The sequence below is a fragment of the Moschus berezovskii genome, chromosome 16 (assembly GCF_049115385.1).
Source record: "Moschus berezovskii isolate FMDL1 chromosome 16, NW_MosBer_1.0, whole genome shotgun sequence".
NCBI classification, from domain to species: Eukaryota; Metazoa; Chordata; class Mammalia; order Artiodactyla; family Moschidae; genus Moschus; species Moschus berezovskii.
The window spans coordinates 39754465-39881995 of NC_142475.1; the positions used below are offsets into that span (position 1 = coordinate 39754465).

At 38.6% G+C, this 127531-nt stretch overlaps 2 protein-coding genes across 2 annotated transcripts; one reads left to right on the plus strand and one right to left on the minus strand.

Moving 5' to 3' along the window:
• Positions 1-23306: 23306 nt before the first annotated feature.
• Positions 23307-88014, minus strand: ZC2HC1A (zinc finger C2HC-type containing 1A). The gene is made up of 9 exons (XM_055432000.2): positions 87914-88014; positions 72007-72080; positions 69715-69831; positions 62127-62268; positions 59155-59303; positions 48576-48675; positions 47858-47957; positions 29973-30080; positions 23307-26015 (listed from the first exon to the last, which is right to left on the minus strand). Exons 1-9 carry the CDS (start codon positions 87927-87929, stop codon positions 25850-25852), a joined length of 972 nt encoding a protein of 323 aa, XP_055287975.2. The 5' UTR covers positions 87930-88014; the 3' UTR covers positions 23307-25849.
• LOC129560085 (polyadenylate-binding protein 4-like) lies at positions 38011-40327 on the plus strand. The gene is given in 3 exon segments (XM_055431999.2): positions 38011-38916; positions 38918-39419; positions 39555-40327. Coding segments are annotated over 3 exon segments (1851 nt in total). The 3' UTR covers positions 39998-40327.
• Positions 88015-127531: the final 39517 nt, after the last annotated feature.

The following is a 127531-nucleotide window of genomic DNA, read 5'->3' on the forward strand; positions in this document are numbered from 1 at the left end:
TTTGCTTTTGCAAACTATCTAATACTCCACTTCCATCATCACAAAATTTGGACACATATTTCCAAAAGCTTTGTCTCTCTACTGTCACTTAGAATCTTTGCACTAGATTAATACCTGGGTGTTCATTGGAAGGACTGATGCTAAAGCTGAAACTCCAATACTTTGGCCACCTCATGCGATGAGTTGACTCACTGGAAAAGACTCTGATGCTGGGAGGGATTGGGGGCGGGAGGAGAAGGGGACGACAGAGAATGAGATGGCTGGATGGCATCACTGACTCTGTGGACATGAGTTTGAGTGAACTCTGGGAGTTGGTGATGGACAGGGAGGCCTGGCGTGCTGTGATTCATGTGGTCGCAAAGAGTCAGACACAATGGAGCAAATGAACTGAACTGAATAGCTATTAACAAATTTCTATATAAAACATTTTACTTCAGCTTTCAAATTTGATACTTTGAAGGCTATACAATGGAATATTTCTCAGTCATAAAAAGGAACAAATTTGAGTCAGTTGAACTGAGGTGGACAAACCTAGACCCTGTTACACAGAGTGAAGTTAAGTCCAAAAGAGAAAAACAAGTATTGTGTATTAATGCATATATATGGAATCTAGAAAAATGGTACTGATGAATCCATTTGCAGGGCAGGAATAGTGTTGCAGACGTAGAGATAGGTTGAGGACACAGAGGGGAAAGGAGAGGGTGGGACAGATGAGAAAAGAGCATTGAAATTTATACATTACCACATGTAAGTGGGCTTTCCTTGTGGCTGGGATTCCCTTGAGGCTCAGCTGGTAAAGAATCTGCCTGCAATGCAGAAGATCTGGGTTCGATCCCTAGGTAGGGAAGATCTCATGGAGAAGGGAAAGGCTACCCACTCCAGTATTCTGGCCTAGAGAGTTCCATGGACTATATAGTTCACGGGGTCACAAAGACTGGACACGACTGAGCAACTTTCACTTTCACCTTCATATATAAAATAGCTAGCTACTGGGAAGTTACTGTATAACTCAGGGAGCTCAGCTGGTGCCCTCTGTGACGATTTAGAGGGGGTGTGCTGGGGGTGGGTTGGGAGTGAGGCGATATATATATACTTATGGCTGATTCACATTGTTGTACAGCAGAAACCTACACAAAGCAATTATCCTCCAATTAAAAAAATGTTTTAAATGAAAGCTATTACAAATATAAACAAATACTTTTTCTAAATATGTAGCCATTCCCTGACATATCCACACCTGCTGTAAGGGAGTCTGTACAAGTCATGACTTCTGGTAAGTGTTCTTAGCTGTGTGAAGTCATGCCTCTCAACTTAACCAATGGGGCCCTCTAGGGCATCTGCAAGTAGTACAATTAATTGAGAGACTAATGATCTGTGATAAATGTCATACAGCTTGAGAAAATGAACTTAGTTCAGGTACCCTGTTCCAGAAGTTTGAGCCACAATCTCAAACTAATTTACCTAAAGAAAGACTGAAATAGAATGTTTTAAGGTTTTATTAAGTTGAGCACTGGCAAATTGAAGGAATGGGGAAACAAAGAGGTACGTAGTAGTAAGTGAAGGAGAGACACAATTAGCGAAATGACAGATGAGTAAGAGAAGCATTGATCCTGGCAGAGGGACCAGCCCTGAGAGCTTCCTTAGGACCTAAACACGTTCCAGTTCTAATCCACATGCATCTTTTATTAAGCCTCCAACCTTTTCATGATGTCTTAAAAGGATCTCTTGGCGTTATATTTGAACATTATATTGAGATGATTTTACATTGATAGATGAGGAAATAAGAATGAAAGGTAAGTTTATGAAATTCAGGTACTACGTTAGGAAAGGAAACTTAATGACTAGACCATTCAGGTATGACCTACATCAAATCCCTTATGATTTATGATTACAGTGGAAGTGACAAATAGATGCAAGGGATTATATCTGACAGAGTGCCTGGAGAACTATGGACAGAGGTTCATGATACTGTACAGGAGGCAGTGATCAAGACCATCCCCTAGAAAAAGAAATGCAAAAAGGCAAAGTGGTTGTCTGAGGAGGCCTTACAAACAACTGAGAAAAGAACAGGAGCAGAAGGCAAAGGAGAAAAGGAAAGATAGACCCATCTGGGAGAGGAAGCAAGATGGCGGAGGAATAGGATGGCGAGACCACTTTCTCCCCCACAAATTCATCAAAAGAACATTTGAACGCGGAGTAAATTCCACAAAACAACTTCTGAATGCTGGCAGAGGACATCAGGCACCCAGAAAAGCAGCCCATTGTCTTCGAAAGGAGGTAGGAAAAAACATAAAAGATAAAAAGAGAGATAAAAGAGGTAGGGACAGAGCTCCATCCCGGGAAGGGAGGCTTAAAAAAGAGACAAGTTTCCAAACACCAGGAAACACCCTCACTGGCGAGTCTGTGGTGAGCCTTGGAACCTCAGAGGGCCACAAAACCGGGAGGAAAAAGAAAGAAATAATTAAAACCCACAGATTACCCGCCAAACGGTAACTCCCAGCAGAGAAGCAGTGCAGACGCCCGCATCCGCCATTAGCAAGCGGGGGCTGGGCAGGGAGGAATCGACTGAACTGCTTAGAGAGAGGACCCGGCCTGAATGCCACGAGGGCAATCTGAGAGAACGAACTGGGGATAGCAAAGCAGACTGCGGGATAGCTACCCCGCGAAAAGGAGAAAAGCCCTAATCAGAGACTCCGCCAGCCCCACTCACAGAACAAAGGACGGAGCAGAGCTTGCTGGCTGCGGTCAGCCCATGCCCCACCGAGAGAGGCAGGGGAGGGCAGCGAGAGCCAGAAGGGGGCAACTGCGGCCCCAGAGAGGCATCCAATACCAAACTGCAGGCAGGCTTTGTTGCTAACCAAGACTTCATGGGTTTCTGACCAGTCAACATCCGCCTGAGAAGGTGCACTGGCTGTACACTGACAAAACCGAGCAGGAGAGACCAGGGGAGGCGATAAGTCACAGCAACCATGATAGCCAAACACCTGGTCACCTGAGCTGCTCGGACTGGGGAGGGGACAAAACGCAGGCCCAACCAAGTCTGCGCCTTTTTGGAGTACCCGAGTACCTGAACCCGAGCCACTCAGACCTGGGAAGTGCATACAACCCAGTGCCAGCCTCGGACAGTTCCCATCAGAGTAACCTAGAGCCCGTGCACTGTAGACTGGGACAGTACACACGCCGTGAGTGGGGGCAAACCCAGTGTGGCCGGGACACTGCAAGAACTCCTCACAGACGCCAGTGTTATATGTTTGCAACGTTCCTCCCTTCCCAGAACCGGACTGAACAGTTCAGTTCAGCTCAGGTCAGTCGCTCAGTCGTGTCCAACTCTCCGCGACTCCATGAATCACAGCATGCCAGGCATCCCTGTCCATCACCAACTCCCGGAGTACACTCAAACTCATGTCCACAGAGTCGGTGATACCATCCAGCCATCTCACTCCTGTCGTCCCCTTCTCCTCCCTCCCCCAACCTTTCCCAGCATCAGAGTCTTTTCCAGTGAGTCAACTCTTCGCATGAGGTGGCCAAAGTATTGCAGTTTCAGCTTTAGCATCAGTCCTTCCAATGAACACCCAGGATCGATCTCCTTTAGAATGGACTGGTTGGATCTCCTTGCAGTACAAGTCAAGAGTCTTCTCCAGCACCACAGTTCACAAGCATCAATTCTTCGGTGATCAGCTTTCTTCACAGTCCAACTCTCACATCCATACATGACCACGGGAAAAACCATTGCCTTGACTAGACGGACCTTTGTTGGCAAAGTAATGTCTCTGCTTTTTAATATACTATCAAGGTTGGTCATAACTTTCCTTCCAAGGAGTAAGCGTCTTTTAACTTCCTGGCTGCAATCAGCATCTGCAGTGATTTTGGAGCCCAAAAAAATAGTCTGACACTGCTTCCACTGAACAAATGAGCCTCAAAAATTGTCCACTACCACCACCTAGTGTCCATGGAGGAAATTAGACACTGAAGAGACCAGCAAACAGAAGCTTAAACAGAGGGAACCACCTTGGAAATGACAGATAGAGAAGTATAGAGGCTACTCCAAGAATAAGACCGAAAACCAGAGGCAAGAAGCTTAAGCCCGAATCCTGAGAACACCAGCGAACTCCTGACTCCAGGGAACATTAATTGATAGGAGCTCATCAAACGTCTACATACCTACACTGAAACCAAGCACCACCCAAGGGTCAACAAGTTCCAGAGCAAGACATACCATGCAAATTCTCCAGCAACACAGGAAAATAGCCCTGAGCTTCAATATACAGGCTGCCCAAAGTCACTCCAAACCCACTGACATCTCATAACTCATTACTGGACACTTCATTGCACTCCAGAGAGAAGAAATCCAGCTCCACCCACCAGAACACCGACACAAGCATCCATAACCAGGGAACCTGGACAAGTCACCCGTCCAAACCCACACACAGCAAGAAAACTACATAATAAAGAGAACTCCACAAACTGCCAGACGACGGAAAGGGCACCCCAAGCACAGCAATATCAGCAAGATGAAGAGGCAGAGAAATACCCAGCAAGTAAAGGAAAAGGATAATGCCCACCAACACAAACAAAAGAGGAAGATATAGGGAATCTATCTGATAAAGAATTGTGAATTTTGATGGTGAAAATGATTCAAAATTCAAAGCAAAATGGAGTTACAGATAAATAACCTGGAGAAAAGGATTGAGATGATGCAAGAAAGGTTTAATAAGGATTTAGAGGAAATAAAAAAGAGTCAATATACAATGAATAATGCAATAGATGAGATCAGAAACACTCTGGAGGGAACAAACAGAATAACTGAGGCAGAAGACAGGATAAGCGACCTAGAAGACAGAATTGTAAAATAAATGAAACAGAGAGGAAAAAAGAAAAACGAATTAAAAGAAATGAGGACAATATTAGAGACCTCTGGGACAATGTTAAACGCCCCAACATTAAAATCATAGGAATCCCAGAAGAAGAAGACAAAAAGAAAGACCATGAGAGAATACTTGAGGAGATAGTAGTCGAAAACTTCCCTAAAATGGGGAAGGAAATAATCACCCAAGTCCAAGAAACCCAGAGAGTCCCTAACAGGATAAACCCAAGGCGAAATACTCCGAGACACATATTAATCAAATTAACAAAGATCAAACACAAAGAACAAATATTAAAAGCAGCAAGAGAAAAGTAGCAAATAACACACAGGGGATTCCGATAAGGATAACAGCTGATCTTTCAACAGAAACTCTTCAGGCCAGGAGGGAATGGCAAGACATACTTAAAGTGATGAAAGAAAATAACCTACAGCCCAGATTACTGTACCCAGCAAGGATCTCTTTCAAATATGAAGGAGAAATCAAAAGCTTTACAGACAAGCAAAAGCTGAGAGAATTCAGCATCACCAAACCAGCTCTCCAACAAATGCTAAAGGACCTTCTCTAGACAGGAAACACAGAAAGAGTGTATAAACTCAAAGCCAAAACAATAAAGAAAATGGCAACAGGATCATACTTATCAATAATTACCTTAAACATAAAAGGGTTGAATGCCCCAGCCAAAAGACAAAGGCTGGCTGGATGGATACAGAAACAAGACCCCCATATATGTTGTCTACAAGAGACCCACCTCAAATCGAGGGACACATACAGACTGAAATTGAAGGCTGGAAAAAGATATTCCACGCAAATAGAGACCAAAAGAAAGCAGGAGTAGCAATACTCATATCAGATAAAATAGACTTTAAAACAAAGGCTGTGAAAAGAGACAAAGAAGGAAACTACATAATGATCAAAGGATCAATCCAAGAAGAAGATATAACAATTATAAATATTTATGCACCCAACATAGGAGCACCGCAATATGTAAGACAATTACTAACAAGTATGAAAGGGGAAATTAACAATAACACAATAGTAGTGGGAGACTTTAATACCCCACTCACACCTATGGATAGATCAACTAAACAGAAAATTAACAAGGAAACACAAACTTTAAATGATACAATAGACCAGTTAGACCTAATAGATATCTATAGGACATTACATCCCAAAACAATGAATTTCACCTTTTTCTCAAGCACACACGGAACCTTTTCCAGGATAGATCACATCCAGGGCCATAAATCTAGCCTGGGTAAATTCAAAAAAATTGAAATCATTCCAAGCATCTTTTCTGACCACAATGCAGTAAATAAGATTAGATCTCAATTACAGGAGAAAAACTATTAAAAATGAAAAAATATGGAGGCTGAACAACACGCTGCTGAATAATGAACAAATCATAGAAGAAATCAAAAGAGAAATCAAAATATGCATAGAAATGAATGAAAATGAAAACACAACGACCCAAAACCTCTGGGACACTGTAAAAGCAGTGCTAAGGGGAAGGTTCATAGCAACACAGGCACACCTCAAGAAACAAGAAAAAGTCAACTAAATAACCTAATTCTACACCTAAAGAAAGTAGAAAAGGAAGAAATGAAGAAGGCCAGTGTTAGTAGAAGGAAAGAAATCTTAAAAATTAGGGCAGAAATAAATGCAAAAGAAACAAAAGAGACCATAGCAAAAATCAACAAAGCTAAAAGCTGATTCTTTGAGAGGGTAAATAAAATTGACAAACCACTAGCCAGACTCATCAAGAAACAAAGGGAGAAGAACCAAATCAATAAAACTAGAAAGGAAAATGGAGAGATCACAACTGACAACACAGAAATACAAAGGATTATTAGATAATACTATCAGCAATTATATGGCAATAAAATGAATAACCTGGAAGAAATGGACAAATTCTTAGAAAAGTACAACTTTCCAAAACTGAACCAGGAAGAAATAGAAAATCTGAACAGACCCATCACAAGCATGGAAATAGAGGAAGTAATCGGAAATCTTCCAGCAAACAAAAGCCCAGGTCCAGACGGCTTCACAGCTGAATTCTACCAAAAATTTAGAGAAGAGCTAACACCTATTCTTCTCAAACTCTTCCAGAAAATTGCTGAGGAAGGAAAACTTCCAAACTCATTCTATGAGGCCACCATCACCTTAATCCCAAAACTTGGTAAAGATCCCACAAAAAAAACTACAGGCCAATATCACCGATGAATATAGGTGCAAAAATCCTTAACAAAATTCTAGCAATCAGAATCCAACAACACATTAAGAAGATCATACATCATGACCAAGTGGGCTTTATCCCAGGAATGCAAGGATTCTTCAATATCCGCAAATCAATCAATGTAACACACCACATTAACAAATGAAAAATAAAAATCATATGATTATCTCAATAGATGCAGAGAAAGCCTTCGACAAAATTCAACATCCATTTATGATAAAAACCCTACAGAAGGTGGGAATAGAAGGGACATATCTCAACATAAAAAAAGCTATATATGACAAACCCACAGCAAACATTATCCTCAATGGTGAAAAACTGAAAGCATTTCCCCTAAAGTCAGGAACAAGACAAGGGTGCCCACTCTCACCACTACTATTCAACATAGTTCTGGAAGTTTTGGCCACAGCAGTCAGAGCAGAAAAAGACATAAAAGGAATCCAAATTGGAAAAGAAGAACTAAAACTTTCACTGTTCGCTGATGACATGATCCTCTACACAGAAAACCCTAAAGACTCTACCAGAAAACTACTAGAGCTAATCAATGAATACAGTAAAGTTGCAGGATATAAAATCAACACACAGAAATCCCTTGCATTCCTATACACTAATAATGAGAAAATAGAAAGAAATTAAGGAAACTATTCCATTCACTGTTGCAACGAAAAGAATTAAATACTTAGGAATATATCTACCTAAGGAAACAAAAGACATGTACATAGAAAACTATAAAACACTAGTGAAAGTAATCAAAGAGGACACTAATAGATGGAGAAATATACCGTGTTCGTGATTGGAAGAATAAATATTGTAAAAATGAGTATACTACCCAAAGTAATTTATATATTCAATGCAATCCCTATCAAGCTACCAACGATATTTTTCACAGAACTAGAACAAATAATCTCACAATTTGTATGGAAATACAAAAAACCTCGAATAGCCAAAGCAATCTTGAGATAGAAGAATGGAACTGGAGGAATTAACCTGCCGGACTTCAGGCTCTACTACAAAGCCACTGTCATCAAGACAGTATGGTACTGGCATAAAGACAGAAATATAGATCAATGGAACAAAATAGAAAGCCCAGAGATAAATCCACGCCACCTATGGATACCTTGTCTTTGAAAAAGGAGGCAAGAATATAAAATGGAGAAAAGACAGTCTCTTTAACAAGTGGTGCTGGGAAAACTGGTCAGCCACTTGTAAAATGAAAGTAGAACACTTCCTAACATCATACACCAAAATAAACTCAAAATGGATTAGAGAGCTAAATATAAGACCAGAAACTATAAAACTGCTAGAGGAGAACATAGGCAAAACACTCTCTGACACAAATCACAGCAGGATCCTCGAAGACCCACCTCCCAGAATATTGGAAATAAAAGCAAAAATAAACAAATGGGATCTAATTAAAATCAAAAGTTTCTGCACAGCACAGGAAACTATAAGCAAGGTGAAAAGACAGCCTTCAGAATGAGAGAAAATAATAGCAAATGAAGCAACTGATAAAGGATTAATCTCCAAAATATACAAGCAGCTCCTGCAGCTCAATTCCAGAAAAATAAATGACCCAATCAAAAAATGGGCCAAAGAACTAAACAGACATTTCTCCAAAGAAGTCATAAAGATGGCTAACAAACACATGAAAAAATGCTCAACATCCCTCATAATCAGAGAAATGCAAATCAAAACCACAATGAGATACCATTTCACACCAGTCAGAATGGCTGCTATCCAAAAGTCTACATGCAATAAATGCTGGAGAGGGTGTGGAGAGAAGGGAACCCTCTTACACTGTTGGTGGGAATGCAAACTAGTACAGCCACTATGGAGAACAGTGTGGAGATTCCTCAAAAAACTGGAAATTGAACTGCCATATGATCCAGCAATCGCACTCCTGGGCATACACACCAAGGAAACCAGAATTGAAAGAGACACATGTACTCCAATGTTCATCACAGCACTGTTTATAATAGCCAGGACATGGAAACAACCTAGATGTCCATCTGCAGATGAATGGATAAGAAAGCTTTGGTACATATACACAATGGATTATTAGTTCAGTTCAGTTCAGTTGCTCAGTCGTGTTCGACTCTCCGCGACCCCATGAATCACAGCACGCCAGGCCTCCCTGTCCATCACCAACTCCCGGAGTACACCCAAACTCATGACCACAGAGTCGGTGATGCCATCCAGCCATCTCATTCTCTGTCGTCCCCTTCTCCTCCCGCCCCCAACCTTTCCTAGCATCAGAGTCTTTTCCAGTGAGTCAACTCGTCGCATGAAGTGGCCGAAGTATTGCAGTTTCAGCTTTAGCATTAGTCCTTCCAATGAACATCCAGGATTGATCTCCTTTAGAATGGACTGGTTGGATCTCCTTGCAGTATAAGGGACTCTCGAGAGTCTTCTCCAACACCACAGTTCAAAAGCATCAATTCTTCGGAGATCAGCTTTCTTCACAGTCCAACTCTCACATCCATACATGACCACGGGAAAAACCATTGCCTTGACTAGATGGACCTTGGTTGGCAAAGTAATATCTCTGCTTTTTAATATACTATCAAGGTTGGTCATAACTTTCCTTCCAAGGAGCAAGCGTCTTTTAATTTCATGGCTGCAATCAGCATCTGCAGTGATTTTGGAGCCCAAAAAAATAAAGTCTGACACTGTTTCCACTGTTTTTCCATCTATTTCCCATGAAGTGATGGGACCAGATGCCATGATCTTTGTTTTCTGAATGTTGAGCTTCAAGCCAACCTTTTCACTCTCCTCTTTCATTTTCATCCAGAGGCTTTTGAGTTCCTCTTCACTTTCTGCTATAAGGGTAGTGTCATCTGCATATCTGAGGTTATTGATATTTCTCCCGGCAATCTTGATTCCAGCTTGTGCTTCTTCCAGCCCAGTGTTCCTCATGATGTACTCTGCATATAAGTTAAATAAGCAGGGTGACAATATACAACCTTGACGTACACCTTTTCCTATTTTGAACCAGTCTGTTGTTCCATGTCCAGTTCTAACTGTTGCTTCCTGACCTGCATACAGGTTTCTCAAGAGGCAGGTCAGGTGGTCTGGGATTCCCATCTCTTTCAGAATGTTCCACAGTTTCTTGTGATCCACACAGTCAAAGGCTTTGGCATAGTCAATGAAGCAGAAATAGATGTTTCTCTGGAACTCTCTTGCTTTCTCCATGATCCAGCGGATGTTGGCAATTTCATCTCTGGTGCCTCTGCCTTTTCTAAAACCTGCTTGAACATCTGGGAGTTCACGGTTTACATACTGCTGAAGCCTGGCTTGGAGAATTTTGAGCATGACTTTACTAGCCTGTGAGATGAGTGCAATTGTGCGGTAGTTTGAGCATTCTTTGGCATTGCCTTTCTTTGGGATTGGAATGAAAACTGACCTTTTCCAGTCCTGTGGCCACTGCTGAGTTTTCCAAATCTGCTGGCATATTGAGTGCAGCACTTTCACAGCACCATCTTTCAAGACTTGAAATAGCTCAACTGGAATTCCATCACCTTCACTAGCTTTGTTAGTAGTGATGCTCTCTAAGGCCCACTTGACTTCACATTCCAAGATGTCTGGCTCTAGGTCAGTGATCACGTTATCGTGACTATCTTGGTCGTGAAGATCTTTTTTGTACAGTTCTTCTGTGTATTCCTGCCACCTCTTTTTAATATCTTCTGCTTCTATTAGGTCCATACCATTTCTGTCCTTTATCGAGCCCATCTTTGCATGAAATGTTCCCTTGGAATCTCTAATTTTCTTGAAGAGGTCTCTTGTTTTTCCTATTCTGTTGTTTTTCTCTATTTCTTTGCATTGATCACTGAGGAAGTCTTTCTTATCTCTCCTTGCTATTCTTTGGAACTCTGCATTCAGATGCTTATATCTTTCCTTTTCTCCTTTGCTTTTCGCCTCTCTTCTTTTGACAGCTATTTGTAAGGCCTCCTCAGACAGCCATTTCGCTCTTTTGCATTTCTTTTCCATGGGGATGGTCTTGGTCCCTGTCTCCTGTACAATGTCACGAACCTCCGTCCAGAGTTCATCAGGCACTCTATCAATCAGATCTAGTCCCTTAAATCTATTTCTCACTTCCACTGTATAATCATAAGGGCTTTAATTTAGGTCATATCTGAATGGTCTAGTGGTTTTCCCTACTTTCTTCAATTTCAGTCTGAATTTCGCAATAAGGAGTTCATGATCTGAGCCACAGTCAGCTCCTGGTCTTGTTTTTGCTAACTGTATACAGCTTCTCCATTTTTGGTTGCAAAGAATATAATCAATCTGATTTCGGTGTTTTCCATCTGGTGATGTCCATGTGTAGAGTCTTCTCTTGTGTTGTTGGAAGAGGGTGTTTGCTATGACCAGTGCATTCTCTTGACAAAACTCTATTAGCCTTTGCCCTGCTTCATTCCGTGCTCCAAGGCCAAATTTGCCAGTTACTCCAGGTGTTTCTTGACTTCCTACTTTTGCATTCCAGTCCCCTATAATGAAAAGGACATCTTTTTTGGGTGTTAGTTCTAAAAGGTCTTGTAGGTCTTCATAGAACCGATTAACTTCAGCTTCTTCAGCATTACTGGTTGGGGCATAGGCCTGGATTACTGTAATATTGAATGGTTTGCCTTGGAAACGAACAGAAATCATTCTGTCATTTTTAAGATTGCATCCAAGTACTGCATTTCGGACTCTTTTGTTGACCATGATGGCTACTCCATTTCTTCTAAGGGATTCCTGCCCACAGTAGTAGATGTAATGGTCATCCGAGTTAAATTCACCCATACCAGTCCATTTTAATTCACTGATTCCTAGAATGTCGACATTCACTCTTGCCATCTCCTGTATGACCACTTCCAATTTGCTTTGATTCATGGACCTAACATTCCAGGTTCCTATGCAATATTGCTCTTTACAGCACCAGACCTTGCTTCTATCACTGGTCACGTCCACAACTGGGTATTGATTTTGCTTTTGTTCCATCCCTTTATTCCTTCTAGAGTTATTTCTCCACTGAGCTCCATTAGCATAGTGGGCACCTACTGACCTGGGGAATTCCTCATTCAGTATCCTATCATTTTGCCCTTTGTTACTGTTCATGGGGTTCTCAAGGCAAGTATACTGAAGTGGTTTGCCATTCCCTTCTCCAGTGGACCACATTCGGCTGTGGTCCATGTGATCAGATCGGCTAGTTTCCTGTGATTATGATTTCAGTGTGTCTGCCCTCTGATGCCCCCTAGCAATACCTACCATCTTATTTGGGTTTCTCTTACCTTGGTCGTGGAAAATCTCTTCACAGCCGCTCCAGCAAAGTGCAGCCGCTGTACCTTACCTTGGACGAGGGGTATCTCCTCTAGGCCGCCCCTCCTGACCTTGAACGCCTGAGGCCAGGGCCGGCGGTGGAGAGGAGCTACCCCACATCCAACAGGCGGTGGCTGCGCGGGTGCAGGAGGGCTGAGAGGAGCTACTCCGCGTTCAATGGAGTATTACTCAGCCTTTAAAAAGAATGCATTTGAACCAGTTCTAATGAGGTGGATGAAACTAGAGCCTATTATACTGAGTGAAGTAAGCCAGAAAGAAAAACACCAATACAATATACTAACGCATATATGTGGAATTTAGAAAGATGCAAATGATAACCCTGTATACGAGACAGCATAAGAGACACAGATGTATAGAACAGTCTTTGGGACTCTGTGGGAGAGGGTGAGGGTGGGATGGTTTGGGAGAATGGCATTGAAACATGTATATTACCATATGTGAAACGAATCGCCAGTTCAGGGTTGATGCATGTTACAGGATACTCGGGGCTGGTATGCGGGGATGACCCAGAGGGAGGATAAGGGGAGGAGGGAGGTGGGAGGAGGGTTCGGGAGGGGGAGCTCATGTACACCTGGGGCAGATTCATGTCAATGTATGGCAAAACCAACCAATATAATATTGTAAAATAATTAGCCTCGAATAAAAATTTTAAAAAAATAAATAAATAAAAATTTAATGATAGACTAAGAGCACTTCACGCCAAAGGCCAAATGGAAATAGTTTTTAAAGTAGAATATCTTCCAACACATCCTTCAGTTTGAAGAGGTTTTTTTAAAAAGGAAAGTATGTACATAGGTAGGTTGTAGCCAAGTAACTGGTCTTGATGTGTATTGAGAGACTGGTTTTTCAACTAGTTATCATTCATTGACATTTGGAAGTGTTGAAATCTTGTATATTTCACTTTCTGTTCTCAGGATTTATTTGCTTGAAATAATTTAGCGGTGAAATATATTACTTGCATACTTTGAAAAAAAAAAAAAAAAGAACTGCCATATGATCCAGCAATCGCACTCCCGGGCATACATACCAAAGAAACCAGAATTAAAAGAGACATATGTACTCCAATGTTCATTGCAGCACTGTTTATAATAGCAAGGACATGGAAGCAACCTAGATGTCCACCTGCAGACAAATGGGTAAGAAAGCTTTGGTACATACATAATGGAGTATTACTCAGCCATTAAAAAGAATGCATTTGAACCAGTTCTAATGAGGTGGATGAAACTGGAGCCTATTATACAGAGTGAAGTAAGCCAGAAAGAAAAACACCAATACAGTATACTAATGCATATATATGGAATTTAGAAAGATGGAAATGATAACCCTGTATACCGGACAGCAAAAGAGACACAGGTGCATAGAACAGTCATTGGGACTCTGTGGGAGAGGGTGAGGGTGGGATGATTTGGGAGAATAGCATTGAAACATGTATATTATCATATGTGAAACGAATGACCAGTCCAGCCAGGTTCGACACATGATACAGGATGCTCGGGGCTGGTGCATGGGGATGACCCAGAGGGAGGATAAGGGGAGAAGGGAGGTGGGAGGGAGGTTCAGGAAGGGGAACTCATGTACACCCGGGGCGGATTCATGTTAATGTATGGCAAAACCAACCAATATAATATTGTAAAATAATTAGCCTCCAATAAAAAAAAAAGACCCATCTGAATGCAGAATTCCAACGAATAGCAAGGAGAGATAAGAAAGCCTTCCTCAGTGATCAGTGCAAAGAAATAGAGGAAAACAATAGAATGGGAAAGACTAGAGATCTATTTAAGAAAATCAGGGATACCAAGGGAACATTTTATGCAAAGATGGGCACAATTATGGACAGAAATGGTATGGACCTAACAGAAGCAGAAGATATTAAGAAAAGGTGGCAAGAATACACAGAAGAATTATACAAAAAAGATCTTCATGACCCAGATAACCATGATGGTGTGATCACTCATCTAGAGCCAGACATCCTGGAATGAGAAGTCAAGTGAGCCTTAGGAAGGAAGCCTCACTATGAACAAAGCTAGTGGAGGTGATGGAATTCCAGTTGAGCTATTTGAAATCCTAAAAGATGATGCTGTGAAAGTGCTGCACTCAATATGCCAGCAAATCTGGAAAACTCAGCAATGACCACAGGACTGGAAAAGGTCAGTTTTAATTTCAATTCCCAAGAAAGGCAATGCCAAAGAATGTTCCAACTACCGCACAATTACACTCATCTCACACACTAGCAAAGTAATGCTCAAAATTCTGCAAGCCAGGCTTCAACAGTACATGAACTGTAAACTTCCAGATGTTCAAACGACATTTAGAAAAGGCAGAGGAACCAGAGATCAAATTGCCAACATCCATTGGATCATTAAAAAAGCAAAAGAGTTCCAGAAAACCATCTACTTCTGCTATATTGACTACACAAAAGCCTTTTACTGTGTGGATCACAACAAACTGTGGAAAATTCTTAAAGAGATGGGTATACCAGACCACCTGACCGCCTCCTGAGAAATCTGTTTGCAGGTCAAGAAGCAAGTTAGAACTGGACATGGAACAACAGATTGGTTCCAAATCAGGAAAGGAGTACATCAAGGCTGCATATTGTCACCCTGCTTATGTAACTTCTATGCAGAGTACATCATGAGAAACGCTGGGTTGGAAGAAGCACAAGCTGGAATCAAGATTTCCAGGAGAAATATCAGTAACCTCAGATATGCAGATGACACTGCCCTTATGGCAGAAAGAAAAGGACTAAAGAACTCTTGATGAAAGTGAAAGAGGAGAGTGAAAAAGTTGGCATAAAACTCCACATTCAGAAAACTATGATCACGGCATCCAGTCTCATCACTTCATGGCAAATAGATGAGGGAAAAATGGACACAGTGACAGACTATTTTTTGGGCTCCAAAATCACTGCAGATGGTGACTGCAGCCATGAAATTAAAAGATGCTTGCTCCTTGGAAGAAAATTTATGATCCATCTAGACAGCATTTTAAAAAGCAGAGACATTACTTTGCCAACAAACATTCATCTAGTCAAAGATATGGTTTTTTCAGTAGTCGTGTATGGACATGAGTTGGACTATAAAGAAAACTGAGCATCAAAGAATTGATGCTTTTGAACTGTGGTGTTGGAGAAGACTCTTGAGAGTCCCTTGGACTGCAAGGAGATCCAACCAGTTTATCCTAAAGAAAATCAGTCCTGAATATTTATTGGACGGACTGATGCTGAAGCTGAAACTCCAATACTTGGCCACCTGATGCAAAGAACTGACTCACTAAAAAAGACTCTGATGCTGGGAAAGATTGAAGCGGAGCAAGAAGGGGATGACAGAGGATGAGATGGTTGGATGGCATCACTGACTCAATAGACATATGAGTTTGAGTGAGCTCGGCAAGTTGGTGATAGCCAGGGAAGCCTGGCGTGCTGCAGTCCTTGGGATGGCAAAGAGTCGAACACGACTGAGTGACTGAACTGAACTGAAACTTAATGATTAAACTTTGCCTCCCTAAGCAGGAGAAAATAGTTGAGTCAATAACGAAATTGAGCTTCAGTTTTAATGAACAGAGATCAGAGAACTATAGGGAAGTCTTGCAAAATGAGGAAACGGCTCCTTCTGTGTTATAGTCAGGTGGGGTTGGAAAGTTTCTGTTTGTTTCAACTGTAACTTGTATCACGTAATTCTTTCCTGAAAGTTCAATGTTAAGCAAATGTAAAAAAAGAAGGAAAAGTTCATGTGACATTTTACAGTAGAATGTGTAACAAGTTTACCTTTTATTTCTCATTAACTTAAGGGCTGTGTATGTGTGCTATTGCTTCAGTCCTGTCTGACTCTTCACAACCCTATGGACTGTAGACCACCAGGATCCTCTGTCCATGGGATTCTCCAGGCAAGAGTACTGGAGTGCCATGCCCTTCTCCAGGGGATCTTCCCGACCCAGGGATTGAAGTCACATCTGCTTCTGTCTCCTGCACTGCAGGTGGGTTCTTTACCCACTGAGTCACCGGGAAAACCCACAGAACATATATTCAAGGCCAAAGAACACATATTCAGATTATACGTTTAAGCTAGATCACATCACTCCCTATTCCTATATGTAAGCCAAAACCACTTTGTGGCCTCCACAGCATGAACAATCCGGCAACTTTAAGTTTCTAATCTTCTGTTCTTTGCTCACTCCATTCCATAGTGAATGGAGTCCTACCTCAGAACCTTTGTCCTTTTTTATCTTTTGCATGAAATATCTTTTCTCTGCTGTTCACCTACACGCTACAAGATATTAAATACTCATAACACAGAGCACTTAATTAGGGGGATAAGCCCAGTAAACAATTTCAACAAAGTAAACAAAAAGAATAACCAATAAGGGGTCAGCCCTCTGTATGCTCAAATGTCACTTTCTCATGCCATCATTCCTCAAACCCTACTTAAAACTGCGACCCACTTCCACTCTCCAACCAGTCTCAAAATCTAACTTCTTCCCCACTTTTTCTCATAACGTTCATCACATTCTAATGTAAAATATATTGATTTATCTTATTATCAATCTTCATCCACTAGAATGTGAACTTCAAAAGGGCAGGGGCTTTTGACTGGTTGGTTCACTGCCCCTAGATCCGTGCCTGGCACATAAATAGAAGCTAAATATTTGAGGAATATATAACATGTACATATATCTAAAATTATATAAAAACTTCAGTGTCAGACATTTGTGGCAAAGATTTTACATACATTACTGGTAATCCTCAAACTGGGCATGGCAGATGAATATAATTATGTTATGTTATGTTATGTTCTGTTCTGTCGCTCAGTCGTGTCCGACTCTTTGCGACCCCGTGGACTGTAGCCTACCAGGCTTCTCCATCCATGGGATTCTCCAGGCAAGAATACTGGAGTGGGTTACCATTTCCTTCTCCAGGGGATCTTCCCGACCCAGGGATCGAACCCGGGTCTCCCGCATTGGAGGCAGACGCGTTAACCTCTGAGCCACCAGGGAAGCCCTGAATATAATTATATTAAAGTATATTTCTTAAAATTCAGTTTGTGATTATCTCACACCATAATTGGGATGAGGAAAGATTTCTTAATGTATTGAAGATTTCCTGCTGTAGAACATGGTTTTAAGCACTTTTCTCATTAGTACTGGCATTGTAAAGGGGAAGCACAAAGTCATACTAAATTTTATCATTGAAAACGTTTTGAGTTCAAATAACAGATCCCAGACTACTTAGTTTAAGCAAAAAGGAATTTATTAAAAGTTACTGGATAATTCACAGAAATCTCTGGAAGAGCAGCTAATCAAGTTAGGCAGTTGTTCAGCCAGAAACAATGACCAAATCATAATGAAAGACTACTTCAGTGGAGGACAGTCAGCTAAAGAGCCACTATGGGGACATGTGGCTTTAAAATTAAAAGTAAAACAACTTTAAATCATTTAGCATTTGGACTTAGATCGGAAGCTCCAGGCTCCAGGGCTGCTGTCACAGATACTGTGTATACAAACATAATAAATAAGAAGGAATCCCAGTTACCTTTGAAAAAGCATCATTCAACACTGATTTAATAACCCATGACCTTTAATCCATTTGATGCCATTTGACTTCTTCACATGAATCAGTGTGTTCTTCCTGCTTTTTCCCGTGGCATAGTCACTGGTTCAGAGTTAAAGAGTAACAAGTCGCATCTTGCAAAATGGGTGTCACTTCTTGACACTGTCACAGTTCCCTTCAAAGCCCAGTGCCTAACCACCATCCTTAAGAGAAAACAGAGCATACTACAGTGTCTGCTTCTTCACATTATTTGTTTCAGAATCTGTCTGTTCCATAGTTCCAAGGTTACATATCCACTCTGTAGCTGCAAGAAAGGGTGGAAAACTAAATTCTGGCTAAGATTTGGAGGAAGTAGAATTCAGTAGAGAAAACTTACCAAACAGGGTTTTCAAAAGATGCTATCCACAAACATAACAAATGACCCTTAGAGATAGTAAGAAAACTCAGATTTAAAACAGATCAAGACAATTTTTCACTACTAGATATGCTTTAAGCAGTGTTTAACTTCTAGTATTGTTCAAAGTTTAGTTAAATAAAGTATCTAAGGCAGTAAGTGATAAGCCCCTCTTCACATAACAGCTTTGTGGTAACTGCATCAGTGACAATCTTTCTAGTAACACCAGAGGGAGAACCATAACACTGTTTATCAAAAACAAAGACCATGAGAATATAGTGCCTCACCAAGAATACAGAGCTGATCTAGAACACATGTTGCTCATTCAAATGGTGCTTCGCTTTTGTCTATAGTAAGAGACTGGAAAACAAAGTTTTAGGTTGAAATTTTCAAACTGTAATAGTTAATTGAATAGCAAGTTTTTAAAGGGAAATCACCCTTGAAGAATTAGTGTTCAAAATGAAGAATTTCTATGTTTCCTGTGTGGTCCATATGAGTTTTTTTTCCTTATTAGGACTCCTAAGTTTGGGAAGATTAGTAAAAATGGAAATATACTATTAAATTTTTTTGGTTCTTAAAGTATTCCTCTTGACTAAAATAACAAGAGGGAGAAATAAGATAACTGAAAAAATCTTTAAAATTTTACAGTATAATAAGTAAACATATACATATTTGCCCCTCAAAGGTCAAAAGCAGAAAGAAAAAAAAACTCTAAAACATTTAGACCAAATTTAATTCTTGTTTTAGCTCTATAAATCAAAAATTCATTTGCATTTCTCAGACTTGTCAAAATTCTTCACGTCATAAGTGGTAAAACAGTTGAGGGAGGGCTATATCAGAATATGAGTATTCAAGAAAATTCAAGAAAAATTATCTTATTAAAATTACACAGAGTTGACAGAAACCACTTTTAACATGCGAGTGATTCTGAAAAACATAAACCTCTTCATTTTTTAAAGATTAAAAACTATTAAAGTATTATATATTCACTTAAAAACTGGTAATACAAAAAATATAAATAATATGTAACATCATAACTACTTAAGAGTAGAAATAAACATAATATGAAGAGGAACATAAATACTTTAAAAGCCTTTTTATCTGTCTCATCTTCTATACAACTGGAATTGTATTTTACACACATTGACTATTTCAGGCTAGCTTTTTGTTCTAATAACAAAACATGACCTCACCATGCCATTAAAAATTATTTGAAAAATGCTTTATTAACTTACTTTTATCACTACAAATAATAGTACTATTAAATGTGCTCTGCATAAATATTTTTCTTCAGATTATTTCTTCAAGAAGAAATACATTTTAGGAATAAAATTACTGGATTATGAGGCATGTGTATATTTTAAAGGCTTTTAAAGTAAATTTAGTCGACTACTTCAAAAAGTATCATAAATTTGTATCTCCACTATCAGTGGATAAGGGCATTCATCTTAATGCCCCAGGCAGTCTTCAAGTGTACTGTAATTAAAGATTTTAAGACTGGTGATTCAATGAATGAAAATCAGTATTTCATTGTCAAGTATACTCACCACTACTGGTAGCCTCCTATCCATAGTTGCAAACTCCAAACAGGCATAGAAACGGAGGCTTTGAGCAGAGGTGAAAAAAAAAAAGACAGTGAAAGTGAAGAGTTCTGTGAGATAAGATTGAACAGTTGCAATTATCAGTAACTTTCACTCAGTGGTGATTTGTCCTCAGTCCTCAGGATAATCCAAGTAGCTCTGACAGCTCCCATTTTATAAACCCCACCATACACATATTCATTAGGACTGATGCTGAAGCTCCAATATTTTGGCCACCTGATGCGAAGAGCTGACTCATCAGAAAAGATCCTGGGAAAGACTGAAGGCAGGAGAAGGGGACGACAGAGGATGAGATGGCTGGATGGCATCACTGACTCAATGGACGTAAGTTTGAGCACGCTCTGGGAGATGGTGAAGGACAGGGAAGCCTGGGATGCTACAGTCCATGGGGTCGCAAAGTCAGACACCACCGAGCAACTGAACAACAACAACCATACTCATAGGGCTTCCCAGGTGGCACTAGTGGTAAAGAAGCTGCCTGGCAATGCAGGAGACATAAGAGACTCAGGTTCGATCCCTGGATCAAGAAGATCCCCTGGAGGAGGAAACAGCAACACACTCCAGTATTCTTGTTGGGATAATCCCATGGACAGAGAAGCCTGGCAGGCTACAGTGGGGTCAGAGAGTCAGACACGACTGAAATGACTTAGCGTGCACACTCATCATACACATACCCTCTCCACCAATTCTCCCCACTAAAATGTAGTGCAGTTCTTTATATTCCAGCAAGTTTTCTCCTAAACACTGGGACAAGGTAAGGAGAAAAAAAAATAGGAAATGGTGAACTGTATGACTTGTGATAAGAAGTTTCAACACTTACAAAGCATTTTGTTGGTATTTTTATAATTAAGTTCTGTTAAATTCTTTCACAACATTGTAAGTCAACTATACTAAATTAAAAATCCTTCCTTTTGTCCTAAACTGTAAGTATCTGTTTATATAATGACTTCTCCAAATAAATTATCAACTACAGGACAGGGACTTAAATCACACCTTATGTATAACTCTTGATTCCCAGCATTTCATAGAATGAAGAGCACAAAAAGCATGCTTTAAAATGTTTATAAACATTTTAAAAAGTTTTAGCTTTGTGCATCTAATATGATTTGGTCTGAGCACTTATTTAGCTCCTATATAAGTTGATCTCACTTGCATTCATTAGATAAGGTTAGCTGATTGAGTGGAAACAGTGTCAGACTTTATTTTTAGGGGCTCCAAAATCACTGCAGATGCTGACTGCAGCCAGGAAATTAAAAGACGCTTACTCCTTGGAAGGAAAGTTATGACCAACCTTGATAGCATATTAAAAAGCAGAGCCATTACTTTGCCAACCAAGGTCCGTCTAGTCAAGGCTATGGTTTTTCCCGTGGTCATGTATGGATGTGAGAGTTGGACTGTGAAGAAAGCTGATCGCTGAAGAATTGATGCTTTTGAACTGTGGTGCTGGAGAAGACTCTTGAGAGTCCCTTGGACTGCAAGGAGATCCAACCAGTCCATTCTAAAGGAGATCGATCCTGGGTGTTCATTGGAAGGACTGATGCTGAAGCTGAAACTCCAATACTTTGGCCACCTCATGCAACGAGCTGACTCACTGGAAAAGAGTCTGATGCTGGGAGGGATAGGGGGTGGGAGGAGATGGGGACGACAGAGAATGAGATGGCTGGATGGCATCACCGACTCGATGGACATGAGTTTGAGTGAACTCCAGGAGTTGGTGATGGACAGGGAGGCCTGGCGTGCTGTGATTCATGGGGTCGCAAAGAGTTGGACACGACTGAGCGACTGAACTGAACTGAAAGATTATAACTTTAAGTTTCCCTGTCCTAAGATGAAATGCTAAAGTAATAGTATAAGAATTATATGGTAATGTGCATGAGTAATACGTTTGAGAAGCATAATTTTGCTAACAAAATTATGTGAGGTGTTAATATGAAAGATTTTTGTATCAAATATTGCCCCGCTGGTGCCCCAAAGGAGCTAAACTATGATTCTTAAAAACAAACAAAACACACATGGGCTATTAAAATCAGAGCAAAATATATAACAAATAACCTACACCTTATAAATCTCTGTCATTTCATGTCATCACACACACACAATAAACTTATTACTGTTGTTCTTGTCGTTCAGTCACTAAGTCTGTCCGACTCTCTGTGACCCCATGGACAGCAGCACACCAGGTTTCCCTGTCCTTCACCAAATCCCGGAGTTTTCTCAAACTCATGTCCACTGAGTTGGTGATGTCATCCAACCATCTCATTCTCTGTCAACCCCTTCTCCTCCTGCCTTCAATCTTTCTCAGCATCTTATTCCTGAGAGGCTATTACTGCTGCTGCTGCTGCTGCTGAGTCACTTCAGTCGTGTCCGACTCTGTGTGACCCCATAGACGGAAGCCCACCAGGCTCCCCCTTCCCTGGGATTCTCCAGGCAAGAACACTGGAGTGGGTTGCCATTTCCTTCTCCAATGTGTGAAAGTGAAAAGTGAAAGTGAAGTCGCTCAGTCGTGTCCGACCCTTAGCGACCCCACGGACTGCAGCCTACCAGGCTCCTCCATCCATGGGATTTTCTAGGCAATAGTACTGGAGTGGCTTGCCATTGCCTTCTCCGAGGCCATTACTAGAGGATAGCAATCTTAAATTATCCAAAAGCACCCTCTAGTGGCCAAAACGTAATTCACACATAAAAGAAAAGTATAGAAACAAATGACTATTGTGACAATATTTAATTAAAATTTTTCTAAATGAAAATAAAAATGAATATGGCTATTGTAAACTTTGTTTCAATGATTCTCCACTACTATATTCAACAGCACAATCATTGGACAAATCAATTTTTAGTACTAAAAATACACTTAACCATTTTAAAACTAAAAATACACTTAACATATAAAATACATACATGTGCAATGCTAATAAAGACATAAGAGTCCTGCTGACTTTCTGTAGCTATGTACGTATTCTATTATTTTTCATTCCCTGAGCTTCTACTCATGGTAGAAAGTATACACCTCGAGACTAAGGAAAATTGAGTACAAATTAAACATGTCTAATATTTTCACTATAGACAGCTATAGTTGAAAGTTTTAAATATGATGATCTAATTAAGTATTCATCACAAATACTTTTTGCCACTGAACTGTATATTACCTAATTAGAAATGCTCATGTTTCCTTATTAACTTCATTTCTCTAATGTTTTCAACTGCTAAATATTATTGCCTAAAAAGAGAATTTCTATGTCTTAAAAATCTTGTGAAGAAACAGATTTGTAATGCTTTGAAGTTATAAAACATTTCAAAATAAAACAGTAGTAACTCCTTTTAAAAGCTGATAGCACATAAAAAAAACTGCCAGTGAAAACTCTTTTCTCATTAAAAAAATCTGTATTTTGACTTTGAATATATTCTTATTATTTCAGGAGATTCCTATCTTCCTACCTGTGTCTGGAAAAAAGATACGACATCAATGAAAACCAACTGGCATTTTTTTGCTTTATGTCTTTATTGAATAGGTTCAAAAATGAAGACATTATTTGTAATTTAAAAAAAACAGAGTGAACAAGAGACAACAGCAGCCATACTACTCTTACTTTTCCAAGCTAATAACTTTCAGAACATTATATAAGCAATTTTTACAGTTGTAATTTAAGTTTAAATCATCTTTTCATTCTACCACACTGGAAAATACTTGTGAAAATAAATAAAAATAAAATAAATGATGCATAGATCTAGGAAAATTTCTTAAAAACTGAACTATTGCACAACAAATCAACATGAAAATAATATATGCAAGTAATATAAAAATGCATTTAAATACACTGCATCGATATGCTTCATAATTCATTAATATATTTCACCTACTTACTGTTTATAACAATCTCTGGGTTTTGGAATTAGATGATTTCTTACCAACTCATTTCCATATAGTACATTATAACATTTACTTGCTACAGTAAAATTCAGTGAGAAACAAACATGTGCCACTTTGTTTAAATCATTTACCTATCCCTTCGTTGGGCGGACAAAAATTATGTGATCTTTAAAAATAAACTTGGAAGAAAACAGTGCTCAATTCTAGATAAAGCAAGAGTTTAAAGTTTTCTTTATATGTTTCTAATAATTAGAACAGAAGAACATAAACAATTGAAATGGAACTCTAATATGTACATTATTCTCCTAAATTTATTAAAGCTTATTCTAGTTGATGGAATAAGCTGCAACATAGTTTTTTTTTTGATCTCTGACCCTTCCTTTTGGCCAATATGACTAAATAAAGGCAATTAGAAAAAAATTATTGAAAGTCAGGAAAGGAACTATAATGTAAATCATAAGTTTCCATTACCACTAAGCTATCCTCTTCCCAAATGAAAAACACAAACAAAACAAAAAAACTAATGAATAAAATTATAATGTTACGTATAAATGAATTTCAGAGAAAGAGCTATAAGTCACAAATTTCTACCCTGATCCTCACAGTTATCAGAATCATAAACAAGAAGTTAGAAATTGCCTATAAATGATTTGCTTGTACCTTTATAATAAGATCAAGGTTTGTTAGGTTTGATTCAATGGAAATAACTACTGAATTACTGAATTTGGCTGCACAAGCAACCAAAGGTATTTACTAGTAAATACAATGTTACACTGAAAGTGAAAATGATTAAAAGCTGTATTTTAGTCACAGTAAAGGTGAAAGTATAATTACATTTTTGTGAATGTTTAATTACATAATAAAGCATCTATCCATTAAAGCAATGCATTTTCAGAAGCTTTTTTTGTGAAGTAAATGATGCTTCAGCACTAAACACTGGAAGAAAAACATGAGTAGGAAAAATTAAATATTAACATTCTCTTAACCTACCCATAAATACATATAACTATACTTCAAGTGACTAAAATTCAATTCTTTTTACCTTCATGTCCTGCACTAATGATTATTTATTGAAGTTAATTGTTTATTAGGTGAGATGATCTGTTTTAAAATCCATTAATTTCTTCTAAATTCAAATACATAGATATAAATGCAAGATTTTGCAAGGAACTTTGTGCACCTTCTATTAAATAACTTGCAAACTGCAAAAATGAAGTAGCAAACTACTCTTCAGACATGAGATAATGGGGAAAAAAGGACAAAAGTGAAATCTGAAGACAACCAGAAGTAGAAAGAATGTATGTTCAACTAATACATACTGAATAAACAAAAAATCATTCAGTTATAACTAGAAAAAGGAATAGCTATATTCAGTGTCTCTGAAAAGGGAACCGCATAATTACGTTTTCAAGAACTGAGTAAAAACCTCTATAGAATCAATAATACACTGAGTAAAGAGCAACATATGCAACAGGGGTTTTTCCCTCTCTTTTTAAAAAATATTTATAAAATTAATTATTAAAGAGTTCTTCAGGAAAATGACACAACTAATTGTAACTAAAATATTCTCTCAGTTTCAAAAGTTCAAGCATTCCATCCTACAATGATACTATCTGAAAATAGGTCAATAATAAAAATGTTTATTCTGATGTTCTGCTCAAAGTAATGATCATCTGAAAACTTAAAGCGCTAAGCACTAATGCTGGATTGTTTGTAGAAGTAGAGTAATGTACTTTAACGACAGAAAAGGAATACCTAAATGATTCCACCTAAAGCTATTTTCTGACTGATAAGTAGGTATGTCCTTGAATGGCACAGTTTAGGTTGCCAGGTATTTATTATATACAGTATATGTACACTCACATATATACACACACATTACACAGCCAAAGAATTATGCTCCAAAAACTGTTGAAAAAAAGTATTTTGAGTAATTTTAGCACGAAATCACTAGAGGAAGTACTCTAGATGTCCAAGCAGCAATACATAAAATTCAGGACTTAGCTTTTCCTTTTTTTTTTTGATTCTGTTCACAGAACCATTCTTCGAACGCCACATTCACAGCAGAACTTTGCCCATTCTACAGGGTATTTAGTCCCACATTCATGGCAGAATTTTGGTAAGTGTCCCACTGAATTTCCTTCAATGCCTTTAGTGTTTCCACCATTAAATGAAGGGATGTGGTCTCCATCTGGCCTGGAGAGGTACAGAGAGAAAGTAGAAACACAAAGTTCATGACAGTAATTTTCAATCTGTAAGCCTTGGGAAATAGAAAATAATATCATTAAGTATAACTAAAAGCTTCTTAATCTCATCATTAATGCTCTTGAAGAACTGATGCTTTCGAATTGTGGTGCTAGAGAAGTCTGTTGAGAGTCCCTTGGGCAGCAAGGAAATCAAACCAGTCAATCCTAAAGGAAATTAATTCTAAATATTCACTTGAAGGATTGATGCTGAAGCTCGAATACTTTGGCTACCTGAAGAGAAGAGTTGACTCACTGGAAAAGACCCTGATGCTGGCAAAGACTGAGGGCAGAAGGAGAAAGGGGCAAAAGAGGATGAGATGTCTGGATGGCACTACCAACTCAATGGACATGAGTTTGCGCAAACTCCAGAAGAAACTGAAGGACAGGGAAGTCTGGTGAGTTGCAGTGAATGGGGTCACAAAGAGTCAGACATGACTGAGCGATTGAATAGAACTTTTCCCTCTTGTATTGTTTGGTTCTTCTGTAAGACCTCTAATCTTTCTGTGATATTGTATTGTCACTGTTAATGACTTCAATTCCCTGTCTTATTACTTTATATACTTCAAACTGACTTATTTTATAAGTAATGTCTGAAGAACTTCAACATCTGAAGTCTTGGGTACACATGTTTGTTTTCTGCTGTCACTCATGACTGATTCCCTGTTTCCCTGCATGGCTTGAAATGTGTTTGTTTTGTAGTTCAGAATTGTAAGCTCATGTGTGTTCACCTGTGAGAATCAGGAGGCCTGGGTTAACAGCATTTCACAAGATGGTTCTTTCTGCTTTTGCTTTTATAAGCTCCAAGGAAGCTCTTAAACCAAGAGTATCCAAGTTACTTTTTCAGTTAAGAATTAGAATATGCAGATGTTTTCCTTTCAAACCTTAAACTCATATGACTAGTTATGAATTATCAGTGGGAATTCACATCCCTCTGAGCCATGGCTAGGACAGACAAGTATCCTTGGGATCTCTTTATTTCTGATTGTTTTGTTTTGTTTTATTTTCCTAGTCCAGCTTTCACTCAAGAGATAACCCTCTGAATACTGTGAGAGAAGGGTTAACACAACCTTTCTCCTCTTCTGTGGACATATTTGACCTTGGGATAACTTCTCAGCTCTGTTTAATGAAAACCCAACAGAGGTGAAATGCCAGCTAAGTTTCTAAGCAACAGTGTTTGCAAGCAGTTCACTGAAACCGGACATATCCCTCAGGATAACCTGGAAGCTATGTCTATGAAACTGTTATTATGAGACACCGATCCCTTTGGGAAAAAGAACTTCTACTTAAACTGACTTTATACCCACCTATGAGATCTTATTCTCTTATATCTAAGCTGTCAGTTAGACAGCTGAGGAAGACAAGCGTCAAGAATGCTGCAAAGCCTCCCATGAAAGAGAAAACACCTGACGCTGCTCTGCTATCATCTCATATTTCTGAAAACAATCCCAGTGACATGCAATATACAGTCATATAAGTGCCTCTGGCTGAGTCTAAGAAGAATCTTTGCTGAACCTCTCAAGAATCCTGGCTTAGAGCAAGAGGCATGGCAGGAAGGGTGAGGAAAAGTTGTTTCTAACACTATTTTGTCCAAGTACCAGAAGTCAATTCCTCTCTCCCCAAATTACCCTAAAACCCAAGTCTCTATATAGTGAAGACCACTGAAAACCTCAAAAGTAGCTGCAGTGTCACAGTTAATTTGCCAAATTGATCTCTAACCTTCTTCGTATTTTTTTTCTTTAGAAATTTCCTTTCTTTGTTGAGAGCTAAGCTATACATTCAGAAATATATATATTTCCTCTTTTATCTAGTATTTCCAGGTGTTCTGTTTGGAAGGGTTGTCTAGGAAATGTAGTCTATCAGACTTTTAGAAAAATAAATCTCTGAGAATTCTTCATCTGTTTTGGTTATAAGTATTTTTGTCTACGATGGAGGTTGAGTATTCAAGTGAGTAAGGCTCTGGGCTTCCTATCAGATATAAAGCTCTGAAAAAAAAAAAAAAAAAAGAATATCCCAAACATTTTTTAATGTGATTTTTGCTCCTGCCTGTTAACACTTTGTCTACTTCTTTGGAAAGATAAAATTATTCATTTCAAGCATATGTATTTATTAAGTTTTCCATTTTATAACAGAATGTTAATCTTATACTCAGCACTGATTCAAAGCACATGGTTCCACACATATAGAACATAGTACAGCCATAATCCAGGACTCTAAGAAACAGAAGTTCACTTCCTTATATGAATCAAAAATACGTATCAAAGCCTCAGGTGAGACAAACAATACTTATTAAAGAATCTAGCTGAAAAGACAGCAACGTTATCAATTCCTCTATGGTTCTCGTCTTAAGCATAAGCATCACCCTTAAAACTTTCTAAATGGCAGACACCCAGACCCCATTCTCCATCTGGGAGAGACCGCCAAATGTTTGGTTTTGGAAAGCTCCATAGATGCTTCTTCTAATGGGCAAAACCAGGAGGGAGACCTAGAATCTTAGATACTTAAAAATCTATTCCTGGATTAAATATGAATAATGAATGTCTGTACATATTATATCAGAGAAGGCAATGGTAAGCCACTCCAGTATTCTTGCCTAGAAAATCCCATGGACGGAGGAGCCTGGTAGGCTGCAGTCCATGGGGTGGCTAAGGGTCGGACACGACTGAGAGACTTCACTTTCACTTTTCACTTTCACACATTGGAGAAGGAAATGGCAACCCACTCCAGTGTTCTTGCCTGGAGAATCCCAGGGACAGGGGAGCCGGGTGGGCGTCCATCTATGGGGTCACACAGAGTCGGACACGACTGAAGTGACTTAGCAGCAGCAGTAGCAGCAGCAGTACATATTATATACTTATAACAAAAGCAGACAATATATATAGTTTCATATAACACAACCACATCACAGCTGGTTTCCGTGTATCACAGGATGGTCATGTTATAGGCATGCACTAAGGGCATCTTAAAAAAAAACAACCCTATGAAATCCATTGCCCTATTCAGTATGGATTCAGTAGGATGTTAATTAATAAGTTAACCACTAAATTACACAGTGCTTCTATATGAGAAATTACAGCAGAACTTTTAAGGTCTCAGGACTAGTTGTACTTTCTCAGAAAAAGTGATTTATTTTTCTGTTTCAGACAACAAGAATCATGTAACTGTTCTTCTATTCTCCTGTTACTTTGGCTACACAACAACGAAGTTTATATGCCATTTTGCAGCCCAGGGCTGGCCTATCTACAGGTCTCATAATACGAACTTTGTGAACTAACCCCACTCTTTTTCCACTTCATCTTTTAATTCTCATCTTTCCTTTTCCTATTTTTCTTTAATGTAAAAAACAATGTTGTATTTCACTGTACATTTCTGTGCCTTTCCTTAAAACTTTATGGAAAAAGTTGGGATACATACGAAAAATAAAATATTTATAATGAATGATTTCATTATATGTTTAAAAACAGAGCCAGTGTCAAAGCTGTGCAACTATCGTGACATATTAGAAAGGGACGTACATGGATAATCACAATCTCATCAGAGAACTGAAACGTACTAACATGCTGCCGAAAATTATAATAGCAGTAGTGTAAAAAGTCTATTATTCAATTTGAAGAGGTAAAAATAACCATGCTGCAGTTAAAATTAAGACATAAAAAACACAAATGTATCCAGTGGTACTAAACAAACTGTATTTGAGTGTTTACCATAAAAATTACATCTACAAGGTATAAGAAAATACTATTTACACTCAAAACTAGGTCTTTACTGTATAACATTAAAGTCAAATTAAATTGCACAGGAAAAATTAGATTTTTTATTAATAACCTGATAGAAATTTTTTACGTGGTCTTTGGAAAACAATGAATACTTATTTTTATTTTAGTTATTACAATATCAGAGCTAAACATACCTGGCCATGTAGCTATCACTGTATGTTTTTCTCTTGCTTGTAAGCACATTTGAGGCAGGATTTCGGGCCAAACTAGGTGGCGTGGAGTTTCGAGGTTTGATGTTAGTCCTGGAAGACAGAAAGAGATGGCATAATGAAAAAAACTACTGAATAGTAAGCATTTCTGTCACAAATTGTTTATTTGAATGATTAGAAAAATAATTAGAAGCTATAAAGAGGTAAACTCAAAAGATTAAAATCCAAATAATTATTTCACATCTGAAATCCTTAATACGAAGTATAAGCCAAAGCATTTTGCACTAAGATTATCTTGATGGTACATAAAATCATTTAAAAATATGTCTATATATTCTTGACATGAAATTTATAAGTTAATCATTCTAAAACACTTTAAATTTTTTAAAGTTTAAATCTACAGTCCCCTCAAACTAGAGATAAGTCTTATTGAGTGCCTAGAGTTAAATAATAATGTTAGATGGGTAAGATGTGGTTAAAAATTTTGCTAACCATTTTTAGAGAGTAATATTCTATTTATGAAAGCCTGTTCTTAGAAAAAGCAACTAGAATGAATCAGTTAATATACTCTTGTCTCTAAAGATTTTAATTTCACCAACTATACAACCTGGGCTATCTGTTACCAGTAAAGTGGCTGATCACACCTTTCTGAATTCACTTTCTGAAAATTCCGGAATCAAAGAACGCTTATATATGAGGTAAAAATGGTAAAATGTATAGGCTTTGGAATTCAGATGAATCTGGATTCAAATCCCAACTGTCACTGAACAACTCTGGGTCTGGCAATCTGAGTCCAAGTTCCCTCATGTATAACATGTGACCATCATCACTTATAGGAAGTCAGATATATAAAATGTAATTGATACGACATTTAGCATAGCTGAGAGTGATGATGGTATTACTACTGTTAATATTGCTACTACAAGTTAACACTTACATTAACAGTGCTTACTACATTTGATGTAGCTGCATTTTTTTCCCTGGCCATACTCCACATCATGAGGGATCTTAGTTCTCCAAGCAGGGATCAAATCCATGCCCCCTGCAGTGGAAGTGCAGAGTCCTAACCACTGGACCACGAGGGAATTCTTGTAGCTACATTTCTAATCACTTTCATATAAAATTTATTTAATCCTCATAATAATCCTATGAAGCAGTAAGGATTACTAATTCCATCTTGCAAAGGAGGCAACTGAGGCAAAGAGTAGTTATTTCCCCAAGGTGACAGATAAATAATTGCAGAACTAGGTGTAAGATGTTCAATAGTGTTAGCATCCTCCCTCTCTTTAGAAATTTAGTCAAATCTTTTCATTTCAGAGATAAGCAATATTGTGTTACATGATCAAGCAGAATCCTCTTTTTAAAAATGCCTTTGTATATTTTAAGTTCTCAAACTCTGGCTGAAATTCTTCCTTCTCTACTTACATTAGCAAAGTTGGAGAGTCTCCCAAAATTTAAACAGTTGTCTCCAAAATAATGCAGGGAGTAACAATATCTATTATTTTCCAAATGCCCACTGCATGCCAGATATGATACCAGGTATTATACACACTTCGCTTTCTTTCATCTTCACAAAAATCTCTAAAGATATTATTCCCATTTTAAAGTTGAAAAAACTCATAGTCAGAGAGATTAAGTGCAAACCTATTACATGGCTGGGCTTCCCTGATAGCTCAGTTGGTAAAGAATCTGCCTGCAAAGCAGGAGACTCCAGTTCGATTCCTGGGTCAGGAACATGAGCTTAAGAAGGGATAGGCTACCCACTCCAGTATTTTGGGGGGGCTTCCCTTGTGGCTCAGCTGGTAAAGAATCCTTCTGCAATGCGGGAGACCTGGGTTCGATCCTTGCATTGGAAAGATCCTCTGGAGAAGGGAAAGGCAACCCACTTCAGTATTCTGGCCTGGAGAATTCCATGGACTACAGTCTGTGGGGTCGCAAAGAGTCAGACATGACTGAGCAACTTTCACTCATATTACATGGCCAGAGTGTCTGAATTTGAATATATGTGGGTCTCATTCCAAATCTTATATTCAATATGCAATGATGTCATTCAAAGGGAGGCAACTTTGAATACTTACACTATTTCTAAACTTTGACAAGAATCACCGTGGTACATGGATGAGTTACCCTGAACCTCTTCAAATGGCCTTCAAACACTCACTGCAAGTCCACCCATGAGGTGTATGCTACTCTACTTTCACATGGCCCCTCTAGGGATGTTGCAGAACTATCCCACGCCTTTTTAGGAATTCAATCTCTGAAAACTCCCCTGCCAAATGGTGGCAATTCCTCCAAGTGAGAATCACAGAGGACAGGATGGACAGGGTTTTGGGTTTTTTGGCTCAAGAACAAAAACTTGTTAGAAATACTATCACCTTCATATAATTCACATATGAGATATATAGACAGTACAAACATACCCATTCATATACCCAGACAACTTCATATCAATAGTTATTCAAATAATTATAAAATAATAAAAAATACATAAAATATAAGTTATCAACAACAGCTGTCATTATTCAATGCCTATTGTGTATTTTTAGTAACATCTATAAGGTAGAACTGGAATGCCAAGAACCATTTTGATCAGTATTTAAAACATGTTACTTGAGTCTTACACCATCAACACATTTTCCTTCCTGGTCAGAGTCTGAAAGTGCTCCTTTATTATGTGTCCATTAATACAATCTGCCTGCTACAGTTCAAGCCAATAATAAAAGGTCTAACTTTGGAACGGCACTTCCTCTGCTGCTGCTGCTGCTGCTGAGTCGTTTCAGTCGTGTCTGACTCTGTGCGACCCCATAGATGGCAGCCCACCAGGCTCTCCCGTCCCTGGGATTCTCCAGGCAAGAACACTGGAGTGGGTTGCCATTTCCTTCTCCAATGCGTGAAAGTGAAGTCGTCCAGTCGTGTCTGACTTGTAGCAACCCCATGGACTGCAGCCTACCAGGCTCCTCCATCCATGGGATTTTCTAGGCAAGAGTACTGGAGTGGGGTGCCATTGCCTTCTCCGGCACTTCCTCTGCTGCTGCTGCCAAGTCACTTCAGTCGTGTCCGACTCTGTGTGACCCCATAGACGGAAGCCCATCAGGCTCCCCCGTCCCTGGGATTCTCCAGGCAAGAACACTGGAGTGGGTTGCCATTTCCTTCTCCAATGTGTGAAAGTGAAAAGTGAAAGTGAAGTCGCTCAGTCGTGTCCGACCCTTAGCGACCCCACGGACTGCAGCCTACCAGGCTCCTCCATCCATGGGATTTTCTAGGCAAGAGTACTGGAGTGGGGTGCCATTGCCTTCTCCGGCACTTCCTCTACCCCACTGCTAATCACCGTTTCTCTGAGAGCTGCTCTGGAGAGTACAGACAGCAGGAATAGTGCAAAGAAAAAAAGCTCAGTGCATAAATTCTTCCTTCTAGGACTTATCACTATCTGCTGAAAAACAACACATGATGGCTGCTAATGACTCACACTTTTCCCATCTTTGTTTTATTATATATTTAGCTAAATGTATTATTATTTATGGATAAGAGAATGTTGTGGTTTTTAACTTTGGTTTAAAAGTTAATTAGGTGAGCTCTATTAAGCAATTTAACTTATCAGACCCTCAGTTTATCATTTTAAGATGAGACGGCAAGACTTGCTTTGGGGGCACAAACTTGTAAGCTTTGAAGACTTGTGCGGAGAGTTCCAAGACTGCCACTGCCACTCTTGCTTCTCCTCTCAGTCTGTGAGGCCAGTACAGAGAAAGGAATGTGTTTACTTCCCTGTGTTATGTGGAATTTGTAACTATCTAACACAAAGACTGAGGATCCCTGGATTGAATGTTTTCTAAGATCTTTTTCTTGCTTTTTTATAATAATTTATCATCTACTTAAGTAAAAGATATTCTAGCAATATTATATTTATATAATATATAATATTCCCTATACACTTTGTAGAAATATTACTCCTAAAAAAGTTTCATAAAAATAACAACTATTAAGGTGACTCATTTCAACAGTCTGAAAATTAAAATTTAAATTTTATTCAATGAATGCTCTAAAAACAGACATAGGATAATAGAAACGCTCATCAAAAATCAAAGTGTTATAAATCCTAGAAGATTATTCAGCACTTCTTGGCTTAAAAATGATTAAAATAAAAAATTTTAAGTGTAGGAATGTATAAATTTATAGTATTTCATTATATAAAGCCTTTAAGGAAATAGCTGAAAAACATTAACCAAACTGAATTACAAATACTTACTTGTAAATGGGTAATAACTCATGTCTTTTGATGGCACTGTTTGATTTTGTATCACTCTCAAACAACCCTTGCACATGTCTTCCAGTTCGAGGTGGAGGGCCTAACTTGTCCATCTTACTATTAAAATATATAAAGGTGTACCCATAAGGAGAATGCTACTGTTTCTTTATAGTAAAAAAAAAAAAAATTTAAGACATTATTCTGATTCATCAGAAATGCACCCCCCAAGCTCTTTCATAATTATCTGACTGCCAGGGTAAGGACTAATGTCAAAAAGAATCCTCAGATAGATCATACAATATTCATTATTAAATATGAAAATTCTGACTACACAGGCCACCCTGCCAATTGTGACAAACATACTAACATAATCCACACTTACACATAGCAGGGCAACGGAATCAATAAAAAAAAAACTTAAGAAGGACAACAACTGTTTAAAATTTGTGAAGCTAGCAGTGAACTGGAAGTTATTATTCTGATAAATAAAGATATGATGCTTGTTCTTATGGAGCTCACAAATAATCTAATTGTCCTCTTCCCTGAATTTACAGAACTCTCCTGTTTCTGAAGTTTATCCAGAGAAACATTACGCATGATCCGATGAAAACATTGATGGCAATTCTAAAAACTACATGGAAAAATTAGAAGTGGCCATGCCGTCTGAAGCTAATATTTTTAATTAAAATTATAAAGGATTTTCAGCTACTGAATAACAGAAAACTGCAGGCTTGAGGAATTTCATTATATCAAACAAATGATATTATCACCAATCAATATCCATTCAAAGTAGGGAGCAGGGGAAATTAAACTAGGAAACTAGGAGTACTACCTTCAGTGACTACTGAACGACACATCACTGCTTGGTAACTAAGAGCTTTTTAAGGGATTTTTGTTCACTCATTTAAATCCTGAGCACCTACTGGGTATCAGGCACTGTGCTAAATTCTGGGAATACTGTGGTAAATCAGACAGACCTGAAGCTTTGTTCTGATTACAAAGTTGAGAGTCTCAAAAGATGCTGGTCATCCCTCTAGATAATAAGGATCTCTACAGATGGTCACATTTTATCCAGTTTCTCTTCCCTCAATATCCTATACACAGCAGGCATTTTGATGTAAAATGAAACTTGCGGGCAGTGCTGCTTTACATTAGGTGTTTACATCACACTCATTAAAACATTTTAAAGAATTTTTTAAATGCCTCCAATAAATATATTGTATATTTATTATACATAAAATAACAAAACTTCTAAAATTTGTGAGATTAACATTTTATACACTTTATTCGTGAGCAATTAGTAAAAAATAAACCTATTTAGAATTTTAATAAATCAGATTTTTCTTTAAATTATGTAATAAAAATCAAAGCACTACTGTTCCAAACAGTATTTTTCTTACAAAAGGTATCTGCGGATTTGGAAAAAGAAAAGATTTTACTTTCTTCCTCAGAAAAAAAAGTTACTGAAATTAAAATTCATAATTAAAATTTAGAAACATTTAAAACATGGATTCCGCTCAAATGACAGCTTAGTTCAGTCGCTCAGTCGTGTCCGACTCTGCAACCCTATGAATCGCAGCACGCCAGGCCTCCCTGTCCGTCACCAACTCCCGGAGTTTACCCAAACTCATGTCTATCGAGTTGGTGATGCCATCCAGCCTTCTCATTCTCTGTTGTCCCCTTCTCCTCCTGCCCCCAATCCCTCCCAGCATCAGGGTCTTTTCCAATGAGTCAACTCATCGCATGACGTGGCCAAAGTATCGGAGTTTCAGCTTCAGCATCAGTCCTTCCAATGAACACCAGGACTGATCTCCTTTAGAATGGACGGGTTGGACCTCCTTGCAGTCCAAGGGACTCTAAAGAGTCTTCTCAAGCACCACAGTTCAAAAGCATCAATTCTTCAGCGATCAGCTTTCTTCACAGTCCAACTCTCACATCCATACATGACCATGGGAAAAACCGTAGCCTTGACTAGACAGACCTTTGTTGGCAAAGTAATGTCTCCGCTTTTTAATATGCTGTCTAGGTTGGTCATAACTTTCCTTCCAAGGAATAAGTGTCTTTTAATTTCATGGCTGCAATCAGCATCCGCAGTAATTTTGGAGCCCAAAAAAATAAAGTCTGACACTGTGTCCACTGTTTCCCCATCTATTTCCCACGAAGTGATGGGACCAAATGCCATGATCTTCGTTTTCTGAATGTTGAATTTTAAGCCAACTCTTTCACTCTCCTCTTTCACTTTCATCAAGAGATTTCACAGTTCCTCTTTGCTTTCTGCCATAAGGGTGGTGTCATCTGCATATCTGAGGTTATTGATATTTCTCCCAGCAATCTTGATTCCAGCTTGTGCTTCCTCCAGCCCAGTGTTTCTCATGATGTACTCTGCATATAAGTTAAGTAGGGTGACAATATACAGCCTTGATGTACTCCTTTTCCTATTTGGAACCAGTCTGTTGTTCCATGTCCAGTTCTAACTGTTGCTTCCTGACCTGCATATAGGTTTCTCAAGAGGCAGGTCAGGTGGTCTGGTATGCCCATCTCTTTCAGAATTTTCCACAGTTTATTGTGATCCACACAATCAAAGGCTTTGGCATAGTCAATAAGGCAGAAACAGATGTTTTAAGGGACTAGATCTGATTGACAGAGTGCCTGATGAACTATGGACGGAGGTTTGTGACATTGTACAGGAGACAGGGACCAAGACAAACCCCATGGAAAAGAAATGCAAAATGGCTGTCTGAGGAGGCCTTACAAATAGCTGTGAAAAGAAGAGAAGCGAAAAGCAAAGGAGAAAATGAAAGATATAAGCATCTGAATGCAGAGTTCCAAAGAGTAGCAAGAAAAGATAAGAAAGCCTTCCTCAGCGATCAATGCAAAGAAATAGAAGAGTCTCTCCGCCCCGGGTCGCCGCAGCCTCCACCACTTTCGGGCCTAGTAGCCTGAAGCAAAAAAAAAAAGAGAAAAAGATAAGAAAAACCCCGAAAACGCTTTAAAATTAAAAAAAAAAATAGAGAAAAGAAAAGAAAAAAACGAATCCTCTTCGGAGAACCCACGGGGAAGTCACTTTCGCACGCTTCCGGCCTGCCCGCCGCCGCCGCACCTGGGCGTCTGCCGGTCCCCGTCCGTCGGTCCGGTGGTGAGCCGCCCGCGCGCCCGCGTCCACGCACCGCCGCCCGGTCGTGCCGCGTGGCAGCCCCGCGCCCGCCGCCCTCGCCCCCCGCGCGCCGGCCTCCCCACACCACGTGTCCGCGCTGCCCTTCGCCGGCCCGGCATGGGAGGCGGCTGCGCGCTCGGGCCGCCCGGGGCTTGCTGAGTCGACACCGACAAATACTTGGTTTCCCTCTTCCCCGGGCTGCTGTAATCTTAAACCGCTGGGAGCCGGAGGCCTATATTTATAGAGAAACGCGCCTCCCGGAGGCCGCCGTGGGCACCGCTGGGTTGCCTCTGGAAATTTTTTTGTCATTCGGAGGGGAGTCCACGTTTTAATTTTTTCCCTTTTTTTGAAATTGGGAGCTTCAGACCAGGACAGCTGAAAAATTACAAACTCCCAGGGAGGGCCATATTGTTTTTGAGAGCCTTTTGTCTGCGGTTTGGCAGTCTCGTCCGAGCCGTCCCCGAACTCCTCTCCGGCCCTCGGAGCCGACTCCCAGCTTCTCCGAGCTTCACTGCCACCTGTGAGCCGCGGCGTGGGCCACGGCTCCGAGCGGAGCCCCCTTTGTCCTGTGCGGTCCCTCTTAAGAAGTCCTCCTGGTGGGGTTCGGGGTGGTGGGGGCTGGGGAGATGAACGCTGCAGCCAGCAGCTACCCCATGGCCTCCCTGTACGTGGGTGATCTGCACTCGGACGTCACCGAGGCCATGCTGTACGAAAAGTTCAGTCCTGCGGGGCCTGTGCTGTCCATCCAGGTCTGCCGCGATATGATCACCCGCCGCTCCCTGGGTTATGCCTACGTCAACTTCCAGCAGCCGGCTGACGCTGAGCAGGCCTTGGACACCATGAACTTTGATGTAATTAAGGGAAAGCCGATCCGAATCACGTGGTCTCAGAGGGATCCATCTCTGAGAAAATCTGGTGTGGGAAACGTCTTCATCAAGAACCTGGACAAATCTATAGATAACAAGGCACTTTATGATACTTTTTCTCCTTTTGGGAACATTCTGTCCTGCAAGGTGGTGTGTGATGAGGGTTCTAAGGGTTATGCCTTTGTCCACTTCGAGACCCAGGAGGCTGCCGACGAGGCCATCGAGAAGATGAACGGCATGCTCCTCAATGACCGCAAAGTGTTTGTGGGCAGATTCAAGTCTCGAAAAGAGCGGGAAGCCGAACTTGGAGCCAAAGCCAAGGAATTTACCAATGTTTACATCAAAAACTTCAGGGAAGAGGTTGATGATGAGAATCTGAAAGAGCTATTTAGCCAGTTTGGTAAGACCCTAAGTGTCAAGGTGATGAGAGATCCCAGTGGGAAATCCAAAGGCTTTGGCTTTGTGAGTTACGAAAAACACAAGGATGCCAATAAGGCTGTGGAAGAGATGAATGGAAAAGAAATTACTGGGAAGGTCATTTTCGTTGGCCGTGCACAAAAGAAAGTGGAGCGGCAGGCCGAGTTAAAGCGAAAATTTGAACAGCTGAAGCAGGAGAGGATTAGTCGCTATCAGGGGGTGAATCTCTACATTAAGAACTTGGATGACACCATCGACCATCGATGACGAGAAGTTAAGGAAAGAGTTTTCTCCTTTTGGATCAATCACCAGTGCTAAGGTGATGCTGGAGGATGGGAGAAGCAAAGGATTTGGCTTTGTCTGCTTCTCATCCCCTGAAGAGGCAACCAAAGCAGTCACGGAGATGAATGGACGCATTGTGGGCTCCAAGCCACTGTATGTCGCTCTGGCCCAGAGAAAGGAGGAGAGAAAGGCTCACCTGACCAACCAGTATATGCAGCGGGTGGCCGGGATGAGGGCACTGCCTGCCAACACCATCTTAAATCAGTTCCAGCCTGCAGCTGGGGGCTACTTTGTACCAGCAGTTCCACAGGCTCAGGGAAGACCTCCATATTACACACCTAACCAGTTAGCACAGATGAGGCCTAATCCACGCTGGCAGCAAGGTGGGAGACCTCAAGGCTTCCAAGGAATGCCAAGTGCTATACGCCAGTCTGGGCCTCGTCCAGCTCTTCGCCATCTGGCTCCAACTGGTAATGCTCCGGCCTCTCGCGGCCTCCCTACCACCGCTCAGAGAGTCGGGTCTGAGTGCCCGGACCGCTTGGCTATGGACTTTGGTGGGGCTAGTGCCGCCCAGCAAGGGCTGACTGACAGCTGCCAGTCTGGAGGTGTTCCCACAGCTGTGCAGAACTTAGAGCCTCGTGCTGCTGTTGCTGCCGCTGCTCCTCGGGCTGTTGCACCTTACAAATATGCCTCCAGCGTCCGCAGTCCTCACCCTGCCATCCAGCCCCTGCAGGCACCCCAGCCTGCGGTCCATGTGCAGGGGCAGAAGCCGCTGACCGCCTCCATGCTGGCTGCAGCACCCCCCCAAGAACAGAAGCAGATGCTGGGTGAACGTCTGTTCCCACTTATCCAGACGATGCACTTGAACCTGGCTGGGAAGATAACTGGGATGCTGCTGGAGATCGACAACTCAGAGCTGCTGCACATGCTGGAGTCCCCCAAGTCTCTCCGCTCCAAGGTGGATGAGGCTGTGGCGGTCCTTCAGGCTCATCATGCCAAGAAAGAAGCTGCTCAGAAGGTGGGCGCTGTTGCTGCTGCTACCTCTTAGACAAGGACGAACCGATTCAAAAGCCAAATAAACCCTCATGGAATTCAGCTCAAGGTTTGAAGACTTCCTAGCTTGTCCTATGGACCTCAACACCAAGAACCATAATTGCAAATTTAATAGGTCATTTTGTATCAAAAGGTCAATTATGAAGCACCTAGAATTTTTCAATTTAAAGAATATATTCTCTGGGTTCTGATATGGCCCAGACAGTGTTAACTTTTTTTTCTATTGTGGGTTTTGATTTGTTCCCCCCAGAAATTGGTTTTATTTGATGTACCCAAGTCTTAAGTTTCTCAATAAAGAAAAAAATCTCCATAAAAAAAAAAAACAAAAAAACAAAGAAATAGAAGAAAATAACAGAATGGGAAAGACTAGAGATCTCATATGATAAGAACTACTAAAATCTAACAAATGATAAAACAAAGGAGATGAACAGAATCTAATAAAAATGTCAAGGCAATTCTCTATTGGGAATATTACGTATCTTCTATATATGAAAGGATTGCTAGTATTTTCAGATTTTAAAAATGTAATATTTTAAAAGGCAGATTTCAATGATGATTTTACTACCACATATCTGTGTTATGAAATTCAACTCAATTGGTTTGTCTACCCATGTATATGAATGTGTGTATATAGACACACAATTCAAATGTTACTTAGGCTGGTCTTCCCTGGTGGCTCAGATGGACATCTGTCTGCAATGTAGGAGACCCAGGTCTAGGTCTACCTATGTATATGTACATGTATCACAATTCAAATGTTACTTAGGCTAAATGTTAGTAAATATTGTTATTAAGCTCAAATCACTTCATTCCACTGCAGATTTCTATTGTTATGCTATTTTCAAGGTCTAACTAAATAAAAATAAATTTTAAATTCTCAATGTAATCAAGGTTATATAAGTTTACACATAAAAGTATTTTATGTAATTTTAATAAATATAATCTTTATATAAATTATCTATTTAAGTGCTTTTACATATAAAATTTTGCTAACACATATATTTGAAAAACCTTGAAATGATAGTCAATGTTAAGGTTTTAAATAAATTTGAAAATTATCCTGGGACCTAATTAAAATGAAAGTAAACCATTTGGACTTCAAAGTAAACCATGGACAAGATAACCAAATGAATGGGATAAAGTATTTGTAAATGGTATGACCAATAAGGGGTTAATATCCAAAATATATAAACAGATCATACAACTCAATATCAAAAAAGCAAAAGACCTGACTAGACATTTTTCCAAAGATGATATTTTCCAAAGCCAAAAGGCATAGAAAAAGATGCTCATTGTAGTTAATCACCAGAGAAATGCAAATTAAAACCACAATGAGCTACCAACTCACAACTGTCAGAAGGCGATCATCAAGAAGACCCAAATAACAAATGTTGGTGATGATTTGGAGAAAAGGGAACCCTCTTATACTATTGGCGAAAATATAAATTGGTGCAATCACTGTGGAAAACTATATGGAATTTTCTCAAAAAACTAAAAATAAAATTACCACATGGCCCAGTAATTCCACTCCTGGGCAAACATCTGAAAAAACACTAACTCAAAAAGATACACACATCCCAAAATTATTTACAATTGCCATGATAATGGAAGCAACCTAAGTGTCCATCAACAGATGAATGGATAAAGAAGATGAGGTATATACATACGTATGTACACACACACGCACACACAAATGGAAATGGAATGCTACACAGCCATAAAAAGGGATGGAATTTTGCCATTTGCAACAACATGGATAGACATGGAGGGTAATGTGCTAAGTGAAGTACGTCACTTAGAGAAAGACAAATACTATTACTAATAGTATTTGTATATAAACTACAAATATATAAAGTATATAAATCACAAATACTAATACTACTACATCACATATGTGGAATCTAACAAACTAGTGAATGTAACAAAAAATAAACTGACTGAAAGATAGTGGTTCCCAGGGTGAAGAGGGAAGGAAGAGAGGCAATTTGGGGTGGGCCACACAGAGGTTTAAACTACCATATATAAAATAATTAGGCCATAAGGACATAGTGTATAACACAAGGAATATACCCAAATAGTCTAAGAATTACAAATGTATTATCACCTTTAAAAATTGTGAATTCTGTACATCAAGTATACATCAATAAAAAATTTAAAAAGCTAAAATCATCAGTTTACAACAAAAGATCTTTGAAATACTTAAACATTTTCCTAAACTGACTTGGATCCAGACCAGCTCTCATGTACCGTTTTCACATTTATTTTAGTGAACAAGAATGCTTCTTTATCCACATTTCCTTTTCTATTAAACCATTTCTTTCCTGTCCCTCTTCCTACAGTAGCATTAAAAGTAAGTCAAAAAAGCAACAAGATAAAGGGATATTTGGAAAGAAATAGAATTATTTGCAAAAGTGGCAACATATTTTCAAAAGGAATTTAACTGATTTAAATTTAAATTTTAAATTTAACTGATTTAACTGACCAAAGAGCAACTGATTGCTCTTTGATTGAAGTTTCTTCTCGATATGTTTCTTGGTCTTGCAAACCATCGATAACTGACTTAAGGAAGTGAATAAAACAAGTAAAGGAAGCAGGAATTCTCTATTATATGCTTTTCCCTGCCCTCAGGGGTCTTCAATGTTTCAAGTTATGAAAAACATCACTACTAGTGATTTTCATACTTAGTTTATACATCTATCTACATCTGGGGCTACTCTGATAAAAAATTTTGGAAAAGTACAATGAGAAATCTACTATACTATGTATTTTTACCTTATTTACAAAGTGTGACAATTATAATTTTAATGTGATAGTAATCATTACAGAACTATCAACATCAATGTTTTCAGAGTGCCTCTATGCTATTTTTCTTTTAAAGGATCCAATTCAGTAATGACAATGCCACATGAAAGGTCTGAAAGATATTAAGGCAGGAATAAAGAAATCCATTTAGCAGTAAAAGCAGTGTTGCTGCTGTTAAAGAAAAGAAGGAATATATTTTAAAGTCAACCAAGCACATCTACACAGCATTAATTTGGTGCAGACTAAGCAATCCGATATATAAAACAGAATTCCCATCTGATATACAAAACATAGAATTCCCATATGAAGTTCAAGGATATATCCTTACATTGGTACTTAGATTTGGTCAGAGTCAACATGAAAGTATACTTTTAATCTGTTACTATTCTTTTAATTCAACCACAGAAATGTGTTTGAATGGATTAATAAAAGTTAAAAAAAAAAAACCCTTTGTGTCACTGGAACACTAATATATGGTCTAACTTCTTAGATAGTCCACATGACTTTAAAAACAGTTCCATCTTTGGGAATAAATGAAGAATCCTTAAAACCCCTACCTTAAATTATAAATAAAATTCCTATGATAACTTACCCATTCTAAAACAGGGAGTGGCAAACTTTTCCTATAAAAAGCCAAAAAGTCAATATTTCAGGCTTTGTAGGTTATACTTCTCTGTCGCACTCGACTCTGCCACTATAGCATGAATGCAGCCATAGACAATTCACCATTGGCCATGTGCAGCCGTGTTCCAATGAAAACAATGGTTGGGCAGGATTTGGCCCTCAGACCATAGTTCAAAAAGATCACCTGCTCTAAAACATCAAAATTCCATACTTGAGAGGATGCCAATTATTTTAAATTTTTGAAAATCTAAATGAAAGGCAGATTTCAATGATGATCTAAAATTTTACCATAAAGAGTTACGATCAAAATCACTATCTTACAGTCCAAGACAAAAATATGTAACTTTTTGTCAAGCTGATACATTTATATAAATGATAGACCCAGGGTTTTCCAAAGGACTATCTCTAGCTGTATGTAACTGCCATGATATGAATAGTATATCTAGAAAGGAAAAAATGCTTCAACAGGCTTTCCAAATATTCATTCCTGAATGAGCGTTTTTGGCAATGCTGCAAGTATTTGGCAACATATCTATCTATTTCTGAGTTGAGATAAACTTTAACCTAGGGAAGGTCCCTGTTTATTGTTGACACCATGAGAGTGAATTCTTAGGAAATAAGCCACTCAGTCCGGTATACTATAACAGAGTAGAAGAGATAAAACAAAAAGATGACTTCTGAAATAATTTGGGGATAAATTTTACCAAGAGGTATTTTATATCTTTGTGGACATCTATAGCTATGATGTTTTGAGGCACTCAAAGTTGCTAAGCCTTCCATACTTCTACCTTTGATCCTAAACTCATTGATTAAATTCTATACAAATAACACAGTAACTCAATTCATGGCAAAGTGAGCTTCCTTAGTCTAATAGTTGAAATAATTGTTATCCACATAGGAAGCCAAACTGTGCAATTCTAGGTTGAGGCATTTCTAGACCAATAATGAAAGTCAGAGAAGTTCATAAAAGTCTAAATAATGGTACTCACAAACCACACACATCAAAAGATTGGCTTATAAGAAAAGCCTGTTTCCACACGTACAACCATATACTCAAAACGTAGATATTCATTTCTCATTCCTGTTAATATAAAGCATGAGAAACCAATTTCGTTTTTCATCAAAAAAAAAAAAAAAAATGCTCCTTACCTGCATTATTTCTCTAGTTTTAACACACCTACTATATCCTATATCCAAAGTAAACTTTTAGTTCTCAGAGTAATTGAACAGAAGTAAATCTCTGCAATTTGATACTTTAACTATTGAAAATTATCAGCTGATAATTTAAGTTAGTAAGTAACCATTAAGAAAACATAATTCTAAAGGTACAATTGTGTAAACTCTCTGACACAATTTAAGTATAATAATTATTTATTTAAAACTCTGTGTTTCATCATACTTCTAATATCTCTAGGAATAAAGAAAACTATTTTTGGCCCAAGAAAAAAATTTCTATTAGGGTGTATTTTGCTTTAAAAAATTCTGTTAAAATCAGCTGACCCACAGGTTGTCTAGAATCATCAAACATACGAGAATTTTTCCAAGTAAAAAGATAAATTTTTCTATGGTGTGATTTCAATATATGCTAAATATTATAGATCACTGATATGTATGATCGCAGGCAAACACAATAAAGATTATACACACCAGGCTTTAAATAAATCCAAACCACTAAAATGACTCATTTTACTAATCTCAAAAGATGCTCAACTTCTTGAACATTATAGCTAACCAGATGTCTTAATTCTATCGTTACTCAATTCTGAATTATCTTTGTCAATAAAAATCATGATAATCATTTTTGTTGTTGTTCAGTCACTAAGTTATGTCTGACTCTTTATGACCCCATGGACTGCAGCACACCAGGCTGCCCTGTCCTTCACTATCTTCTGCAGTTTGCTCAAATTCAGACCCACTGAGTCAGTGATGCCAACTAGCCATCTCATCCTCTGCTACCCCCTTCTCTTTTTGCCTTCAATTTTTCAGTATGAAAAGACAAAAGAACAGTCATACAAACCTCAAGTAACTACAAGTACCAGAACCATAATTCTGTGATGTTGCAAAAAGTTGACAAATCAGGAACTGAATTTATTGATTCACTATTATTTCATATATTCACCAAAAATTTGTGTGTCTGTATGCCAAGCATTATACTACATTTTGTAGTTACATCTATAAGCAAAGCAGACACAGAGCTCTGCCATCACAGATTTTATAATCTAGTAAGGGAAAGAGACAAACCATTACCTCAGTAATTCTAAAAAAGGAATGAGCTCTGTCACTAACTGGACAGCTATGAATGATTCTATTCAGTAAAATAATCATATTACTATCAGTTAATACAGTAATTATATTAACTTACAGTAATATAGTAATATATTGGTCAGAAACATATATCACCACTCTTTCCAGCAGTTTGAAACAGTCCTTTAACACATAAGCATCATATATAGTATGGACAAATGAGATTTAAACAGTCATGCCTGACAGTTTAATATGGGACAAACAAAAATTTTAAATCTTTATAGCATTATAGCAGCACACAACTTGTAAAATTCTTGTGCCCAAAGTTTTTGCTCATTAGTAAAAACATTTTCTCCTAAAGATTAATAAATGCTCATCAGCTGTCAAGGTGTAAGCAGAGTTAAAGTTGTCAGAGCAAGAAAAAGAAAACAGTTAAGAACAAAGTCAGGTAGCTCCTAGTTAGGGGCAAAGTAGGATCTAGAAATCTAGTATTTTAATCCAAAATCCAGTAACCCTTTTCATTTTACCAGTCAGCTTCACATGCTCTCTTAAAAAGAGTGTCGGTATAACTTAATACTGCCAACTGGTTAAGATTACCAGTATGATAGGAAATAGCCTATAATTCACAGTCAAAGGTAAATGAAGCCTCCATTTATAAACTTAAAACACATTGATATTTCTATATTTACGTATCTAATGAGTCAACTCAGTAGAGAAACTATAAAAAGAAAATCATATCAGTTTGTTTTAGCACTGGAAGATGAGAACCTTTTACTTTCAACCACCTGTTCTACTGATAACCTGTCTCTTTCTTAAGACTAGCCTGTCTCTTCTTCTTGGAAGCATGACAGAAAGAAAAAGCATTTAACTAATCAGATCTTGTTAGCTGATCTTGCTCTTTTTCTACAATGATAATACAATAAACTATCTTTAGATCTTAAACACTTTACATGTAGTTCAAATTAGGAAACAAAAGGCAATTACTTTCTACTGATAGACACAATCCTATATATTTCCTACATAAAAGCCAAACTGAGACTCTAGATCTGAAAATAATGTGTGTCATGCTTCCTACATCAACTTTATAAACAGTATCTGTAAATATAAAGAATAAGGCTACATTCTAATAATCATATGGCCATCCCTTAGTTTTATTGTTTATCAAAATGAAGAGTTTATACTATTCTATTGAAAGACTTCTATTAAAAACTGTAGTGTTATCAATGAATTTTCCCACATTAATTGCTGAAGGCTTAATTATGCTACTTATTAAAAAGCATATACATAAAACTATAGAAACATGCTGCTGCTGCTAAGTCGCTTGAGTCGTGTCCGACTCTGTGCGACCCCACAGACGGAAGCCCACCAGGCTCCCCCGTCCCTGGCATTCTCCAGGCAAGAACAGTGGAGTGGGTTGCCATTTCCTTCTCCAAAAATAGTACTAAATTTTTATAGTTTCTATCAAAGTATACATGGAGTTTATAGCCAACCTACTTCTTTAAAAAGACTCATCTTTTTAAAATTTATATATATTTTATGATTGTATAGTATCGCTTTGTAGATTTTCAGAATTTGATATTCAAACATAGCTACACATTTTTTTTTTTACATTATAATAAAACCATATGTAAAGAGACCGATGCTTATCACCAAAGAGAAGTCAATCTGTATCATGCTACAAACTCTTTGACAGCTGTGTGGCTTTGAGAAAATTACTTTGCTTCTCTGATCCTCTCCTCCTATGATAGCGGGGTGGTTTTAATAAAAATAATGTTAAATGTCTAGCACAGTGCCTGACACATGCTTTAAAAAAATTGTTAGTATAAAAGGTCTACTGTATTTTAAGTAATCTCCTTAGACTAGATTCTCAGAAGTAAAATTACGAAATGGAAAATATGAATGTTTAAGGCTCTTGATAAATGCCACCAGAACCTCTTCCAAACTGGTAATACTAATTTAGACTCTCAAGAGCAGTATGCGAGCTCCTGATCAGCAATATATTAAAAGACAAACTTAGAAAATTGAGATTAATGAAAAAGCCAACTGTCTGTGTGCTTGTGTGTGCTAAGTCACTTCAGTTGTGTCTGACTCTGTGTGGCCCCATGTTACCTAAACAAAGTAAAATCAGCATCAAGCACATATGAATATACATATCACTAAAAAAATAAATTCTACATAGACTTACCCTACGTGAGGGGCTGCTATCCCTTTATGGGAAGGAGACAAGGTCTGAAGTTTGTTTCCCAAAGAGCTGCCAACTGAAGACACTTTACCTGAAGGAGCACCTTTTAATAAAAAAGGTATTAGTTTTAACAACACTCTGAAAAAGAAAAATGACATTAACCAGAGCATCTGACAAAACAATGCTTTCATGGCAATAAATCTTTGTGGCAAAAAATCAGAATGACTTATCAAATCAAAAATTAAATAAAATTTTTATGGAACAACATACAGCATCCTTCATTTCTAATTTCTATACTTCTTTCTTACAATTTACATTCAAATGAAGGTACACTTCAGCAATCAAGATCTTCTTTAAACCATTAAATACTTGCCTATTAAGGATAATTATCTAGTTCAGACAGGTACAGACAGAAACAAGGGAAAAAAATACTGTGGTCAAAGAATCAAGAAAAGGACCTTGGTTGACTACTCTGAAGAGATGATATAATAACTACCTCGAGGACAGACATTTAGGCTAAAAAAGGACTACAAAACATCTAAAGTAGAAGCTACTGAAAGTTACTTTATTTTTACCCAAAATAATTACGTATCTTCCACATCAACTCCTAATAAACCTAGTTTTAAATAATCCAAAACAGAATACCATCTTCATTTCCTTCTCCACCAATTCTGATATTAAAACAAAAAAACAAATCAAGTTATTTTACAGATCTCATTACCTACAACAGCTTTGCTAGTGCCACTTGGTTGTGGTAATCGTGATGATCCCGATGAGGTGGTCCCAGGAGAATTCAACTTTTTAAGTGCAGGCGGCTTATACTAAAATAATGAAAACACGATGTTTTATCAACATCATATTTTGATTATGGATTACAAACCAGTATTTCAAGAGCACACATTCCCTTAAATGAGTCGGATGTTTTACCACCTACTCAAAATTATCCAAATTTAGAAAGAGTAGGTTAAAATATATCACCTTAGAGAGAAGTTTCCCAAGAAATGTTCCTTCTCCTAATTGGCGTACTAAAATTTTGGCTCAGATGTCCTGTTGCTAAAATAGAGAGTAACTTTTCCCAGGTCAAAGAAAACAAAATGGATCAAATGGAAAAAATTTCCTCAATGTTAAGATTTTAGATGCCAACCATATTATTAGAAAAACTTAAAACCACCCAAAGATGCTTACTTGGTGGTATGGCTTTAAAGGTCAAGGTTTTTGTATGTTCCCTGGTATGGTTTTGTATTATATATATATATAATCTAGGCACGTATCTTACTGACAAAAATTCCTAAGAGCACATATTAGCCTGAACAAGTTTTAAATAACTGTCTAACTAATTATGGCCCCAAGGTGAAAATAAAGAGCTAATTCTTCATTAACCTCACCAGAACATGTTACATGAAAGGGATATGGGCTGAGAAAAGATACAGTATTTCAGTTTATCTCACTTATTCTCATTTTTTTCTCTATATAGAAATATCACCATCGAGTTTGTTTTACTGTCTCTTATTTAAACAAAATTTTTCTCTGCTACTGAATATAAAAGCATCTTATTGACCACCCACTCCAATATAAAGAAGTAAACTTGCCCAGGGTTACACCCCAACTTAACAGAACAGGAATTAAGACTCATACTGTCTTAGTACTAGCCCTGTACGCCAACTATAAGGTGATTATTGTGCTTGCCTGTGTATTTGAGCCCTATGCTTAGGACTTAATGAGAAAAACTGGTTTTAAGCCCAACTTTTAAAAATCAAATCATATTTATAACCTATTATCATTATAAAATTTAAGATGCTCTGCTATTAAAAACTGCTGGCTAAGCACAAACATTAAAGTCACACACTGTAACTCTTCAAAAATCAGTATTTGACCTTTTACAAAAATAAATCTTGGAAAAGGGTCACACACACACAAATAAGCACATTTGACACTATAATGTCAAAAACTTCAATTTCGTAACCACTTGGCAACTAGAAAATCTTCAATAACTGTCCATCAAATGAACAAAATGACTAGTAGACTTTGGGAAATGTATATGGAGCCATATAAATATACTGTTTCTTGGAAAACCTAAGAGGTATTTCCTGTAGTATCAGTCTTTCCCATGAAAATATCAATACTACTGAATACATTAGGAAAGATTTTATTTTATTTTTCTTTTAGGAAAGATTTTAAAACTAACACTATGGAAAACAAGACCTAACAAAGACTTCTCAAAATATTAGAGGCATGCCTACCAAAAATATGGTCAATAAAATTGGATTAAGAAACAGGACTGGTGACTCATTCACATTTTGCTAATTATCAAATCAGAGAACAATATACACTGAGAGGTCAAGTTTTAGGCAGGAAGAGACCTAGCAGCATTATAAACTGGGAATAAAGATTTTTATACATACATTCAGTTCAGTTCAGTTGCTCAGTCATGTCCAACTCTTTGCGACCCCATGAATCACAGCACGCCAGGCCTCCCTGTCCATCACCAACTCCCGGAGTTCACTCAAACTCATGTCCATCGAGTTGGTGATGTCATCCATCCATCTCATTCTCTGTCGTTCCCGTCTCCTCCCACCCCCAATCCCTCCCAGCATCAGAGTCTTTTCCAGTGAGTCAACTCTTTGCATGAAGTGGCCAAAGTATTGGAGTTTCAGCTTTAGCATCAGTCCTTCCAATGAACACCCAGGATTGATCTCCTTTAGAATGGACTGGATGGATCTCCTTGTAGTCCAAGGGATAGGAATCTCTATATTAACTTAATGGCTTATAAAAGAAAAAGGCAGAATATTTCTTTCAAAAAGTGCTTTGTTTTTCTGCTCTGTATTAGACCACCTATTATTTTACTCAGTTTTTTGGTCAGCTTTTCTGAGATGATGAGAACCTAGCCCAACTGAATCTATCTCCTACAGTATTTCCTATTACTTTCCACCAGAACAAGTCAGGTTAGTTTCCTTACAGACTTCTCATAGTACTCTGAATGCCTTTGTTTAAAACATACTCATATTATCTCTCAGTAACTGGCTGTTCCCCTGACCTAGATAATAAGACTCCTTCCTTACTGAGCTGTATTTAATCTGTTCTACACATCAAGCTGAAATTCTACTGCTAGGCATTCAGGATGACTCTAGCTAGCAATGATTTCACATAAATTCATTTTAATGATCAGAAGAACAAAATCTATTTTTACAGTTATACTCATGTTTCATTTACCACGTGTTCAGTTCAGTTCAGTTTAGTCGCTCAGTCGTGTCCGACTCTTTGCGACCCCATGAATCACAGCACGCCAGGCCTTCCTGTCCATCACCAACTCCCGGAGTTCACTCAAACTCATGTCCATCGAGTTGGTGATGCCATCCAGCCATCTCATTCTCTGTCATCCCCTTCTCCTCCCGCCCCCAATCCCTCCGAGCATCAGAGTCTTTTGCAGTGAGTCAACTCGTCGCATGAGGTGGCCAAAATATTGGAGTTTCAGCTTCAGCATCAGTCCTTCCAATGAACACCCAGGACTGATCTCCTTCACGACCAAGATAATCACGATGGTGTGATCACTCACCTAGAGCCAGACATCTTGGAATGTGAAGTCAAGTGGGCCTTAGAAAGCATCATTACGAACAAAGTAAGTAGAGGTGATGGAATTCCAGTTGAGCTATTTCAAATCCTGAAAGATGATGCTGTGAAAGTGCTGCACTCAATATGCCAGCAAATTTGGAAAACTCAGCAGTGGCCACAGGACCGGAAAAGGTCAGTCTTCATTCCAATCCCAAAGAAAGGCAATGCCAAAGAACGCTCAAACTGCCGCACAATTGCACTCATCTCACACGCCAGTAAAGTCATGCTCAAAATTCTCCAAGCCAGGCTTCAGCAATATGTGAACCGTGAACTTCCAGATATTCAGTTCAGTTCAGTTTAGTCATGTCCGACTCTTTGCGACCCCATGAACCACAGCACGCCAGGCCTCCCTGTCCATCACCAACTCCCAGAGTTCACTCAAATTCATGTCCATCGCGTTGGTGATGCCATCCAGCCATCTCATTCTCTGTTGTCCCAGTCTCCTCCTACCCCCAATCCCTCCTAGCATCAGACTCTGTTCCAGTGAGTCAACTCGTCGCATGAGGTGGCCAAAGTATTGGAGTTTCAGCTTTAGCATCAGGGTCCTTCCAATGAACACCCAGGACTGATCTCATTTAGAATGGACTGGTTGGATCTCCTTGCAGTTCAAGGGACTCTCAAGAGTCTTCTCAAGCACCAAAGTTCAAAAGCATCAATTCTTCGGCGATCAGCTTTCTTCACAGTCCAACTCTCACATCCATACATGACCATGGGAAAAACCATAGCCTTGACTAGACGGACCTTGGTTGGCAAAGTAATGTCTCTGCTTTTTAATATGCTATCTAGGCTGGTCATAACTTTCCTTCCAAGGAGTAAGCGTCTTTTAATTTCATGTCTGCAGTCAGCATCTGCAGTGATTTTGGAGCCCAAAAAAATAAAGTCTGACACGGTTTCCGCTGTTTCCCCATCTATTTCCCATGAAGTGATGGGACCAGATGCCATGATCTTTGTTTTCTGAATGTTGAGCTTCAAGCCAACCTTTTCACTCTCATCAAGAGGCATTTGAGTTCCTCTTCACTTTCTGCCATAAGGGTGGTGTCATCTGCATATCTGAGGTTATTGATATTTCTCCCGGCAATCTTGATTCCACCTTGTGCTTCTTCCAGCCCAGCGTTCCTCATGATGTACTCTGCATATAAGTTAAATAAGCAAGGTGACAATATACAACCTTGACGTACACCTTTTCCTATTTGGAACCAGTCTGTTGTTCCATGTCCAGTTCTAACTGTTGCTTCCTGACCTGCATACAGGTTTCTCAAGAGGTAGGTCAGGTGGTCTGGTATTCCCATCTCTTTCAGAATGTTCCACAGTATATTGTGATCCACACAGTCAAAGGCTTTGGCATAGTCAATGAAGCAGAAATAGATGTTTTTCTGAAACTCTCTTGCTTTCTCCATGATCCAGCGGATGTGGGCGTTCAAGCAGGTTTTAGAAAAGGCAGAGACATCAGAGATCAAATTGCCAACATCCGCTGGATCATGGAGAAAGCAAGAGAGTTCCAGAAAAACATCTATTTCTGCTTCATTGACTATGCCAAAGCCTTTGACTGTATGGATCACAATAAACTGTGGAAAATTCTGAAAGAGATGGGAATACCAGACCACCTGACCTGCCTCTTGAGAAACCTGTATGCAGGTCAGGAAGCAACAGTTAGAACTGGACATGGAACAACAGAGTGGTTCCAAATAGGAAAAGGAGTACGTCAAGGTTGTATATTGTCACCCTGCTTATTTAACTTATATGCAGAGTACCACGTATTCAGTTCAGTTCAGTTCAGGTCGCTCAGTCGTGTCCAACTCTCCGCGACCCCATGAATCTCAGCACGCCAGGCCTCCCTGTCCATCACCAACTCCCGGAGTTCACTCAAACTCATGTCCACAGAGTTGGTGATGCCATCCAGCCATCTCATTCTCCGTCGTCCCCTTCTCCTCCCACCCCCAACCTTTCCCAGCATCAGTCTTTTCCAGTGAGGAAACTCGTCGCATGAGGTGGCCAAAGTATTGCAGTTTCAGCTTTAGCATCAGTCCCTCCAATGAACATCCAGGATTGATCTCCTTTAGAATGGACTGGTTGGATCTCCTTGCAGTATAAGGGACTCTCAAGAGTCTTCTCCAACACCACAGTTCAAAAGCATCGATTCTTCGGCGATCAGCTTTCTTCACAGTCCAACTCTCACATCCATACATGACCACGTATTAGGGAGGTGATTATTTCCTGTGTTTTTATACAGATCACAAACCTAATACATTTCCTTGGTAAAATATTTATGTTCACAAAGACTTTTTATTTCTGATAAAGTGGGAGAAGGTATTTATTTATTTGGACCAAAGCAACATTCAGCCCAAAGATGGGCACAATAAAGGATAAAAATGGTAGAGACCTAATAGACGCTGAAGAGATCAAGAGGAGATGGAAAGAATACATGGAACTACTGTATAAAAAAGATCTTAATGAACTGGATTACTAGGACGGTGCGGTTAGTCACCCAGAGTCAGACATTCTGGAGTGCGAAGTGAAGTGTGTCTTAAGAACTGCTGTTAATAAAGCTAGTGGATACGATGAAATTCCAGCAGAACTATTCAAAACCGTAAAGGACGATGACATAAAGGTGTTGCATTCATTATGTCAGCAAATCCAGAAGACCCAGCAGTGGCCACAGAACTCGAAAAGGTTAATACTCATCCCAGTTCCCAAGGGTAGTACCAAAGATTGTACTAACCACTGGACAATTGCACTCATCTCCCATGCTAGTAAGGCCATGCTTAAAATCTTGCATGCTAACCTTCAGCATTATATGAACCAAGCACTTCCAGATGTCTAGGCTGGGTTGAGACCAAACTGTCAACATTCACTGGATGCCGGGAGCCAGCGAGGGAAATCCTACCCGTGGCAAAGGTCAATTGGGGAAGAGGCCTGACGGGCAAAGGCTAATCAGGACTCGAGGAACCCCCTGGACTTACCTGAGCATCTACCCCAAAGAAAACCGGAGTCTGACTGCCTTACTTATCTTACGCCTCTTACCAAGTCCTCTAATACTTACGGGGGCTTCCCCACAACCACCTTTCTCTGAAAACATTAATTCAGAGCTGTAGTTTAAAATTTCTCCTCGGCTTAATAGGAGTGTTCCAATCCAAGCCCCTCTGATAGCTTTCTAACTTGCCTGACAAGTTTGTCTGGGCTCTTACAACTATGAATGTGACTGTTTACAGCTTCCCAGCCATGCAAGGACAGAAAGCCATATATTCTAAAATACAGGAATTTGTTGAAGAAGTTAAAATCATTAGAATAGTACTAAAAAAGATTTCATTGTTGAATCAATGCTTGCTGCAAAGTTTCCTCTATCTATTGTATCCTTGGAAATATATTAATCACATATAGAGAAAATAAGTAGTAGTGTTTGATTTAACCACATCAGATCTTAAGTTAATAAATTCCTTTCTTGTAGCTCACTACACCTTTGCCTTATAGGAATGTAACTTTATCATGTGTCTAGCACCTGACTTTAGGAAAATCACCTTAAAAGAATATAAGACTTTTTCTAGCTAACTAACCTTTGTTAGGAGAGAGGGCCATAAACTGTTAGCAGGCCTCCTGGCCAGAAGATGATGTAAACCAACTAAAACTTTTGTATATCATGAGACATACAAAAATAAGCCCTGATCCTGATAAGTGTCAAGACTGCTGACCCCGCGTGATTTTGGCGTGACTCCATACCTCCCTTTCTCTATTTTTTATATGCACAACTTAGGGTATAAAAACAGCACTGGAAAATAAAGTTTTGGGCCTTGCTCACTGAAGCTCGGTCTCCCCATGTCGTTCTTTCTCTTTTTCCATCCTTTTCTCTATTCTCCTTTTTCTGGTTGAGATCCTTGGAGTGCTGGGCCCTCTGCGTTTACTTATCTGCCTGGGCTTCTAAGACCCACTCGAGGGGGTGCCCTGGTGGGGTGCCTCCAGTGATTCCAGAGGGCGCCTGCGGCCTACGTAAACAGAGCAAACCCCATGCTGGGGTTTTATTGGTTTCCTGCGTAAACCAAGGAATCATCAGTCCCTGTCTCTCTCTCTCTCTGACGCCGACGCCGTTCATCCCGAGGATACCCTGGGCCATATCGAGCCTGGTCCCCGATAACTGGATTATCAAGAAAACAAGAGAATTTCAGAAAAACATCTCTCTGTTCCATTGAGTATGCTAAAGCCTTTGATTGTGTAAATCATGACAAACTGTGGAAAGTTCTTACAGATGGGAATACCAAACTATCTTATCTGTCTCCTGAGAAACCTGTATGCAGGTCAAGAAGCAACAGTTAGTACCCTGTATGGATTGGTTCAAGATCAAGAAAGTACAACACGCTGTCTGCTGTCACCCTGTTTGTTTAACCTACATCATGAAAAATGAGCACGTCATGAGAAATCCCGGGTTGGATGAGCTACAAGCTGGAAACCAACTATACTTTAAGAAAAATATTTATAAAGCTATCATAGATAAAAATAACATCATGGTCTGGAGACTATAAATAAAGGCCAAAATTGATTTTCTGTAAAATCAAAATAGTGACTACTTCATGGATGCTTGGGGCTGGGAGTCAGAGAACATTACATTCTGGGACTGAAATAGTGCAGTGAAGCTTTTGTAAGACTGCTGCTGCTGCTAAGTCGCTTCAGTCGTGTCCGACTCTGTGCGACCCCATAGACGGCAGCCCACCAGGCTCCGCCGTCCCTGGGATTCTCCAGGCAAGAACACTGGAGTGGGTTGCCATTTCCTTCTCCAATGTATGAAAGTGAAAACTGAAAGTGAAGTCGCTCAGTCGTGGCCAAATCTTCGCGACCCCATGGACTGCAGCCCACTAGGCTCCTCCGTCCATGGGATTTTCCAGGCAAGAGTACTGGAGTGTGTTTGTAAGACTAAGAACAGTCTATTTCTCAATGTTCTTGTGGTTACACATGAATTTATGTGTTGTGCATTTTTTTCGGCATATAATTTACCAAAAAGAAATAACCAGGGAAAACTATAAGAAAAAAGTCAGAATAAAAGTGTTGTAAATATTTAAAATATTAACCATGATGATAACTTTTAAAATATATACATGTATACTTAATTTTCCATAGAGAATAGAAAGCCCTTTAATAATCAGAAAAAATTAACAACTGAATGGCACATTTTCAGACTTCAAACTTCACTACTTTAGAATAAGTAGGGTAAGTAAGAATCAATCAGAATACTGAAAATTCCTAATCTAATCTGATGCAGGATCTATATTATGCATGGGTTATTTGTTCTTTTTAAAATAACAATATGTAATTTAGCACACATTAAATGACATTTTTTGGTCTGCTATGTCTTCATGGGTCTACTTTAATACAAACATGCTTGAACTTGATAAAATTCCTAACAAAGAAGAATTATGAAAGCTTAACTGAATGGTAGAACTTTTTCTTTAACTACAAGAACCTGATCTTTACTGTATTTGTAGTGGGCTGCAATAAGGCCAGATTATAGTTGTTAAATATGATAAGGAAGCATTTAAGCATCTTTAGGAAAAGTATTCTACTTAGTTTACTAATACAGATCCAGTACTTGGTACAGTTCAGTTCAGTCACTCAGTCATGTCCGACTCTCTGCGACCCCATAAATCACAGCACTCCAGGCTTCCCTGTCCATCACCAACTCCCAGAGTTCACCCAAACTCATATGCATCGAGTCGGTGATGCCATCCAGCCATCTCATCCTCTGTCATCCCCTTCTCCTCCTGCCCCTAATCCCTCCCAGCAACAGAGTCTTTTCCAATGAGTCAACTCTTCGTATGAGGTTACTCAAAAACGAGTGAACACAGATGAGAAAATATAGAATTAGACTGAAATAAATATATATGACTGGGCATGGAATCAGAACTGAAAATTTAAGGTGGAAGCTAAAAACTACCTGGATTTTACATTTATGAATCATTTGGCACCACGCTGTTGAAATATACACATCCTATTATATTTCCTTTGCTCTACTATATTATTCTTAAAGATCTTGTTGGGTGTTCTTAACTGTTTAAAACATATGCTTTGTTTGCCATCTGTTTTGGAAATTCTTCAAAATGAGTTTTCTTTGCTGTTCTTTCCCCACAATGATGATGATAAGAATCATATGCTCTATTTCCAAAAATATTTACAGAAATTCAATAGCAGGATTCTCTCAAGGAAGTCTCATTTGCAACGGGATCTTTTAATCCAATATTTTATTCATAAGTAACAAGATAAGTGAATTTGATTATTACCACTCGCTAAATTTACAGTCCAAAAGAAAAATTAACAAATGAAAGCTTTGTGAAAAATAAAATTTGCTTACAGAGGAGCCTGGCAGGCTACAGTCCATGGGGTTGCAAGAGTCAGACACGACTGAGCCACTAAACCACCACTAAACCACCACATAATACTGTCAAAGTTTTTATGCAACAAAATATACTTAAAAACAACAGTAGTGCAAAAATAAAGTACACATTACAAAATTCTCTTATGATTTATAGTCCTCTAACTGCTTTCACATACATCATTTCATTTGTTTCTCACAATAATTATGCAGATTACTTCACAGGTGAAGAAATAAAAGCTTACATATATTAACGTCACTTTTGCCTAAAAGTTCAAAGTAGAAGTGTGGATCTGAACCTATGCTTTCATTTCCTGAAATGTGTTACTCACATATCACATGAAAATATTTCTTTCTTTATGATTATTCTGTTTATCTTGTTAACTTCTTAAACTAGCTGTATACTTGTATACTCTTTGCTTTACCTTTTTATGTAAAGTCTACTACATTTAAGGCCTCAGTGGATAATGTTTTCCATATCCCGTAGGTATTAAGACTTTGTATTTTTGTTATCTTTCTGTAATGATGTTTTTAAATGCCATGTACTCAGTGAGTGATATAAACACACTGTAAATTTCAGTTTTCTAATAAAATTTAAAGAAAAAAAATATTCATTATTCACATGATTTTCAACGTGAATTTTTATTGCCAAATTCTCACTCATCTAACCCCTCTAGTTTCCTCTGAATCTGCTGTACTGATTTTTAACCCTTTCTCCCTGCTGCTGCTAAGTCGCTTCAGTTGTGTCCGACTCTGTGAGACCTCATAGACAGCAGCCCACCAGGCTCCCCCATCCCTGGGATTATCCAGACAAGAACACTGGAGTGGGTTGCCATTTCCTTCTCCAATGCATGAAAGTGAAAAGTGCAAGTGAAGTCGCTCAATCATGTCCGACTCTTTGCGACCCCGAGGACTGCAGCCCACCAGGCTCCTCCACCCATGGGATTTTCCAGGCAAGAATACTGGAGTTGGCTGCCACTGCCTTCTCCGCCCTTTTTCCCTAATACCTCTTTAAATCAGTTCAGTTCAGTCGCTCAGTCGTGTCTGACTCTCCGCGACCCCATGAATCACAGCACGCCAGGCCTCCCTATCACCAACTCCCGGAGTTCACTCAAACTCATGTCCACAGAATTGGTGATGCCATCTAGCCATCTCAATCAAGTCTACTTCAAATTTTGTGCTCAAATAGTCATTTAAATTTCTTCCTAAATCCTTGAACATTAATATATAAATTTTAGCAGGTGAAAAAACTGTAGTTAAATGTTTTGTAAAGAACAAACACAAAACCGTGAACTTAAATCACCTCATTATTTATTTGCAGGAATGATATAAGGATTACCTGTGTCCGAGAAGTTGATTTTCCTTTGGTATCAGTAGAAAATTTGCCTTTATTACTAATACGTGCTGCCTGTTCTTTACAGAAATTTATATGTCTATCAGCTGCATTTTCATTAAATCTTCTCTGGCAATATGGACACTGAATATAGTCTAAAATAGAAAAAAGAAACAGATTAGTAACAAAATACTTGAAATGAGACATAAAGAATTATAAGTTTTGTAAACAGTAACTTAAGACTTATACACAATGTTTGCAAAGCAAAAACTTGTTTCTTTATAACCACCCAACCTGACTTATCTGAACTTAGTAAAGACATTTAAGAAAAAAAGTCTGCTAGCATATGCTAAATCAAAATTTTCTTCCAGCTTAGAATCAAATTTGAGGGGTGAAAAACAATAAATCCTCACTACAAAAAAAATAAGGAAAAATGTTCATTCATTTTTGCCTCTATAATACCATATGTCTTCATCATACATATATTTTTTATATGGTAGACTAGGTTAAGTAGTATTAACACATTACATTAAAAATATACTTTAAAAAATGGGCTCATCTGTTAAAATCTTTAATTTTGGTTAGATGAAAGCTGTCAAGAAATAATGTAAAAGACTTTATACAGTTTTATTTTCTTTAGATGTCCCAACAGATGGAATAAATGATAAAAATATATCTCATTAACATAATTAATTCGAATTTAAGAAACAGCAAATGCTAGAAAGATTAAATATGCTTCCCAAATGTAATGCAAATTATAAACAAAATTTCTTATAAAATTAAAATCCCAGAAAAAAATAAAACTTTGTAGCAGTGTAAAAGATTTCAAATCTAGGAGATATCAAGAAGAAATAAATATAACAACTTATCAAGGTCACAAAAAAATCACTTTATTTCAAAAGGTTTACTCTTTGAGATGGAGTTTGCCTTTTAGAATTTACACTCATCTCAAGCTCAGAAATTTGTCCTGCTAACTATTAAAATACATCTAAAACCTCTAATAACAAAGAAGTTGTTTTGCTAACAAAACAACTTCTTTGTTATTAGAGGTTTTAGATGTATTTTAATAGTTAGCAGGACAAATTTCTGAGCTTGAGATGAGTGTAAATTCTAAAAGGCATGTATGGATGTGAGAGTTGGACTGTGAAAAAAGCTGATCGCCGAAGAATCGATGCTTTTGAACTGTGGTGTTGGAGAAGACTCTTGAGAGTCCCTTATACTGCAAGGAGATCCAACCAGTCCATTTTAAAGGAGATCAATCCTGGGTGTTCATTGGAGGGACTGATGCTAAAGCTGAAACTGCAATACTTTGGCCACCTCATGCGACGAGTTGACTCACTGGAAAAGACTCTGATGCTGGGAAAGGTTGGGGGCGGGAGGAGAAGGGGACGACGGAGAATGAGATGGCTGGATGGCATCACCGACTCTGTGGACATGAGTTTGAGTGAACTCCGGGAGTTGGTGATGGACAGGGAGGCCTGGCGTGCTGTGATTCATGGGGTCGCGGAGAGTCGGACACGACTGAGCAACTGAACTGAACTGAACTGAACTGAAGGTTCAAATTATCCTGAAGAACTGCCACTCTCTCTCTCTGACTTATGCAAACATGAGAAATATACCTATGTTGGTTGAATCAGATACAATATACAAACACCTCTAAAACAAAGAAAGAATTCAGTTTCATGGGGAAAATTAAGGTCGAAATAGAAGAGGCTCACACCCAGATAGAACATTCCAGAGTTACTCAAAGCATTAAAGTTAATTACTAAGACTCATACAGGATTGGCAAACAAGGGCCCATGGGCCAAATCCAGCTTGCCTGCAACATGTTTTCATAAAATTTTATTGGAACACAGCCATTTACATATTTTCCGTGACTGATTTCTAGAAACAGTGGCAGAAAGGAGCAGCTGCAACAGAGACCTTATGGCTTGGGGTAACCTAACATATTAACTATTGACCCTTTATAGAAATTGTTTATCAACCTCTCTTCTACAATAAAATGTTATAGAGGATCATATCTAACTTTCCCTTTACTAACAAATTAATCCCAATCTAGAATACTAACACAATTTTAAAGCAGCTAACTTGCTATATTAAAATAACTACTTCTTGAGGCTACTCTGCACCCAATGGCAATATGTCAATGGTGATATTTTAAATCTTTCAGTATCGCAGTTATCTCATATATGATTGCCAGCATCTTGCCTTGCTTTTGGTAAGGAGAAATAAGCAACTTTTACCCACCAAGTGAAGAAAATATAAAAATACATATAAAATAAATATAAAAATAAATAAATAATAAATAAAAAATATATAAAAATGAATTTAGAGCAAATTTAGCAATAAATGTTTATATGGTGGTTATCCCACTAGAATAATACATTTTTAGAAGCAAAATTATTGTTTAATTTCTAGATGAGATGATACCAAAGAACTAAGCAATGTAACTATCTGAATCTTACTGAATGTCTACATTTCAGTTGACAGTATGCATGACTGAAATGTTTTCCTGGAACATTTAATTAGTTACTACAATAATTTTTAAATTATATTAAATACTAAATGGCCACCCAGTCCAGTATTCTTGCCTGGAGAATCCAATGAACAGAGGAGCCTGGTGGGCTCCAGTTCACGTGGCTGGAAAGAGTCGGACACAACTAAGCGACTAACACTACACTACTACAATAATTCTTAAATTATATTAAATGCCTTATAAAGTGCTGAGAGAAAAAGTTTAAATAAAAGTATTGACATAAAAATATAATACATTTCTATGTTCAACACTGCTGTGTCTTTATAAGGCTAAATGCCTGGACTGTCACCATTATTTTATAGGAAACTTACCAAGATTATGCTTCATCAAGTTCAATTATTATAAATTAAGTTTAGTAATATCTTAAAATTTATAAGAATTCTATCAAAGATATCAATATTTTGCCCCATATTAACACTTTCTGTCAAAATACACCATATACCAGGATCATAAGACGGTGGAGGAGGTGGAGGAAGTTTGCCACCCTCTTTCAGCACTTGACCAAGGCCTTTAGCTGCTCTTATTGTGGCAATGAACTCCTCATGCTTTCTTCTCCAATTAGATGGCTTCTTTGGTGGTTCAGGCTGTAAACAAATTAAAAAATCAAATAAAACAAACAAAAAAAAACCTAGTTTTCAAAAAGTTTTTAATATATTAAAACAAAACTCAAGAAAATATTTGAAATGTTCTCTTATCAGGAGTCCTTAGATGATCTTCCCAAAGTTATAATTTTAAAAAGATACTTTCAGTTCAGGCAACTGTATTTATATGCAATTTTTAACTACAACTGCAAGTTGTGTCAGACACTGCTAAATTGCCTTCTGTCAGTGTTACAAACATTTAACATACTATGGGAAATAGATGGGGAAACAGTGGAAACAGTTTCAGACTTTATATTTTTGGGCTCCAAAATCACTGCAGATGCTGATTGCAGCCAGGAAATTAAAAGACGCTTACTCCTTGGAAGGAAAGTTATGACCAACCTAGATAGCATATTAAAAAGCAGAGACATTACTTTGCCAACCAAGGTCCGTCTAGTCAAGGCTATGGTTTTTCCCGTGGTCATGTATGGATGTGAGAGTTGGACTGTGAAGAAAGCTGATTGCCGAAGAATTGATGCTTTTGAACTGTGGTGCTGGAGAGAAGACTCTTGAGAGTCCCTGGGACTGCAAGGAGATCCAACCAGTCCATTCTAAAGGAGATCAATCCTGGGTGTTCACTGGAAGGACTGATGCTAAAACTGAAACTCCAATACTTTGGCCACCTCATGCGACAAGTTGACTCACTGGAAAAGAGTCTGATGCTAGGAGGAAATGGGGGTGGGAGGAGACGGGGACGACAGAGAATGAGATGGCTGGATGGCATCACCAACTTGATGGACATGAGTTTGAGTGAACTCCAGGAGTTGGTGATGGACAGGGAGGCCTGGCATGCTGTGATTCATGGGGTCGCAGAGTCGGACACGACTGAGCAACTGAACTGAACTGAAGGGTGTATTTCCCTATTTTCCCATAGTTTCTCCAACAATGTATAACACTGAAATTCTGGTTTTTTTTAACTATGAGAGAGGTGAAAAACAGTTCTTTCTGCAGTTTTTAACTGGCTTTTTCCCTGTGTGTGTGTGTGTGTGTGTGTGTGAAGTCGCTATAATGAATGAAAATGAACATCTTTTTGTATCATTAAGAATCATTTGTATTGCCTTTTCTGTGGTGTGTTTATAAAGCCTGGTCAACATATCGATTGGGTTATTGGCCTTTTTTCTACATTTAACAACTTCAAGTAATTTTTTTTTATAGACTAGCCTCACCCCCTCCCCCACAATATATCTCTTTTAACCTTGTCTAAGTATCCTCTGATACACAGAATTATTATTTAAATGCAGTTTAACTTACTTTTTCTTCTATTGTCTTCATATTTGTAGTCACTTAGCAAGGTCCAACCTCGCACCAAGGTAAAATAAAAATATCCCATGTTTCTACCTAGTCTTTTCATGGTTTCATTTTTAAGATTTTTAAATTTTTATTCATTTGGAATTTATCCTGAGGTATATTGTCACCCTGCTTATTTAACTTATATGCAGAGTACATCATGAGGAACGCTGGGCTGGAAGAAGTACAAGCTGGAATCAAGACTGCCGGGAGAAATATCAATAACCTCAGATATGCAGATGACACCACCCTTATGGCAGAAAGTGAAGAGGAACTCAAAGGCCACTTGATGAAAGTGAAAGAGGAGAGTGAAAAGGTTGGCTTGAAGCTCAACATTCAGAAAACGAAGATCATGGCACCTGGTCCCATCACTTCATGGGAAATAGATGGGGAAACAGTGGAAACAGTGTCCGACTTTATATTTTGGGCTCCAAAATCACTGCGGATGCTGATTGCAGCCAGGAAATTAAAAGACGCTTACTCCTTGGAAGGAAAGTTACGGCCAGCCTAGATAGTATATTAAAAAGCAGAGACATTACTTTGTCAACCAAGGTCCATCTAGTCAAGGCTATGGTTTTTCCCGTGGTCATGTATGGATGTGAGAGTTGGACTGTGAAGAAAGCTGATTGCCGAAGAACTGATGCTTTTAAATTGTGGTGCTGGAGAAGACTCTTGAGAGTCCCTGGGACTGCAAGGAGATTCAACCAGTCCATTCTAAAGGAGATCGATCCTGGGTGTTCATTGGAAGGACTGATGCTAAAGCTGAAACTCCAATACTTTGGCCACCTCATGCGAAGAGCTGACTCACTGGAAAAGACTCTGATGCTGGGAGGGATTGGGGGTGGGAGAAGGGGATGACAGAAAATGAGATGGCTGGATGGCATCACCGACTCGATGGACATGAGTTTGAGTGAACTCTGGGAGTTGGTGATGGACAGGGAGGCCTGGCGTGCTGTGATGCATGGGGTCGCAAAGAGTCAGTCACGACTGAGTGACTAAACTGAACTGAACTGATGGAGTGACATATGGACTCAACTTTATTTTTTGTTTTCTAACATAGCCATGCAGCTGTCTCACCATCCTTTACTGACTTTTCTCCCTCTGAACTGAGACAACACATTTATCATATTCTCTTTGGCATCTGGGCCTATTTCTGAACTCTGTGTTCCACACTTTTGACTGTATGTGTCAATACTCGTGTTTTAAATATTGAGATCTTATAATATTTTAATATTCAGTAAGGGCTTCCTTGGTGGCTCAGGGGTAAAGAATCCGCTTGCAAATCCAGAAGACATAGGAGACGTGGGTTCAATCCCTGGATCGGGAAGATCCCCTGGAGAAGGAACAGCAACCCACTCCAGTATTCTTGCCTGGGAAATCTCATGGACAGAGAAGCCTGGCAGGCTACAGTTCATGAGGTTGCAAGAGTTGGACACAACTGAGCAACTAAACAACAAAGGTTAACTTCTGCTTCTCTTTCAATCTTTTCTGTTTATTCTTATATGTGTATTTTTCCATTTGAGCTTTAGATTCAGCTTGTTTTTTAAAATCACATTTTAACTGGAAAAATTAAACATTACATTCATATAAACTTAACTTAAAATCTCTACTTAGCTGAGATTTACGTATCTAAGAATGCGATATATTTCCATTAGAAGACATGTTTGCTTGGGTCTTCAGTAGTTTTTTAAAGTATTCTTCGTGAAAGTTTTCCACCTTTATTACTATAAGGTTTATTCCTAAACTGGAGAAGGAAATGGCAATCCACTCCAGTATTCTTGCCTGGAGGATTCCGTGGACAGAGGAGCCTGGCAAGCCCCAGTCCTTGAGGTCGCGAAGAGTCAGACACAACTGAGTGACTAACACTAATTCCTAAATATTTTATATTTTGTGCCGTTTTTTCATAAGAATCTTTTAATTATTTTTATATTTCAATGAGTTGTTTGTTGAAATATGAAACCTTTCTGCATATTAACATTACATCCCATTACGACGACAGCCTTTTATTTCTTTTTAATGAATCTATTATTAAAAGAACCACAAAGGAAACTCCTGACCTAGATGCCTGCCTTTACTGTTAAATACATGCAGACATTTAAGGAAGAAAAAGCACCAATCTTTTAAAAAACTCTTTAAAAAAATAGAAAACAAGAAAACAACTTTCTAACTAGTCATTATGAAAGCCACAAAATTGATTACACAGACATTCCTCTTCTGCGTCTCTAAAACAACACATGTCCAGGAGGCCTGCTGCTGTCATCTATACTTCCCTCAATTCTTACACTAATCACTTAAGAAACAGGACACTTTAAAGTGGCCCCCTCACCTTCAGAAAGGGTATTATCTTTTCCATTAGTGCTTTCTGAGAGTCTCTGCTCTGGACCTCTGCAAATCTTGGTGCCTATTCCCACTTCCTCCCTCCTGGCTTTTGTCCAATTTTTAGACAGGCTCATTCCACTTTCAGCTCATTCCAAGTTCCTGCAGCTCACCCCAGTTCCTGACTCTGCTGTGATAAACAAGGGATATGTACTTTCAGATAAGAACCCTCATCTTTAAGGAGTCACCTTTCAGGGTGAGGAGACCACCTCCACTGTAAGGTGGCAGGTTCTCAGATTCTAGGCCATGGGCGCCTCAGCAACTTCCTGATCTACTGCGGTAGTTCTCCTGGATCTCAGTTTCTTTGGGCAGCTCTGACATATCCTTGTGGCTCAGATAATCAAGAAACTGCCTACCATGCGGGAGACCCAGGTTTGATCCCTGGGCTGCGAAGATCCTCTGGAGAAGGAATGGCTACAAACAATACAAAGCAACTTTGAGAGATAAAAGAGATATCTTTTGTTTGTAGTCCCTGGAGTATGCCTGAATTTCTCCAAAAATGGGAGTCTGTATTTACTTTGCTCCACTCTGCATGTGATTTTCATATTGAGAACCTCACCGTCACATTTGTGTATGCTCAGCTGCATCTGACTCTTGACCTCATGGACTGCTGCATGCCAAGCTGCTGTGTTCATGGGATTCTCCAGGCAAAAATACTGGGAGTGGGTTGCAACTTACTCCTCCAGGAGATCTTCCCGACCAGGGATAGAACCTACATCTCACGCATCTATTGCACTGACAAGCGGATTCTTTACCACTATGCCTGGGAAGCCCATACTATGATGTTTATTTTATTTTTTTATTGGTAAATTCATTTCTATGGTAGAAGCATTTATTTCAATTATACAAAAATAACACTATTCCAAACTCAAGGTAACTAAGATGTATATTTTTGCCTTATATACCCATACTCAAATGTAACATATGGTTTCAAGACATTCTTAAATTAACAAGAATCAATTTAGAATCAAAGTAGTATCTGTCAATATAAGAGACGTGCTAAGGCTACATATACGGGAAATGGGAAAATACAAAATGATCTCATGCAGTGATTCTCAACTTTAGTGTGCTTCAGAATCATCTGGACGGTGGAAAAATTACCTTTAGGAGACTGAAGGCAAATCACCAGATTAAGTAAACCCTCGGTCTCAGAATAAATACCAAAATGACTGACTAAAGATACAAACTTTGTTTCACAGGAAAGAACAAAGACAAAATGCATCATGATATATGAAATCAGTCATTTAAGTGAGGTGTGAATTCTCTAAGTCTCAGGTTCAGGAATACTACTACTCTCAAGACTTTTTCTACAGATTAGGTCAGATAGTGTGCAATAGTGCTTCCCTAATTCATAATACACCACTACTATCATTATTTCATCACCATCATTACTATTGGATACAGAGGACATTCTCCCCCACCCCCATTCCCAGTTCCAAATAGCTATTATCTATTTTAAAAATCAAATGACCACTTACGGAGTTCCAGCTCATTGACTACTGGCACCATTTTTAAACTGGTAACATTCTTACTAGCTTCAACCAAGTATATTAAGATTTCAGTACAGGGTTGAAATGACAATTTTTGTCTAAACTACTGGCTTAATCAATGGAGTCACAGAAGAAAGTGTAAAGCTTACAAAAATGTATGTTGTTTCTAAAGCACCAAAGGCTAAATGAATGAACTGTTTTGGAAAATAACCCACTTTAGACAACCTCTGATGTTGCCTATATTGTTTTCTGACTCTCACATTATATACAGATGGAAACAAAGGAATAAAACATCTATAATCTTTATCATACCTATAGTCAATATACTATATAGTACTGTTTCATAGCAAAAGTTTAAAATCTTCTAATACCTGTTTCTCCAATTAACATGCATATGACTTATTCAAAGATTTTGTTAAAATACAGATTCTAATTTAGTATGTCTGGGAGGAACCTGAGATTTTGCATATCTAACAAGTTTCCAAAACAGTGCTACTATTACTGCTCTATGGACCACACTTTAAGAAGCAAGAAAATAAAACTACTTAAAAAAACTTACGTAAAGTAAGTTTTTACTTGGCTTTTCCTAAAGATTAATTTTTTTTAAGTATACAAACCTCCTCTTTAAAGAAATAACCTGGATGTCCATCCACACATGAATGGATAAAGAAGCTGAGGTATATATATACAATGGAATATTACTCAGCCCCCCAAGAAAGAATGAATGTTGAGTCAGCTGAATTGAGGTGGATGAACCTAAATTCTGTTATACATGGAGAGCAGTCAGAAAGAGAAAAACAAACATCACATGTTAACACACATATGGGATCTAGAAAAATGGTTATTGATGAAGCTACCTGCAGGGCAGGAATAGATAACAGACTTGTGGACACAGCAGGGGAAGGAGAGAGTGGGGCGAATCGAGAGAGCACTAATGACATACATACACTACCATGTGTAAAACAGACAGCTAGTGGAAAGCGGCTTTATAACACAGCGAGCCCACCCTGTGGGGAGGGGAGACTCTAGAGTGAGGGGATATATACACACACATACACTATGCCTGATTTATGTTGTATGGCAGAAACCAACATAACACTGTAAAGCAACTGTCCTCCAATTAAAAAAAAAATTACTGAGAGATCACCATGGATAAACTTAACGTAATTCCCCTAATGATGCCACAAGATAGATAACTACTATCACCATTTTACAGAAAATAGAAGTATAGATTAAGTAACTTGCCCATTGCAACAGAGAAGCGGAGGCAGGGGTAAATCCAGGCAATCTGACTGTTGAGCCAGTTTTCAAACTCACTACTTTATACTGCCTCCAAAAATTTAATTAGTTTATGTAGGCTAATTAAAGTTAACATAACCACATATCTAGCAGGTTGCCATGGAAAACTAGGTAATGTATGCACCTTGTCCAAGCTTCTTCATCCTCCCCTTAAATATTCATAGACTGAAAAACAAAGATGAACTGACTTCTTTTTTATTATCAAAGGACTTTACTAGTATGATTAACTGTCCCATAGGGAAATGCTTTCCTGAATCACTGGGAAAAGCTATTACTACTGAAAATAGTTTATTTCAAAAACATAAATCAGGCACTCAAACTTTGACTACTTCACTGAAATGACTCTTTAAAAATATGTCAAAGTATTTATGTGATTTATTCTTAGCAAATAAAATATCATGACAGGTGGTATTAAGGAGAGATTAGCTAGCATAGGAGATTCCTTGCTTGGTTTCAAAGAAGAAAGTAAGCTGACAGTGGTCAGTTTGTGGACAATTGAGCAATGGATATAACTTCTCCCCGGAAGGCATACTAAGATCACAAATGCTGAAAAATCAATCAAGATAATACTTATTAGGCTAAAGCATTTGTAACTAACAGCTTTCCTTTTGTATACTACATGGATTATACTACTAGTAACAGAGACTACAGCCAAAGTAATGAACAATGAGTTACAATGAACATGTGAAGACTTTTCAATTATTTCCAGCCTATAGCTTAGGAACTGACTCTCCAATGCTACAAAACCTCACTGTAGTTGGACAGTACTTTAGTCTCCCTTTTGCTGAAATTAAAAATAAACAAGTTTATGATAACTTCTAAACTGAGGACATGACATAGAAATCTGCTTACTCTTCAATCTTAGTATAACAGATAATTATTTTTTTCATTACACATAGCAGCAAGGTTTATACTATTCAAAAGGTCATAGAATTACCCTAGGTTTAAGAGGTTTTACTGTTGGAATATCAGTCCCTTCAGCTCTTTGTCTGCTTGAATCAAAAGTCTTCCGTTTTTTAGTGGCAGTTTTCTGGCAAATAGGTCCATGTTTTTTCTGTTCAAATAAAGAAATACAACATATCAGTTTTTTTTCTACAAAAAGACTATAAAATGTCAATTGTCATTAGAGAACAGTTTAAAACCTGAAGATAAATAATAATAAGGTGTAAATAAGACATTGCTTGCTTTAACTAAATAGCTATATATAAACATGCTACAAGTTATCTTTCTCACAAGAAAATATAAATATTCTCCCAAAATTTTATTGCAAGTTATTTAATATTCTCCTGGTTTTCACACTGCTAAGAATATGGAAGCTAATACATGTAAGACACAGCTATTTTGGGGGCAAAAAAGTTATCTTTATTACTAAATACCTGAAAATAGATACTAGAAAAAGGAATATAAAGCTAACATAATAGTTTGGATTACTCTACTCAAGCTCACATAATAGTAATTTGTTAACACAGCACAAGACAAGGTGGTCATGTTTCTGTCTTTTCTCCACAATCATCTCCTCCCCCTTTCTGAACTCATCAAGGATTTTTCTTGTGCTATCTAGTGTTCCATTCCTATAGTTCTTTTGTATGTGTAATTTTTTAAAAATATGGTTTCCAACTAATTTAAAGTCATTACAATGGAAGTTCTCTTAATTGATCTCAAATTAACTGGATAATTCTCCTTCCCCTAAATAATGGACTTCCCTGGTGGCTCAGACGGTAAAGCATCTGTCTACAATGCGGGAAACCCGGGTTCGAGCCCTAGGTTAGGAAGATCCCCTGGAGAAGGAAATGGCAATCCACTCCAGTACTATTGCCTGGAAAATCCCATGGACAGAGGAGCCTGGTAGGCTACAGTCTATGGGGTAGAGTCGGACACGACTGACCCACTTCACTTTCCCCTAAATAAAACATGTTGACAAACAACACAGAGTATACTAAACTCACTTTTTTCTTTTCTGTTTTGATAAACAATGAACAAGTTGGAAATATTAAGCTTTATCTAGGAAAACAGGAAATAGAACTATTTGATTCCATGTTATACAGCCTCTAATATTTTCAATACAAAATCAATACTCAATTGTTTTACATACTTGTAAAACATACTCGTTTTCAGATTTCATTCTGACAAACACAATGATTATAACTATTAGAATAAAATTTCTTAAACATTAAAAAAAAGCATGGTTAACAGGGAACTTTCTAGAAATGGCTGTCCTCATACTGAGTAGTATATATATGTAGCACCTACTCCAAAAACTGATATGTTATACAAACTGACAGTGATTATTTAAATATTAAATAAATGAGGGCCAAAAAAGATATACCACCCCCCCCCCGTGAAAACTCAGCTTAAAGTTTTGAAAATGGTTTGAAAAATAGCGAATCAATGACAACAGAAAGTTACTTAAGTAAGTATGGGCAAGAAAGGATTAAAAAACTGTTAATATTAAAGAGAAGTCTGTAGTCAGGTGGCCATTTTGGATCATTAATTCTTCTCACTGCTTTCAAGAAAAACTGGAAACAGTAAGGATGAAAAATAAAATGTGACAGAACTCTCAACAGTAGACCCATACTCAAAGAAAAATCTTTATTCTAAATGAAAATATTCATAAATACCTATTTATATTTGAAGTTAGAATATATAAGATATATTGATTTTTTTCTTATTCTCTATCTAGCTAGATATTTTATATTAACATAAGATGTGCTTCTGTTTGTATTTGCATTCTAAAGAATGCATAATGTATTTTAGGAACAGTTTTAATTAAAATACTTTTTCTTTGGAACATTCCAAACATACATAAGAACTGATAAAACAGTATAATTAGCTCCATTTACTGATCTCCTGCCTCAACAATTACCAACATTTAAACAATCTTATTTCATCTATCTCAAGTCCCAGCTTTTTTTCCTGAGATTTAAAGCAAATCCAAAACATCATATTCTTCTGCTTCTTTAAATACATTATTTTTAAGAATATTTCTAAGAGTTTTTTGTTTTGGTTTCATTAACAGCCCCACAAGGGAAGGAATACTTTAATACCCTAACAGGGAGTTTTAAAGACCAATCAATCTCTGAAGCAAAGAGAGTACTCTGCAAGAATGAACAGATGGAACTGGTACTGTTGAGCAAAGAGCATTAGCCAGTATTTCTTTATATATCTTGCCACTGTTCTGAAGTATTAAACCACTAAGCTCTATCAAACGCCAAAGTAAAAGGGTACTCACCAATGCCACTGGAAAGAATGTTCTTCCACAAATCTTGCAAGGCAACAATTCTCCAACTTGGACACTTCCATTTTCTAGAACAGAAAAGAATGTAGTCAAAATATTCAATGGCTCTTATTGTGAAACGTCTAAATTTTAGTCTTTACTTAATTTCATATATAAGTAGTCTGTTGCTGCTGCTGCTAAGTCACTTCTGAAAAACAGTTGTGTCCGACTCTGTGCAACCCCATAGACGGCAGCCCACCAGGCTCCTCTGTCCCTGGGATTCTACAGGCAAGAATACTGGAGTGGGCTGCCATTTCCTTCTCCAATGCATGCATGCAAAGTCGCTTCAGTCGTGTCCAACTCTGTGCGACCCTATGGACAGCAGCCCCCCAGGCTCCTCTGTCCACAGGATTCTCTAAGGCAAGAATACTGGAGTGGGTTGCCAATTCCTTCTCCAATATAAGTGGTCAGTTCTTGTGAAAATGTCTTTTGTTACTTTGAAATAAGCAACTTTACCAATTAAAATGCACAAGACTTAATTATCAGTGGTCAAAGGCAAATGCTGAACACAGAATTTATAATTCAAAAAGAAACAAACCGATACTGTGGAAACTGGTTTTGTTCTATTTTAACCAAATCAATTTGTCTTAGTCTCTTAATTAATTACAGGCTGTCTCTATTGTAAATTACTAAAATTTAAAAACAAAATTTATCTGAAGATTAATATATATATTACTTATCTTCAAAGCATTAAAAAATAACATTGGTGGCTACAGAGGGATAGAGAAGATGAGTAGGAAAATCCTGAGTTGACCTCCTTCCGTGAGCACAACAAAATTACAACCATTCACAGAGCGGCTATCATGAGAACCGTTAGACTAGTAGAAACAATCTTCCACAACTAAAGATAAAAGAAGGAACTATAATGATACGAGCAGGAGAGGTGGGGACATGGTGCAGTCCAGACACACACCCTCAGGTAGGCTACCCACCAAAACAAGAATAATCACAACTGCAGAGGTTCTCCTCAAGGAGCAAGGGGTCCAAGTCCCACACTGGACTCCTCAATCCAGAGAGTCCTGCAACGGAAAGATGAGAGCCAAGAATGTTTAGCTTTGAAGGCTGGGGGCTAACTTTCAAGGGACCTGAGGGCTGTAGGAAACAGAGACTCCATTGTTAAAGGACTCACACAAAATTTGCATGCTCCAAAACACAGGGCAGAAGAAGTCATTTTAAACTGTTTTGGGCAGGTACACATACTCATCTTAGAGAGCCTCCCAGAGAGAAGCAGGCAATAGGGACTCAGTGACAACCGTATTTTAGAGCTCCCCCTACCACAAGGAATGCTAATGCCGGCAAGAAACATTATGGAGTCCCACCTCTAGCTTATTAGTGCCAGGTCCCAGCCCTGCCCACCTGCTAGTCTGTTACAGTCCCAGGGATCCACAGGACAAGCAGCTAACTGCAGGGACACAGCTTCACCCAACAGCAGGCTGCCAGAGACACCGGGCACCTTGATTCCCCCAGCCTACCACAGACCCAGCCCTATCACCAGAGAATCCAAGACCCAGCTCCACCCACCAGAGGGCTGGCACTAACTCCAGGACCTGGCCTGACCCACCAATGGGCAGGCATCAGCCACTGGACTCCCTTGGCCCCAAAGCTGCAGATCTGTGGGCTGACACCATCTGTGAAAACCCTTCAGCCAGCCACATCAGGATCTACCCAGCTCTGCCCACCAGTGAACCAGCACTAGCCTTGTAAGCCCAGGGTACAGCCACCTCATAACCTGGCCCTACCACAAGCAGCAGTCAGCATCCACAAAGGCCAAGCCTAGCAATCAACTGGACCAGGGACCATCAGTGCCAAAGAGACCACTCATAGCAATCAACCCACCATATCAGAAGGGCCTATGAGGCCACACAGGGGGCAATCCTGAAACATAAGGCTCTGGTGACCAGAGTAGTGAGCTGCTGGGAGGCACAGAACCTTTCCTACAAAAGACCACTCCAACAAGATCAAGAAATGTAACCAACCTACCAAATAAACAGAAATAAAAACAGCAAGTTAGGCAAAATGAGGAGACAGAGGAATATGTTTCAAACAAAGGAGGAAGATAAAACACCAGGAAAACTAAGGGAAGTGGAGCTAAGGAACCTACCCAGTAAAGAGTTTTAACATAACAATCACAAAAATGCTCCAAGAACTTGGGAGAAGAATGGCAAAACATGGCAAGAAGTTTCAAAAAGAGTTAGAAATTACAAAGAAGAATGAAACAGAACTGAAGACTGCAATTAAATGAAATAAAAAACATCCTGGAAGGAATCAACAGTAGATTAAGATGATATAGAAGACTGGAACAGCAAGATGAGAGACGGAGTAGTAGAAATCACTCAAGCTGAACAGAAAGAATTTAAAAAATGAGGACAGTCTGAGATACCTGTGAGACAACATCAGGCACACTAACATTTGCATTATGGGAGTTCAAAAGGAAGAAGTGAGATGCAGAGAACATATCAGAAGACAAGATGGCTGAAAACTTTCCTAACCCGGAAAGGGAACACAGTCATCCAGGTTGAGGAGGCACAGAACGTAGCCCCAAACAGAATCTACCCAAATGGACCACACCAAAAAACAATGCAATTATAATGGCTAAAAGTAAAGACAGAGTATTCAGAGCAGCAAGGGAAAAGTAAATAGTTACATACATGGGAATGTACATAAGATCACAAGTTGACTTTTCAGTGGAAATCCTGCAAAACAGAAGGGCATGTCATGATACATTTAAAATGATGAAAGGAAAATAAATCTACAACCAAAAATACTCTACTCAGCAAAGCTATCATTCAGGTTTGAAGAAAGATAAAAAGTTTTCCAGATAAGCAAAAGTTAAAAGGTTCAGTACCATGAAACTAGCTCCACAAGAAATGAAAATGGACTTCTCCAACCAAAAAACAAAAAGCCTCACCTAAAAGTATGAAAGTTAGGGAAGGAAAAATCTCACTGATAAAAGCAAATACACTGTAAAGGTGGCAGACCAACCACTAATAAAGCCAGTAGAAAGATTAAAAGAGAATTAGTAATATCTTCCATAGACAGAATAAGTAGTTGAGAAATATAAAAATCAAATGATCTAGAATATAATGTCAAAAACATTTAACATAGAAGAGGAATAAAAATGCAGGATTGTTAAAATACATTCAAACTAAAGAGGACATCACATCAACTTAAAATAACCATAGACAGATTGCTAGTGAAACCACAAACTAAAAAAATCTATAACAGACACAAACACAAAAAACTGAAAGGAATCTAAACATAATACCAAAGTTATCAAATCACAAGGAAAGAGGGCCAATGAAGAAAACAAAAATAACAAAAACAAAACTACAAAATAAACCTGAAAATAATTTCAAAAATGTCAATGAATACATACCTATCAACAATTACTTTAAATGTATATAGACATAGTGTTATAATCAAAAGACACCAAGTAGCTCAATGGAAACAAAAACAAGACCTTATATATGCTGCTCAAGAGACTCAATCAAGATCTAAACATACACTGAAAGTGAAGGGATGGACAAAGGTATTACACACAAACAGAAATTTAGGAAAAAACCTAAGTAGCAGACTTAGACAAAACAGACTTTAAACCACTGTCTGTAACAAAGTAGGACATTACCTAATAAAGAGATCAATCCAAGAAGCTATAACAATTGTAAATATATATGCACTCAACAGATACACCTAAATGCATAAAGTAAATATTAACAAATAAACAAAAAAGAAATGGGCAATAACACAATAACAGCAGGGGACTTTAACACCCCACCTACATCAATGAACACATCATTCAGAGAGAAAATTCATAAGGAAACACTGGCCTTAAACCAAATGGTCTTAACATATATAGAATATTACATCCAAAAGCATCAGAATACACTTCTTTTCAAATGCACGTGGAACATTCTCCAGGACAAACCACATAACAAGTGGTTGTTTTGTGGTAGACCACAAAACAAGTCTCCATGAATTTAAGAAGACTGAAATCATATCAAGAAACTTCATGCTGAGACCAGGAATCAACTACAAGGGAAAAACTGTCCGAAAAACCCACAAATATATAGAACTAAATAACTAATGGGCCACTGAAAAAATCCCAAAGTAAAAAATATCTGGAGACAAAAACAAAAAACACAATGATCCAAAATTTATAGTTGCAGCAAAAGCAGTTCTAAGAGGGAAGTTTATAGCAATACAAACCTATCTCAGGAAATAGGAAAAATCTCAAATAAACAATAAAGAAAGAAAAACAAACTCAAAAATTAATAGAAAAGAAATAAAATAGAAACTAAAAATGACAAAAAAAAATCAATTAAAATACAAGCTGGTTCTTTGAAAATATAAAAAAAAAACTGATAAAACTTCAAGTCTCATCAAGAAAAAAAGGGGGCTCAAATTAAAAAAAAATTAGAAATGGAAGTGGAGACGTTATACTTAACACCATGGAAATACAAAGGATAAGAGATTACCATGAACAATTAAATGGATAACTTAGAATATATGGACAAATACAATATCCCAAGACTACTGAAATCTTGTCACCTGTGACAAAACAGATGAGCCTAGAGGATACTATGCTAAGTAAAATAAGACAAAGACAAATTTTGTATACTTTCACTTACAAGTGGAAACTAAAAAACAAAACAAATGAACAAACTTACAAAACAAGCATGAGTGAGTGAGTGAGTGAAGCCGCTCAGTCGTGTCCGACCCTTTGTGACCCCATGGACTATAGTCCACCAGGCTCCTCCGTCCATGGGATTCTCCAGGCAAGAATACTGGAGTGGGTTGCCATTTCCTTCTCCAGGCATAGTCACAGACATAAAGAACAAACAGATGGTTTCGGGGGGGGGGGGGGGTGGAGAGGCGGCGGGAAATAGGTAACAGAAATTAAAGCATACAAACTCTCAGTTGCAAAATAAATCAGTCACAGGTATGAAACGTACAGCATGGGAAATATGGTCAGTAATACTGTAATATCTTGCATGATGACAGACGGTAACTAAACTTACCATGGTGATCATTTTGAAATGTAGAGAAGCATCAAATCACTATACTCTGCACCAGGAACAGAAAGTTTTATAGTCTTTATACTTTCCAATACTTTATAATTCCCAATAATTTTATACTTCCCAAACAAACTCATAGAAAAAGAGATCAGATGCATGGTTACCAGAATTGGGGACAAAGGAAGATGGGAAACTGGATGAAGGTCATCAGAAAGTACAAATTTCCAGTTATAAGTACTCGGGATGTAATGGACAATATGATAAAGATAATGAACAGTTCTATATTGTATATGAAAGTTAATAGATTTGGATCCTGGGAGTTTCTCATCAGAAGAAAAAAAAATTGCTCTTTTCCTTTTATTTTCTATCTATGTAAGATGAGGGATGTTCACTAAATTTACTGCGGTAATCATTTTATGATGTATGTAAGTCAAATCATTATCCTGTATCCCTTACACAGTGCTCTACATCAATTACATATACAAAACTGGAACGAAAATAAGATGAAAACAGATGCTACAATTTGGATGATGAAGCCATTCTGGGGATGGATAGTGATGATGGCTGCACAGCAATGTGAATGTACTTAATACAACTGAATTATACACTTAAAAATGGTTAAAATTGTAAAGTTTATGTTATGTCTATTTTTCCACAATACAATGGTTTTAAACTAAAAAAAAAAAAAAGGAAGAAATAATACTGGAGGTTAGTGAGGTGGCTTCCTATATGATTAGTGAGTCTAGAATAAAGAGAATGTTGTCCCCACCAACCACAGAAGTATTATGCTTTAAGGAAAAAAATCACCTAGTTGCTATGTATTATGTGAATTGTTCATTTTTTCATATACATACTATTAAGATTCACTGGACCAGCAAATTGAGATAATCTGACATTAATGAATCTGACACAATTCATTAAATAAAGAAGTTTCTGCAACTTTCACAAAATCAAGTTATCATAATGCATCTTTCATGTACTTTCACATAACAAATTTCATCATACACACACATACACACTCACTGCATTCCTTGGGATCTACATAACTAAGTAAATTTGTCAGTTTATTTTCTAGCCAAATACCACACCTAAATTTACTTCTATACCTGTAATTTTCATTAAAATGACAAACATAGTATCCTTATCACATTTTCTGCTGAATACACTGGGAAAGGAATACATCAAGACTGTATATTGTCACCATGCTTATTTAACTTATATGCAGAGTACATAATGAGAAACACTGGGCTGGATGAAGCACAAGCTGGAATCAAGATTGCTGAGAGAAATATTAATAACCTCAAATATGCAGATGACACCACCCTTGTGGCAGAAAGTGAAGAGGAACTAAAGAGCCTCTTGATGAAAGTGAAGGAGGAGAGTGAAAAAGCTGGCTTAAAACTCAACATTCAGAAAACTAAGATCATGGCATGTGGTCCCATCACTTCATGGCAAACAGATGGCCAAACAATGGAAACAGTGACAGACTTTATTTTGGGGGCTCCAAAACACTGCAGATGGTGACTATAGCCAAGAAATTAAAAGATGCTTGCTCCTTGGAAGAAAAGCTATGACCAACCTAGATAGCATATTAAAAAGCAGAGACATTACTTTGCCAACAAAGGTCCATCTAGTCAAAGCTATGGTTTTTCCAGTAGTCATGCATGGATGTGAGAGTTGAACCATAAAGAAAGCTGAGCGCTGAAGAACTGATGCTTTTGAACTGTGGTGTTGGAGAAGACTCTTGAGATGCCCTTGGACAGCAAGGAAACCAAACCAGTCAATCATAAAGGAAATCAGTCCTGAATGTTCATTGGAAGGACTGATGCTGAAGTTGAAACTCCAATACTCTGGCCACCTGATGTAAAAAAAACTATGACTCACTGGAAAAAAACCCTGATGCTGGGAAAGACTGAAGGCAGGAAAAGAAGGGGACGACAGAGGATAAGACTGTTGGATGGCATCACCAAGTTGATGGATGTGAGTATGAGCAAGCTCCAAGAGCTGGTGATGGATACGGAAGCCTGGCGTGCTGCAGTCCATGGGGTTGCAAAAAACCAGACACGACTGAGAGACTGAACAGAACTGATTTTACTGATGGTTAAAACTGTTTTATCAGAAAACCATTATCTTTTAGAAGTGACACTCATGATAAAAGTACAGTTATTGACTTCATATATATGTTGTTGCAAGGCATTTATTGAGTCCACAGAAAACTTACCAGGAGAATCAAAACAGACATTGGTGGGAACACAATCAAACAGTAACAGAAGAATGCTTTGTTCTTGCATAATTCAGGTGTTCCTCTGCCCTATTTCAGTGGCAGAGAGTGACTATTTGTCATTTCAGATGGAAATCAATGCCTGTATGGTGGCAGTTAAGCTATGAACAGTACAAAAGCATAGCTAAGCTTTGCCTGATTTGTCCTTTCCAGTACCAAAGACGAGGTTATTTAGGGAGATCAAAGCAACTTCATTTATCTGGATCACTTAATTCCATTAATTATCCAGAAAGCTGAGGTAGTTGCTGGCAGCTGAATCCATTAGATACATGAAGATTAGAATGTCTTCATAACGACTGTCAAAGTGATACCACATACTACTTGCCTATTTATAGTTTTCACATCTTCCTTCAAATTCCAAACAATGATTGGAAAATGTATCAATATAAAATGCTGAATAGTACCACAAGTTACTTGCTTCAAAGTATATTTTTGTATTTCCTTGTTAAATAGATAACAAAGCAAAATCTTTTGAAAATTAACTGTTGAGAAAAATCAGTTAATACATGGAAATAATGTGAGTGCCTACTTGAGTCCCTACTACTTGCCAAGCATGTACCAAGCACCAGTGACACAATCACTGCTTGATAAAGCTAACAGTTCACATGATTTACTTCTTTGGTTCTTTATCTAAGAACCAAATCCTCTCCCATTTTTTTTTTTTTAATACAAAAGCTTAAAACTTAATACAACAGCAACAAGAATACTACCATAAAATCAACTCCTGGGATTAATTCCTCCAAGTCATCAAACAAGTTCTAATTGTATTTAAAGAAAAAGAAAATTATTATCATCAAAGGCATAAAAAAGAGGAAATAGCATTAAAGAGAATACATTTTAAATTATTTCAAAAAACAAGAAAAAATTAATTACGTTATTCAAAATAAATATATCTATAACTTTAGTTTTCTCTTATAGAGCATAGCCCTATAATCCACAAAATATGTCACATGTGTTGGCATCAACCCCTGGAAAGAATGTCTACCAACAGGTCATGATAAGCAGCTTAGGCTTTAGAGTCACGAAGCCAACAGTTTGTCCTAATGGCAATGTTCTAATATTCTTTACAATAGAAAAGGCACTAGAATTTGTCTCATATTATCTAAGTCAAATCTCAGCTCTGTCACTTAGAACTATGACTTGCTGGGCAAGATGTTAAACCTCTCGAAGGTTCACATTCCTCTTATATAAAATAAGGATGGTAGATTCAATGACCTAGGAGCACCCCTTCTAACTCTAATACACCATAATAAATATAGCATATTTATTTAACAAAATCTACCTTAAAAGTATATGGATAATAAGACACCTCCCTTACTGATGCTATATTTTAAAAAGAAAGTTGGTCATAAATAAGAATTATTAAACCAAATGACCAACTGCAAGATGTTGAGGAAGTGTCTTCCACTTGTCTATACACAGAACTGAGAAGCTGCGAGGACCTTGAGCAAACATGATGTCTTTCTCCTTGTTGGAAAAGTTTTCAGTAAATGAACTATAAGAAAATGAATGAGTAGTCATACAGGTAGCCTCAAGTTTAACATCTGTTAAATGAAGATAACATCTGCTCAATCTACCTTAAAATTCAAGAGGATCAACTGAGATGTTACACATAAAAATGCTTCACAAGCAATAAAATAAAAAATACTACTCTCCAGGGCATGAGGCAAACTCTACTACTCTCTCCTGAACGGCAAAAGCTAGAGCATTGTGTGACTTATAAAAATACAGTAGAGAGAGATGGTAACTCACTTATGAAAGCAGCACTCAAACTGACGGACAGAACCAAGTGAGTTAGTGCTTAATATTTTAAAGCTTTAGAGAAGCCACCCTTTCCTTACAAAATTTATCCTAAAATCACTGTTGATTCTGTAGTGACTTACTGTACTGAGCAATTTCAAAATCTGCTCTGCATGATAATGAGGCTCGAAATGACATCTTTATATGATACTATTATATAGGTGATGTGAAAGAATATGCTTTTATCTAAAATAGTTATAACATTCTAAAATGCATACATTTAAGAAATAGTAGGAACATTTCCAAAAGAAAACTCTCATAAATTAAGAACAGTTCTGGCCTCTGTGTAACATGCCTGTTCCTTCACCACTGGTCATTTGCTTATGTGACACCAACCTCTGGGACTGACACGTACACACCAGGGAACTCTGGTCAATGTTATTTGGCAGGATGGATGGGAGGGCAGTTTGCAGATACCTGCATATGTATGGTTGAGGCCATTTGCTATCCACTTGAAACTATCATAACACTGTTAATCAGCGATATTCCAAAATAAATGTTAAAAAAAAAAATCTCAATAAACCTCTCTTTTGAAGCACATGGCAGCTGTTTTACTACTTTCCCCCTACAACCCTTTTTTAAAATTGAATTACTTCTGATATTATCAGATATCTCTGATATCTCGTAAGCTATTCGTCTTTCAGCTCATCCTAGATTTCAATATTTCACAGTCACCCTTAACCTACTCAGCACACAGCCTTCACCCCTTCATCCACTCTAGTGACCTGCACTCCAGCAAAAACAACCACTGTTAAAACAACTTAGAAAGTGCCACCTCTGGATTCTTAAAATACACAAGCGCTCTAACTACAGGCTTCTACAATCTACCTCTCAGTCACTTTCTTGATCTCAGAGTGACTTGCATTTTCCTGATAACCCATTCCTGGCTGTACTTCCATTCCTATCCAGTCTGAACTTGCCTATTTCCACTACTTCTACCAATCACCCTCAAATCCTCTGCTTATGGTTAAATGTTTGGAAAATGCTAGATTAAACAAACAGGTTTTCTTAGAGTAGAACTTCCTCAGTCTTAAGAGAAAGAGAGAGATTTAGTATGCTGTTATTTCCCCAGTAGAAATATTTTCTGTGCCTAAAAGTTATTTAGGACCAATATCCTGGGTAGCACATTTTTTGAAACACTAGCTTACATTTACTGACTAACTCCTCTCTACCTTTCATTCACTCCCAATCTGAAATACAGGCAAGCTTTATCAGGACTAAACACTGTATTAAAATAGACACATATGTTGATTCAACAACTACTTATTGAGCACCTACCATGAGACAGGAACTGTTCTAGGAATTAGGCAAACAGGAATGAAATTAGGTATGAAATGGATGAAAATAGGATGAAAGGTGAAAACAGGGATGAAATTAGACAAACAAGATGAATCAAAAAACCCTGATCTTACCAAGCTTCTACTCTTTGGTGGGAAAAAAAAAAAATCACTTTTTTTCACTACCTGACATTTTATATATTTACTGTTTATATGGGCTTCTTTATTGGTTCAGATGGTAAAGAATCACCTGCAATGTGGGAGACTCAGGTTCCATTCCTGAGTCAGGAAGATCCCCTGGAGAATGGAATGGCTGCGCACTCCAGTATTCTTGCCTGGAGAATCCCAAGAACAGAGCCTGGCAAGCTTCAAAGAGTCAGACATGACTGAGCTACTAACACTGTTTATAAAATGTTTTGTAGTGAAAAGCACAGTGCAATGACAGAAAAACAGAACAGAGTAAGGGGAGAGAAGACAGTCATAATACTATGTGTGTGTCTGGGAAGTATATACGATCAGGTAACGTTTTTTTCAATAAGAAGACAAAGACCTTAAGAAACAGAAGCAACTGATTACCATTAATCTATTAATTGTCAAATTGAAATGTCTCTAGAACCCTCACCTTACTGGACCTTCCTATATCATGAGACACTGCTGACCAATCCCTTCTACCTTTAAAGCCCTTTCGCTCTTGGCTTCAGTGATATTTCCTTCTCCTAAGCTCAAGTGTTTCGGATTTCACAAGCCAGCAGGGTTGCACCTGGTTAGTACCTAGGTCTCTAAGAATACCAAGTGCTACAGGCTTTTTCCAGCATACTCAGTAAATATTCATTCTCCCCCACTTCCCTTTCTTCAGCCTTTCTTAAAAAGGCTTCCCTGTTTAAGACTTTTAAAAGACTGACCCCTACTCTACTTTTCTTTCCTGCTCAACCTTAAAGCATCAGTTCCCCCAAGTTTTTTTTCTTCTTCTTCATCTTGTTAAATATAGCTTCGCTGAGCAAACATACCTATTTTCTGTCACTAATAAGCTGATGACTACTAAACTAAAAACTCCAGATAGATATTTACAGGCAGCTATAAAACTTTTTCACCAGATATGCCCTGCTGCTGCTGCTAAGTCACTTCAGTCGTGTCCGACTCTGTGTGACCCCATAGACGGCAGCCTACCAGGCTCCCCCGTCCCTGGGATTCTCCAGGCAAGAACACTGGAGTGGGTTGCCATTTCCTTCTCCAATGTGTGAAAGTGAAAAGTGAAAGTGAAGTCGCTCAGTCATGTCTGACTCGTAGCGACCCCATGGACTGCAGCCTACCAGGCTCCTCCATCCATGGGATTTTCTAGGCAAGAGTACTGGAGTGGCTTGCCATTGCCTTCTCTGAGATATGCCCTGAGTACCATACAAATACAACATTTCTAAAGGCAAAATCATTACCTCATTTTCCAAACTTGTCCTTCTCTTGGTTAAAGATAGTATTACGTCTTAGTCCAAGCTACAAAACTGCTTTATCCTTGATTCCTCTTCCCTCCCACATCCAGCAGTTCTATCTCATCTCTCCATCACAGAAATGTCTTCTATACCTATCTCCCCTTTTTAATTTCTGCTGCTTTTGCCTTAGTTCAAATCTTTATCACATATACACATTTCCAGCCTCTCCCTTTGTTCTCCAATCTATTCTGCTGCCACAATTATCTAGTGAGATTGCCCACAATCCCTTCCAAGTCTGCTATGTTTTACCCATACTGAACCACTCACTCTTAAGGTTCTAACACACTTCCTGGGATTTTTATCCATTCAATAAACAAGCACTAAAGGGGGCATCCTATGTACTAGGCAGTTTGCCAAATGCTTAATATATGTTATCATTTAATACTAGTTCAGGTAGATTGGAGTGTATTAGCTCCAAAGCTAAAAAGAAAGAAAGCAAGGATCCAAGCACAGATCTGTCCAATACACTGGCTATTAAAATAATATGGCATCAAAGTGAGTACAAAAAAAAAAAAAAATCAAGATAAATTAGTAAAGATGATAAATTAATTATCAGTTAAACCAGTGCTTAGATTAGGGAAAAACAAACAAAAACCCCTAAAGGGACAGCATGGCTTTCTTCAACTACATCAAGAGCTACATTAGAAAAGAGCAATCAAACTTTAATCAAGTTTTAGAGGTCAGTACCCTAAGCCCTACTAATTTTAGCCATCCAAAAGAGGACTATGCAGGAAGATCTGTCACAATTGTTAATAATGACTTATCAACATATTATGAAAGGAATGACAATACATATGGATAAAACCTGCTTAGGGTTTGTCCTCTCTCCACTTTACAGATGAAATGCTTAAAAGAGATTGAACTTTCCCAGGTCCAGAACTACTTTTATTGCCTTTAGACATACCTATAGTGCATGGTGGTGGTTTAGTCGCTAAGTGGTGTCCGACTCTTGCGACCACATGGACTGTAGCCTGCCAGGCTCCTCTGTCCATGTAATTCTCCAAGCATGAATACTGGAGTGAGTAGCTGTTCCCTTCCCCATGGGATCTTCCCAACCCAGGGATCAAATCCAGGTCTCCTTCATTGCACTTGGATTCTTTATTATCTGAACCACCCGGGAAGCCCAAGAATACTGGAGTGAGTAGCCTATACCTTCTCCAGGGGATCTTCCCAACCCAGGGATTGGACTGGGGTCTTCTGCATTGCAGGCGGATTCTTTACTAGCTGAGTTACCAAGGAAGCTCCAAGAGTATGATAATCTTCAATAAAATTTTTCAGGAGTCCATATATTATCTGATTTTACAATCAAGTTTAGTCTGCTAACTGGCTTCAATTAAAAACATGGGTTTAATTCCTTTTAATTTAATGCCAAGCAGTACTATATTTGCTAAATTACTATGGTAAAGAATCCTTCTGCAATGCAGAAGACTGGGATTTGATCCCTGGGTCGGGAAGATCCCCTGGAGAAAGGAATGGAAATCCACTCCAGTATTCTTGCCTGAAGAATTTCTTAGACACAGGAGCCTGGCAGGTTACAGTCCATGGGGTCGCAAAGAGTCAGACATGTCTGAGCAACTAACCACACAAGCACACATGGTATGTATTAAGCAAATTCTCAAAGATTTTCTACTGAATACTGCAATATGAGGTTCATTAGACACCTTTGATATGCTGGATTTTAATTTCCAATAGGGAAAAACTCTATCTTTCACTGTACCAATGTACCATTGTTTATTAAACGAAGTTACAGAGGAATGAATTAATGAATTCCTCATTAAGATTCAAAGTTCATCTTTATAATGTGTAACCTAATAAGGGCTAAATTTTTAAAAGGAGGAGAAGAAAAGAAAGGCACTAACTTCAACAAAAATCTCTGAGAGCTTTTAGTTTATTAAAATAAAAAATTTTATTACCATTTGAAATTACCAATATTCAACTGTTTTGCCCTAGAAAAAGAATAATTTCATATACTGTAACCTAATTCATTACAATTAACACACCATAACATTGTTAATGATAGCAACTTAATTTTCTTTAAAAAAATTTAAACGAGTAAAGAAGTACTGTTTAACATGAAACATCACAAGTTGGGCCCCTAAAACATACCCATGATAACATATTACAGGAGAATTCATGTTTTTCTTCATCCATGTAATTGAGTATCGTAATAGGTTTTTATTGTATTTTAAAAGCATTCTTGGTAAGATTTCAAAAGTAATGTCAGCACTGCTAAAACATAAGATTCACTAAAATGTAAGCTCAATAAGAAGAGCGCTTTGACTTTTTATTTTTTCCTGCATCCCCAGGGCCCCTCATGGACAAAGTCATTTATCTAAACAAATATTTATTGAACACCTACTTTGTGTCAGACATTGTTTTAGATGCTTAGCATAAATAAATGAAAACTCTGATGAAGATCTTTGCCTCAATTACAAATGCTAAATAATAGAAAATTAAAGCCTCAGAAAAACCGTTCTAAAGCACTGTATGTGTATTAAAATAGCTTCATGAGAAATCCAGGACCCATGATCCTATGCTAAAATACCATCATATGTTTGAAAATTCATTAAAAATAATAATAATAAGCTGTCTCCAGGAGTTCTCTAAAAACACCTTGAGTAAGGAATATCATTACAATTCCTATTTCATGGAAACTTTTGAGTGATCTGCTTAAAATAAATTAAATAAGCAAAGAACAAGAACTTCATTTGTTACAGTACACTGCAGCTGCACACAAATAGAAAATCATCACAGGTCTCGATTATCTATCATCCTCAAGGTGGTTAGTATGAGAGCGTCACCTAGGAGCAAAAGCATGAAATAATATCATATTCATTACTGCATTTGCTTTTTGGTGAGACTAGGTCACTGCAGAAAGTTATCAGTTATTACTTAACACAACCTAAAATAATTTACTCTCCAGCATACAACAGTACACAGGGCTCAATGCCTCTGTTTATTAATTCCACCTGAATTAAGAAGAGGAAAAAAAAGCTAAATCATTGCAACAGTATCCCTCCGTTCTGTTAGGATTATTCTTCATCAGAAGGATTAAGCACAATTTGAAAAGGAATCTTGAAACCGCTGTTGCTAATGCTGTTTTCTTTTTTTCCTTTGTTGTCTTTAAGCGAATGCTGTATTACACAGGATAACATAGGTAAGAGAACAGAGAAGTGAAAGAACTGGGAACAAAGCAAAATCTGGAGTCCTGGTACAGCACAAAGATAAACCAAAGATAAACAATCAATGTTGGCTTTTCCTTACAGAGTCCTCGTGAATAAATCCTTAAACCCTCTGTTAACCTATTGTCCCGGCTCTAAAACTGGCCAGGGACACTTCCTAGGGAGATGCTCCCGGCACCCCTCCCATTAAAGATGCTGCAGAAATGGAAAAACGGTTACCGAGGGAAACCAAGGAAAGTTGCCAAGGAAAGTATCAGCAGCTCAAGCCTGGAGACACACCCCGGGGCTCCAGCAAAGGCTGGCGGTGGGGAGGCGGCAGACATGAATGGAGAGTCCACTTTGCAAGGAAAATAAAATTTGGTCCGAGGTTGTTATTACCAATAGGACACTCAGGTAGTGAGGCAGACCAGAAAATGGTAGGAAGGGATTTGCAGGCGTTTACCACAGGCAGATCAGGCTCGTGGGGTAGGGCGGGGGAGCGCATCAGGTATAAACCGTTTGAGGAGGGGCAGCCCAAGGATCCAAACCACTCGGGTGTTCTTGCCTGGAGAATCCCAGGGACCGGCGAGCCTGGTGGGCTGCCGTCTATGGGGTCGCACAGAGTCGGACACGACTGAAGCGACTTAGCAGCAGCAGTCTAAGGATCATCAGCTCGACCGCGTCTGGGGCTGCGGAGCGCCGGATCATCCCGGCCTCCGAAGGAGCGGCGGGGTCCACCGCTATGGAACCTGCCCTCGCCTCCCCGGTACGGAGGTCCAGGGCAGACCCTTCCCCCCGCCACCCCACCCCCAGGCGCCCCGCCCACGTCCTTTCATCTCCTCACCTTCCAGTCCCTCCATTGCGCCAACGCTTCGGGTTCCGCCAGATTCCTAGAGCTGCACCCGCCACCGCCGCCGCCGCCCAGCTCCCGCTGTAGCAACCCGGCCGCGCCTCCCACCTGCTAATATTCCGAGCTCCCATTGGTCCGGCGCGGGAGGGGCGGGGTTGTGAGGGGCGGGGCCTCGAGGGGCCCGCCTCCTGCCGCCGCTGCGCGGGCGCCGCCCAGCTCCGCGCTTCGGCAGCGGTTCTCCGGGTGATCCTGCACCGCGTTGGACTGCATCTTGCCGCCCAATGGCGGCCTTTGTTCGAGTCTCGCCTTGTTTTTCTCACGCCTTAACCTTTTGTTTAGAATATCTCAGCATCTCAGGTTCCCGTCAGCAGTCCCTCAATCAAGTGCAGTTCTGAATTGCCATCTGTCCCTCTCTGAGGACTTGAAGCAAACACGCAAACAGACCCCGAGTCCTACACACTCTTGAGCAGCTCCCTCTCCATTCCCCGCTGTGTAGTCACACTTCACCGGAGTGTATTTCCTCGACTTTCTCTTCACACACAGATATGTGAGTCTTAGGACCGTTTTCCTACAGAAATCGTACTTTCTATATGGAACTGTGGAACAGATTTCTTTCGGCCCTCAGAAATAATTTCCCCAGCAGAAAGTCTTGGGCCGAAAATTAAAGTGAAACCCAGAGCTGCCTTCCTCTTCAGCTACTTTTGGCCTTCCCGGGCCCCAGACTTGGAACTAAAGTAGTCGGTCGGCGCCCCAACTGAGGAGGTGACATAAAACTAGGTTTGATCAGGGAGTTTAGGGGGGAAACTATACATGACAGGTGGAAGCCTGTTTCTGTCAAAACCTCTTGGGATGAAAGTAACTGCAAAACTAGCTAAAACCTCTGCTTAACAATCTTACACATTTCCTCAGAACTAAATACCTTTGAAAATTTGATTTAGCGGTAAATAAGCCGTCTTATTACGTCTTGGCAATTTGTCAGTATTAGTGTAATTTCCAAAACAAATCTTATATGAATTCTCTTACTACTCTGTTCAGTTGCAAAATGTTGACATCATATCTAAGTTTGTCTGCTTATAAAAGTATATAACTTACAAACCAGAAACCTTTATGAAGCAAGAGTTCTATTCTCCTTCCAAGAATGCCTTATAAACGAGTAATCTGAGCACTTGGAGCTTCCCAGGTGGTGCTAGTGGTAAAGAACCCAACTGCCAAGCAGGAGACATAAGAGACTGATTCGATCCCTGGGTCTGGAAGATCTCTTGGAGGAGGGCACAGCAACCCACTCCAGTATTCATGCCTGGAGAATCCCATGGACAGAGGAGCCTGGCAGGCTACAGTCCATAGGGTAGTGTGGGGAAATTAACAAGATGGTGCCAGTTAAGCTCTCTCTCACCGTGTTCTCAGGGCCTTCTCACCCATGGTCTATAAACAATGATTTTGCACGATTATGTAACAGCCGAAATCACATATAGCACTGCACATTTGCATCAGGAGGTACTCACTTGGTCATGGGCTACTTTGTGCGGTGGGCCTATGCGAGCTTCAACGTGAAAGCCCTGGTTGCTGCTGCATTGGGGCTACATTGGAGAAACGTCACGGTTCTATTACATGAGGTTATGTTATGACTCTGTTATGGCTTCATTATGGTTATGTGTGGCTGTTGCTATGGCTGCTGTGTCAGCCAGGAGAAAGACTGTGATATGGCTACCATGCCAGACAGGCGAGAATAAACCTGTCTGCAGTTCCTATGGTTCCTTGAGTCTCCTTCCAGCCTCAGCTGGCACCTTGCCTACCCTGGGTTCAGCAAACAGTGTGAACAGAGAGACAACCGGTGTCAGGAACAGGATCAGCAATACAGGTGGCAAAGAGTTGGACACAACTGAAGCAACTTAGCACACAGACACAAACAAGCACCTGAGGACTACACCATCTCTTATTGGGAAGGTGATTTTAGTATGTTTGAATGTGGCGCAGTCTGTCTCTGATATGGACTCTTGAGACATGCCTGTCTCAACTCCTCCTCTCCCCCTAGTTCTGCTCTGGTTCTTTGATTCCTCTGAGATTTGAGATCCACAGCCTTGCCTGCCACTTAGTCACCCTGGAATGAGTGGGGAAAGGGCCTTTGGTGCTACTAAGACTAAAGTTAGAATGGGGGAGGGGTGGGGGTGGGAGTGTTTTAAACGAGCACTAAAAAGGAAAAACCACCATTGGAAAAAAAACCCAAAATAGAGAAAAAACTTACTAACTTACTTTACAAATCACAGGTTCTTGAACTGAAGTTGAGTCACAAATGGAGTTGGCTGATACACACCCTATTGGGTATAACTGCTACAGTAACAGCAATAGAGTAAGAACAACTGCTACAGTAAAAACAATAATAATGATAATAGAAATGATTTTGAAAACTTATATCAGGCATGTTTTAGGTCCTTTTCATGTAGTCACTTATCTAATCTTCAAAACAACTCTACAAAGTAGATATAACTTTCAGCTTTTAGAATTAAACTCTTGAATTTCTAGAAGTCTCAGATATTAATTTTTTGCTAATATTTGAAATGGCAACCCACTCCAGTACTCTTGCCTGGAAAATCCCATGGACAGAGGAGTGTGGCTACAGTCCATGGGGTTGCAAAGAGTCGGACACAACTGAGCAACTTCACTTCACTTCACTTCATACTCTTAGTGAATGGTGAAAGTGAAAGTTGCTCAGCAATGTCCGACTCTTTGTGACCCCATGGAATTCTCCAGACCAGAATACTGGAATGAGTAGCTGTTGCCTTCTCCACCAGATCCTCCCGACCCAGAAATTGAACCAGGTTCTCCTGCATTGCAGGCAGATTCTTTACCAGCTGAGCTATATTAACTTGGATTTAAATTCTAGTCTGTCTGATTCCACCTGTAATGGATAATTTCATGTGACTCCTCACTTCCTCCTCATCTTACTTTCTAATTACCTTAAATGTAAATTCAGATAATTCTGATCTGTTGTTCAAGGTGTATTTGTGTAGGCATAACTACTGTGAATCCTAACTCTCTAAAACGTGCCTGCCAATCTTTAGTAGTGTTCTCTCTACACTCTTATCTACCCTGGCTTCTTCAGCTTTCCTTGGTCCTGACACGTGGGTGAAGAAGACAATTTCTTATCTGCCTTTCCTTCCTCTGCCTCCTACATGCCTGGCCTAAAAATCTCTTTTGTCTTAATGCACTTTTCTGGCTTTTCTTTTTCTTGATCTATTCCATTTTTCTGTGACATATTCATTTAAGAAATATTTGTTGAGTACCTACTATGTTTCAGGCCCATTTCATTTTAAGCCAGTCATTAAAATGAACAAAGCTCAGTTTCTCCTCTATGTTCCAAAGTTTTTATCATTCATAATTTTTTTATCTTGCCAGTGATCTTTTTAGCTAATGCTAACATTCATGTCTATGGGGTCACACAGAGTCGGACACGACTGAAGTGACTTAGCAGCAACATTCATAGTGGAGTGTGAATTAAAGGTCTTCCCATACCCCATCATAAAAAAAAGAAAACAAAGGTCCAGAGATGTTTACTGACTCTATCCAGATTACAAAACTACTAAGTAGCTGAAATAGATACTGCACCCTCGTCTAATTACATCATAACCCTGATTCTTTCCACTTCGCATTACTTTCCCTTCAACCACCATTCCCTGGAGTCCATCCACATCTCATTTGCACCTTCCAAAGATCTGAGCAAGCTACATATATCTTCTTGTTTCAAAGCTCCAACTTCCTGTTGGATCTTACACAAAGATCAATTTCCCTTTCAGAGGCATCCTTTGGCCCTCATTCAAATCCTTTTCAGAATACAGCTGAATGAGATTCTGAACCTCAATTTATATACCCACTGTGTACCCTCCACAGTCTCTAAGGAAATGACCCATCACAATTTAATATATAAAAATGTATTTATACATTTAGCAACCATAACAAAAATGATAATTTTCATCAAAAACAAAAGGGACGTATTTTTTCTTAAATCTGGGGAGAAAGGACTGAACAGTATTCTAGATTGAAGAACCATATTCTGAGTTAGCTCTTAGTTTTATTTTTAGACTGAAGTAAAACAAAAAGTTTTATGTGTTCAGGGACATAGTTATAGTACTGAACAAGAAAACATTAAGAAAAGGAGAAAAGAAGATCCTAAGGCAGACTTAATTGCCTTCATTGACTGGAGGGTTCCAAAATTCACAGTGTGAAAGTGATTATTCTACTTCTTTCTCCTCTAGTTCCATAAAGAACTCCATTTCATTCAGGATTCTCTGCTCTCCTCCACTTTCAAAACTAATTCCTAGTTGCAGAAGGGTGAATTTTTTTAAACCTTCAATTATGATCACATCTCTCCATCTCCGGCCACCACAATTCCAAATCTGAAATTAAAATCTATTAATTCAAATAGTTATTGAGATACTCCTACATATGTAACACTGTTCTAGGCAAAACAGGGAGTTCCGAAAAAATCTCTTTGGTTTCCAGGAAGATAACATCTAGTAGAGGAAGCCTGAGCAAGACGTAATAGAGAGCAATAGAGGACAATGTATTCAATGGACTGTTAAGTCTTAGATGTTGAGGTCCAGCTTATAAAAGTAATTGATTCTAAATAAACATTCATTTAGAGATTTACCTATGCTACTGTATAAAACACTAGTTTATTGCTTCCAAGTGCTGAAATATATTTTACCGAATACATATACCACATTTTATTTACTCCTTCCTGCAGTGATAGGCACCCAGCTTCCTCTAACTTGCAGCTACAATGAACATCTTTGTGACTGTCCCCTTATGAACCTGGGCTCAAGTTCCTCTTGGATGCATCCCTGGAATGGATTACTGGATCACCTTCATTTCCAGTAAGTATGCCCAGATTGTTCTCTGCAATGTCTGTACCAGTGTATCCTGCCACCAGCACTGTTTAAGAGTACCCATCTTCCTGTATCTATTTAATACTGGCTTAGGTCTAATTTTTGCCAGTCTACTGAGAATCAAAAGTTGGGAATCTCTTCATATATTTGCTAATGCATATTTAACTTTCAAGGAATTGTCTAATTTAATCACTGTTTTATGGGGTTTCCCTGGTGGCTCAGTGGTAAAGAATCCACCTGGCAATGCAGGAGACAAGGGTTCAAATCCTAGTCAGGAAGATCCTCTGGAATGGGAAATGGCAACCCACTCCAGTATTCTTGCCTGGGAAATCCCATGGACAGAAGAGCCTGGCAGGTTACAGTGCATGGGCTCACAAAGAGTTGGACATGATTTATTCACTGAGCATGCACACATGCATCCCTATTTTATGTTGTGATTCTCATCTTTTTGTTACGGATTTGTAAGTTTCTTTGTATATTTTAGATTTTAAGCTCTTGCTGATTTTGATTAGTTCAGAAATATTTTTCTAGGTTGTCAAATATTGGATATCTTTATCTATGATGCCTGTCATTTGAATAGAAATCTTTAATTTTGTCAAGTCCATCAATATCTTTTCTTTCTGAAATGTGCATTTGACTTTTTATGAAAGTTCTCTTCACCTCTAGATTATGAGGGTATTTGTTGACAGGTTTTTCTGAGTGTAGCCAAACCTAATCCTAAGAAAACGGAGACAATTTAAATACAGAGTAGCGAGGACAACAAGAACATTTTTTTCCAGTGTCTTTTAAGTTATGAGGTAACTCTAAAAATTCAAATAGGAGCCAATGCCCAGAACATTTTGAGACTTTGTGAATATCAGCTTTATCCAGTTTTGCCCTTTGTTGCCAGGAAAGCAAAGTATTTTTAGTTGCTCCTTTTCCCACCTGGAGGAAGAAAAACAGAGAAAAAGAAAAATATTGAGTCCTTTCCCCCTTGCTTTATTATTAATCATAGCAGCTTCTCACAATCTTTAAAACAGTTTCCTTTAATTGTTGTAAAAGTATTACAAATAAATATTATATAATGATGATAATGATGTCAGGGTATTTATACTAAGAACAAAGAAGGAAAATTTTTAAATCACCTAAATGAATACCTTGGCACTTCTTTATGATTTTAAAAGCATTATGGCTCTGTTTCTTAAAACAATTATTAGATCCTCTAGTTTCCGCAGCTACCTTTTAATGGAAACAACTATTTATGAATTCACCCTATAAACACATGCTAATTATTAATATATTTGATCACTTGGTTTTGCCCTAAGAATTAACGGGTAAAAGTAAAAAACCAGAGCTCTAATTTTCATTGTGGATACACATGTTATTAGAATTATCTGCCTTTAATTATTTATACAAATGCCCACATGTGTAAACCTATCTTTCTATAAAAGTTGCTTTTTACAGTTTTACAATGAAGGTACATTATTCTGTTTGTTTACTTTTTCCTTAGAATGCACTTCAAAAGTATAAGTTGAGTATATTGCTGACCTAATTTTATCATATAAATCCAACAATTGTTTGCTTGCTGTTTCCAAGAAACAGAATTGCTTAAGCCTATTCACATTTATGTTTCTTAGCAGCTGACAGATAATCAACAAAACAGAAATAAGAATCTCTTCTGCTTCTGTTTTCAAAACATAATAAAACTTATATGAGAAAGAGAAATTCCATATAACAAGATATTAGTATTCATAGGAATTTAATTTTTATATATTAAGGAGAAGCAGTTTTCAGAGCATTTGAATTCTGTAAAAGACTATATGGATGTTAGTAAGTCTGACTTGAGGAGTCAGAAAGCCCTGAACACCTTCGCAGTGCTTCCGTTCTTTTTATTAACATCACCGGCCCTTTGTACTAAAGGTTGTTGTTGCCCTGTTCTCAGATTCCCTTTATACTGGAAGGTGCACCCAGCCCCACTTGCTAATTATGTTGGCTGATAACCCATGGCTGCTTTCTTCCCCTGAGAGGTTATGGTCTCACCATCGGGGAGGCAGCCCACAGCCAGTGACTGACTCTGGGGTACCGCAACTTAACCTTTGACTCAAGGTGGACTGAAGCCAGTCTTCAGGTAAGACTATATCCTTGCTTACCTTTCTTCTACCCTATTGCCCTACCTGCTTCCTTCACTCAAGAAGAGTCTCCTAACAAATCACTGCTGCAAGACTCTCCCTCTTAGTCCTTGCTTATAGGGAACCTGACCAAAGACTCCTTTATAGATAGATAGCAGTGCCAATTTAATGAACAAGTGCTGTTATTAAAAGTTATTCCAGCCCATGTCCAGTAGTACCTGAGTTGATAACAACTTTATAGAATACCAGCCATTCGTTCAGTGCTTTTCATAATTCTCTACATCTTTGTAGGACATTGTTGTTTTTAGAGAAACTTGGTTTAATATTTCAATCGATGGTTTTTTTATATTTAATAAATATGTATTTAAAAATATTTAATAAATATTTGCTAAATGAGTGAATAGATGTGAATGAATGATACAGTTTTCAAAATAGTTCTTTTAGGTAGGCTGCTGCTGCTGCTGCTAAGTCACTTCAGTCGTGTCCGACTCTGTGTGACCCCATAGACAGAAGCCCACCAGGCTCCCCCATCCCTGGGATTCTCCAGGCAAGAACACTGGAGTGGGTTGCTTTAGGTAGGCAGAGAGTATTTATTTAATACACAGTGGTTATAGTTATTATGAAGACCATTTAATATATAATATGAATACCATTTAATATATATTATGAATACCATTTATAATATGAAAACCATTTTCCATATAGTTTCATGTGATCCTCATAACCTGCCTTATCCTTTTGATTTTCATTTCAAAGAAATGGAGAATCAATTAGAGTAAGTGACTTTTTAAAATTTATAGTGAGTAAGTGGCAGATCGTGGTGGTTGTTGCTGTTTAGTCATTGTCCTGTCTGACTGTTTGAGACCCCATGGACTGCAGCCTACCAGCTTCCTCTATCCATAGGATTTTCCAGGCAAGAGTCCTGGAATGGGTTGCCATTTCCTTCTCCAGGGGATTTCCCTGACCCATGGATTGAACCTGCATCTTCTGCATTGTAGGCAAATTCTTTACCACTGAGCCACCTGGGAAGTGGCAGGATTAGCATATGTAAATAGATTCTCTACCTTGAGATGCATGACTGTAGCATAACTGCTTTTTCAAAGTAAGGACACTCAGTCTGATGAGAATGACAGAAGGGAAAGCACCAGATTTATGTTATCTCTTAGATCACGAAAGAGAGGGCTGATAAACTGTCCATGGAATGAAATAAGTGGAAGCCATCTGAATTATTCTTTATTTTCTTCAATGACAGAATCTAAGTGTGATGGTTAGTTTAATGTGTCGATTTGGCGAGGTCAAATATTATTCTAGATATACTACGAAGGTGTTTTATGGATGAAATTAACATTTAAATTGGTGATTTTTGAGTAAAGCATATTTCCCTCCATAATTGCCCTCTGACTCAAAGAACATGAATTTGAGCAGACTCTGGGAGACAGAGAAGGACAGGGTAGCCTGGAGTGCTACAGTTCATGGGGTTGCAAAGAGTTGGGGACAGGACTTAGCAACAACAGCTCCATAATGTGGGTGGGCTTCAATCCCATCAGTTGAAAGTTTACCTCCCCTTAGAAGGAATCTGGCAGCAAGGGCCTTTGGACCCAAACTGCAATTCTACCCTGGGTCTCCAGCCTAAAAGGACCTACAAATTTTAAACTTGCCAAGCTTGTACAATCATAGGAGCCAGATACTTAAAATCAATCACTAAATCAGTCAGCCTCTATCTCCTTCTCCCTTTCTATAGATATAATCCTATTGGTTCTGTTCTCTAGAGAACCTTAATTAATATACTAAGCTTGCCCAGATAGTCAGAGAAGGCAATGGCAAGCCACTCCAGTACTGTTGCCTAGAAAATCCCATGGATGGAGGAGCCTGGTAGGCTGCAGTCCATGGGGTCGCTAAGGGTCGGACACGACTGAGCGACTTCACTTTCACTTTTCACTTTCACACATTGGAGAAGGAAATGGCAGCCCACTCCAGTGTTCTTGCCTGGAGAATCCCAGGGACGGGGGAGCCTGGTGGGCTTCCATCTATGGGGTCACACAGAGTCGGACACGACTGAAGTGACTTAGCAGCAGCAGTAGCAGCAGCCCAGATAGTAGTGAGTAACCAACACCTGGAAAGCAGCAAAGTAAAACCAAAAATATTCTCTGGAAGAATTCAAACCTTTATATAACCGTGACTCAATTCAGATATCCCACTGACAGCTTCCAAATGTCAGAGTTCTCCTTTGTTCCTATCCTCTTTTTCAGAGGTAGATACTTCTCTTTGTGTCTCAATTTGGACACCATCAGTTCAGTTCAGTTCAGTTCAGTCACTCAGTCGTGTCCGACTCTCCGCGACCCCATGAATCACAGCACGCAAGGCCTCCCTGTCTATCACCAACTCCCGGAGTTCACTCAAACTCATGTCCACAGAGTCGGTGATGCCATCCAGCCATCTCATTCTCCGTCATCCCCTTCTCCTCCCGCCCCCAACCTTTCCCAGCATCAGAGTCTTTTCCAGTGAGTCAACTCGTCGCATGAGGTGGCCAAAGTATTGCAGTTTCAGCTTTAGCATCAGTCCTTCCAATGAACACCCAGGATCGATCTCCCTTAGAATGGACGGGTTGGATCTCCTTGCAGTCCAAGGGACTCTCAAGAGTCTTCTCCAGAGACATTACTTTGCCAACAAAGGTCCGTCTAGTCAAGGCTATGGTTTTTCCCGTGGTCATGTATGGATGTGAGAGTTGGACCGTGAAGAAAGTTGGACACCATAGAAAGAAGCAAACTATGGCCCAAATATCAGAAAATAAATCTACAAAATATCTTAACAACCTCCCATAACAACTTTACTCTAAAAAAACCCAGAAAGGTTTATTAAAAGACTTCCCAACATGGATGGTTGGTTAACTAAACCATGGACTAGAACCCAGGTCTTCTGACTTCTGGTCCTTTCCGTTTGTGTCTGTTTATATACAAATTTTTACATACTGCAGTTCTAGACATCGTAAGAATAACAGCCTGTGACTTCAAGGCTATTTCACCGAGCAAGAACCTATGAAGGGTATAAAATAATAATAATAATAATAATATATGACAGATAGCAAATAATATATTGGATATAATCAAGGGATAAATGAAGTCTATAGAAAATAAGAACTAAATAGTCAAAGCAGACAGATTATTTCAGGCTGAGTTTCCAGGGAAAGAAAAATGAAGAATTTTAGGTACTAAGATGATGCTGTGAAAGTGCTGCACTCAATATGCCAGCAAATTTGGAAAACTCAGCAGTGGCCACAGGACTGGAAAAGGTCAGTTTTCATTCCAATTCCAAAGAAAGGCAATGCCAAAGAATGCTCAAATTATTCCACAATTGTTCTCATCTCACACGCTAGTAAAGTAATGCTCAAAATTCTCCAAGCCAGGCTTCAACAGTACGTAAACCGTGAACTTCCAGATGCTCAAGTTGGATTTAGAAAAGGCATAGAAGCCAGAGATCAAATTGTCAACATCCATTGGATCATCAACAAAGCAAAAGAGTTCCAGAAAAACATCTATTTCTGCTTTATTGACTATGCCAATGCCTTTGAGTGTGTGGACCACAACAAACTGGAAAATTCTTCAAGAGATGGGAATACCAGACCACCTGACCTGCCTCTTGAGAAATCTATATGCATGTCAGGAAGCAACAGTTAAAACTGGACATGAAACAACACACTGGTTCCAAATAGAGAAAGGAGTATGTCAAGGCTATATATTGTCACCCTGCTTATTTAACTTATATGCAGAGTACATCATGAGAAACACTGGGCTGGATGAAGCACAAGCTGGAATCAAGATTGCCGGGAGAAATATCAATAACCTCAGATATGCAGATGACACCACCCTTATGGCAGAAAGCGAAGAAGAACTAAAGAGTCTCTTGATGAAAGTGAAAGGGGAGAGTGAAAAAGCTGGCTTAAAACTCAACATTCAGAAAACGAAGATCATGGCATCTGGTCCCATCACTTCTTGGGAAATAGATGGGGAAACAATGGAAACAGTGACAGACTTTAGTTTTTTGGGCTCCAAAATCACTGCAGATGGTGACTATAGCCATGAAATTAAAAAACGCTTGCTCCTTGGAAGGAAAGTTATGATCAACCTAGATAGCACATTAAAAAGCAGAGACATTACTTTGCCAGCAAAGGTCTGTCTAGTCAAAACTATGGTTTTTCCCGTGGTCATGTATGGATGTGAGACTTGGACTATAAAGAAAGCTAAGTGCGAAAGAGTTGATGCTTTTGAACTGTGGTGTTGGAGAAGACTCTTGAGAGTCCCTTTGACTGCAAGGAGATCCAACCAGTCCATCCTAAAAGAAATCACTCCTGCATATTCATTGGAAGGACTGATGCTAAAGCTGAAATTCCAATACTTTGGTCACCTGATGTGAAGAACTGACTCATTTGAAAAGACCCTGATGCTGGGAAAATTGAAGGCAGGAGGAGAAGGGGACGACAGAGGATGAGATGGTTGGATGCCATCACTGACTCAATGAACATGAGTTTGAATAAACTCTGGGAGTTGGTAATGGACAGGGAGGTCTGGTGTGCTGCAGTCCATGGTGTCGCCAAGAGTCGGACATGTCTGAGCGACTGAACTGAATTGAACTGAGGTACTAAGAATGAAAGTCCTACAGAAGTTTACAATCTAGATGGGGTAATAAGATATTTTTTTAAATGCTAGGAATATATACTTACATACACAATATGTACAATGCTATAATTAAAAATTTAGGTCAAAAAGGCAGAGGAGTTATAGGAAGAGGATATTCCTATGGTTGGGATTGGAAAATGGATTTTAGTAAATGGATTTTGTTTTTGTTTTTTTAAGATGAGTAGGTATATGACAGGTTTTTTGGGTAGGCAGTTGATTACAGGATGAGCCAAGGTCATAAAAGCAGGAATGACAATGCAAGTTCAGGGGACAGTGAGAACCTGTTGAGGATGGAAAATTAATTAGACAAGTATTTACTGAGCATTTATTAATATTATATGTAGGATATTTAAATTGGGCCCAGATTACAGAGGATCATGAGTGCTAGGGTCTCAGATTAAAATTTATTTCATAGACAGTGAAGAATCTTCAGCCTTGATGATTTTTGAACAGTATTAAACATTTTTTAAAGTGTAATTTAAGATGACTATATCTGGTAAAGACAGTGAGCAAGGTGAGTTCTTAGAAGGACACTGAAATGACCTAAACGTAATATGATAGTGGTTCCACATATTGCTGATAAAAGAGTTGATAGCTTCAAGGATGTGGTTTTATGACATTTGATATTATCATTCTACAGGACACAAGCGTATGAATATTCCCTTGTCCATTACTCCAGCCAAAACTGGGCTACCTTGAGTAGATTATACATGAAAAATAGTTCAGTTCAGTTCAGTTGCTCAGTCATGTCTGACTCTTTGCAACACCAAGAATCACAGCACTCCAGACCTCCCTGTCCATCACCAACTCCTGGAGTTCACTCAAACTCACCTCCATCAAGTGGGTGATGCCATCCAGCCATCTCATTCTCTGTCGTCCCCTTCTCCTCCCACCCTCAATCCCTCCCAGCATCAGAGCCTTTTCCAGTGAGTCAACACTTCGCATGAGGTGGCCAAAGTATCGGAGCTTCAGTTTTAGCATCAGTCCTTCCAATGAACACCCAGGGCTGATCTCCTCTAGAATGGACTGGTTGGATCTCCTTGCAGTCCAAGGGACTCTCAAGAGTCTTCTCCAACACCACAGTTCAAAAGCATCGATTCTTCGGCGATCAGCTTTCTACACAGTCCAACTCTCACATCCATACATGACCACTGGAAAAACCATAGCCTTGACTAGACTGACCTTTGTTGGCAAAGTAACGTCTCTGCTTTTTAATATGCTATCTAGGTTGGTCATAACTTTCCTTCCAAGGAGTAAGCATCTTTTGATTTCATGGCTGCAATCAGCATCCACAGTGATTTTGGAGACCAAAGAAATAAATTCTGACACTGTTTCCACTGTTTCCCCATCTAATTCCCATGAAGTGATGGGACCAGATGCCATGATCTTAATTTTCTGGATGTTGAGCTTCAAGCCAACTTTTTCACACTCCTCTTTCACTTTCATCAAGCGGCTTTTTAGTTCCTCTTCACATCTGCCATAAGGGTGGTGTCATCTGCATATCTGAGGTTATTGATATTTCTCCCAGCAATCTGGATTCCAGCTTGTACTTCTTCCAGCCCAGCATTCCTCATGATGTACTCTGCATAGAAGTTAAATAAGCAGGGTGACAATATACAACCTTGACGTACTCCTTTTCCTATTTGGAACAAGTCTGTTGTTGCATGTCCAGTTCTAACTGTTGCTTCCTGACCTGCATACAGGTTTCTCAAGAGGCAGGTCAGGTGGTCTGGGATTCCCATCTCTTTCAGAATTTTCCACAGTATATTGTGATCCACACAGTCAAAAGCTTTGGCATAGTCAATGAAGCAGAAATAGATGCTTTTCTGGAACTCTCTTGCTTTCTCCATGATCCAGCAGATGTTGACAATTTGATCTCTGGTTCCTCTGCCTTTTCTAAAACCTGCTTGAACATCTGGGAGTTCACAGTTCACATATTGCTAAAGCCTGGCTTGGAGAATTTTGAGCATGACTTTACTATCGTGTGAGATGAGTGCAACGGTGCGGTAGTTTGAGCATTCTTTGGCATTCACTTTCTTTGGGATTGGAATGAAGACTGACCTTTTCCAGTCCTGTGGCCACTGCTGAGTTTTCCAAATTTGCTGGCATATTGAGTGCAGCACTTTCACAGCATCATCTTTCAGGATTTGAAATAGCTCAATTGGAATTTCATCACCTCCACTCGCTTTGTTCGTAGTGATGCTCTCTAAGGCCCACTTGACTTCACATTCCAAGATGTCTGGCTCCAGGTGAGTGATCACACCGTCGTGATTATCTTGGTCATGAAGATCTTTTTGTACTGTTCTTCTGTGTATTCTTGCCACCTCTTCTTAATATCTTCTACTTCTGTTAGGTCCATACCATTTCTGTCCTTTTTTGAGCCTATCTTTGCATGAAACGTTCCCTTGGAATCTCTAATTTTCTTGAAAAGATCTCTTGTTTTTCCTATTCTGTTGTTTTCCTCTATTTCTTTGCATTGATCACTGAGGAAGGCTTTCTTATCTCTCCTTGCTATTCTTTGGAACTCTGCATTCAGATGCTTATATCTTTCCTTTTCTCCTTTGCTTTTCGTTTCTCTTCTTTTCACAGCTATTTGTAAGGCCTCCTCAGACAGCCATTTTGCTTTTTTGCATTTCTTTTCCATGGGGATGGTCTTGGTCCCTGTCTCCTGTACAATGTCACGAACCTCCGTCCAGAGTTCATCAGGCACTCTATCAGATCTAGTCCCTTAAATCTATTTCTTACTTCCACTGTATAATCATAAGGGATTTGATTGAGGTCATATCTGAATGGTCTAGTGGTTTTCCCTACTTTCTTCAATTTCAGTCTGAATTTGGTTCATGATCTGAGCCACAGTCAGCTCTTGGTCTTGTTTTTGCTAACTGTATAGAGCTTTTCCATCTTTGGCTGCAAAGAATATAATCAATCTGATTTCGGTGTTGACCATCTGGTGATGTCCATGTGTAGAGTCTTCTCTTGTGTTTTTGGAAGAGGGTGTTTGCTATGACCGGTGCGTTCTCTTGGCAAAACTCTATTAGCCTTTTCCCTGCTTCATTCCGTGCTCCAAGGCCAAATTTGCCTGTTACTCCAGGCGTTTCTTGACTTCCTACTTTTGCATTCCAGTCCCCTATAATGAAAAGGACATCTTTTTTGGGTGTTAGTTCTAATAGGTCTTTAGGTCTTCATAGAACCGTTCAACTTTGGCTTATTCAGCATTACTGTTTGGGGCATAGACTTGGATTACTGTAATATTGAATGGTTTGCCTTGGAAATGAACAGAAATCATTCTGTCGTTTTTAAGACTGCATCCAAGTACTGCATTTCAGACTCTTTTGTTGGCCATGATGGCTACTCCATTTCTTCTAAGGGATTCCTGTCCACAGTAGTAGATATAATGGTCATCTGAGTTTAATTCACCCATTCCAGTCCATTTTAGTTCGCTGATTCCTAGAATGTCGACGTTCACTCTTGTCATCTCCTGTTTGATCCCTTCCAATTTGCCTTGATTCATGGACCTAACATTCCAGGTTCCTATGCAATATTGCTCTTTATAGCATCGGACCTTGCTTCTATCACCAGTCACATCCACAACTGAGTATTTGTTCTACTTTGGCTCCATCCCTTCAGTCTTTCTGGAGTTTTTTCTTCACTGACCTCCAGTAGCATCCTGGGCACCTATGCCAACTGAGAAGAAATAAACTGTGTCATATGATCTCTTTATCAGATACTAAGATATATTTTGATCCTTCAGGAAACTTTCTTCTAAAATTGAATTAGAAAAGCAATTTTTGGTAGGACATGAGAATAAAAGTCAAATCAGAAGATAAAGATGGCTAGTTTGGAGGATTAAAAGAATAAAAATTCTAATGAAAAAAAGGGAAGTTGGCAAAGATGTTAATTAGAAACAAAAATATACGTTTGGTAATTTATAATGATGAGAAGTTTTACAAAATGAAAAATAAAACTAAATATGACATTTTCAATAAAATACAACACGTATTTGTCAAAGTAACACTTCAGTTTGTATTGCTGTTTAGAAATGAATTGTTAAAGGCATTGAATTTTTTGCAGATGTTTCTGTGGCTAGATGTAAAATAGTAAAAGTGTTGGTGCTTATTAACTAACAAGTCAAACCATGTGTATTTGGGAGATTATAGAATAAAGATAATGAGGTCTTACTGAGTTAATTATCACAAGATTGGTGGGTAAATTTCATCACCTTTTTACAACACAAAATTCAACCTTAATGCGCATTAAAACACATGCTTCCAAAAATACCCTAGTAGTAACAATGTAGCCAAGACATTTAAAGTAAAGTAAAATGTATTTCAAATTTTAAAATGAAGTTTAAATATTTACAGATGAACCTGAGAAATGCAAAAATGAAAGGAGGTTTTTAATTTTTTTATAGTTTTTAAAATTTGTTTCCTTTACACAGGATTTAGCATCTTCATAACAAATAATTTATAGTGTTTCCTTAGGGACCAAAACAGGAAGAAATTTCAAAATTACTTCTTGTGCCCCAACTGAATAATGAGCACTTTGCTCAGGAATTCTGTGAAATCTGGCTAAAATCTGCAGCAGCATCAGTGTTTACACAGCTTTAGAAAAGAATTGATTTATTCAAGGTCCCTCTGTCCTTTAGAAGTTTACTTACATTGAATTGTTTTTTTTCATTTTTTGTGGGAAGGCCAAGACTGTTGTCAGTTTATAGATTGTATATTTTCTTGGTCATATTGACTTTATGGACCTAGTTCTGCTGAAATTAACTTTATCCTTGGTACTTTGTGGAAGTCAGACTCTTTCCTTTGAATCCCTGTATTCCATTCCCATTCCAAATATTTGCACGTATAATATGGTAGACTTGGCACACTGACAAAGAATCTGCCTGCCAATGCAGGAGATATGGGTTCAATCCCTAGGTCAGGAAGATTGCCTGGAGTAGGAAATGGCCACCCACTCCAATATTCTTGCTTGGAAAATTCCATGGACAAAGGATTCTGTCGGGCTACAGCCCATGCAGTCACAGAGTCAGACATGACTGAGCACATATACAGAGTCTTAAGAATAATACACTGAATTTAATCTATCCCTCTTCCCCCACTTGGTAATCTTGTCTGTTTCTGATTTGTAAATAAGTTCATTTGTATTCTTTTTTTTTTTTGGATTCCACAAATTTGTCTTTCTCTGGCTTTCTTAGTATGATAATCTGAGTTTGGCATTAAAATACACGCATTACTATATATAAACTAGATAACCAAAAAGGACCTACTGTATAGCACAGGGAGATATACTCAACATCTTGTCATAATAACCAAGATGCTCGACCTGATTCGTATGATCATTTATAATGTTTTCTTGACGTCTTAGCCCTCTGCATATAAATCAAATGCTTTTCTACCATAGGCCTGATCCTATGCTAGTTTTAGAAATTAATCCAATTGTCAGGTTTGTAGACATGTAAAAGCTCATTCTGCTTATACAAAAACTCTGTTAGACTTGTGCCATCCTAATGTCCTTAAACAATGGCAACAGTCTGCTTCTAAATTGGAAAATCAAAAACAATAGCTGGAAATCAGAGTCAGGGCTATGAGAAATCCAAGATGGCTGCTTGGCTTTTCCCAGCTCCCTGACAAACCTCATTTTTTATTTGATGGGTTAAAGCCTCCCTGGCTACAGGGCCTTCATAATGAAAAATCACGGAATATTAAGTTTTGTAAATTGTTAAATTAAGTTTCTAGTTTTGTTAATGTCTAGTGTTTACTAAGACTCACTGCTGAGACAGTTCCTTGTTATGTGATACTGCTAAAAGATTTAATTAAGTTATTAAAAAGGACACTCTAGGTTAGTTTCTAAGGCTTATCTCAGTAACCAATCTTCAGATAAAGGTCGGATGCTCCATAATGTACAACCTGGAGATTAACACCAGACTATAAATCCCAGACCACCTGACCTGCCTCTTGAAAAACCTGTATGCAGGTCAGGAAGCAACAGTTAGAACTGGACATGGAACAACAGACTGGTTCCAAATAGGAAAAGGTGTACATCAAGGTTGTATAGTGTCACCTTGCTTATTTAACTTATATGCAGACTACATCATGAGGAACGCTGGGCTGGAAGAAGCACAAGCTGGAATCAAGATTGCCGGGAGAAATATCAATAACCTCAGATATGCAGATGACACTACACTTATGGCAGAAAGTGAAGAGGAACTCAAAAGCCTCTTGATGAAAGTGAAAGAGGAGAGTGAAAAGGTTGGCTTGAAGCTCAACATTCAGAAAACAAAGATCATGGCATCTGGTCCCATCACTTCATGGGAAATAGATGGAAAAACAGTGGAAACAGTGTCAGACTTTATTTTTTTGGGCTCCAGAATCACTTCAGATGCTGATTGCAGCCATGAAATTAAAAGACGCTTACTCCTTGGAAGAAAAGTTATGACCAACCTTGATAGTATATTAAAAAGCAGAGACATTACTTTGCCAGCCAAGGTCCGTCTAGTCAAGGCTATTGTTTTTCCCGTGGTCATGTATGGATGTGAGAGTTGGACTGTGAAGAAAGCTGATAGCCGAAGAATCGATGCTTTTGAACTGTGGTGTTGGAGAAGACTCTTGAGAGTCCCTTATACTGCAAGGAGATCCAACCAGTCCATTCTAGAGGAGATCAATCCTGGATGTTCATTGGAGGGACTGATGCTAAAGCTGAAACTGCAATACTTTGGTCACCTCATGCGACGAGTTGACTCACTGGAAAAGACTCTGATGCTGGGAAAGGTTGGGGACGGGAGGAGAAGGGGATGACGGAGAATGAGATGGCTGGATGGCATCACCGACTCTGTGGACATGAGTTTGAGTGAACTCCGGGAGTTGGTGATGGACAGGGAGGCCTGGCGTGCTGTAATTCATGGGGTCGCGGAGAGTCGGACACGACTGAGCGACTGAACTGAACTGAACTGATAATCATTTAACGAATGAAGTCAGGTGACTTGGGGTATACCAGGCTTTATCTAATGAAAGTTCTTGACTTATAATTCTTATTTTACTAATAACTGCTAGCTATGGCTATATTATTTTCTATGTCACTTGTTTCACTGAGCCTGTGATATAATGCTGAACTGACAGTTCCATATGAGATCAATAATTGTAATAATGTGACTCTGGGTATGGGAAAAAGCAAGAAGAGGGAATATTTTCCTGGACCAGGAGGCTAGTAAGACAGTGGTCCAGAGACTTTTGCTACTTGCAAGGCCTGGTCCAATTTTAGCACACTGAGTGGCCCATCACTTCCCTAGACCTGGGAATGAGCCTTCCCAGCACCGCGGGACACAATTGCCATGAAATGGTGTCACATGGTCAGATATATGGCTATGAAGGGACCTTGCTGACTGGAAGTTGGTACTTGCCAGCTGCCTCTACAAAGATTACATCATGACCATTGCAAGCTGCTGACCTTCAACACCCCCTGAAAGAAGTTCAGGGTGAAAATCAGGAATGAGGCACTCTGTGCTCTGAAAAAAAAAAAACAAAAAACTGGCAGAACAGGCCTTCAGATAGTTAGATCTTTTCAGAAAAAGGTTTTATGAGTTCCAATTCTTGCATCTTCTCATACCTAGAAAAACACTGACGTCATTAATGGTGAAATCTGCTTTGGCTATTAAAAAAAAATTTTTTTTTTTTTACAATTAAAAGTCAAAATAGAGTAGCTATTGTTCAGACATCCTGGGAAATAACTATTTCCCAGATATCCTGAAAAATGATATTATGGGTGTGATTTCAGATTAGACGCTGTGACCTAATGTAGAACTTAATGTTCCTGTAATGCATTTTTGCTTCTATACTTTGCTTGCTGTTCGTAATACCAAAGTTACTCCATTTTAAGATAAGGTTGTTTTTAAGCAAATATTCCTAAAATTGTTTTTGGAAAAAAAAACCTATAATAGAAGAGAATGTTAAAAAAATAAACATTTATATATATGAATAACTGAATTACTTTACTGTATACCTGAACTTTTTTACAACATTGTAAATCAAGTATATTATAACAAATTCTTTTTAATTTCCATAAGCACTGAAAAAGAAAATAATACTGAAATCACAAGGTTTTGTTACAAAATTTAGAAACTAAAATATTAAAGGTATAGTTCAAGACTCTTTTTCAAGTCTCTCCAATTTAGATATAAAGTATCTATTAAAGCTTGGCTTTTAAATAACAATTTTTAGCAAACTTACTAAACAAGCTGGAATCAAGATTTCTGGGAGAAATATCAGTAATCTCAGATATGCAGATGACACCACCCTTATGGCAAAAAGCGAAGAGGAACTGAAGAGTCTCTTGATGAAAGTGAAAGAGGAGAGTGAAAAAGCTGGCTCAAAACTCAAGATTCAGAAAACTAAGATCATGGCATCCAGTCCCATCACTTTATGACAAATAGATGGGGAAACAATAAAGTGACAGACTTTATTGGGCGGGGGGGGGGGGAGGGCTCCAAAATCACTGCAGATGATGACTGCAGCCGTGAAATTAAAAGACACTCGCCTCTTGGAAGAAAAGCTATGATCAACCTAGACATCATATTAAAAAGCAGAGACATTACTTTGCCAGCAAAGGTCTGTCTAGTCAAAGCTATGGTTTCTCCAGTAGTCGTGTATGGATGTAAGAGTTGGACTATAAGGAAAACTAAGTGCCAAAGAACTGATGCTTTTGAACTGTGGTGTTAGAGAAGACTCCTGAGAGTCCCTTGGACTGCAAGGAGGTCAAACCAGTCAAGTCCAAAGGAAATCACTCCTGAATATTCATTGGAAGGACTGATTCTGAAACTCCGAAACTTTGGCCACGATGCGAAGAACTGACTCATTTGAAAAGACCCTGATGCTGGGAAAGATTGAAGGCAGGGTGAGAAGGGGACGACAGAGGATGAGAATGGTTGGATGGCATCACCAATTCTATGGACATGAGTTGAACAAGCTCCGGGAGTTGGTGATGGACAGAAAAGCCTGCTGTGCTGCAGTTCATGGGGTTGCAAGAGTCAAACATGATTGAGCGACTAAACTGAGTGACTAAACAAGTGAAATGAAAACAGATATCTGAGCCACACTGTAAATTAAAAGCATTTTTATCATTGGAAATTTCTATTTTAAATGAAATAATTGATTTCTTCAAATTTTAAAAACAAAAAGATAAGTATCTACTCTTAATTGTTTTAGATGTACATGGTAGAACCTTCAAAATATCCAAATAATTTATAAGACTTTTTACCTTTCAGTGTAATTGTTCACTCTTAAACAGCAGTGTCATCACCTATCTAGAACATTTTACATTAACTTATAGGAATATGCAATATAAAATTGAATGAAATATAACACATTGTTTTCCAAGTAAAAGGGTAAAACATAGGAGAAGACACAGTAATATGTCAAAGTTTAATATATTTTATGAGTTTCAGGACACTTGAAATCTATAAATTGATAGGATTAGATATGAATACTACTGAAAATAATAGGACTTAGGAAAACTTATAAGAGAATTAGGTTAAATGTTTTCTCTAGGGAAAGACAGGTTGAATTCACTTTTTTCTCTTCTTTACATTGTCTTTACTATTTCTCAGTTTCTTAAGGCAGAAATTTTATTTGGCTTCTCACTAGACATCAACTTTCAATGAAATTTTGATATTAAAACTGATATTAAAGAGCATTATTTGAAAGTTCAGAAGGTAATAAAATCAGTGACCATTTCTGGATAATATTTTCTGGCTGACACTTAACAATGTCAGAGGTGAGTATTTAAAATAGAGATTACATGACCTGACCAGCCTCAAATATTTACTACCTTGCTCTTGAAGAAAAAGTTTGCCTATCTACTCCTGAACCACAAACCTGGATTTGTACCTTTGTTTCCTTGAAAAATAGATTCCTTGTTCCTCTAAGCCGCTCATTTCACACTTATAAGGTATGGATAATAGTAGCTAACTCATGAGTCATCATGCAGTTTGAATATGGAAGTTTAGGTAAAGCACTTAGCACACAGTGAAGTGAAAGTGAAGTCACAAAGTCACTCAGTCTTGTCCGACTCTTTGTGACCCCATGGACTGTAGCCTACCCGGCTCCTCCGTTCATGGGATTTTCCAGGGAAGGGTACTAGACTGGGTTGCCATTTCCTTCTCCAGGGGATCTTCCCAGCCCAGGGATTGAACCTGCATCTCCTGCATTGGCAGGAAGATTCTTTACGCTTATTCCTTGGAAGGAAAGTTATGACCAATCTAGATAGTATATTAAAAAGCAGAGACATTACTTTGCCAGCAAAGGTCCGTCTAGTCAAGGCTATGGTTTTTCCAGTGGTCATGTATGGATGTGAGAGTTGGACTGTGAAGAAAGCTGATTGCCGAAGAATTGATGCTTCTGAACTGTGGTGCTGGAGAAGACTCTTTGAGAGTCCCTTGGACTGCAAGGAGATCCAAACAGTCCATTCTAAAGGAGATCAATCCTGGGTGTTCATTGGAAGGACTGATGTTAAAGCTGAAATTCCAATACTTTGGCCACCTCATGCGATGAGTTGACTCACTGGAAAAGACTCTGATGCTGGGAGGGATTGAGGGTGGGAGGAGAAGGGGACGACAGAGAATGAGATGGCTGGATGGCATCACCCACTTGATGGAGGTGAGTTTGAGTGAACTCCGGGAGTTGGTGATGGACAGGGAGGCCTGGCGTGCTATGATTCATGGGGTCGCAAAGAGTCGGACACGACTGAGTGACTGAACTGAACTGAACTGAACTGTTGAAAAAGAAACAATAGAAAATCACAGGAGAGAAATAGAAGCTAAAGAGTCAAATGGATATTTTAAAAGAGAGAAGCAAAATATATCATAATGAAACCACTGAAAATCCACTGAAAATCTTACAGGAAATCCACTTTAAATAGAATGATTGTTAGTTTAAAAGTAAAAGGATGGGAAAAGGTAAACCAGCAAACACTAATCACAAGAAAACATGAGTATTATATTGACAACAAGCAAAGTAGACTTCATAGCAAGGAAAAGTAAAAGAAATTGAGTGTCATTACATAATTATTTAAAGGGTCAGTTCATCAAGAACACATGATAATTAGATTATGTAACTAATAGAAATGTTTCTAATGCATGAAACAAATATTAATAAACTGAAAGGAGAAATAGATATATTAAAAATTAGGGTTGGAGATTTCAACTTCTGTTAATTTCATAGAACAGGTAGACAAAACAGTCATCAAGAATGTTAAAGAACAATCAGCTGGAACTAATTGACATTTGTAGATACTCCATTCAAGAATAGCAGATATAATAATTCTTTTCAGGGTAAATGAAGTATTTACTATAATAGATGATAACATTAAGAATCTTGAAAGAATTAAAGAGATCAAAGCATATCTTTGCCTTAAAGAGATGAAAGTAGAAACTAATTTTTTAAGTTATATGGAAAAATCCCCCGATAGCTGGAAATTAAATTCATTTAAATTAATACATTTCTGAATAGCCGATGGGGCAAATGCAAAATCAAACCATGATGAAATAGCATTATACTATCTTACACATTTCTTGGAATGGCTAAAATGAAAACTAACAGACAGACAATACTAAGGACGGGAATGGAAACAGAGCAAATGGAAAGTCTCCTATTTTGTTGATATGAATGTAAAGTGCTGTAGTCACTCTGAAAAAATTTAGGCAGTCACTTATAATATTTGTGAATTTAACCATTTAACCCTAGCAATCCCACTCCTAAGTATTTGTTCTAAATAAATAAAAAGCTTTGTTCATATAAAATCTCCTACACATGAATTTTCTAGTTTTATTTATAATTTCCAAATGCTAGAAAGAAGTTTTGACAGAATAAACAAACTGCTCATACAATAATAAAATGGAATATTACTCAGCAATATAAAAGAACAACAATTGTTAACAACATGAATAGCTCAACATTAACAACTCAATAACATGAATGCACTCAAAGGCATTATGCAGAGTGAAAGAAGCCAGTTTCAAAATGTTTTATTCTATTTAGCTCATTTACATTACATCGAGAAGCTAATTCTACAGAAACAGAAAATGTATGCTCTGCAGTAAGAGTGACGGGGAAGAGTGTATAAGTGTAAAGGAGTGGCAAAGGGAGTATTTTGTGTTGATGGAGATGTTCTGTGTGGTGGTTACATGAATCTTTATGTGTGTTAAAATCCAAAGAACTGTACACTAAACAAACAAAAAAAATGACTGCATGTATATTTTTAAAAATTGTGACTGTTGCAATTTCTTTATTTACTTCATTAATTAGAGAGTAACAATAACTAGGAAGCAGGCAGAGGTTAGGTCGAAGATGAACTTGTTGCTTCTAGCAGTGTAACAGACCTAGTTTGTTGACCATTTGACAAAATGTTGGAATTAAGAATTCATTTTTAAATGTTTGGAGGAACAAAACTATGTGAATAACTTCTTGATAATAACTTGATAACATTTTCCTTTCTAGTGGTTACATTTGGGGTCTCTTGTTATGTAGGCTTTTCTATTATAACTCAAATATTTTATAAAAATTTTTAGTAAAAATTTCTTTATGAAAGCAAGATTCTTCTGGAGTAATTCAGACTTGACTTTTAAGAAGTGTTTGCCAAGATGTTCAACATCAGTGATCTTGTTCCTTTAGAATTCTAGTAAATCTAATCCAAGTTGAATTACTAATTAGCTATGTATTCTTGAGTAAATCATTAAACAAACTCTGCCCTCAGTTTCTTCTTTCATAAAACAAAACTGTATGTTAAGTATAGGACGTACACCATCGGAAGACATCACAGTTTGTGATCCTAGTAATATTCTGTAGGCATTTTTGAAAGGAATAACTCTGGGTAGGCTTTGGTCCTTCCAAAAACATCTTGTCGAAGGCTTACCTAGCCATATATTGATTTATTGCTACACTGGGCGATATAATGCTAAATCAAATATTGTTAGTAATACCCCTACCAGTAACGCTGAAGAAGCTGAAGTTGAATGGTTCTATGAAGACCTACAAAACCTTTTAGAACTAACACCCCAAAAAATGTCCTTTTCATTATAGGGGACTGGAATGCAAAAGTACGAAGTCAAGAAACACCTGGAGTAACAGGCAAATTTGGCCTTGGAGCACTGAATGAAGCAGGGAAAAGGCTAATAGAGTTTTGCCAAGAGAACGCACTGGTCATAGCAAACACCCTCTTCCAACAACACAAGAGAAGACTCTACACATGGACATCACCAGATGACCAACACCGAAATCAGATTGATTATATTCTTTGCAGCCAAAGATGGAAAAGCTCTATACAGTTAGCAAAAACAAGACCAAGAGCTGACTGTGGCTCAGATCATGAACTCCTTATTGCCAAATTCAGACTGAAATTGAAGAAAGTAGGGAAAACCACTAGACCATTCAGATATGACCTCAATCAAATCCCTTATGATTATACAGTGGAAGTAAGAAATAGATTTAAGGGACTAGATCTGATAGAGTGCCTGATGAACTCTGGACGGAGGTTCGTGACATTGTACAGAAGACAGGGACCAAGACCATCCCCATGGAAAAGAAATGCAAAAAAGCAAAATGGCTGTCTGAGGAGGCCTTACAAATAGCTGTGAAAAGAAGAGAAACGAAAAGCAAAGGAGAAAAGGAAAGATATAAGCATCTGAATGCAGAGTTCCAAAGAATAGCAAGGAGAGATAAGAAAGCCTTCCTCAGTGAAAAGCCTTCCTCAATGCAAAGAAATAGAGGAAAAAAACAGAATGGGAAAAACAAGAGATCTCTTCAAGAAGATTAGAGATACCAAGGGAATATTTCATGCAAAGATAGGCTCAAAAAAGGACAGAAATGGTATGGACCTAACAGAAGCAGAAGATATTAAGAAGAGGTGGCAAGAATACACAGAAGAACAGTACAAAAAGATCTTCATGACCAAGATAATCACGACGGTGTGATCACTCACCTGGAGCCAGACATCTTGGAATGTGAAGTCAAGTGGGCCTTAGAGAGCATCACTACGAACAAAGCGAGTGGAGGTGATGAAATTCCAATTGAGCTATTTCAAATCCTGAAAGATGATGCTGTGAAAGTGCTGCACTCAATATGCCAGCAAATTTGGAAAACTCAGCAGTGGCCACAGGACTGGAAAAGGTCAGTCTTCATTCCAATCCCAAAGAAAGTGAATGCCAAAGAATGCTCAAACTACCGCACCGTTGCACTCATCTCACACGATAGTAAAGTCATGCTCAAAATTCTCCAAGCCAGGCTTTAGCAATATGTGAACCGTGAACTCCCAGATGTTCAAGCAGGTTTTAGAAAAGGTAGAGGAACCAGAGATCAAATTGTCAACATCTGCTGGATCATGGAGAAAGCAAGAGAGTTCCAGAAAAACATCTATTTCTGCTTCATTGACTATGTCAAAGCCTTTGACTGTGTGGATCACAATAAACTGTGGAACATTCTGAAAGAGATGGGAATCCCAGACCACCTGACCTGCCTCTTGAGAAACCTGTATGCAGGTCAGGAAGCAACAGTTAGAACTGGCCATCGAACAACAGACTGGTTCCAAATAGGAAAAGGAGTTTGTCAAGGTTGTATATTGTCACCCTGCTTATTTAACTTATATGCAGAGTACATCATGAGGAACACTGGGCTGGAAGAAGCACAAGCTGGAATCAAGATTGCCGGGAGAAATATCAATAACCTCAGATATGCAGATGACACCACCCTTATGGCAGAAAGTGAAGAGGAACTCAAAAGCCTCTGGATGAAAGAGGAGAGTGAAAAGTTTGGCTTGAAGTTCAACATTCAGAAAACAAAGATCATGGCATCTGGTCCCATCACTTCATGGGAAATAGATGCGGAAACAGTGGAAACAGTGTCAGACTTTATTTTTTTGGGTTCCAAAATCACTGCGGATGCTGATTGCAGCCATGAAATTGAAAGATGCTTGCTCCTTGGAAGGAAAGTTATGACCAACCTTGATAGTATATTAAAAAGCAGAGACATTACTTTGCCAACTAAGGTTCGTCTAGTCAAGGCTATGGTTTTTCCCGTGGTCATGTATGGATGTGAGAGTTGGACTGTGAAGAAAGCTGATCGCCGAAGAATTGATGCTTTTGAACTGTGGTGCTGGAGAAGACTCTTGAGAGTCCCTGGGACTGCAAGGAGATCCAACCAGTCCATTCTAAAGGAGATTGATCCTGGGTGTTCATTGGAAGGACTGATGCTAAAGCTGAAACTGCAATACTTTGGCCAACTCATGCGAAGAGTTGACTCACTGGAAAAGACTCTGATGCTGGGAAGGATTGGGGGTGGGAGGAGAAGGGGACGACAGACAATGAGATGGCTGGATGGCGTCACCGATTCGATGGACATGAGTTTGATTGAACTCCGGGAGTTGGTGATGGACAGGGAGGTCTGGCGTGCTGTGATTTATGGGGTCGCAAAGAATTGGTCACGATTGAGTGACTGAACTGAACTGAACTAAAGTGAAGTCGCTCAGTCGTATCCGACTCTTTGCGACCACATGGACTGTAGCCCACCAGGCTCCTCCATTCATGGAATTTTCTAGGCAAGCGTACTGGAGTGGGTTGCTATTTCCTTCTCCAGGGGATCTTCCCGACCCAGGGATCGAACCTGGGTCTCCTGCATTGTGGGTAGACTCTTTATCGTCTGAGCCACCAGGAAATCCCAAGTAATACCTTAAGGCTGAGCCAAATTCCTAAGGTTGGGTTCAAGGAAGTGAAAAGTTACTCAGTCTTGTCTGATTCTTTGTGATCCATGGACTGTAACCTGCCAGTGGACTGTAACCTCATGTGTCTGTGGAATTCTCCAGGCAAGAATACTGGAGTGGGCAGCCATTCCCGTCTCTCCCAAGTGTGGTGAAGAGTAAATCGCATATCTAACAGAATGCCTGGCCCATACTAGTTTATAATTATTAGATTCATGTAAACATCAATTTCTATTTTTTCTTGAAGTTAAATGAGAACTCAGAGCAGTTGTCTGTATTTTCAGCACACAGGACTAAAAAGCATAACATCTTAGGTTCATTAGGAAACACATTTACCACCATTTCTACATTTGTGAGAGGAGGGGACAGGACAAATATATGTTAGAAATGTGATAGAACTGAGAGAAAAAAAAAAACAGGTGAAGTAATCTGTACCTTAAACTGTGAAAATTAAATCACAATTTCACCTGTTGTGTGTCACCAACAGCAAACATAAAAATATAACCAAAGAAAATCTAGGAGCACCTTGGAAAACTCAACTGTCACTGGTGCTTCAATCAGATCATCTTTCAGTTACGAAGATTATCATCCCTCATTTCACTGAGTCCAAACTTGTACTGCTCACCACAGAACAGGCCAGTAATTTGAGCCAAGTTGCTGGACAAAGGATGAGTGACTTTATTCCAAAATCCAGCAGAGGAGATGGTGGATTAGGATCCAGAAGAACCACCTTATCAGTGTTAGAAATCTTTTATACTGAAAGGGGAGAGGCTGTGACTAGTTGTTGCAACTTTTTGGTGCTAGTCAAACCCTGGAGGAGATGTGGTTATACTTTGCAAGAGCATCCGTCGGCATAGGCCTGGTCATGATGACATTCCTGTTAACAGAGAAAAATGTTATTCTCTCTTCTGCAGCTTTTTATCTCTGTAAGAATGAAATGTTATACTTCAAAGGTCAAACTGGGAGGCAGAGCCTTGAGATAGGGCTATATATTTCAGGCTATAGGCAACATTCTTTAACAAAGGTGTAGAACCAGCATGCCTAAGGACGGGGAATAGAGCACAGAGATTAGAACTAAAGGATTCCATCCAATACGGGGTCAGATTTGTTTTTCTCTGTTGCAGAGGGTAACTTCTCACCTAAATAATTCAGTTTTCCAGCTGTAATCATCTATATATTCTTTCTTGGTAACTATGGTGATTTGAAAGGAAGTCCTTTCGTATCAATTTCCTATGGCTGCTGTAAGTATATTACAAACTGCTGCTGCTGCTAAGTCACATCAGTCGTGTCCGATTCGGTGCGACCCCATAGACAGCAGCCCACCAGGCTCTGCCGTCCCTGGGATTCTCCAGGCAAGAACACTGGAATGGGTTGCCATTTCCTTCTCCAATGTGTGAAAGTGAAAAGTGAAAGTGAAATCACTCAGTCGTGTCTGACTCTTCAAGACCCCATGGACTGTAGCCTCCCAGGCTCCTCCGCCCATGGGATTTTCCAGACTAGGTGGCTTAAAAAACCAGAAATTTAATTTCTTCCGCTAGTCCCCTCTCCTATTCTCCTGTCTCCCCCCATCAGCTACTCTATTTCATTCTCATCTTCCAAGATAGAGACCACAGTTTTATATTTTATTTTAATCTATCATTGACTGCAGCATACAGCCAGAACTTAAGTGTAGGTTTATAATCATTACAATTCTATTTTATGATTTCAAAAATTTAGTTGCATTCAGTTGTCCAAAGTCCTTGAAACGGTGTATTTGGAAGAACCTGAAAGGGAAAATTTGAAAACTAAGGGAGGAAGAAATGATCTATATCAGTGGTTCCCAACCTTTTTGGCACCAGGGACCTGTTTTGTGGGAAACAGTTCTTCCATGGACCAGGGAATGGACGATGGTTTTGAGATTTTTTCAAACGTGTTACCTTTATTGTGCACTTTATTTCTATTACTTTAACATTGGCTCCCATCTCAGATCATCAGGCTTTAGATCCTGGAGGTGGGGAACCCTGATCTATATGAGGAGGGATGATCTATAACAGGAATTAATCCGTCTGTGAGACAACGGTAGGAACACTGAGAAAAGGATGCATTTTGTCCAGTTTGTTCGTCAAGATGCAGAGCTTCTCACATAGTAATTCTACATTTATTGAGTCAGAGCTCTGTGACAGGCATGGTGCTTAATGTGTCATACACAGTGTCTCAGCTAATCCACTGAGCAAAAATCCCATGAGAGAGAAACTCTTTATTCTCCCAACTGTGGTTTAAAGAAGTTAACTAGCTTTTCCAGGTCACACAATTAGCAAATGGCAGAGCTTGATTTCAAAGCCCAGTGGTTTGACTCCAGAAGCATATTCTGTCTGGAAAATCAGAGGATAGCACTGGCTTGCTTATTTATAACAGCCTGTTTCCATGATTCAAAGACTGGGAGAATTGACTGATATGTACTTTTATTTTTTTAAAAAACTTCTCTTTCTGTTGTCCTTGATTTAAATATTCATTCTATTTCTGTAAATAAAAGGCTTTTTTATTGTATAGTTGCTCATTGTTTCAGAAATGTCAATAGATAATTTAATCTATATTTTCCCAAATTTCTTTTTAATAACTTTAGACCTTTGAGATTCAACACTACTAAAACTGCTTCTTTGTAAATAAAGGCATGATTTATCTATATGTGATTGCATGTGTGCTCAGTCACTAAGTCATGTCCGACACTTTGCAACCCCATGGACATAGCCTGCCAGCCTCCCCTGTCTATGGGGTTTTCCAAGCAAGAATATTGGGATGGTTTGCCATTTCCTTCTCCAGGGGGTCTTCCCAACACAGGGATCAAGTCCATGTCTCCTGGGTCTCCTGCATTGGCAGGCTAATTCTTTACCACTGAGTCATGTGAGAAGCCCTCTATTTTTGAAAGTTAATATATAATTAAAGTTTCTCAAGATGAAATTCAGTCAAAATTAGAATAAAACAAAAATTCATTTGTGCACTGACCAGTTGATTTTCTTAAAACAGACTGTTTATTATAGTTTATTATACTTACATTGGACTTTCTAGGTGGCTCAGTGGTAATGAGTACACCTACCAAGCTGGAGATGTGGGTTCGAATCCTGGCTCAGGAAGATTCCCCTGGAGAAGGAAATGCCAACCCACTCCAATATTCTTGCCCTGGAAATTCCAGTGTAGGCCACAGTCCATGGGGTCACAAAGGACTTGAACATGACTTAGCAACTAAACAATAACAACAAAAATCATCATGTTAGCACATAATTTTTGAAATACTAGGAAATGTTCCTAAGCCTCATTTTTTTCATGTTAACATATTTTATTTTCAAACTTGTGGTTAATTTATGTAATGCATAAACCTAGAGTGAATGAAAAATCCACTTCTGGTGGAATAAACAATTCATAGTTCAAATTTGACCTGATGCAGATTTTAAGATGATTGCAACTGTTTAATCAAATGCTTTAAGACTAAACAAAATGGGGATTTTGTAAGTATTTAAACTTCTTGTGACTAATTTTATTGGATTCAGCTTTGTTCAAACATTTCTAGTAGCTTGGAAGGAAAATCTCAGGAACACCAATAAATTAATTCATAGTGAAACATTTATACAACATTAAAGTTATATAAATAATGTTAGCAACCAGAATAAACAAAGGCAAGGAAATGATGTTTGATCTCCCTCTAGTGGTTTTGCATCAGATTTAGCTAGCAGAAAATGCACTATCATATTGTTGTTAGTGGCTAAGTCCTATCTGACTCTTTGAGACCCTAGGACTGCAGCATGTCAGGCTCCGCTGTCCGTTGCTATCTCCCAGAGTTTCCTCAAATTCATGTCCATTAAGTCAGTGATGCTATCTAGTCATGTCACCCTCTGCTGTTCCCTTCTCCTTTCAATCTGTCCCAGCATCAGGGTGTTTTCCAATGAATTGGCTCTTTGCATCAGGTGGTAAAAGGACTGGAGTTTCAGCTTCAGCATCAGTCTTTTCAATGAATATTCAGGGTTGATTTCCTTTAGCATTGACTGGTTTGATCTCCTTGCAGTCCAAGGGACTCTTAAGAGTCTTCTCCAGCACCATAGTTCAAAAGCATCAGTTCTTTGGCACTCAGTCTTCCTTGTAGTCCAGCTCGCACATCCATACATGACTACTGGAAAAACCATAGCTTTCGCCAAATGGACTTTTGTCAGCAAAATGATATCTATTCTTTTTAATATGCTGTATAGGTGTTTCATAGCTTTTTATTTTTTAATTTTGTGGCTGTAGTCACCATCCACAATGGTTTTGAAGCCCAAGAAAATAAAATCTGTCACTGCTTTCACTAATATGGGAACTACACAAAAGCAATTATATATATATATATATATATATATATATATATATATATATATGGAGAAGGCAATGGCAACCCACTCCTGTACTCTTGCTTGGGAAATCCCATGGACGGAGGAGCCTGGTAGGCTACAGTCCATGGGGTCGTGAGGAGTCGAACTCGACTTCACTTTCACTTTTCACTTTCATTCACTGGAGAAGGAAATGGCAACCCACTCCAGTGTTCTTGCCTGGAGAATCCCAGGGATGGGGGATACTGGTGGACTGCTGTCTATGGGGTCGCACAGAGTCGGACATGACTAACGTGACCTAGCAGCATATATATATATATATATATATGCTTCCCTGGTGGCTTCCCTGGTGGCTCAGTGGTAAAGAATCAGTTTGGCAATGCAGGAGAAGTGGGTTGAATACTGCATTGATGCTTTTGAACTGTGGTGGTGAAGAAGACCCTTGAGAGTCCCTTGGACTGAAGGAGATCAAACAAGTCAATCCTAAAGGAAAACAGTCCTGAATATTCATTGGCAGGACTGATGATGAAGCTCCAATACTTTGGTCACCTGATGCGAAGAACTGACTCATTCAAAAAGTTCTTGAAGCTAAGAAAGATTGAAGGCAGGAGGAGAAGGGGACGACAGAGGATGAGATGGTTGAATGGCATCACCAACTCGATGGACATGAGTTTGAGCAAGCTCTGGGAGTTGGTGATGGACAGGGAAGCCTGGCGTGCAGCAGTCCATGGGGTGGCAAAGAGTCAGACACAACTGAACGCCTGAACAACCACCACCAGCATACACATAGGGCTTCCCAGGTGGTGCAGTGATAAAGAACCTGCCTCCCAATGCAGGAGACTTAAGAGACGCAGATTGGATCCCTGGGTTGGGAAGATCCCCTGGAGAATGAAATGGCAACCGACTCCAGTGTCCTTGCCTGAAAAACTCCATAGGCAAAGGAGCCTGGTAGGCTACAGTCCATGAGGTTGCAAAGAGCCAGACACAACTGAGTAACTGAGCGTGCATGCAAGGACAGATATATATATATATGTGTGTGTGTGTATATATATATATATAGAGAGAGAGAGAGCGTGCAGTATGTTAAGAGATTTTTCTTTCCAGCAGAAAGAATACAAAATCAGATTTTATGGTTGCTGCCTTCAAAGGAACTTACAATTTGGAAGATGGATGTATATACAAATACACAAAGTAATAAACTTTGTTTATGCTAACAGTGGGAAGATGTTTATGCTAAGCAAAAAATAAGCTAACAGTGGGAAGATGAGGGAAGAGAGAAGAGTTTCAGTGGGGATGTTTTTTCCTAATTTACTTTAGGCCATCAGAGAAAGATATATCTACTACAAAAATGTGAATTGTTCACAAATAAGGAATAGATCATCAATGGATATCATACTGGTTTCCTGTTGCCAAAACTATTGCACTAATATGGCATGTTTAAGTTTCCTTCCTGGATTCCTTCTAATAGAGCCTGAGTCTGTTGTGGAGACACAGTAGGGCATTGAGTCAAAGAAACGATAGCAACAGATGCTGCTAAATATAAACCTGATGCTTAAGCAACCATTATACCAAGGGTAGAGTAGATGTTTAATTCCTTTCTGCGGTGCACGTACAAGAATATTTCTAACAAAATGAACTGAGTTTGAATGTGCAGGGGGCCATTCACAGTTTATAACTTTGGAAGAAAGAACTAATCTCTGTACATTTATTCTCCTCTTAGATTCAATATTCAAGGCTTCTATGAGGACCAAGTACAGAGATATTTAATGCATATTGGCCTCTCCTGCTTCCTTAATTTTAAAATTATCCACTTGTAACACACTTATATTTTTAAAGTTGTCCTTGATATTTCGTTTTAGCCTAATTTTATCTGCATACTTGTAAAGACTAAGAAGGAGGACTCTCCCCATAATTGTCTAGCAATACTTGCTGTATGGATCTTTTTATAGTCTACTAAAATTTATAGTCTACATAACTTGCGAAATATTTAATCCATGATAGTTTCAGAGCAGTGTGACAGGGTACATTCAACCACAATTGAAATAAAAATAATTGCCTCAAACCTTCAATATTATTTTATCCCATATCCTCAGAATAGTAAAACTTTTGAGGCAACTGTAGATAAGAGTTTATTTCCTAGGGATATTGTTCTCCATGGACATGTAACTGAAACTTTATAACTAAACCCTATATTATTCTCAATCATAAGCTTTCTGTTATTTTTTTATGAAATAAATGTGGTTATTCTCAACCAAAATTAAGAAAGAATAATAATTCTGTTATTCTTTAAGTTGCTTTCTATCTCCAAAGCAAATAGACTATTCTAATAGGCAAATTGGGACTAAAGGGGCCATTTGGTGTCTTGCTTCACAGAGAAAGACAATTGTAAGACAGCCAGGAGACAAATTTAAATTCTGTTAAGAACAGCAGGAAGTATTTTGGTTCTAAGCAGGATAACACCACTTGTGGTTTTGTAAGTACACAAGACAAGTCATATCAAGTGTGTGGATTTTTTGTGTGAATGGAAATGACTCCTGTCTGTCCTAGTTCTTCACTGGAATGCTGACATGTGCAGTGCTTGAAAATTCAGATCATTTCATTGGAATCAGTCAGAGTTTACCCTGGCACTTGAAAAGAAGCTATTCAATAGTACAGGAATGTCCATTTTCATTTTAACAGAAGGCATATGATAACATTCAGAAATGTGAGGTTTTTTGGTTATGTTGTTTTTATGGTGACATAAGTACAGTGTGGTAGATAAAGAGAAAAAAAGCATGGTTTGGTCAGCTATTATATTTCTCAAACCTGACAGAAGTTGTAGACAGAATAATTAGGAAATGGTATCCTGTATTAAAATTCTAGAATGTAGAGGATTTATGAATCTTAGATTAAATTTCTGCATGTATTTCATGAGTACTCCACAAATTTGAAACTTTCAAAGTCTATTACTGTGGATTTGGGTCTTTCAAGTACTTTTAATTCTCTTTCTATTGGCTGTCATGGGCACAGTGAAAAATGAAGTGAAAAATTGAGGTATAACTGGCAGTTAAGAATAAGCATTTATTGAGCACTGTTGACTGAAAAAAAGGCACAACCTAAAAGTTGAGAATTAATGTTTTGTTCAGTGGGCTTACTGAGCACTTAAGTCTTTCAGATAGCTTTGAAGGACTGTTCTGAAGAGGTAAGTGAGGAGCCAGGATATATAAGAGTTTTTAAAGAAAAGAAAACAGATTACTGCTAATTAGTACACTCTTTGACATAAATCACAGCAATATTCTCTCTAACCCACCCTCCTAGATTAATGGAAATAAAAGCAAAGTAAACAAATGGGACATAATAAAAGTTAAAAGCTTTTACACAGCAAAGGAAACTATAAACAAGATGAAAAGACAATCCTCTGAATGGGAGAAAATAATTGCAAAGGAAGCAACTAACAAAGGATTAATCTCCAAAATATATAAGAAGCTCATACAGCCCAATATCAGGAAAAACAAAACAAAACAAAACAATCCAATCAAAAAAAAATGGGAAGAGACCTGAACAAACATTTCTACAAAGAAGACAGATGGCCAAATAAACATGTTCAAATCAAAACTACAGTGAGGTATCACCTCACACCAGTCAGAATGGCCATCATCAAAAAAAATCTTCAAACAATAAATGCTGGAGAGTGTGTGGAGATAAGGGAACCCTTCTGCACTGTTGGCGGGAATGTAAACTGATAGAGGGAGGGCTTCCCTTGTGGCTCAGCTGGTAAAGAAGCTGCCCGCAATGCAAGAGACCTGGGTTCGATTCCTGGGTTAGGAAGATCCCCTGGAGAAGGGAAAGGCTACCCACTCCAGTATACTAGCCTGCAGAATTCCATGGACTGTATAGTCCCTGGGGTCACAAAGAGTCAGACACGACTGAGTGACTTTCACTTTCATGGGTGGGAGGGGGGTTCAGGATGGCGAACACATGTAAACCCATGGTGTTATGCCCTGAGTCCGGTCCCCCCATACTGGTAGAATAAGACACTCGCAGCAATGCAAAAGCAAGAATGGGGTTTATTTCTAGCTCGAGCTAGGGCTCATGCCTCCTCCAGCGCAATGGAGTGGGACAAGAGCCCCGAGCCCAGGTCACAGTGGTTTTTATAGTCTTAGATTACATAAGCACCTATTTTTGTTCAAAAGATCAAGCTGGCAGAAGCTCATTGGCCAGTTCATGCGTGCGAAGAAGCTCATTGGCCAGTTTATGCACACACAGGGTTTTTCTGGGGGATTTCCCTTTTTCCTCTGTTTGGCTTGATTTTTGGCGCCAGCGGGACTTTTCTAGGGAGGAGTTTCTTAATTTTGGTGCTGGCGTGATCTTCTTAGGGAGGAGTTTCTGTGAACTTAGCCTCCACCCTGTCTCTAGGAAATCGAAACTTAGGCCTAAGCAAGGTCTCAGGCCTATCCCGGCTACTCAGATGTTAGGGCTCCTAACAATGGCCGATTCATATCAATGTATGGCAAAAACCACGACAGTATTGTAAAGTAATTAGCCTCCAACTAAAATAAATTTTTTAAAAAAGAAAACAGTATGAAGATTCCATAAGAAAATAGGAATAAATCTACCATATGACCCAGGTGGTGCTGGTGGTAAAGAACCTACCTGCCAAAGCAGGAGATGGAAGACATGCCAGTTCCATCTCTGGGTTGGGAAGATCCCCTGAAGAAGGAAATTGCAACCCTCTCCAGTGTTCTTGCTTGGAGAATCTCACGAACAGAGGAACCTGGCAGGTTACAGTCCATGGGGTCCCAAGGAATTGGACATGACTGAAGCAACTTAGCACACATACACACACACACACACACACACCATATGACCCAGCAATCCCACTATGGGAAAACCAAAATTCTAAAAGACACATGTACCCCAATGTTCACTGCTACAATATTTATGATAGGACATAGAAGCAACCTAGATGTCTATTAACACATGAATGGATAAAAAAGACATGGCACACATATACAATAGAATATTACTCAGCCATAAAAAGGAAGGGTGTTGAGTCAGTTGTAGTGAATTGGATGAACGTGGAGCCTCTTATACAGGGTGAAGTATGTCAGAAAGAGAAAAACAAGTATCCTATATTAATGCATATACATATGGAAGATAGAAAAATGGCACTGGTGAACCTAGTAGAGAACAGACTTGTGGACACAGCAAGGGAAGGAGAGGGTGGAATGAACTGAGAAAGTAGCATGGACATGTGTACACTATCATGTGTAAAATGGACAGCTAGTGGAAGTTGCTGTCTAACACAGGGTGCCCAACCTGGTGCTCTGTGACGACCCAGAGGAGTGTGATGGGGGGAGGAGGGAGGCTGCAGAAGGAGGGGCTATATATATAACTGTGACTGGTTTGCATTGTTGTACAGCAGAAAACCAACACAACATTGTAAAGCAATTTTCCACCAATTAAAACATTAAAGAAGATTACCGCTAATTAAAGAAAACCATATATATCAAGTTAATGAATTTAGTGCTTTTCTGTGTATGGCGAGATGCAAGAGTCTGAGTTTATTGAAATGAATCTGATACGCACCTTAACTTTCTAGGGCCAGGTTCCTGTTTTTCTCCATCCTGAATCCCCTCGGGGTGCACCTCTGGGGGTGGCTTCAGAGGCTGATGGCTTGGCGGCAGGCAGCCTGTTTTTCTCCATTCTGAATTCCCCCCGGGTGTGCCACAAGGGGCAGCTGGGTTGATGGCTTGATCATCCTCAGTTAACTGGAATGGCAAGTGACAGCCTTTGTTCACAGCACACAGGAGGTGTCAAACAGTTTATATTCAGTAGGTTAGGGTTAAAATCAATGATACTTACTCAGTGGAATTGTGTACTTGAGAATCCTATTAGGGAAAGAAGTTGTTTGAATGTTGGAGTCAGGGGTATTGGTGGTCAGAGCAGTCCTTTCAATTTCACCATTCTATTTGGTTTTACCTGAATCTCTAGTTTGTTGTTTTTGTTTTGTTTTATTCAGATTTTGTATGTTTCACTTATGTCTCAGGCTAGCTTTCCAGGAAGAAAATACTGTACTTAATATGTTGAGAAAACACATTCTTTCTGACCTCACATTAACTTTCAGGGGAACTTATTCAGAGGGCCTGTGTACAAGGAACATTGCCCAATTTATTCATCTGTGATTTTGGGTAAAAGCTGAGAAATATTTTTTCTTGTGGGTGAGTTCTTATATTGTTCTCTCAGTGCTGAGAATTTAAAGACAAATCATAACTCTGAGAAGGCATTTTTTTTTAAATGGGAAATTGAGTCTGTTGCATATCAAGTATTTAATTTCATACCCAGTCCAAGCTTTTTAGGTCACAATGAGGGACTATTTCAGGAAAGCCATGAAACAGCCTCTCTTATATGGCTTATTTTCAAGGAGGCCTTTATCAAATGTTAAATTGTAATTCATTATTATTTATATCTTGTGAAATTGAAACATTAATATTCTTTAGAGCTTGAAATGGGATTTTTAGTTTTTCAGAACAAACACCCCTGAAAGATATTTAAAGTATTAGAAAAATAAATACTAGTGTAGAATTATATATCTAATGAAATTATCCTTCAAAAAATCAATGACAAATAAAGACTTTCTCAGAAAAACAGTAGCTGAAGGAATTCAGAGGGAAGGAAAATGATAAGGGACAAAAACCTGGATCTACATAAAGAAAGGAAGAACGTGAGGAAGAGAAGGACTAAATGATGGTAAAACAAAAGCTTTTACTTTTCTTATTCTTAATAAGATTTATTTCCTCTTATTTTTATTTATTTAATAAGTAAATGTATTTATATTATCTTTTACTTATATTCTTATTATTAAGAATTATTTTATTTTTCTTATTTTTAATGATAAATGCTTCAAGTGATAATAGCAACAGTTTTGGGTATGAATAAATTTAGCATATGAATAAAAGAAATGAATGACAACAATATTATAAGGGAGAGAATAATTAAAATACTCAGTTATACATAATTTAGACTTTATTAAAAATAAAAATTTCTGCTCTATGAAGGACACTGTTTAAAAAAGGTAAATAAGCCACATATTGGGGAAAATATTTGCAAACACCTATCTTATAAAGGACTTCTGTCCCAAATATAGAAAGGACTCTTGAAAGCAAAAAATAGAAAACAAGCAACCAAACTAGAAAGTGGGCAATAAATCTGAATTGGATACCTCACCAAGGAAGACATACAGATGATAAATTAGCATATAAAAGGTACTCAAAATTGTTTGTCATTAGGGAATTGCAACTTACAAGGAAGCTGAGAAAGTACTACACACCTATTAGAATGACAGCATTTCAAAAAACTTATAATACCAAATGCCGATGAGGACCCAGAACACCAGGAACTCTCATGCATTTCTGGTGGGAAGACAAAATGTTACAACCACTTTGAAAGATAGTTTGGCAATTTCTTACAAAGTTAAATATAGTGTTTATATAATCTAGTGATTATGCTTTTAGGTGTTTACCAACTTAAGGTGAAAATTTTTGTCCACACAAAGACCTTCATAAAAATATTTACAAGAGTTTCACTCATGATTGCCTAAGCTGGAAGCCACCAAGATGACCTCTAATAAGTGAGTGGATGAACAAACTCTGGCTACAATGCCACATTACTCAGCTATAAAAAGAAATAAGCTATCAAGTCATAAAAAGACATGGATAACTGCAGAGTGCTTAAATGCACATTGCTAAATGAATAAAGCCAGTCTGAAAAGCCTTCGTACAATTTCAGTTATATATCATTCTAGAAAAGGCAAAATTATAGATACAGTAAAAACTTCAATGACTGTTTGGAGTTCAGAGGCTGGGGACTTGAATAGGTGAAGCACAGGTGATTT

Bases quoted from the DNA above. Each gene is read 5' to 3' on its own strand.
- ZC2HC1A (XM_055432000.2), bottom strand. The intron at 62,269-69,714 runs GTAATTCTATGA...ATTTGTTTACAG, and splicing joins TAAAACCTCTTAAACCTAGG to CCTGAACCACCAAAGAAGCC. The intron at 26,016-29,972 runs GTATGTTTAGCT...GTACCTCTCCAG, and splicing joins AGTGATAGCTACATGGCCAG to GCCAGATGGAGACCACATCC.